This window comes from Patella vulgata, chromosome 8 (assembly GCF_932274485.2).
Source record: "Patella vulgata chromosome 8, xgPatVulg1.2, whole genome shotgun sequence".
Classification (NCBI taxonomy): Eukaryota; Metazoa; Mollusca; class Gastropoda; family Patellidae; genus Patella; species Patella vulgata.
In genome coordinates this window covers 28,945,790-29,058,389 of record NC_065886.2, presented here as the reverse complement: position 1 = coordinate 29,058,389, position 112,600 = coordinate 28,945,790, and the positions used below count along the sequence as shown (strand labels likewise).

General features: G+C 36.7%; 4 protein-coding genes and 1 long non-coding RNA gene across 6 annotated transcripts; 3 read left to right on the top strand and 2 right to left on the bottom strand.

The window, feature by feature from the left end:
* Window positions 1-12,541: 12,541 nt before the first annotated feature.
* On the bottom strand, window positions 12,542-20,606 carry LOC126829346 (uncharacterized). The gene is made up of 6 exons (XR_007683363.2): window positions 20,502-20,606; window positions 17,815-17,922; window positions 16,371-16,478; window positions 14,095-14,196; window positions 13,804-13,911; window positions 12,542-12,636 (listed from the first exon to the last, which is right to left on the bottom strand). It is a non-coding gene; the product is annotated as an uncharacterized LOC126829346 (long non-coding RNA).
* Window positions 20,607-36,604: 15,998 nt separating this feature from the next.
* LOC126829342 (UDP-GalNAc:beta-1,3-N-acetylgalactosaminyltransferase 2) lies at window positions 36,605-63,342 on the bottom strand. The gene is made up of 2 exons (XM_050559141.2): window positions 63,257-63,342; window positions 36,605-41,120 (listed from the first exon to the last, which is right to left on the bottom strand). The coding sequence occupies exon 2, from the start codon at window positions 40,873-40,875 to the stop codon at window positions 39,403-39,405; it is 1,473 nt and encodes a 490-aa protein (XP_050415098.1). The 5' UTR covers window positions 40,876-41,120; window positions 63,257-63,342; the 3' UTR covers window positions 36,605-39,402.
* LOC126810751 (uncharacterized) lies at window positions 45,113-50,060 on the top strand. Its single transcript, XM_050535991.2, has one exon. It carries the CDS (start codon window positions 45,121-45,123, stop codon window positions 48,928-48,930), a length of 3,810 nt encoding a protein of 1,269 aa, XP_050391948.2. The 5' UTR covers window positions 45,113-45,120; the 3' UTR covers window positions 48,931-50,060.
* Window positions 63,343-63,585: 243 nt separating the features above from the next.
* Window positions 63,586-74,910, top strand: LOC126829592 (vesicle-associated membrane protein 7). Of its 2 annotated transcripts, none has more exons than XM_050559546.2 (9): window positions 63,586-63,716; window positions 65,562-65,735; window positions 66,986-67,043; window positions 67,846-67,895; window positions 68,464-68,551; window positions 68,997-69,087; window positions 69,670-69,737; window positions 70,878-70,970; window positions 71,343-74,910. In XM_050559546.2, exons 2-9 carry the CDS (start codon window positions 65,590-65,592, stop codon window positions 71,406-71,408), a joined length of 660 nt encoding a protein of 219 aa, XP_050415503.2. In that variant the 5' UTR covers window positions 63,586-63,716; window positions 65,562-65,589; the 3' UTR covers window positions 71,409-74,910. The 2 variants fall into 2 exon arrangements, with proteins under 2 accessions (XP_050415503.2, XP_050415502.2); XM_050559545.2 differs by having other exon boundaries at window positions 65,558-65,735.
* A 4,660-nt stretch (window positions 74,911-79,570) lies between these two features.
* LOC126830468 (mucin-2-like) lies at window positions 79,571-97,738 on the top strand. The gene is made up of 6 exons (XM_056102867.1): window positions 79,571-79,586; window positions 83,271-83,778; window positions 84,286-85,458; window positions 85,630-85,988; window positions 87,426-89,516; window positions 97,734-97,738. The coding sequence occupies exons 1-6, from the start codon at window positions 79,571-79,573 to the stop codon at window positions 97,736-97,738; spliced, it is 4,152 nt and encodes a 1,383-aa protein (XP_055958842.1).
* The last annotated feature ends 14,862 nt before the right edge of the window (window positions 97,739-112,600 follow it).

Sequence of the window (112,600 nt, the reverse complement as noted above, 5' to 3'; positions counted from 1 at the left end):
TAAAGACTGTATATTTTCGTGTACTGGGATTCATAAGTGGACGAACATCTAATGGTTATAGATGAATCACCTTCTTGTAAATGTGGCGACGGTGTTATATACAAACCAGTGGTTACAACACCTTTTAAAATAGAAGAATAGGACTACACAGTATGATCTGGACAAACAGATGTTGGGTGAATAACGTCGTTAACTAAATTTAATCCTATTAACGAATCGGACAGTTATATTTCACTGCGGCTACGGGTGTGATTTAACTTTTGTACATGCAGTCTTGTGTATACCCCGTGTAGCTACGGAGTGTGAATTTAACTTACAGTCTCGTGTATTCCTGTAGAGCTATAGGGTTGGATTTGACTCTTGAACATAAAGTCCGGTGTATACCTCAAGCATCTACACTGTTGGGTTTCATTCTCGAACTTACCGCCCTGTGTATTCCCATATAGCTACGGGGTTGAATTTCACTCCCGGACATAAAATATTGTGTATTATTCCTGCAGCTTAGGGGTTGGATTTGACACATGAACTCTGTATTTCCCTACATGTTTGTATCTGATTCCTCACTGGTTTAGATTTTACTCTCGATCGCAGAATGATTATCTGTTTGCACTGTACCTACTTATAGACTTTTATCATTTGGATACGGGGCTTTCACATACCCAATACCAAGCCTATGGAACTCCAAGTATTTGTAATCTTTAAGATCACAATTAAAGACATATTTGTTTACTTCATCATATTAATTCTTCCAATATATGTATATGTGGAGACCTGACAATTGCGCCATTAGCATACACGTCCGTTTTATTAATTTTCTTGTTTACATTTGGCCCGTTAATCTAGATTTAATTCTATACGTAACTTAAATCGTTTGTTCCCAACAACAGACGACAGATTCCAATATTTTCATTTATAATTTTATGGTTTAGATTTTGTTTAGTCGCAACCAAAATGGACCAAGTAAAACAATTGAAAAAAACCCATCTGTACCCTTAAATGTAACGTCCTTGTCGTATCTTTCTTCTGTCAAAACATGTTCGTTGCGTTTATATCCGCCAACAATGCAATTATAATCGCCATCATGTCGGGAGTCTGGGTAGTGAACATCTAATTCTAAATATGAATCTAGAGGCCGGTTTGGAAACCCACGAGACGAAGCTTCATAATTAGGCCTGGAGAAACCGGGTGTCAATCTGTACTCCTCAGTCGGTATATGCGCTATCAATTTTGTCCTGTTGTCTTTCTGTATCTGTATATATTCCCAGGTGACAAAGTCATCGGCTAACGCAGGAAAGCAAGATATTGTCAATGTACTTGTTCCAGTTGGTACATCTGCGGAAGGCACAATAATTAATCGCGATGCCTCTATCCCTGTAATATACAAACAAAAACAGAATTCCAAAGGCGATAGGAGTAGTCGTAGTCCGAGTTGAATACAATGAGTTTCCTCGGTATAAAAAAAGGATTTATCCCCCTTCTCTGTAAGTAGGGTGTGGAACTCATTGCTGAATGGAACTTATTGACCGTGGTTACAAGATGGGTGTATTGGGGGTAGCTATCACCGATGCGCAGTTGTCCCCGGAATGAGAGATTTGAATATGTGGGTCCTTAAAAAGTTTTAGGGAACCGGTGTGCCCGGAGAAAACATCCAAGTGTAGAATTTCTACAACGACCAACAGATGGATAGCTAGATACACGCTGGAAATTGTAACTGGTGAAAGAGAAATATATATTCCATGAACCCAAGCTAAGCTTTATAAATTGGCCAATCTGTCATATATACCAGTATGCTGAGCTTGACAGCTATGACGTCATATCTACCAGTTATCTGATTTTAAAAATTAATGAGACTGGCAATCATGACGTCATATCTACCAGTTAACTGGTTGTAAATTAATATGCTGAGCTTGACAACCATGACGTCATATTTACCAGTTATCCTATTATCAATTAATATGTTGAGCTTGCCAATCGTAACATTATATCTACAATATTGGTATTTGCATCAATGTATGATACAGGCTGTTAAGTGAAGCAATAATCACTGACTTAAAGCAGGCCGATACTGCTGTAGTGATTGTCTATTAATTCGCTAATAAAAAACATCATTGGCAATACTAACCATGCCTCTTATTAGTCTTATTGTAAACTAGACAGGATATCTCTCTCGGTATAAATATTACACAAGTTATCATATTTAAATGCATCCCCCATCACGATGCACTGATACCTAAATGCAGTTATCAGGAAATGTACGTACTGAATAAATAAAAAGAAAACAAGATGACTTCCGATTAGATTCTCCTTCAAAAGATCCCTTGTATTGCGACTCGCCAGTGTATGGTCATATTATCTGCAATGGAGAGATAACACATCGTGTCTTGTCAAAGAGAATTGGCAATCTAGCAATCGTTTTCAATATCCTTTCAATCATTATGGCCGAACCGTTTTAATCTACCTAAAATGCCTCGTTCTGCTATCGATCGACGCAATAAATTAATGATACAGTTTAGAACACGTCACGCTATTTATGAAATAGAAATAAACGATCCCTGGCGGCTTCTTTTTTTTTAAAATTTTTTAAAATTGGTTGAAGAGCTGGGTTCATGAAAATATGAACCCTATCGATGCTCAGTGTCCTGCGACCTTCTGTTTCGTTATCGTGTTAGAGACTACAAGTTTTAACATAAATGTTGAGAAGGCAACGTTCGGGACTGTGTAAACATTAATCCCGATGAAGCACTAGAGTCAGAAGGATGAACTCTGTTGATTCTTGGCAATCTAAGATTTTCTGTTAGAGGGTCAAGTTATTTGCCCGAAAAAGCTTGTGAACGAGATAGAGGTTGGATTTCGTGAAGGATCATAGATCTTTATAACATTTAGTTAACACCCATGTTTTCCATTAACATAACCTACTATTGGGACATAGTTGCACGTGGGGGTATGTTCAAGTCTGTGTCGCTATCTTTACTTGTATAAGCGATTACGAAAAACTACCCCATCACCTCTACATCAAGCGATTCATCTTCGAAGGTCTACCAACGCGATAGTATGTTTTCAGACTGACTAATCTCTCCTCTTATCTACAAGTTAGTTTGATTGCGAAATATGTATTCAAATTGGTTAATTTATTATCATATCTACTAGTAGCCTACAGTTAGTTATCTGATTGTTATAAATTTGCTGAGCTTGGCAATCATGGCGCGATATTCACTATATTAGTAAATGTAGGAGGACCACACTACACGTAAACCAAACTGATAAGACAACTCTGTGGACAGAACAAATTATATAGACATCGCAAGAAATAAACAACAAGGATAAAATCAAGTTTATATTAGTTGTCCATCTTTCTTCTGTACCACGACAATATACACGATTTCCTTCACGGGTTTGTCTTCTGTGTTATCTAACAAACCTCCACACTACTCAAGTACAACGTTTGAAAACGCTAATTCTTAAACTGGTGGGGAAATTCGATAAGTCGAGGAGTCAGCACCGACAAGTCAAGAATCGAAAAGTGGAGGAAAGAGAAAGCGAGAGGATATTGATTTTTAGACTCTAAAAACCAAAACGTCGAAAAGTCGAGGATGAAAGTGCGAGAAGTTAAAATTGCATAAAGGACCCCAACGGGTTTCCATAGTTTACAGTTAGCGACATTGTAGAGAGATAATTAATGGACTTTACTTAAGACGAACAAAACTAACTGAGCTTAACATACATAGCCTTTCTACTTAACATGTTATCTGTTCAATGTTGCAATAGCGAAGGGTGCTGTCACAAGTTGTTTTAGATGATTTTTATGATAAATCCAACCAATATTTCGAAGATAGAAATTCCTGTGTAAAGCATATGTTACAATATCTTGTATTTAAACGTTTACCTAAATTGTTTTCGACTTATTGATCTACAAAAAAAAGTAATTACTGTTCTACTCGCAAAGGGGGGGGGGGAGGGGTCTAGGGCGCCATCCACAATCCAAACCCACAATGAATGTCAACAAAATACTGGCTATAACGCTGCCTGGGCGCCCCGGTAGAACATAGATCGTATTACCTATAACATTGATCGCCGATCTTTATCTCGCCGAAGAGCAGTTTTATGTCATATTATGATTGTTATTGATTTTGTAGCCTTCGAGAAGTGACTACAACACTGAGCAACTTGGAGGTGGTTTGGGGCGGGTCTATAGTGCATGTATGTACATATTTTAACATTATTACTGCTTTATAATTAAATGATGTAGATAGATGTAGAGCACTGAAATTATATTTTATCAAAATCCAAATACAATCTATCGCAATCTTATTGCAGTTAATTATTTTGAAATAGACTATTGCTTGAAAACTATGGAAAGTAAAACAAGAGTACACACTGAAATAGGGCATGTCGATACTAATATAGAGATTGTCTATTAATTCCATAATCACCTACATAGCCTTACATTATCTATATACAATCAACCTAACATTTAAATTACTTACCTGTCATTAAGAAGAGACAGAATATACACCTTACGAGACACATGATGTCCTCTGACCTATTGCCGGTCGATACTTGTATAAAGTATTATTGATAAAACTAGTTACACCTGTTGTTGTTATCTCTATTATGCAAGTTTCCATATTTAAATCCCCGACGAGCTGTTGATGTCTAACAATAGATATTATGAAATCTGTATCTAGGGTTGAAAACTTTTCTTAGAGGATTTGCTTTTCATTTTCAGTGAATCCTGCCCACTTGATTTCGATATTATGCGGTGTTTTTTTTATATATCTCAGTCTCTATCATCCAGAAAAAATATTCTACGAATATTAGTCTGGATGCGTTGTCATCATTTGAGAAAAATACATCATTGGCTAGATTATCCGGTCTTTTACATCCTCATAAACAAAGTCTAAAGGAGGTAACTAGTCCTAAAACAAGATGTTGACGCCCATGAAATTAATTCAAGAATGCCATTTCAAAATACCCATTTGATTGTATGCCAGTTCGATATCCAACGCTCTTATTCTTTTATTTTAAAATTTCTCTCTTCATGGGCCATATCTATGTTTTTAAAATTAATCCTAATTCGTCGTCACGGTTCATGTTTGTTTATGTTAATGCAAGAATTATGGGATTTATTGTGGGAAGGGGCGCAACTCTTACTTGAAATGGCCAGAAGATACTGGATAATCAACCACATTAAAAACCAAACTCCCGGTTACGCAGTACGTTGAGGACCTGGATGACCGAGACTATATATGTCTCCGCGTATTGTGTCTTATCTGTGGGTTTGTTTTGTGAATTTTGTTTCTGTGTGTGGCCTCGTTGTCATGCACTTACTGTTTTAAAACAAATTGATGTATGAAGATTGCCTTAACTACAGTGGTATGTCTGACCTACTCGCGTTCGATACAATGAATGAGTTGGTATGAACAGAATATCAGCTTGTTAGAAATTTAAATACAGACCGATCATTATAACAAAAGTTTAAATTAAGATAAAATTCATATTTCTTCGTTTTCTTCTCCTAGATAATGGCCAACATCTGACCATAGTTAGTAACTGTCCGTGCAGTAGATAAACAAAATAGACACCAACACTGTTTTCATCGTCAGATATTATTAGACCAACGTTTCGAAGAGGTACCATCTTCTTTTTCAAGGTAATAAACAGGGGCGGATCTAGGAATTTTGAAAAGGGGGGGCGCCGCAAAATGAGGGAACTGATCGCGGAGACGGGGCACACCGCTGAGAGGGGTTTTTTGTTGGGGGGGGGGGCAAGAAAATTATCCGTCATTTCCTTGCATTTGCAGCCATTCCAAGAGCTATTTGGCTGATATTTTCGTCTAAGTAGACGTTCGGAAAGTCTTAAAATCGAGCAGAAAAGCCAGTTAAACATGCGACTCGAAAATTGTCAAGGCGAGCGAGGCATTATGATGGGGAAAAAAGACGAATCTATTCCCTAGCCACTTCACTATTTAAGCCTTGTAACTTGTACTGTGCACACATGAAACAATGCTACATCAAGTTGCACTCATGCGCGTAGGTGATGGGCATGAGTGTATACGCGCCGATTCCACATGATGCTATCATTGATGTCTGTCTATAGTCACTCTATAGGATTAGGGCACCGTCAGCTAAACCACAAGAATTCGTTTGAAAGTGGAAGCATTAATTAGATCAGACTGGTGTGTTTGGGTCGATGGTTTGAGTCATTTGGGATCCCCGCAACGGGTTGGGAACGGACATATTTGGGTCTGAGAAAAGGCACTTTCTGTAGTAAAAAAGGGCATTGTCTGATAAATAAAACATTAAAAATAATGTCTAAGGAAACAGAAATGACGTTATAGAGAACTATGACGAAGAGTGTGGAACCAAGAGCGCGTGAAAAGGGGGAAAGTACTGAAAAATGTTGAAGGAAAGTCTAAAGTATTGATGGGAAAGGTGGTTTGAGAACAGACACTAAGCTAGTTGACCGACATCTTAAGTCCTAAATCGACCATTTTAGCCGAAAACACTAAGTATACTTCGAGAATTTTGTTAATTATCTATTCTTCTTCTATTTAATAAATTTAAAAAGTTGTGTGTATGACAGATGTGAAACGGAGAAGAATCGTATTACAAGATTATAATAATTTTTGGATATGGCAGCCATTTAGGACAGAGATCTGTCCTCTAAATATGACATAGATGGACCTCTGTGTGCAGAATGGCTTTTATGTTCAGAATGCTAGGAACCTCGGTTTTTGTGATGTTGTCTCAAATGTGTCCCAGTAAAGCGAAATCAAACTAACGTCTTAGGTAAACATCCCGTTATTTTGATTTTGCTTTGAAAAATCCTGTTTAGATTCCTAGGTCATTTCAGGACTAACATATGGTTCAATTTGCGCGTGGGGGCCTTTAGCAGTGGGAGGGAACCGGAGGACCCGAGAAAACCCACGTGGTTGGACAGGCGACCCTTCTCCTTGTCGCGTACAACCGAATCGAAACCACGTTGACTCAATGACATACCTTATATGATGCAGCGCGCAGGCGCTAACCATTCGGCCATCCACCCCGCCCGCAAACAAGATATATAGCCTGTGTGTTGCTTTAGAACCTAAATCCCATTATGTGCCCATCTGAATTCGAGATGTTGTGGGAGAAGGGCGCAGACCGAAAATTTTCTTGCTAAGATTTCGCGGAGCGCCGGTTACCAGTTCGGGAAGTATATAGGGGGATTTCTACTCTCGGAAGGCGTCCCCTTACGTAGAGGCTGTCTTATTATTCAAAATTAAGTAACTCCACTTTATTTAAATTCCTATTTTATTGAAAACTCCCTTGTTTCCAAAACTGACATCTTGCTCCGTTCACAGACAAGTAAATCCCTTTTCCTTCCAAAATGCAAACGGGAATCCATGAAACGTACTTTTAATTATTCTGCTGTCTTTATGGAAATGAAATAAAATGAAATGAAATGGGGTTTAACGTCCTACTGTTCTGCTCTGAACTGGACTAATGAAGACGGGCATACGCCATACAGTGTGCTATGAGGGAAATTTTGTCCGGACAGCGGCACTATGGCCTACTCTTATATTGAATTCCAACTGTCAAGGGATCTTTTACGTGCACGCCAATGTGTACATGGGACCTCGGTTTTTCGTCCCATCCGAACGACTAGACAGCTGGCATTGTCAGGCCATCCGTTCTGCATCAGGAACAATCTACCTTTTGATGTAAACGTGATGAAAATTGAACGATTAAACTGAAACACATTTGTATTTAGCACTGAAGAAACCATAATATTCAAATGATGCCATACTTACCTAATTTTGATGGATTGTTTTGTTTTTTGGTTTTTTTTTTGTTTTTATTTTTTTTTTGCATTCACTTAACCAGAAATTGCACTGATGAAACAAAATTAATGACAATGGCAGAAAACATGTCCCTATTATAGCATACTTACTACTCCATTGAGAAGCACTATACATTGTTTATTACATTGATTTTAAATGTTTTATCCATTGGTCAATTTAAAGAAATTTCGATTACAGAATAATTTATAACCGAAATAATGATCGATTCCCGAAAGGTCGCATTTTATTTTACCGACTATAAAGCAAACAGGGTTTTTTTTTTCCAAAACAATATTAATTCTATTTTTTTCACTTACCCGTCTGCCTGAAAAGCCTGATCGCCCGGATTATTCCTTCGTCACGCAACATACATCATTTGCATATTTAAGTTACCGGTATGATATGTAGGAAATGAAAATTGGATTTTACGTCCTACAGTCTGCACTGACTGGGCTAATGAAGACTGGGGTACGTCATACAGTGTGCTATGAGGGACATTTTGCTACAGCCTACTCTTATTTCGAATTCAGGTGCTTCATTTACGTGTACGCCAACGAGAACACATGACGTCGGTTATTCGTTACATTATTCCATCCTCCACCGCTGACATGGAGAAGTCACGCTGGAAAATCCCGAGGAACTTTCACGGCCAACACAGGGATCGAAGCATGGACCGCCTAGTCGTCTTACCCAATGAGCCACCGTGGCTCCCTGGATGTATGTAGAAAGTGACATAAATTACAAATATTAAATATATACTATTCAAAAAAAGTAGGGAATATTTGATTTTGGGGGCATAATACTAAAATATGCAAATGACTACGAAAAAAGTCACTATAGAACCTAACAGAAGAAACATTTCCAGTTACATGTGACGCCCAAACGCACCAATAGCTACCGCATGGAATGCAGGTGATGCTTGGGATCATCATGGGGGTCCAACCCAAGATTTGCACGACTCTGACTTTGAATGTTACAGTCATTGTGGCATTGAATTCCAGGGTGGAAACATCAGTTTAATTGTTTTAGTGACCAGAAAACAAATTTTGATATGCGTCGGCTTACCCAAAATGAAAGGTTACGTGCCCTTGGCATGCTACAGATCGGCACAACACAGGCGGTTGTGGCGCGGACGATGAATGTTTCTCAGTCTGTCATAAGCAGGCTATGGTCCAGATACCGTGATACACAATCTGTACAGGACAGACCACGCTCAGGTCGACCAAGGGCGACAACTCAAGCCCAGGATCGATTTATCCGTACCTTGGCCTTGAGAAATCGTGTCATCACAGCAAATCAGATCAGCGCTCGTCTTCAAACAGACACTGGTGTGAGAGTGAGTGGCCAGACGATTCGGAATCGACTGCATAGGGGTCACCTTCGCGCCCGACGTCCTCGCGTGATCCCTTGTTTGAGAGATCATCACATTCAGGCAAGACGTCGTTGGTGTAGGGATCGTCAACACTGGGATAATCGACGCTGGAGCAATGTGATGTTTTCAGATGAGTCAAGGTTCACTGTTGATTTTTTGGACAGACGTAGGAGGGTGTGGCGTCGTCGAAACGAGCGCTTCCAAGACGTTAACGTCATCAGACATGATCGATTTGGGGGTGGTTCTGTTATGGTGTGGGGAGGCATCACTATTGCGGGAAGAACGGCTTTACATGTTGTTGCAGGGCGTGTTACAGGCCAGTACTACCGGGACAACATCTTGGCAGTCCATGTTGTGCCGTTCGCACGACGTCATGGCCGCCGTTTCATCTTCCAGGATGACAACGCAAGATGTCACAGGGCCAGGATCGTTACAGGTTACCTCCAACAACAGAACATCACCACATTACCTTGGCCAGCACTGAGTCCCGACCTCTCCCCCATCGAGCATGTCTGGGACATGCTTGGACAGAGGTTACGTCAACGTCAACAACGTCCTGCCAATGTCCAAGAACTTGCTGCTGCGTTGCAACAGGAATGGGACAATCTGGACCAAAATGACCTTAGACGTCTCATTAGGAGTATGCCACGTCGGATCAATGCTTGTTTGGCAAACAGAGGAGGATTTACCCGTTACTGACTTGGTTGTGATGCTGTGGTAACTTTGCTGTTTGACCCCGGGTATCATTTTACCCTTATAATGGTCAGTCTGTGCCTTACTTAGTCTAACGATCATTTGGAATAAATCGATGAATGTGAACTTCATTTCATTTTGTCATTTGTTTCTTCGTCAGTTTCATTAGGTGACTTTAATAACACTTAAAAATCAAATATCCCCTACTTTTTTTGAATAGTATATTACATACGACTTGATCATTATCGGTATGAGGACTTTGTACACGGTACTTTATTTATCAGGGGGGTTGGGTGGCTTAGTGGTTAGCACGTGCACGCTGTATCATTAAGTCTGTCATTGAGTCAACTGGCGTGGTTTCGAATCCCCGGTTGTACGTGACAAGGAGTAGGGTCGCCTGTCCAACCTCGTGGGTTTTCTCCGGGTCCTCCGGTTTCCTCCCACTGCTAAAGACCCCTACGCGCAGGCGAATTATGGAAATAAAATTGAACCATATGTTAGTCCCGAAATGACCTAGTTTGTGTCGAGTGGACGTTAAACCCCATTTCTCTCTCTCTCTCTCTCTCTCTCTCACTTTATTTATCTCAGTATTAAAATATTGACAACGATAGCCTTTCTTGCTTCCACACCACCGGAGGAATATATCTACCATGTAGGGAATCAGAAGAAGGGGACAATATACAAAATGTAAATATGCAAGTCACATAATTTTAACATACCATGATTTATAAAAACAATTCTCATTTATTGCATTTAGTAATACTTTAGGGAAAGGTAATACCAAGTATGGTCATTTAGGATGACGATGACAAAGAGGGAGAGAAATGGGGTTTAACGTCCACTCGACACAAGCTAGGTAATTTCGGGACTAACACATGGTTCAATTTTATTTTAATAATTCGCTTGCGCGTAGGGGTCTTTAGCAGAGGACACCGGAGGATCCGGAGAAAACCCACGAGGTGGACAGGCGACCCTACTCATTGTCGCATACAACCGGGTAATCCAAACTACGCCACTTGACTCAATAGCAGACCTTATGATACAGCGCGCACGTGCTACCCATTCGGCCATCCAATCCCCCGGGTGACGATGATGATGAGAACGACGTTAAGTGGTATTTCAGGAATTGTTATAGTTGATTTTGGTAATAGTATATACTCTGGTAGTTGTATTAGGAAGTGCAGCTACGGGTTTTGTAATATTATGAAAATACATTTGGATTACCGTAGTGATAGTTTTGTTGTGAGCAGGAAGTGAGCCAAACTGGCAAAACATGGTCTTAAGTACAGCAGTTTCAAGTGCTAGTAGATATAGGGTGGTACACTATGTAGCAACAATATCTGGATGACTGTTGGTGTAATTTATATATAGCTGATTTTTGACAGGATGACAATAATGTTGAAATCATCAAAAATATCTGAATGGCTGTTGGTATAATTAGTCGACTTCTTAGCATTTGATTTTTGATGCTGTTCAAGAAAGATTCAATCTGTTTCGCAATAGAAATTGTTAATTCGGGCACGTGTTTGGTTTTGTAACTGATACCAACATGGATCCAGTATTAATTATCTGTAGCATTAAATTCGCCCCCCCCCCTACTTCCACTGTATAACAACTGTTAACATTCCGTCTTGCAGGGATTCCTCACTCGTACAAATCTGAGGAAGTACCGTTGATATATGGATATCCCACCCGCGTATAAGTACCTTGGATAGATGGATGTCCCGCCCGTACAGGTACTGTACCCGCTACTGGAATTACACTAGGGTTGTCACTAGTATAATGTTATTAAAGTAATACTTGTTACACTTGGTGATATCATTACATCAGGGTTGCTGCTATAACCACTAGTGTAATGCTATACATGTAATCTAGGGTTGCCACTAGATAAGTGCATTAGAGCCGTTTTGGCTCCAGTGAGTAAGGCACTACCTCGCTAATTTGCAGGTCCCATTGTTGGTTTAGAAATTTCCTCTGGTTTTCCGGCGTAGTTTCAGCTTGTCTTGGTGCATCTGGACGTGCACGTAAAAGACCCATTGACAGTTGGAATTCAATTCTGTCCGGGCAAAATTTCGTTTATAGTTCACTCCATGGCGTGTGCCCGTCTACATTATCCAGGTCTGAACATAATATTAATACAACGCAACAAGTAAAGGGGTGGAAATATATACACTATACACCAATAGGCCTAAATAGGCCCAATATTCATACGTCAAAAACAGAAATAAAATGAAATGGGATTAACGTCCTAATTTTCTGCTCCGACTGGGCTAATGAAGACGAGCATACGTCATACAGTGTGCTATGGAAAAAATTGGCCCAGACAGCGGCGCTACGGCCTACTCTTATATCGAATTCCATCTGCCGAGGGATCTTTTACGTGCACGTCACTGTGTACACGGGACCTTGGTTTTTCGTCCAATCTGCACCAATCCGCAACAGTGCTGCACCACTGACAACGAGGAACCACGCTGGAAGTTCCCGATGAACGTTCTCGACCAACTCCGGGATAAAACACGGGACATCGACGTTAGCGAGCCAACGTCTTACACACTGAGCCACCATGGCTCCCACGTCAAAATAAATATATATGTGAATAAATAAGACAAACAAAAGGAACAAATAATATTTATTCTTATAATGAATTGCATGGTGGTCGCAATAGCGAAGTGATTTCTCCAAATTAGTAACCAAAATAGCGATGACCACCATTCCATTTAGTCAATGATGACACCAGTGCCAGTGCTGTCTATAACGAAATATAGAAAATGAAAATTCTTAAGGCACAAGCAGCACATTTATTGAACTCAGATCGTCTGCTATCGGATGAAAAATAAAATTGTTTTATTTAACCCGTTTAGAGTGTTCTGGTTGGGGAAGAATCTTGTAAACAGCAAATTAACAAACAAACTCATCGGTTAAACCTTTATCCTTATATCCACTTCACACATACACAACGACTGATTGTGTCATGATAGAAACGTGGAGAGCATGATGGGGCACAACCTTAATACGCGAGTATGGAACATGCACCATACTCGCTAAGCGAAGTCGTGGTCGAACTGAAAGTGTGCCGATTTCGTAGTGAGAGTTGGTACAGACTTATGGTGGCCTGTTAATGAAATACGTTGATTTATACCCTTTTCTTGTAATTTACAGTTTAGTAACCACGTGTTCACAAACTGGTATTCATTTTGTACAATGTTTTCAAACGATTCGAACGACGAACTGATCCGAGAAAGTCAATTTGTAGAAAATATGGTTAAAAAAGAAAACGTAGATTCTGAAAAAGAATTATTCAAAGCTAGTCAAAGTGCAAAATTTTATTCAGAAAATATTTAACAAGGACCGTTACCAGTCCGGGGGGGGGGAGGCTGCAAATAGTTTCGCCCCCCTTGTGAAAAAATTGTCGACCATTAAAACAATAGATATACCTTGTCCGTCAATTTTACAGCACCCCTGAGACCCCATCCAGGGATGAAAATTTTGAAAATTTAACTACCGCAAATGCGTTTTTCTGCTTCTCTAGCCCGTGAGTTAAGCAACTCTAAATTTCTCTAATGCTTATGTATATCGAAATCCCACTCTATGCCGAGCTGAATTCCAAACACCTAATCACACTGTTGCTGCTGCATTCACAACTAATAATCGATGCCCGAAAAATGTCGCATAAAGTAGAGTGGCTCCAGACACTCGTGCACTTTATTCTACCAACTGGATGAATTTTTTTTTCTCTTTACTGCCCGAAAAGTCAGATTGCCCGAAGATTGAGGGGGTGGGGCAGCCAATTTTTGGGTGGCCGACGAACAGGGGTAACGACGTATTGCGCCCACACTGAAGTGTGTGCTTATTGAGATGACAATAAAACATCAATATCTTAACAATTGAGTAAACATCTTTAAAGCAGTAATCTTACCTTGGCAAAACCTTCCGGTATAAGTTGATGGACATTTGCAGGTAAAGTCACCGGGTGCTGGTTTACAAATACCACCATTTAAACAAGGCGAGAGATCACAGAGATGAACTGTAATAAATTTAACATGATTAGTTATGGATCGCAGATATTGACTGTAGTAAAAATAATATGATTAGTTATGGATCATAGTGGTTGACTGTAATAAAAGTAGCATGATTAGTTATGGTACACAGATAACGATTGCATGAGCTGTAACTAATAACGGGTAGCAACACCCTTGATGTTACTTACAGCTGCATACTCTTCCAACAAATCCATCAGCACATGCACAGGCAAAGTTACCAGGAGAAGGCATACACGTGGCACCATTCATACACAGATTACAAAGGTTGACTGTAATAAAATAAGATATAATTGATCATTGAGTTGTAACCAAGATGAAGAGAACTCGACGTATATTTATTATAAAAAGAGTTAATGAGAGAGAGGGGGGGGAGAGGGAGAGAGGGGGGGGGGTTAATGTAGAGGTCTTTAAGCTGTTGGAGGAAATCAGGGGTTGGACATGCGATCCCACTCCTTGTCACATACAAACGGAGAATCGACCCCAGTACGCCACTTGATTCAATGACAGCCAGTCGACCACAACCCCGGTAATTAAAAATATGTCTAGTAGAAAATAAAAAAAAGGTTCCTTTAGTAAACTCGTTAAATTGACGAGACCACCATCGCGAAAACTTCCTAAGTGTACGAGTATCCGGTCGGATCAAATTGTCTATCGTTACTGCAGGCCACCAGAAAAGGGGATTGGTCAGAGAGTGTGCTTGTAAAAATACATAATATGATTAGCCATGGTAAATAGATTACTGACAATCAGTACAACGAATGCACGGAAAATAACAGATATCAGAAACTGAGAATGGCGACGGTTTTTTTTTCTGGAATACCTGTTATCACTTCTTATTTGACGAGTTCAAATCGGTTTACCTCTACCCACAATCTTCGGCTTCTAAAATACTAGTCTAAAGTAATGCCCCACTTTGATGACTTGTGACGTGTAAATATATTTTGGGAGACATGATCCATTGATACCACTTCGGGAAAATTATTTGCATAAAATATTATCATAAAATACTTCTGTTTTAAATACTAGTCTAAATTAATGCCCCACTTAGATGACTTGTGACGTGTGAATATATTCTGTGAGACATGATCCATTGATACCACTTCGTGAAAATTATTTGCATAAAAAATTATTATAAAATACTTCTGTTTTAAGACATACACGTACAAGAACCCATGACAGTAAGAGTAGGCCGTAGTGCCGCTGTACAGGTAAGATCTCACTCATAGTATACTGTATAGCGTTATCCTGGCTTCATGAGCACAGCGAGTACAGAAAAGCAGGACTTGTAAAATCATATATTAATTCTAAAAATCGTTTAGTCAGCTTACAGTAAGTATGAAACCATGTCTCAAGTTCCAAGCTCTATTACCGAATTTTGTAATGCACTCAAGAATGAGTGACAGATTGGTATATAAAAAAGAGTTATAATTTGGTAAACATTAGCTGGTTCCGTAGGAATGAAAATATCATGTTTAACACGTGATCGAAAAATTACAATTGCATCATTTGGCTTAATTAACCAATCTCTATAATTATTTACATCATATTAGACCAATTAGATCATTGAAGGTCCAGAACCCAAAGCTACAGAACTATCATATATATGAGCATTGGTCAGACAGCAGCTTGATTCTGGGAGGAAAAAGATGTAGCCATTTCTATCAGCAAACTCGCCCCAGTGAGTCTGGCTGGATAGGGTTTGAGAGGATGATTTTATTTTGCAATCTATTGTAAAGTATGCTTATCCAGTTATGATAAAATGTAAAATCGAACTGTTGCATTGTTATTCCCGGTAACGACAAGTGAAATACTAGACGATCACAAGGCTACTAATATATGCAGTAAGAAAAGATGCATGGTCATACGAAGGATGTGGCGACTTGTTTGGGAAATCCGCTTTCTACGTCTGACAGAAAGACCCATGGTGCTACAATGGTAATAAAATATGTTTAACCAAATAAAAAAATCGAACAAATCAGGGCCTTTGTAACGTCAATTGATATAGACCTATATTTACATATGTTTCCTGGGGGATAATAACCTATTTTATAAATATGGTTGATATGATATCAAGCACGAACATAAACCCAATCACAAGATACTACTTCGTGTCAGCATGGAGTTTAAGATAACTGTTACTTGTCTACGTCTTGACATCATGAATTTCAATTTTGAGTTTGGCGAGATCAAAATTACTCTGTGCAGGTTTAAAGGGAATTCATACTTGAGTGTTTTTAGAAGAATTTAAGTGAAAACATAATCCATATTTTCTGACTATGTACCTTCCGATACCCCCCATTGTCATGACAATAATAACAAGGATTAAATATAAACAGAAAAAATCACTGTAATAATCTAAAAGCTGCCTCGAAATCTGTCATGGACGAAAATAAAAAGCATTTTGTTGTCTTTGTAACATTGATGTATCATTGAAGTACATTACCTTCACAAGTTATTCCAACAAATCCATCTTGACAATCACATGAGAAACCCCCTTCTATCCGCCTACAAGCCATGTCATCTGCACATGGATTAGGATTGCAGAAATCGACTTAAAATGAAATATGAAGAAAACATCAGATCATACATGCTCCAGGAAGCCGGCATATTTAAATACAAGCGGGATCATAGTTTTGAAACGTACTGAAAGGTGGGGTTACAGATCTATAGAATTATAAGATATACAACGTAAAACAAGGAAATACACCAACACAACAGCTTTGTCTCAAAAATTGACAGTGATCGACAGCAGCTTATCTCAAAGGAAAACGTGCGGGTTGACCCAATTTCTGTCTTCAAGAATTATGATCCCTATCGTGCTTGTTAAAGCCGGTGTGGGGGGGGGGGGCAACTTAGGAGCTAAGGTAGCAGAAAACTGAATATTGATAGGATTCGTCTTCTCGTGACCCAAAATGCTTCACACACAAATTTTAAGTTCGTGGAATGCTGAACATCGATAGGACTCGTTCGCTCATGATTTAAATAATTCTCACCAAATTTGAAATCAATCTGTTAAAAACTGTATCATTCTCTCATGGTTCCAATATGTAAAGCAATCCACTAAAAACATATCCGCTATCGATTTTACATTGTTTTCGGAAAAGGGGACATAACCCTGTTATTGTGGTTCATCATGGCATGATCACACTGCTTCACGCCAAATTTAGAAAAAAAAAACTGTTGGTTCTATCGCGTCCACACGCCAATTGTTGACGGATCGACGACGTGACGGCATAATACGTTCACACTGAAATATGGGCGTATAAATATGCAGACATATTATCATGTTAAAGATACATTATGGGAGATAAGATAAAAAGAGCTGGCAGTTCTCACTATAATAGTTAAAAACTAGATAATGTAAAGACAATTTGCTGAAAATTTCAGTCAAATTGATCCACTAGAACCGAGAATTAAGCGATTGAAATTTCGACCTAGCCTCGATCATCATTACTAAAGTCTGTACGATAAAAAACATAATCTCGATCATCCATTTTATGATAAAATTATGAATGGAAGTCGAGCAGCAAATGGGATCATGATCCAGTAAATATCGCAGGCTAGCGATGCCATCGAGAGTTGATTAAGGTCTGGATATGTTAATTAATGTCTAATTAATAATTAAGATAAAATTTCAGGCCTGAAGAAAGACCTGCAATTGGCAGATTTAGCTCTTGCATAATGTATGTTTAAGTGACTCTTTATAGATTATTAGTTTTATTGTACTAAAATCGGCTGTACGTTGCAGTCTCATTCATGTTCAGACAACGGAAGTCGGCCATCTTGTATGGAATGCACGGAGTTTCAGTCCCATTAATGTTCAGAGAAATGTTGTTCTGTGTCTGCGATCGGCTATAAAAGATGATTTAATATAGGATAAAACTTACCATCGCACAATTTACCAACAAATCCATCCGGGCAATTACATCTGAAACCTCCTCCTCGCTGAGACACACACTCGCCAGCATAGCATGGGTTGGGATAACATGGATCAACTACAATAGAAGCGTGGAATATTTTAGTAATCATTACATTAGATTGGCTCGACATCATAATTCAACTAAAATATAAGCGCGAAATTACATGGGTGGAGATCCTCATAAAATAAAATATATAGGTGAACTATTGTAGTAGTCATGGTAATACAGGTAAAATATTGTAGTAGTTATGGCATGGTTTGGGGTCGTAATCAACTAAAGTAAAGGTGGAACGTCCAATGCATCATATTATGGACAGGTAGATTTTATTCAGATTATTTATATATGAAGGAGTAATGAAAAAAAGGGGTAAAATCACAAAGTTTCTTGTATATCAAGCTCCGGTAGCAAATTTTTGAGCAATGGCAAAAACTTTGGCATGCCAAATAATTGCCGAAAGACCTTGCGACGGTTCATTTTCGTTACCTTATTTGGTCTACCAGCCATAAGTCAATAAACATACAGAATCTGATGGTTATTTTTACAATGTTAGGATTTTACCAAAATATCACTGTTTTTTATATATAAATGTATCATTCACGTTCATTAAGTACGTGTGATTTGGCTCTATAGAGAGAGTGAAGCAACACATTTTTCAAAGACCCAATATTGTCTTAAGGACCAATGTCATACACCAGGATTATGGCTCCTGATTGTACGTAAAATCGCTTTTTAGTTGGTTCTCTGTCCATCGCTTGCAAAATGTGGGCCTATCTTGCATGGCAACCGCGTGTTCTCCATACGCAAACAATACGATAAAAATACGAAGTAAACAAGAATCTGCTCGATTGTCTTAGGAAGGCAACATGAAGCCCTCGCAAGGCCCTCACAGTGGCCTTATGAAGGGCGAAATGGGCACACGAATTCAACGAGAAAATGAACCATCACATCGTTGGGTTGGAGCAAGAATGTCGTAAGTGACAAAATGTGCGATTTCCATGTTACGATATATTATTGATAGTTGATGACCAACTTTTCAGATGAGCATGTTTTTGCTCGTTATGTTGTCATGGAAACCTGAAATCTTGTCTGTGCGAAATTGTCGTAAGTGAAAAGTTGACCAAATTCTTGAAGCAAAAATGTCGTAAGTGACATTTTTTATTACCAGATTGTTATAAGCTGAATTTGATTTCATGATAGAACATCAATGTCACATAGGCTATGAGGTCATCAACAGTATGATGCCATAATAATTATAATAGTTATATTAATTCTTAATATTAAAATGTATTTGGTCGAGTTTATTTATCTTTTATTTATTAATACTGGGTCAATGTGAGTTTTTGGTTACTTCCTGCACTTACGACAATTTTGCACCCAATATCTAGCCCGAAATTTGTTAATAGATTTTATCTTGTTCATATTTCCCCAAAATATGATATTATAACAGTTATATTAATTCTTAATAATAAAATATATTTGGTCGATTCTATTTATCTTTTATTTATTGGGTCAATGTGCGTTTTTGGTTACTTCCTGCACTTACGACAATTTTGCACCAAACATCTAGGCTGGAATTTGTTAATAGATTTTATCTTGTTCATATTTCCCCAAATATGATATTATAATAGTTATATTAATTCTTAATAATAAAATATATTTGGGCGAGTCTATTTATCTTTTATTTATTGAGTCCAGTGTGAGTTTTTGGTTACTTCCTGCACTTACAACAATTTTGCACCAAACATCTAGACCGAAATTTGTTGGAGCAAAAATGTCGTAAGTGAATTTTGGCTATGAGCCCAAAATTTATACCAGGCCCTGACAACACTCAATCACTCGAAATGTATTATAAATCAGAGATATGAATCTCATTAGTAAATAAATAATGACACGGAATCGTCATTTTTATTTAAATCTTTAAATGCAATTTTCTCCATTTTTTGAAAATGTCACTTACGACATTCTTGCTCCAAGCAATTTTCTGCCGGGGCCTGAGAAACTTCACAGGCGGTCACACGATGGCTTAAGATGCTCTCACGAATAATGGCCTGATGGTTTTACAATCAGAGCCGAATTTACTTTATCGTGTGATCATCTGGTGTCAATTTCGGGAGATTGTGACGCCCTATAAAGCATTTTCCTTAGTCGGTCCTGAGCAACTCTACAGAGCCATCGTGTGACCTTCATGTGTCTTCGTATTGTCTTCGTGTGTGGTTCAGGGGCCATCGTGTGACCTTCTATAGGCATCGCACTTGCGTCGGCTGTTGATTGGCCAAATTTGGGGCTATCTTCGAGCATTAATTCAATTTCCTCTACAAATATGTAATATATTATGACCAACAGAGCTGGGGGGTTTAACGTCCACTCGACACAAACTGCTTCATTTCGGAATAACACGGTACATTTTTTTTTCAGCAATTCGCTTTCGCGCAGGGCCCATTATCCATTCGCAACCGGATGGGTGACCCGGAGAAAACCGACGAGGTTGGGTAGTTGACCCCCTCACCCCACGCCTAAATGATGTGAATTCTGACTAAACAAAGTCCATATGGATGTGGATGCCCACGGAGATTTGTAAATTGTCACAATGAGTCCGCGAGCTGACAGAGGTTGGGAGACAATATGGCATAATTTGATCTAATGTATATACTCACCTCGTCCACATGTTTCGATATTGCGCTGTAACTGTAAGCTTGCTGCCTTTGTAAGGGAATACAACTCATTGACGATTCGAGAGGTACGGCTGGTGAATCTTTTAGATGAAACAGGTCTATATCCTTCCACGAATACTGTAGATACTGACAGCATTACAATAAGGTTTTTCAATAGAGTCATCTTGTTTTCTCGTGCTTCAATAAGAATGTATAAATGTTTCTAAATCTAAGTCTTATATACCATTGTGTTCTCATATGATATTGATCTCAAACCAATCACGTATTTGCACAAGTAGCTGACGGAGGTTTAATCTTAAAATATCCTAAAATATAGCAATTTATACAATATTAACATCACCATGGTTATAATTTATTGATGTATGAAAATATGTATGATGGGTGCGTATATGGAGGTGACGTATATATTGCATATATTATGTGAAGATTTAGGTGTCTTGTGATGATGTTGTGTGTGTGGGCGGTGCCTGTTTAGTATGGGGGCGGGGTGATGGTGTGCGCTTGGTGGGTATGTAAGTATGCAACGTGTAACATAAATTTATAATTAAAATGAACTCTTCTAAAAACCAAATTAATATTGTAAACGTCTGTTTTCTATTTTAAGTAATATAATAATAGTCTTTATTCAGATCTTACAATGAGACATATGAATATAATTTACAAAATAGTTCATACAGTCAATGATAGATTTTGGACAATATGCTACATTCATAATATATGTATTTTTATATATAATTAGTTATCTACATTAGACAGTTCATTTAAACTTAAAATAATCGATATCAATTTACATAGGTTTTCTAAATCGACATCATGACAATTTAAAACTTCCTACATCTTTACATAGGAAGAATATGTGTAATAATATGGTTTTAAATATTTTATTCGGCCACTCTGGAGAAATGGACACTTAAAAACTGCATGAAATTCATCGCCTATTTCGTTATCAGAGCAAAGGACGCAGAGTCGTTTTTCCCAGGGGATTTTTAAAAACACTCCAAACACGATTGGTAGTCTATGATTTCGACATCTAAATCTAGCAAAATAGCGTCTATAGTTTACAGGTAAAGCAGTTAGATATTTTTCATGCTTGTGGGTAGATTTAGACAGACAGTAATTAGCCCATTTATTCGAGGTTTTAACAGTACTATCGCAATCCTCCAAATATTGGTCTCTTAACCTTAATAACAAACACTCTTTTAACCATTTATCGTCAATATTGTTGGCATGGATATTCCAAATAATAGACAAAACAGTAGAATTTAAAGTCTCTTGCTGGGATTATCGGATCTTTTACAATATATCATACATTAAATATGCAAATTTTAACTTTGATCCAGAAACTAGAAACTAACTATTCTACACTTTATAAGTACCTGCAGTGGATAAATACCCAGTTCGCTATAGATCATTACATTAGGGGTGATGCTTTTTATTTGTAGTGAGATTTTGCAAAATCGAAGTTCAACAGAATAATGTCAGTACAACCCCAGACTTCACACCCATATAAAATCATTGGGACATTTGGCAATTAAAAAGATGGATCTGTGTGTCAATAGAAGGGAAAACATTGCTGAAGATGCTTTATTATAAAGTTTATACTTTGCTTTCACAAATGAACCATTGTAATTAAACATGATGCCCAAATATGCATATTCGTCAACAATGTCTAGCTCTATATCTCCATACTTAATAGTGGGTTTGTTTCTAATTTTAACTCTAGAAAATACCATTATCTTAGTTTTCTGTGTATTTATTCCTAGCTTCCGGAGAGTGCAATTTTCATACATGACATTTATCTACAACTGTTTGATGGATGTTTAACTCTTTATAGTGCAAGAAGACTGAGAACACGGGGGGGGGGGGGTGAGGTTTTGACCCTGTGTGGCACTATGCGTCGCTATGCACACAGTTCGGCAACCAAATCAAATATGTCATACGATGCAGTTCTATGAGTCGCTCGCTAGATGTGGAAAGCCCAACTGTTAAAAACTCCCCACATCCAACGTATTGTCTCTGGTTGCATTTGTAATTCATTAACTGGTTATAGGACGTATCGTTAAATGTTTCTTTAACATCTCACGTTGTGTAATTATTTTTATCAGTCTTAAAATATCGTACTATTAACAAACAAGATGACAGGAACAAAATCGCGCACGACTTGAATGTTTTTATATTACTTAACTTATCCTATCTATTATTTAATTGGGGTCTTCCCATATAGCCGACTCACCGAGTTTTGGAAAGTCGACCGCGGCACCCTTTGATTGGATTAAAACGGATTAAAAGCGTTAATGAGGCAGGGACCAGTCATTATTAATATAGTTCACTGAAATTGATTTTTACCACAGACCTTTATTGACTTTTTTGCCGAAACAATTATTAAAATTCGTGAAAAGTTTGTTGACCCCCCCTTACACTGATATTAATGTCCCACCCAAGTGTAATTTCTCTGCTTTTGAGCCATTGAATGTTAATGATGTAATATCAGTGGTGCGTCGAATGAAGTGTAAGTCATGTGCTCTGGACCCAATTCCTACAAAACTACTAAAAGAGTGTCTGGATGAAATAGCACCAGCTTTGACGATTATTATAAATGATGTGCTCTCCTCTGGTATTTTTCCGGATGATTGTAAGGAGGCCATTGTAAGACCTCTGATTAAAACAACAAGTCTTGACCGTAATGCACTCAAAAGTTATAGACCAGTGTCAAATATTTCATTTTTAGCAAAATTGCTTGAAAAGATCATTTTATCTCAAATAATAGATTATCTCACTCGAAACTCACTCCTCGGTAAATTCCAGTCTGCTTATCGAGAGGGGCATAGCACTGAAACCGCACTCCTTAGAGTGCATATCGAGGTTATAGATATGAACAAGGAAGACTGAATTTATTAGAATTTTTGGACTATGTTGTGCTGCGTGCAAAAATTTCAAATTGTGTTATGTTATGTATTATAAATTAAAAAAAAAAAATAAATGCTCCCAAAATTATCTGCTTAATGGGGTTTATCTTTCAGCTTGGGTCTATTGTTCTTGGCCACTCATTCCCATAACGTCGACAAAATTTTCCCGCTAAAATTACCAACATTAAATCTGACGCCAGTATGTCCTTCAAATTTTCATAATTATTCAATTGAATGTCACGCCACTTGGTTGAATGACAGATCTTCTGATCCAACGTGCACGCGTTAACCATTCGGCCACCCAACCCCCCTCTATTATATAAAGACAAGTTTGATATTTTACGTGACTGTTAACACAATCTATTAAGAATTAAAAGACGAAAAACGTTCTGGACAACACAAGCTATTATTTTATGTGACAGTTAACACAGTCTGTTAAGGATTAGAAGACGAAAACCCTTCTGGACACAGACCCGCTTGTACGTAGGGGTCTATAGCAGTGGGAGGAAATCGAAGGACCCCGCTTCTTGTCGCTAAAGACAACACGGGAATTATTCGGTAATTGAATAAGAACGCGTCTTAAATAATGTATTTGCTTGCTGAACCTCACGAAGCAAAAACTGTATTATTTATACAATTTAACTAATAACAGTTAAATAAATTAACAAATTAATGAATTAATAATAATTTAATGCTACAACTGCTTTTTATGCAATGATTTTTTTTGTCCTGTCTCTATTAGCCTCAGTGGCGAAGAAACGTAAGCCACTAAACCCCATTTCATTTTCAAACAGTAAGGTCGGTTAAGAAGAAAAGCCCTTTAGCGTCAGTGACATATCATTCCTTAAGGTGATAATAATATAGACTGAAAATAGTGTAATCGTTAACCAAAGGGCATAAGTTATTCAAGAAAACATTAATCGAATATCTGTAAATTGTTTAACGAGATTAACGAGTAATAAAGCCACAATATTGATTCATCTTTTATCCTCGATAAAAGCATTATTTGCAACATAGGCAGATAAACATGTTTTCTGTGTCCAGTATTTAATTGTTCTGTCTTTTCTCTTCATGTCTAGAGTATAATCTTTCAAGCACCAGTCCATGGCGAAAACGATGCATGTCTACGAAAAATGAACTCTTTAGTTCATTAGGTCTGACATTGAGTCACGTTGTGTTGTCTCGATTTCCAGCTTGTCCGTGACAAGAAGAGAGGTCACCTCTTGAACCTTGTGTGTTTTCTCAGAGACTTTTGATTTCCTCCCATTGTTAGAGAACCAGCCATACACGCAAGCAAATTATTAAAGAACAAAAAATGAACCACATGTTAGTCCCGAGTCGCGTAGACTGTTTGATAGAGACTTTTATCTTAGTAAATTGTTTCATCCTGTCTTGTACCAGTTGGGAAACAAATCACAGACAACAAATTCCACTACCTGTCAATTCTTCTGGAATCCCACGTTCTGCTAGTAAGGTGGGTGTATCAAAATAGAGAGGTCTTAAAGATAAATAGCCCCCACTGCGTTTAGAGTTCACGCGGACTTATATAAATCCGCGGGGGCCAATTGCAGGGTGCCCCACCATAAATAAATATCTCCAAATACGTATCTCGACAATTCACCACAATATTTATATATATCATACCATGCCTTAAATCAATGACCATTTAACCATCAATACATAATAGACTGAAAAATGATCCCGAGTGTCGGCCATAACATCCGAGCACTTTTGAGTAAAAAATAGATTACGTGCCCTCGTTTTCAAATTAGTCTCGCTTAACCAGTCTACCGACCATTCTCCGTTTGATTGACAGGTCGGGATAATCAAGACTACGTTTTTTTACGAAACATAACAGAAAGCTGGAACAAGAAATTACGTGCCCTCGTTTTCAAATTAGTCTCGCTTAACCAGTCTACCGACCATTCTCCGTTTGATTGACAGGTCGGGATAATCAAGACTACGTTTTTTTACGAAACATAACAGAAAGCTGGAACAAGAAATTGAATTTAGAAACACGCACGTAAGGCAACTCAACAATTGTTTTAAGGGCCTTGTAAAAGTAAAATGCGTGTTTCTGCGATATTATTTGTACTAAACCAAAACGGTATTGTTAATGATAAAACAATTTAAAAATCAAAACGAATGTAATTTCTAAAACTGCTGTAATAATCAAAAAGCTAAATATAACTGCTATTCAGAATCGTCCACAATAGATTTTTACGGCTGTAATAGTTGATAGATGTATAGAGAATTTCACGTGGGATGGCTATTTATAGACTCATAGACTCTTGTTCGTGCTTATTGTTATCGCACCGCGTGACTAACCAGAAATCACTTCGAGACAAGCCACTGAAGCGTGCACATTCGCCGTGTCGAGTTCAACTATCAGTAGGGTAAATTTTGGCTGCATATGCACCCTACCAGTTGCTTTCACACGTTCATACTAATAATAAATACAGCCCCAAGTCAAATCGATCATAATACTAACGACAGCAGATTGAAACATGCTCTGGGGTATTATAATAACGAAAAACAAACTGCTCGTTTCTCAATATTCAGATTTAAAAAAAAATGATTTCATGGATGGATAGAGAAACTTATAAAATTTAAAAAATAACATAATAAATAACAAAGTCATGTTTGAAGATGTCCGAGCAGTTGATTTACAGAATGTCTCCAACACATTTCAATCAATCAGGTTTTTAAAAACGAACTAAAGATATCATGAATGAGGATGCCTGAGTAGCTGATTAAGATAGAAAATGTAGTTTTTATGTGAATCCACTACTCAAGCATCAACTTCAGTTCGTTTTAGAAACCTGATTTAATCAAATGTCTTTCAGGGACATTTTGTAGATATGCATCCTTCAAATCTGCTTTTTTGAGATTCAAGTCCTTCGCCAATATCAAGAAACACGGAGAAAGTGGGGTGCAAAGAGGGTTACCCGTCTGTACCCCCCCCCCCCCCCTGAAGGTACTGCGCACTGATTTTCGCCAGTTTGGCTGGATTTTACCAGTTATTTTCGTTAAAAGACGTCGTAATTACACCCATTCGCTCTGTATTGACGTTTTTGGGGTAGTGTAGTTCATTTTTGGTGTGACCATTTACGTAGCTATATTCAAAATGGCGAAAATCCAAAATTGCGGATAAAATTTTATACTAAACCCGAACATTGGTCGTGTAATACGCCTTTTCTTGGATTTTCGAGGTCGTAGAATACTATTTTATTGTCAAAATGTGGCTGTGAATTTCATCACAGTTACAAGATGCTCTTCTGGCTTCATTTAGTTTTTTAGATACATGTATCAAGCAACACAGCAACATATGTGATACATAGGATCTCGCTGAAATTCATGTCAAATCACCGTATATCTCACATGGCAATATGCAAGTAACCATCGCGAAGGGACAACATCATTAGCATTAATATAAATTCAAATGCTCCATGATAAGGGCAGTGTGAAGTTGAATCGTTTTTCGTTATTCGTTATTCACCAATAACGAATAACGAGGTGACTTATCTCGTTATTGGCGAAAAACGAGGTACAAGCCACCTCGTTATTCAACTTTATATTCGGGATTCCAATATGCAGCTAGCCATGACTAGAATGATGGATGCCAAGTATCCCCCAGTAGTATAAAACACAGCAAAACGACCGCTAGACGAAAAACAGTCCACATTGTTATTCAAGTAGCGAATAACGAGCTGTTTGTTATTCGTTTTTCACCTCGTTATTCGGGATTCAGATATGAAGGTGTTCATGTACCTTTAATGAGGATATTTCAGGATTTAATTTTAAACGATCACAAGACAACAATAGACTAATTGATTGCGAAGTATCTCCTAGCAGTAGAAACCGTATTAAATGACGTATAGTCGGTAAATAAACCAGATTGTTATTCAAGCGATGAATAACGAATAAAGAGGTGACTTGCCTCATTCTTGGCGAATAACGAGGTACAAGCTACCTCGTTATTCGTTATTCAAATTTATATTCGGGATTCAAATATGCAAGTAGCCATGACTAGAATGATGGATGCCAAGTATCCCCCGGTAGTATAAAACACAGCAAAACGACCCCTAGACGAAAAAACAGTCCACATTTTTATTCAAGCAGCGAATAACGAGCTGTTTGTTATTCGTTTTTAACTTCGTTATTCGGGATTCACATATGAAGGTGTTCATGTATCTTTAATGAGGATATTTCAGGATTTAAATCTGAACGATCACAAGACAACAATAGAATAATGGATTGCAAAGTATCCCCTAGCAGTAGAAAACGTATTAAATGACGTATAGTCGGTAAATAAACCAGATTGTTATTCAAAGTGGTGTGGTTTCGATGAGCCCTCATCTGTACCTGACATGAAGTAGGGTCCCACTGCTAAAGACTCCTACCCCCAAGTGAAATTTTGAAACAGAATTGAACCATGTCCGGAAATGACTGGCGTGGTTTCGATTCCCCGGTTGTACGCGACAAGGATAGGGTCGCCTGTCCAACCTCGTGAGTTTTTTCTCTAGGTTCTCCGGTTTCCATCCACTGCTAAAGACCCTACGCGGAAGCGAATTGTTGAAATTAATTAAACCGTGTGTTAGTCCCGAAATGGCCTAGTTTGTGTCGACTCTCTTCAGGACTTATGGGAAGATTTCACTCTTTATTTGCAATGGTCAAAGTGAAGTTATCGGCATGTAATGTATTTTGTACCCGCTGAACAGTCCATTTGCTAATTACACTATTTTGTCTATACCGTTTTTTAAGACTTCGAATTTTGTCTAATGGTTAGGATTGTTCGTACTTGGTTTTATTTTAGTTCTAAATTTCATTTTAAATACACATTATCATAATTACGTCTAATATGCATGCTATAGCCAACGGGCCATATTATTTTAAAGCAATATATTTGTAATAAAAAAGTACGCATCAAATTATCGGATTCCTTGCGGTAAAAATTAAAGGGTATTAGTTATTTTTTGATGAATCGATCCAGTCCAATAAATAATATATATTAAATTCCTATGATCAGCCACAGGGGGTAATGAACTGATAAATAATGTTAGTTTATTTAAATCAGAATGTAATAAACAAAAATTGCTGACGTGTCGCACAACCTAGATCATTGTTTGGGGGGGGGGTCATTAATTCAAAGAATACAGATAAACACGCGCCCGTGTCATACCCATCCACACATACACACACACACCCACACGCGCGCGCCCACGCCTCGTCCCATAGCCGTCCGACGCAACATGGAACACCACATCGCTAGTCCTAAAAATATAACCGAATGTGTAGACCAGGTTCGCGGCTTTAAATAATATGAGAATAAATTAACAATAATGTGGTTAACTACATACATATCTGGTGACGCATTAAGGAACTATTGTGGTGGGACTGTTTGCCGAATGAAATATTAGAAGAAAAGGAAACGGGAACCTATAAAAAATATGTATTAATATTGATAGTTTAATGGTTATAAATCTGTATAATATTGTGTTTAAAATATTAACTCTGATATTATTTTATGTCATGTATCATTCTTATGAATGTTTAAAATTGTTCTGTTCTGTGTTGCAACGTTGATGCCAAATATCAATTTGTGCAAATGTAAATGATATATGTCTGATGGGAAATGTGCACAAAAGGTAGACATTGGACTTTTGTATTTCTTTAATTGTTGCCGAGGAAAAGGGAATTTTGCATGAGTAATTTTTGTCATAGTTTTGCCAGTAACAGAGTAAATGATTATCATTTTTAATCAACTCTGCACCATTCGTTGCCCAGTGCAATCCATTATTATATCTAATCAATTGAAAACGATGCCATATTAGCAAACTTGTCCCAGTTTAACTGGAATATATGTAAATTCCATAACTTCCGAAAATATATAAATCGGATTTAATTATAAATAAATCAGTATCATAGAATATTATCAGAAGACCTGTGATATAACCTTCATGTCAGTTTTTGCAGGAATGTCGTGTGAAGTTACCTTCACAGAGTAAAAATAACCAGAGTGGCGACTCGCATTACGGCCATAGAAACACAGCGACGCGCAATGCATCTTGGGAATTGTCTGTAATAAACACACACCGACAGTTCGCTCAACGACGTTACGATATCTATATCGATGAACTAAATCTCTTTAATTTCGTAGTTTTATAGTATTTTCGGTAACAAAACTACTGAGAATTATCACATACAATCATAATATGTTAGTTGTGTGTGTGTTTCGGGAATTTATAAAAAATTGATTCATATTTTTAAAACATACATAAAGCGTGGTACGGCCCGGAATGAAGTGAGATTGAGACGAGAGACGACATTTGTGACAGTTTACGAATTGGTCTATTTAGGTTTTATGAACTTTGAAACTATTCCACCAAATACTTGTTTTGTTTCCATTCCGAGATTTGAAATGTAATTTTCATACACCTTAAAATGGGCCATTTGAAAATGTGAAAGTGCCACGCCCTTTTTTGGATAAGGCCTATTTTACTGAATATCAACATAATTTATTTTTTTTCCCAAAGAAAAATTCCTTTGTCTTCTAGAGCTTATTACTGTGTGCTTCTCTTATTTATGTTATGTTAATAAAGTAAGCTTTCATTAAAATATAAAATAATAATTTAAGAATATTAAAATTGAATTTCAAATAGGCATATAACGTTTTCCAATAAACAGATTTGAGCCGTTGGTTGTTTTCCATGATAAAATACCTTTGGCTCCAACGTTGACCGTGTGCTTTTATGATTTTTGTTCTATTAATTAATGTAGGCTTTCATTTTTAAAAATAAAATAATTAAAGAAATTAAAATTCTATTTTAAATAGGCCTACAACATAATCACAGAGTAAATAAAGTTATTTTGAATTACTGAATGGTTTAAAATTAGTGATAGTGCTTCAGTAAATATTTTATTTGTCAGATTAAGGCCTACCAGTAAAAGGGGAAATGTGATTTTGAATAGCATAACAGTATTAGTCATACTGTTTTATTAAAAGTTTATTGCAACTGAAAATTGAGCAAAATAATTTTTTTGTTATGAAATTTGGAAAGGTTTATACTAAACTTAACACTTAAATTGTTTACCCCAAGTAATTGTAGGCCTACAAAGAATCACATTTTTCGATACACAATCTTAGAAAAAATTAGGCTTGTTTATTATCCTTTTGCCAGAATACAACAGATTCTTCAGAAAATATAGTTAGTTTCCTCGCACATGATTTTTTTTCAATTGCTTTTAATGACAACATATGAATCTAAATTTATTTTATTCGGTAGACTGTAGGCCTATTATTGTGTTTGTAGATTTTATTTGTTTTTACAAAAAATATAGAATGTAAAAAGAACATGTGCAACTACAGGCAGTAAAGCTTACTATTTAAAATTTGATCCTTTAAAAATCACAACTACATGTAATTCTAAAATTACGAAAATACTAGATAGCATGCGATAAAGAATACAAGGAATGATTTGGTTTACATCGAATCGCAACTACTTCTTGCCTCGCGTACGCGAAACTACTAAAAAAAGAGCCTACAATTTAAATTACCAGGTATTAATACGTTTATTAGACCTATGACATGTCATGGAGTCAAGTGGCTTGGATTCGATTCCCCGCTTGTACGAGACAAGGAGTAGGGTCGCATGTCCAACCTCGTGGGATTTCTCCGGGTCCCCCAGTTTCCTCTGCTAAAAAAGACCCATCATCAAGTGAATTATTGAAATAAATCTGAACCATGTTAGTCCCGAAATTACCTAGTTAGTGTCGAGTGGACGTTAAACCAAATTTCTCTCTAGTCTCTGAAGTCTCTCCCTACATTACATTAATAGCACATTGATTTGATTTGATTTAGCCTAGGCAAGTTAGAGCGAGAGGTCATATTATCATAAGATAAAGACGTATATAGATCTACTTCTAGGCCTACAGTACTCAGTACTCTACATTGGAATATATCATAATATGATAATATGCAATATAATGCCAATTAAGCCTAACCAATCAAATATGAAAACATCTTTCACCAAATATGTACTCTTACAAAATAAATTTTTTGATGATATATATATTGCTGTTCTTAATTATAATCTATTAGATCTATGTTATTATGGCTCAGTATTTATTATATATTTATAGCACTAGGCCTTAGCACTCGACGATGACTCGTATCGTACTCGTAGCAGACGACGCGACGTAGCCTGGGCTATTTTTCTTCAGGAATGCTGAATTTTTTTAATCCCTCAATAGTCCCTAAAATTAAAACACCCGGTATAGGACCTACTCTGGGTACCATATCCACCACTCGGATGTTTACATTTTCTTCTGTTCAACTGCGAAACGTCTTCTTTAGCCGCCATGTTTAGTGACATTACAGACAAACCCAAAGATGCAGTGCGCGACCTACTTTTTTATGCAAATGAAGTAGTCGCCACTCTGTGTATTTTTACTCTGTGTTTTTACTCTGTGTTACCTTTAGGCCAGTTGTTGCACGAATGTCGTGTGATCTAGCCTTTACGTTAGTTGGTGCAGGCATTTTGAGTGCTATCTAATCAATTATCTCATCTAATTAATATTCTTTTAAAACGTTTTGTTGCGAAAGTTACATCATATAAATGATGACATCGCCCCCCCCCCCAATTAACTGACCCAGAAGATAAACGATGGGGGAACATCAGATGTTTGTAGTCGCAATAATATACACTGAAAAAAAATTGTTTTATTTTAGACACAAGTTAGGTGTCTCTAACAACACAAACTGTGTTGAAACAACACAAACTGTGTTGAAACAACACAAACTTTTGTTAAATGTTGAAACAACACAAAACCTGTGTTAAAAATTTATCAATTTAACACAGACTTGTGTTGAAACTTATTCGAAAATCTATACATCACTTGCGTTATAAATGATCAAATTTGTGTTGAAATTTATGAAACATGTTAAAATTTACATGAAACTTGTGTTGAAATTTATGAAACTTTTTTTTGTTTCATACAAACTTGTTCATACCCACAAACAAAGATTTGGGTTAAATTTTCCCAATTTATTTCCAGTATAACAACCTTTCTCATGTCCTGTTTAAACTGTAATGTTTGATAAATTATATAACAATAAAATTGTTAAATTTTTATTTATTAATTTACTGATAGGATAAATTAAATTTATACTGCCAAATCATCAATAAATAGAAATTTGGAATGTTAATAAACAAAGTTAATTCCAATATTAATAAAACTGTGTTATATAATGACAATTCGCCTCCCCCTCCCTCCTCCCATCACAAAGAAAGGGATTTAAATTGATTACCCTAAAACAAGCACTGGGCATAAAATAGCTGTGCACCCAATATCCCTACTTCAACCCCCAAAAAGATATAATTTAAATACATATCTTATTTTAATAACAACAAAACCAAGCACTAATAAGATTAATTATGCACTAAACTGAAATATTTTCAAAAACTGTAAAGTGGTACAAACAAAGGGAATATAGAAGACATTTACATCATATCTTCAGTGTTGAAAGACATAAAAGAATCTAAAAACAGAATTGTTCCAAAAAGCCATCACGTAATTTATCTATTTTACCAATTATTTTAATGTTTTATATTTTATCTGTACACTGCTAATTATTTGTTTTACCCAATAGTTTAATTTTAATTTGTTATGATTTTCTATATATATTTTATCTGTACCTGTACCCTCTATTCTGTTGGGTTTTTAATAAATCCTATTATCTTGTTTGACAAAACAGTTTTATTTTATTCGCATATGATTTTCTATCTATATTGTTTTAAATTGTGTACTCATAATCAAATATTACTTTTTTTTTTGTACAAGCGCCAATGAGCAGCTTTACAAGCTGGATTTTGGCGCTATACAAGTTCAATAAAATTATTATTAATTATAAGATGAAACTTTTGTACATGTACATAAAAGGGGCGCGCATTGAATGATAAAAGCATCAAGATTACAGGTTATTATAAATGAAATGAAAAAAAAAATACCAGGGAAAATGGCAAATATTAAACAATATGTACAAAATATTTAAATAAAAGTCATAAGCGGGGGGTGGGGCCACAATGATTCAGTGATTATAAGCCGTTAAAAAGTTAATACGGAACAATTATTTGAAGTGGCATAATGAGTTTCAAAATGATAAGTACATAAAAGAGAACTAATAGATAAGGTACAGGATTGATAAAAAAAAAATAAAGTATTAAAATCAAAGAAAATGGAGAATATCAAAAAATTGTAAAAAGATATTGATGAGTAAGACCATCTCATATAAAAGATTCATTAACACTTGAAATTCTCACTAATATTGTCTAAAAATAAAGGTTGATTTCATCATACAATAATACATACGGCATCTTACTAGCACAAATACTTCACTCCAGGTCAGGTGCTTGGATTTTCAATAATTATCGCCTGTTACTCTTAATTATTGATAATTCCTCTTTAATATTTCAAGTTTTCAGGACAAATTCTTAGTCTTTAGGATTACACTGCAGTCTATAAAAAAATATTTAGAGCGGGTGTTGTATGTGACAGCAAAAACCAAAAAGCGACTAAAAAAGGCAAGGGTGATTAATAACTGTTGGGTTTCCACATTAAGATCTATAAAATAATTTGATGGCTTTATATTGAGAATGTAGTGGTGTTTTTTTTCTTTGGTATCAATATTTACTAAATAAATGTACTTCTCCAAGGATGTTCAAGTTTTTGAAAAATATAATAGTGATGATTTGGTTTTTACTTGGCAAACCAGTCATTGTTACAGAGGAAATATTTAGATGGCAGAATAAAAGTAAAATAACTTACTTAGTCTAGGGAAGGAAATGAAAAGAGCATAATTTAACAAAATATATTATTTTGAGATTGACATGTATGGCTACCTGTGAATGAAGGTGAAAGTATTTTATGGAAAACTAAATAAAAAACGTTACAGCACATATTATATTAAAGCACTTCGTTAATTTTGAGGAATTAAAGCACATATATTAACGCGCATTCGTTAATTTTGAGAGATGAGAGAGAGAGAGACAGAGAGACAGAGAGAGAGAGAGAGGGGATGCATTTTTATTTATATCTTTGTTATTTTTTTTAACTTCTTTTGAAACTCTTATATTCTATTTTATATATTGATATGCTTTTTAACGTGTAATATTTTAAGAATATTAGCGTCAACTGTTTCTTTGTAAAGATTTTTGTTTCGTGTTAGTAGCCGTGGATACTATTATAACGTTAACAGTATATTTTATTGTACCTGAAATCATTAACAAAGGACTCATCAATAATCTTGTTTTTAATAGAATTACCTGTTAACAAAGAACACTTTAAATAACACCGAAACTCATTAATGATGCATAAGAATTGGATAATTAAAGAGCTAGTATATAATAGTTCTAAAATAGATATTGAAAAATTATATATATTGAAAATTTTAGTCGAATTGCTTTATACTGTGCGAAGTTGTAAGTATTTGAAGTTTTGTCAAAATCTAGCGAAGATTGTTTATTATCGTAGCAACGATATTTTATCGCAAAACCTTTAAATGTAAAATGGCCGCGATGTTCCAATATACTTGAAATCGGGGCCATTGGACGGCTCGGAGAGTTGATTATGGGCGTGGCATGTTAATAAATGACTAAATAATAATTTATATTCCAAATAAGTGAGAAAAAAGACCTGCATTAGGAAGATTTGGCTCTTACACCCTACGGGTAGTGCATCATTAAGGAGGTCTAGTCACTTGTTACGAACTATGCAGTAATTTCAGATTCTTGGTAAAATGATTCAGTAACGACATACATGATTTAATCAACAGGAAGTAGAGAAACATATTTATGTTTTATTTATAATTGTACAATTAGTGATCAATTTACCAACATTTAAACTACTAAGTGTTACCTTTTTTTAAAAAAAATAAAGCAGATAAAAAAAAACAGAGTATTATATAATAAAGCCAGTGATTGTTTCCCATAATAATGTGTTCTGCTATTAGGTAAATAACATCAAGACGGTATGTGGTAGATTACAAAATGCCCTATACAGTAGATAAGGGCGTCTTCTCATCCTCATGGGTTTACTCCAGTTTCCACACACAGAAAATACCCCTGCGTGCTAAGGTAATAAACATGAAAATATGACAACTTTTCTGCGATATCACAGTTGGTGGAAGCGGATGTCACAAGAACAACAAATAGGTGGTTAGTATCCTGAAATGACAGGGGCTACTACTGACATGTCCGATGAATTCAGCAAAAATGAATACCGATCTTTTTGTTTTACATTAAAATAACTAAATGTCTTTTTCATTTGAAATGGCTATGGATTTTTTCCAGTTGGTGGGCCTTTTGTTCTTTTGTCATTGCTATTTTTATTGACGACAGTTATTTGACCGATATCCTTAAGAAAGTGTTGATAAAAAAAACAATGGAATCTTTTATTACAATACAAAGACAGAAAAATAAAATTGTATTGCAAATCGACAATATTTTATTTTGTCAAGTTCATTTAGACAGACATTCAGCCGTGGAAGTTGTGGGCTAGAAAATTGTACATTTACATGTACAATAATAATAATAATAATAATAATAATCTGACTTGTTCTGTTGATGAGACGCAAAATGAGGATTACAGTTTTCATCGTCTCTGTGGAACTTGCTTATGTGTTTTCTGTGATTTTAAAAGTGCCAGAATATTCGCCGTATATACACTTTACTGATGTCGGTACCAAAACGAATTGGATATTTTTTGTCAAGGCTTGCAGGGACGGAAAGATCGGACTATTTAACAACACAGATGCCAACAGCGCGATTTATAACATTGTTTTTGGTGCGGGAATTAACACGTACACTGTTGTGCGCAGGGATGGGAACAATATGGGCTTCAAGTATGGAACACATTTGGATTGTGGAACATTTAAGTCATTTTGGATTAATTGGGCGGACAAATCTATTTCTGTCGGAAGTGGAACGCTTGTAGGTGAAAATATATTGATATCAAAAGCTGACCCAGAACAGGGTCCCATACATTATCTGGCTTTATCAACCCATAAAGACAATGTTGGATACTGGATGTTACAGTCGTCCTGTGCGAAATAAATAACATTCCTTTACGGGATACAAGATTCACAGAAATAATTTAAATGAACGTTTAAAACTTCAAAAAATGGTTAAGACAATATTTTATTCAATATAATTACAAATGTACATATAATTGTGACACTATCCTGTGTCGCGGTACCAAATAAAACGGCCTGTGGCACTACGGGGTAGGGATGTGTGACACTTTCTTCTAGACCTTTCTTCGACTTCACGTTGTGGGATCAATTATCTCAATCATCAATTAACTGAACCTGGAACACCGTTTATGTTGTTATTAAGTTTATATAACAAATACAGCAAACTACAAAGGTTAAATACTGAAAAACTACAACATCTATTAGAGATACTTTAGGAGTTATAAAAATATCCACGGTCTGAGTTTACTATCCTTTCTAACTTAGACCTAACGGCTTAAGGTGGCAAGAGCCACATATTTCTTGATAGTTCTACATAACGTTTGCGCTAGGATGATGTCTTCGCCCTAGCCTCTAAGTCGAGGAGGCTATAGGTATGCTGATCCCCTGGGCTCCGAATGACTGTCTGAAGTAAATCAATAATATATATATATAGAAGTATAATGCAGCAGCTATTTGGGCGGGACAATTACCATTTTTCGGTGTTTCATATGGGCACCATTTAACGTCAACATTATTCTAGTTAATTGTACTAATCCGCGCACGAAATGACTGGACGATAGTACTCTACTTTCCAGAAATGGATACTGACATAAATGTCTGTGAGTTAGTCTAAGATAGTAGCAGAGTAATGCAAGCTACTTCTTTATCCTAGTTTTCGTCACACATCATGTAGGTAAAGATTTCTATATTAAACAGAACACTTTTCTTAGACCTAAAATAACCCTATAGTGTTATATAATCACATAATTGTACACTCCAAAGCATGAAAACAAGCAACATGAATATGGCTTTTTGGTGTGGTGGTTATTTTTAATCGGCGAAAGTGAGAGTACATTAAAGAGCAGTAGGTCGAACATTTATTTAGTAAGAACTAAAACAATAAAGAAAAGAAAAAGCGAAGGTGAGTTGTCGGTCATCAATAACAGGGGTCAATATTATTAAAAACTGACAGTTTAAATATCCGAATATTTTCCCATGTTATCCAGGGAATGATGAAGGAATGGGGTGTGCTGTTAATAATAACAAAACATCTGATAATTGACATCCAGTTTTACACTCAAGTTCCGAGATGAAAAATACAGGTCAAAGGTTTCTAGAATGAGATCAAGTAATCAAGTGACAGAGACTACACTTTAAACCGATGAGTTAAAGATACATTATGTAAGATTTAGATAAAGGGCTGATCATTCTTGCTATAATAGCTCAAAAATAGATAATGTAAAAAATGAACATTTCATTTAAATAACTTTATTCTGAGCCAAGTTATCACTGTTTGTAATTTTGACAAGATGTGTGCATTGTGGTAACCAGGGCACTGGTATATTCGAGACTTAGCCTCGCTTTCCCATTTTTAAATTAAATTTTTAAATGGCGAACCGTTCTAATCTAGTTAAAATCTCGAGTGTTCGATGCCATCGAGAGTTGATTATGGTCTTGTATTGTTAATAAATGTCTATTTAACAGCTTATAGCTTATAGAACATTCCAGGCCTAAAGAAAGACCTGCAATAGGAAGATTTAGCTCTTGCATAATGTATATTTAACTCAATGTACCTATGCAGTTTATCAAAAGCAGCATGATTTAGATTTACAGGGGCATCATCAGTCCCATTCAGCAATGCCTTTGAATTTATAAAAATAGGGTCCAGAGTATCGATAGTTACTGATCTTTGGAAATTAAAAAGTTTACTATGACTGATAAGATACATTGCCAGGCAACGAAACATACGCCCACAGCAGGTAAGTAGTTGCACTTATTCAAATGATGCATATAAATTTCATACGATCGGAAGATAACGAAATGACATGGGGTTTAACGTCCTACTGTTTTGCTGCGAACTGGGCTAATGAAGACGGACATACGTCATACAGTGTGCTACATGTATGATGGAAATTTTGCCCGGACAGCGGCACTACGACCTACTCTTATATCGAATTCTAAATGTCAAGGGATCTTTTACGTGCACGCCAATATGTACACGGGACCTCGTCCCATCCGAACGACTAGACAGCTGTCCTTGTCAGGCCCTCAGTCCTGCATCACTGACACGGGGTAACCACGTCAGAAAATCTGGATGAACTTTCTCGGCCAATGCAGGGATCGAACACCCGACCTCCAAGCTAGCGAGCCAGCGTCTCACCCACTTAGCCATCGTGACCCCCATCGGAAATGAAATGAAATGAAATGGGGTTTAACGTCCTACTGTTCTGCTCCTATACTGGGCTAATGAAGACGGGCAAACGCCATACAGTGTGCTATGAGGGAAATTTTGCCCGGGCAGCGGCACTATCGCCTACTCTTATATCGAATTCCAACTGCCAAGGGATCTTTCACGTGCATTCCAATGTTTACACGGGACCTCGGTTTTTCGTCTCATCCGAAGGACTAGACAGCTGTCCTTGTCAGACCCTCCGTCCTGCATGAACCCCCATCGGAAGAAAACCTTTGTCGTTAAAATGTTCACAAGATCCAACAAAATTAAACAAGGGCCACAACTCTAGAAGTAATAAATAACTGAAATTGCGGAAATTCAATAAGATTCTTTGTTTCACTAATTTAAATTATGCATATCAATTTCATATCGGTACTTTCTCGGCCAACCGAAGGATCGAACAAGGGACCCCCAGGTGAGCGAGTGAACGTGCTAGTCGCTCAACCACCGTGGCCTACACTTTATTTTCAAATTTGAGTCCTGAAATGCTGCCTTCAACAGAATCATGTATATTTACTGTATTGTCTGTTTACAACTACAACCACTAGGAAATCCACATTTGATATTATTATCCCACATGACTTGTATTTCTGTTATATTTAAATTAGGCACAACAAACGGTTGACTACATTTCAGAAACAAATCACAAACAAATCTCGAGTGTTGTTCATATTTGACACCCAACGCGGATAGCCAGATTCCCATAGCCGTATCTTCACCCTGGTAACCGGCAAACAGATCCAGATGATTTCCTGCCAGCCAGCGATGAACATCCGATGAAACAACATTTCCGGATCCACAAGCAAACTTGGGATAAATCTGTGACGTGTAGTATCGCTCCCGCCATTTGTTGGATCGCTGCACCAGCCAATCATTCCGGAAATGACCTAACCAGAGTTTATGAGATAGATTTACGTGTAAATTGTTTAAAATCGATCGTATATCTACAAAACAATCATCATCCGTTTTCAAAACAAAGTGAACTTCATATTTATCATAGAACCAGCGATGACATGCTAATAGTTTCTTTGGTAAATTTCTATAAACGTCCATCGTGTCCACCAACAATATATCACCGTTCTCTTTCATCTCTTTTGATAACTCGGCCTCCACACCAACTTCTATACTCTGCCATTCTAGGTCCAAATTATCGCGCTTATCTCTCTTGTTTCGCAACTCTTCAATTTCATCTACATTAAACATAAACGATATAAGACTATTAATGTTTGAATTATTTATGTACGTTCTATCTGCTGTCAACCCCTCAACAACTACAGCGCCAGTGTCATGCATAATAGTTGTTTCAGAATCACCAAAAACGAAGCCAGTTGGAAGTCCTTCGACATATATCTCATATTCTAAATCTTTTGGTAGATACCGTTCAGTAATGGGCTGATAGTTGTAACCATTGTGTAGGATGCCCGGATCCATGTAAGAAAATTGAACAGACACAACCTCCTCGAGTTCACCCTGGTCAAAGGTAGCTAGACCTACGCGGATGGAATTTAGTAACTCTGGTTTGAAAGCACTGGTTAAGGTGTTAGCAATTCCTAATCTTTTTATCCTTACTGGGTGTTGGACTTTTATCCATAACCGATCAACGGTAGAATAATCACTTTTTGTGGAGTGTTTGTTCGATATTTGGAATAATGCTATGTTATCAGGGTTATCTGGCACGGAATAATACCACTGTTTGCAATCAAACGGATCTAATCGGTTTTCGGGATGAATACAGCAGCCTGATCGTCCGACAACAAAAACTGATTTTATTCGAATCGTTCGGTTGTTGTAATACTTATCATTAAACCAAGTTTCACGTAGAGTTTGTCTCTGTTTAAAATTCTCTCGAGCAGATAAAACACATACAGCTAATTTTAAGTCGACTCTCTCCTTTTCAACTTGAATTAGATTCCAAATAATATTTAGTTTGAATTCCACTGCTATTAAACCCACACTAATCATTAATAAAAGTTTCATGTACATCATTCGAATCTGGAATGGTTCTTCGGTGAGGAAAATTACATATGGTATAAAAGTTTCATGTACATCATTTGGATCTGGAATGGTATAAAAGATATGTCTGTGGGAAATAACAGATGGGTTTTGTCCAAATTCCACTGATATTTTCCGAAAATTTATTCAGACTAGCACAGTATTTAGGTCATCAAAACGAGTGAAAACATCTGATTTTCATAATTATTGTTGACATGCCACCGATGTATTAGAATTTCCTGAAATATATATATTTATTAGCAAGGCTTTAATATGTACATATAAACACTACTGCAGCTAAGTTGTATATCCTCAGGTGAATATAAAAGCGGTCTTTATACTGTATGATACATGGTTGTCGGCAAACAACTATGAATTAAAAATGCAAGTATCAGAAATTAGTGTAATTGTTATTCACCGTAAAAATCGAAACAAAGAATATGGGTTTAATGTAAATCAGATTATGACGTTGGTCGAAATTCCACGGGATGCTACAGGGTGTTAAAGGGTATAACTCTTGAAGGTATAAACATAAATTACTAAAATTCGGTAAGATTGTTCCTGGACAAATCTGGGGCATTACAGCATTAAAGATGCATTATGTAAGATTTAGATAAAGGACTGATAGTTTAAATATAATAGTTTAAAATAGATAATGAAAAGGGAAATATGTTGAAAGTTTCAAATTACTATTCACCCTGAGCGGAATATTTGTCCTTTGCAGAATAGTGCAGTCTCGATTGTCATTGATACCGTTGTTACGATAATAAACCATGTCTCGATTATCCATTTTTAAATTAAATCATTAACTGCAAATCGTATTAAACTCTGTTGAGAAACAAAACCCTCCGAAGTTCTAGAGAATTGATTATTGGCCTGGTATAGGTAATTAATGATTTGTCTAATTAATAATTTATATAAAATTTTGAGGCCAAACGAACGATCTGTATTAGGCAGTTTTAGCTCTTGAATAATGCATCCACAAAAAGTAAGCAAATTTTATCACTGTGGATGATTAATGTTGAATTTCAAGAGGATTATTTGCACTAAAAATGACTAATGTAAATATCCCGCACCCCTCCCCTTGCATGGCATTGTTTGTTGCCTTTTTGGTCTGTAATCCTAAGCTTAGAAGAGTGATTGAATTTCCACTTTCTTCCAGGTTTTAGTAAATATTCATGATTTTAAGGTGGAAGAATCTGGAAGTAAACAAATGAATTACAGAAATCCCCAACTAAAATGATGTCAGTTACTATAGATTCCTTTCACTGACGGGGGGGGGATTGGGGGTTGGGGAATGGTCGAATGATGGTTAGCACGTGTGCGCTGTATCATAAGGTCTGTTATGGATTCGATTCCCCGGTTGTACTGACAAGCAGTAGGGTCGCCTGTCCAACCTCGTGGGTTTTCTCTGGGTCCTCATTTCTCTCTCTCTCCTTTCACCTTGTCCAGCAAAATGCTAGAAAATGAAATGAAGTAATGTGCTATGAGGGAAATTTTGCCTGGACTGCGGGCGCTCCAGCCTACTTTTATATCGCAGTCTAACTGCTAAGGGATCTTTTAAGTGCCACCTGAACGACTAGACAGCCGTCCTTGTCAGGCCCCAAAGAATATAAATAATCAACCCCCATCAGATGATTGTAACATATTGTGCTCTTTGCGTTTATAAAAATCAAGATCATCTGTTTCAAAAAATGTTATAGGCCAAGAATTGTGATGGATTTAACATTGAAGTCAATGATGAGAGGATTACTAGTCTGACTCCACTTCTGATTTCAGACAAACATTTAATCGAGTTACCTCTCCTTACAGTAGGAAATATGACATTGAATTAATCATGCATCGCCTGATAATAACCAGAACATTTTTGAAATGACCTCATGATTTAAGGGGAAACAAGGTGAGGTCAATGAATGGAAAAAAGTTGTATAGGCCTGTCTGTCCTACTGTTCTGGACCGACCTGTGCTTACTTGAACATAATTCTAACCTGTTCCAAGTTGTTAGTTAAAGAAAATAAGAAATGAACATACACATTTCCATAATTAAACATATTTTTATTACAAAAAACATTATATATGGGTGGAATTCAAAATTGGTAGGAATTTCTGTCCGGTCCCCTCAGAAAAAAAGAACTTGAGCTTAAAATTATTTTCTTTACTTATAAGAAATATGTAGATGCCTCTCTATCAATGGATATAGTTATTTAACAGTTTTGTCATTTTGAAATATATATTTAGCCTCATTTCATGGGCAAAATTAGCAGATTTTGCCCGTCCTACGGTGGCGGTCAGGATGTTCATATTCACAAATAATGTAAAAAAAATTACAATTAAACAAATAAATTTATATTAGGCCTATAAGGAATGAACAAGCATTTTCAAACTGCATTTAATTTGTTTCTTGATTAAAAAATTTTTTTTCTACACTTCATAATATGCTTGTCCTATGGTTTTGTGTCCTGACCGTTACCAGTGTATGGAATTCATGCAATGATTACTCCTTGGACCTGGACAATAATTCTACTTCCTGTGTCTGCTTGAGCTACTTCCTGTCCATGTGATAGCAGATGACAGAGAGCTATTCTACACATTTTGAAGAAATTACACGCCATCAAGTAAGTAAAATTGTTGTGTGTCACCCTTAAATGTCCATACCGTTACCTACGTATTGTTGGCCAAATAAATATCTTTTATTTTTCTTATTTTCGTAGAAATGTTGCAAAGAAATGTAAGAGATTGAAGGCATGTCCTTCAACATGTTTCAGGGACCATTCATTTTTTTATTTCAATTTTATGTAAGAATTGTCCTGACCGTTACTGTCCTGACCGTTACCATGATGTAAAGTAACGGTCAGGACAAAATTTGGTAACGGTCATGACAAAATGGTAGTATTTTGTGAAATTAATAAAGTTATTAATTAGTGTTTCTAATAAGATGTCAAATTTACAATTATTTCAAGAGTTGGAATGTTTTTTTATCATCAAATTATACTGTTCAAAGGAACTTGGATGTATTATTTAAAAAACACAATTTTTAGTAACGGTCAGGACAAAATTTGGTAACGGTCAGGACAAAATGGTAGTATTTTGTGAAATTAATTAAGTTATTAATTAGTGTTTCTAAGAAGATGTCAAATTTACAATTATTTCAAGAGTTGGAATGTTTTTTTATCATCAAATTATACTGTTCAAAGGAACTTGGATGTATTATTTAAAAAACACAATTTTTAGTAACGGTCAGGACAAAATTTGGTAACGGTCAGGACAAAATGGTAGTATTTTGTGAAATTAATTAAGTTATTAATTAGTGTTTCTAATAAGATGTCAAATTTACAATTATTTCAAGAGTTGGAATGTTTTTTTTATCATCAAATTATACTGTTCAAAGGAACTTGGATGTATTATTTAAAAAACACAATTTTTAGTAACGGTCAGGACAAAATTTGGTAACGGTCAGGACAAAATGGTAGTATTTTGTGAAATTAATTAAGTTATTAATTAGTGTTTCTAATAAGATGTCAAATTTACAATTATTTCAAGAGTTGGAATGTTTTTTTATCATCAAATTATACTGTTCAAAGGAACTTGGATGTATTATTTAAAAAACACAATTTTTAGTAACGGTCAGGACAAAATTTGGTAACGGTCAGGACAAAATGGTAGTATTTTGTGAAATTAATTAAGTTATTAATTAGTGTTTCTAAGAAGATGTCAAATTTACAATTATTTCAAAAGTTGGAATGTTTTTTTATCATCAAATTATACTGTTCAAAGGAACTTGGATGTATTATTTAAAAAACACAATTTTTAGTAACGGTCAGGACAAAATTTGGTAACGGTCAGGACAAAATGGTAGTATTTTGTGAAATTAATTAAGTTATTAATTAGTGTTTCTAAGAAGATGTCAAATTTACAATTATTTCAAAAGTTGAAATGTTTTTTTGTCATCAAATTTTACAGTTCAAAGGAACTTGGATGTATTATTTAAAAAACACAATTTTTAGTAACAGTCAGGACAAATTTTGATTAAATTTCAATTTAGACAGAAAGTTTCAATGAAGGGATTGTGAATTTCTATTTACTGCTTTAAGGGATAAGAACAAACAAAATTTTCTCACGTTAATGTTTTATTATCAGTATTTTTTATTGTATAGTTGCCAAAGTTTGCATTATCATTGTACAATGAATACCTGATTTTTTTGCTTTTGTTACAGAATGGCTCTAAGTGCTGCAGAGAAAATGCGACGTTACAGAATGAACCGGGACCGTGATCCACAAAAGAGAACTCAATATCTCGAAAAAGAAAAGTTAAGAAATTCAAGCAGAAGAGCGAACATCATTGACATGTCCAGGAGAGACAAGAAATCCCAAAGGTCTAAGTGGAGGGAAATAAAACGGAAGCAACGACAGAAGTTGAAAGATGTTGAACAGTTGATGACCCCACCCATGTCTCCTAATGAAGATCAACCAATACCCGGACCATCAAGGCAGAGACAACAAGCCAGGAGAAGACGGAGAGAAGAAAGAAAAGCTTCTCAAAGAAAAGTAGAAGATCTTCAGAAAAAACTCACTGTTGAGAAAAAGCGAATAGAAATGTTGAGAAAAAGAATTCAGAGAAATAAAAATAAAACCATGACAGGTGAAGGAACTCCCAGAACTAGGACGAATAGGACCATGAAATACTCTTCACTTAAGACCGTCAGAAAAACTTTGCTCTTTCATAATGTCCTAATGGATCAACTCCGTAATAGCTACAAGCAGTCTTCAAAGAAATATAAGAGATCTTTTTCACAGACATTAGCAGGAAAAGTACTGCAAAAATACAGAATGAGAACTCATGCCGCAAAATCCTTGAGAATTAAGACAAGAACAAATCTCAAAACCAGAACATGTCTCATAAGAAGAACCAAACAGAAAATACAAAATTTCTTTGAACGAGATGACAACAGTCGCATCACATCAGGAAAAAAAGAAACAGTAACTTTCAGGAAAGTTAGAAAACAGAAGAGACTTCTCACAGATAATGTAAGAAACCTATTCAGAAAATTTCAGTCAGAGAATCCAAATTGCCATATGAGCTTGACCTCCTTTAGAAGAATGAAACCTTTTTGGATCCGGAAAGCAACAGAGTATGAAAGAGACACCTGCTTGTGCAAGATCCACGACAATTTTCGTCTTGTAACTGAGAAATTGCACAGTCTTCATGTGCTGAATGACTCCAATCCAGACAACGTTGTCAAGAAAACAGCATGTGACATCAACAATAAAACCTGCATGTATGGAGAATGTCAAAAATGCTGTGATTATGAATTGAATATCTCTGACAAAGATCAGAACCAGACAGTATCTTGGCTACATTGGACGCATATGAGGGTAAAACGAGAAATAAAAAATTGTGGGGTGAAAGATGTCTTCATAACCACAAAGAAAGAAGAATCTGGATATTTAAGTGACCTCGTTCAAAGTTTCCAAGACCAGATTCCCAAATTCAAGAGACACTTCTACAACATGAAAAATCAATTTCTGCACCATAGAAACATTCTTAGGGATTTAAATGATAAAGAGTGCATTCTGCATGTTGACTTTGCCGAAAACTATCAAGGGAAGTTAGACAGTGAAATCCAAGCTATGCACTTTGGTGCTTCGAAAACACAGATTACCTTACATACTGGAATCCTCTATACAAAGGACTGCCACAAGACCTTTTGTACAGTGTCAGATTCTTTGGAGCATGGTCCAGCAGCAATATGGGCCCATCTCCTTCCTCTTCTCAAAGACGTGAGAAAAGAGGCTCCCAGTATTGATACCATTCATTTCTACAGTGACGGACCAACATCACAATACCGTCAAAAAGGAAATTTTTACCATTTTTCCTCTCTGCCTTTTACCTTGGGTTTCAAACATCTGGATTGGAACTATTTTGAATCCGGGCATGGTAAGGGGGCTCCCGATGGGATTGGTGGAGCACTGAAGAGAAGAGCAGATGACATTGTTAGATGTGGAACCTCAATTGCAGATGTTGCAACATTTGTATCAAAACTAGAAGAAGCCAAAACCAGTGTGAAATTGTTTCTCATCAATGAAAATGACATACAAGCTATTGAAAAGCTGAAGAAATTCTCAAGTCTTGATCCAGTTCCAGGAACCATGAGGATTCACCAGGTCATATCAGAGTCACCCCACACAATGTATTACAGAGATGTAAGCTGTTCGTGCACTCACATCTCCCCTTGCAAGAATCATGAATGCAATAGGTTCATGTTTCCTGAGAAAAGATCAAGGGTAAAGTTGGAAACATCTGAAACATCCGGCAAGAAATCAAAACTTGAAGAGGAAATTGAAGAAAATGGCATGTCATCAAGGAGACAGTATTTTGAAAACATTCTTGAGGAATTATGTGATTGCTGTACCTATCAAGATCTTCAGAACAAATGCAAATCTGTAGCTGAAATGATGGAATACACAGTTCAATGTGAACAACAGACTATTGTGAGCACAGGCCTAAAGGTGGACAGACAAGCCAAGCAAATATACCCAAATGATGCACCAGTTCAGTTTTGTCCTGTAAAAGTTAGCGCTGATGGAAACTGTCTGCCACACACTGCCAGTGTGTTTGCTTTTGGTGATGAATTGTCACATGAAGAAATGAGGGCAAGAATTGTTATCGAGCTGGTTAACAATGAAGATCTGTACTTGTCACAGAATCATTTGATAAAAGGCCTTTCACCAACAGTGAAGGTTCCTCAAAGTCTTGCTGCAAATTACTGCCTATATTCAGAACATTACATTGCTGGGGTCCACATGACAACAGCAGTCATTCACACTGTGTTCAGAGATGAGATAATGTCCATCAGAAAGTCCAGAACATACATGGGAATATGGCAGTTACATGCCCTTTCAAGTATCTTAGGTGTTAAGATCTTTTCAGTCTATCCACAGTTGGGAAACAAAGGTGTAAGAGAACACCTTCATCGGTTGATCCTTCCACAAACCAAATGTTCTAGAACAGACATAATTCAAATAATGTGGACAAGCACACGAACACAGGAGCTGACACGTGAACACTGGTTACCAAACCACTTTGTTCCTGCCTTGCCGTACACCACACCTCCTGAGCCTGCCACCACTTCCACCACACCTCCTGAGCCTGCCACCACCCTAACCACACCTCATGTCTCAGAGCCTGCCAACACTTCCACCCCACCTCCTGAGCCTGCCACCGCCTCAACCACACTTCCTGAGCTTGCCACCGCCTCAACAACACCTCCTGAGCCTGCCATCGCCTCAACTACACCGCCTGAGCCTGCCACCGCCTCAACCACACCTCCTGAGCCTGCCACCGCCTCAACCACGCCTCCTGAGCCTGCCACCACCCTAACCACACCTCATGAGCCTGCCAACACTTCCACCACACCTCCTGAGCCTGCCATCACACCCGAGCCTGCCACCGCCTCAACCACACCTGCTGAGCTTGCCACCGCCTCAACCACACCGCCTGAGCCTGCCACCGCCTCAACCACGCCTCCTGAGCCTGCCACCGCCTCAACCACACCTCCTGAGCCTGCCACCGCCTCAACCACGCCTCCTGAGCCTGCCACCGCCTCAACCACACCTCCTGAGCCTGCCACCGCCTCAACCACGCCTCTTGAGCCTGCCACCGCCTCAACCACGCCTCCTGAGCCCGCCACCTATGAGGCACTGAAGAGAGACTTGCCTATGCCAGAGACATTGTTGGACAAGTATGTCATTGTTTCCTATGACGGCAATGCATATCCTGGAAGGGTTTTAGAATATGATGAACAAAATGAGGTTTATGTTGAATGTATGCACCACATTACACATGAAAGCAACTGCTTTTTCTGGCCCAGATTCAAAGATAGATGCTGGTATGATTATGACATCAGTGTCCTTGCGTGTATCCCAGAACCATTACCGATCAAGGGTAAGGAGAACTCCAGACACCGAGAGGTTGATCCCAAAATATGGAATATGGTTAAAAAACATATGCTTACAGCAAATGTACAAAATGAAACAGTGGACAACAATTGAGGAATATCATATTGTACCAAGAAGTGAACTTGAATGATTATGAGATTGTTTTTTCAAGTGATTCATTCCTCATAGATATTTGTACATTTGAAAAATGTGAGATGTGTTACTTTGACTTTTTCAATTTGTTTAATTTGATGAATTTGAAATCTACTGAATACTATTCAAAGCTTCAAGATTTCTGTAGTTGTAGTCTATTCGACTGGACTGGAGATGTTTGTAAAACCATTGTATTTCAAAAATATTTGTCCGAAAATGAAGGAAATGTATTACATAGAGACGGCTATAAAATTATTTATGCTGATTACTCTTGTCTTTTGATACTGATAATAGTGAGTTTTCAATCAAAACAAAAGTCGCTTTTCTCATACTTGAAAGCTATAGAATGTTATTTAAATACCAACAATTTATCTATAGTTTTGATATCTCAAATTCATAAGTGTGAACCGTAACTATAGTATTGGAGAAAAGATGTCATCAGTTGTTAAAGCTTTCCATTTCTACTTGTTTGTGCACTGTCTGCCAAAAATTAGGGTCAGTGGTTAATAATAGTGTTTGATCCCTTTCATGTTACAAATTTATTTGTTAAATTAGGTTGTTTATGGTTCATGTCAACCCGTTACCATTCCTGTCCTGACCGTTACCTGCATTGTCCTGACCGTTACCGATGTTAATTGACTGCTGTAATTAAGTAATTATGATGCAAGAAATGCTCATCTTTATGTAGGTGTCATTAAGAGATGTTCTTGAAACAGTAGCAAATGCTTCTTATTGACATCTTCCCCTGTTTAAAGCTATACACATGATAATGTTTTAGAAAAATGCTTCTTTTTTTTTGCTCAACAAATAAAAGATACAAAAGATCACTGTAAAAAATCATGATAATATTCTTAGCCTCAAGTGTGATTAAGTTAGTTTAAAAACAGTATATACCAACATTCAAATATAAATCAGAATTATATTTAAATTTTGTTATCCTGTTTAAGAATTGGTAACGGTCAGGACATTTTTTCTCTTATTAATTACTTTTGAATCAATTATAAAAATAATTCCGGCATTTAAGCCTGCATGTTTGTATTTTTGAATAATTAAGTGTTTGAGATGTTATTGGAATAAAAAATAAAATCATTTTTGACAAGTCTGTTTTTTCTGTTATGATGAATTGAAAATCCTACCAATTTTGAATTCCACCCATATATATAATAACAATTAACAACAAAAAATATTCATCTGCTATGGTATATAAATCACTGTTGATGTACAGTTCATCAGTAAGTGAGGTGCTGTGGCTCAGTGAGTAAGACATTTGCTCGATAACCTGGAGGTCCCGTGTTCCATCCCTGCACATTGGCCGAGAAAGTTCATCAGGATTCTACAATTTGCCATGTCAGTGGTGCAGGACAGATGGTTCGAAAAACTGAGGTCCCGTTTACACATTGACATGCACGTAAAAGAAACCTTGGCAGTTGGAATCTGATATAAGACTTAGTCGCAGTTCAGCTGTCCTGGCAAAATTTCCCTCATAGCACACTGTATGGCCTATGCCTTTATTCATTAGTCATGTCCGAACAGAACGGTTAAGACATTAAACTGTGTGTAAACATTAAACTTGATCAAGATGACTGTGTGTAAACAAGTTATAAAGATGCTGATCATAATTTACATTTTTGGACAATATCTATTTTTCACAACTCTATCCATAATTAAATGTACCTAAATTAATTTTTTTAAACATACATTATGCAAGAGCTAAATCTGCATATTGCAGGTCTTTTTTAAAGGCTGAAATGTTATGTAAACTATAAATTAGACTTTTATTAACATGACAAAACCATAATCAACTCTCGATGTCATTGGATATCTCCAAGTAGATTAGAACGGTTCAGACACATTTTGATTTAATCTAAAAATGGTGAAGCGATATCTTCGCTCGCAATCGAGATGTAAGAATGGCAAGCTCTTTATCTAAATCTTACATAATGTATCTTTAACATTTAATTTAAAAAAAAATCAAAATATCAAAGGTTGATAATCTCCTTGCATGGATTAAATCAGATTAAACATAGGCCTATTAAAAGATTTTAGTATAAGTTATCGATGCACTGGCTCATTTTGACCATATCCTACATAGGAACATGTACATCAGATCTGAAATGAAATGAAATGAAATGGGGTTTAACGTCCTACTGTTTTGCTCTGAACTGGGCTAATGAAGACGGGCATACGCCATACAGTGTGCTATGAGGGAAATTTTGCCCGGACAGCGGCACTACGGCCTACTCTTATATCGAATTCCAACTGTCAAGGGATCTTTTACGTGCACGCCATTGAGTACACGGGACCTCGGTTTTTCGTCCCATCCGAACGACTAGACAGCTGTCCTTGTCAGCCCCTCCGTCCTGCATCACTGACAAGGGAGAACCACGCCGGAAAATCGGGATGAACTTTCTCGGCCAATGCAGGGATCGAACACCCGACCTCCAGGCTAGCGAGCCAGCGCCCTACCCACTTAGCCACCGTGATCCCCCATCAGATCTGAATTGGATGCAGAATGTTGACAAATTTTCAATTACATGTAGCATATCTTTGTAACCGGGGTATATATTATTCCATTTGAGCCAATAAATATTGAGGAAAAAAAGTATAGGGTGAGGAAGAAAGGGTACATGTACATAAAGAAAAGAAAAAATCACTTTATTAACTCTTTGAAAAAAAAAAAAATTCTTCTATTTCAAAGAGCTTCAGAGTAAGATTTACCCTCATTAAGTTGAAAAAGTTCAATAAACGCAGCAAAATCTTTGTCATTTTGATTCGTGACCTCAGTTACATGCACCCTAGATACGCCAAAATGATGCTAAAAGTGTGGGTCACTGGGGAAGCGTTGTGAGGAAGAACAGAAAGTATATATTGAGGAAAAGAAGGTACATTGTGGAATAATATACACCCCTGCTTTGTAAGTACTGAACAGATTGATATTCCTATTATATATCCAAATTCACAATATTGTATTTTACAAGGGATTTAAACTCACTCAAATGACAATCAGAGACATTAAGGATACATGTATATGAATTTAAGATGTAAAATATTTTCCTTGCAGATGAACAAAATATTTTCCTTGCAGATGAACAAAATATATTCCTTACAGATGAACAAAATATATTCCTTGCAGATGCACATGAACAAAATATAAAAACATTGTTGCTAAAGAATTCCACACATATTCTTCGACAGACATTACTGTGATGCATTTCTGTTCACATTACTTCTGAACGACATTTTGATTCTTAACCTCTATGCACAATTTTGCACAACCTAAATACCATCTTCTGACTCCTCACAAATGATATTACATAACCTAGCTTCTATCCATATCCAAGTCACGGTACAAGAACTTTCCAGTTGCAAATATTTCAATGTCTTTATCTATTCTGGATATCCTTTGTATAAGACCTGCAGCCATATATACATTATATATCACCAAGACAATAAACTTTTTATAGTAACATCATTGATCAGACATTTCTACATCTTCTGGTTGTGATTCTTTAAACTCAGATACACTGTTCTAAAAAGGCAAAAAAAAAAGAAAAAAAAAGATGATGAATTAACATATTGTGTAATATCAATTGCTCAAAACAAGATTTTAATTTTTAGAGGAAATTTGGTTAAATATGCATTATGTAAAATTTAGATAAAGAGCTAACAGTTCTTGCTATCATAGTTCAAAACTAGATAATGTAATAAAAGGGAATATATTAAATGAAAATTCCAGTCACATTACTTCATTCTGAGCTGTTTGGAGAATTGTCATTGCTACCGTTTTTACAATAGTAAACAAAGTCTTGATTATCCATTTTTTAATTAAATCATTAACCACAAATGGTGTTTCAATCCATTGAAAATCTAGAGCATCCAATGTCATCAAAAGTTGATTAGGATCTTGGCAAGTTAATAAATGTCTAATTAATAATTTATATTACATTTAAGGCAAAAAGGAGAATTAGCTCTTGCAAAATGCATCTTTAATAGTAAATATTATACATGTACATCAATGAAATAATGAAATGAAATTGGGTTTAACGTGTGCTATGAGGGAAATTTTGCCCGGGCAGTGGCGCTACGGCCTACTCTTATATCGAATTCCAACTGCCAAGGGATCTTTTACGTGCACGTAAATGTGTACACGAGACCTCGGTTTTTCGTCCCGTCCAAATGACTAGACAGCTGTCCTTGTCAGGCCCTCCATCCTGCATCACTGATAAGGGGAAACCACGCTGGAAAATCTGAATGAACTTTCTCGGCCAGTGCAGGGATCGAACACCCGACCTCCAGGCTAGCGAGCCAGCGTCTTACCAACTTAGCCACGTGATCCCCAAATGAAATAATACAGCTTATGATTATCTACTTTTGATTAAACTCAAGTTAACAAGGTGCTATTGCTTTCTTAATATACTATTCAAAAAAAGTAGGGGATATTTGATTTTGGGGGCATAATACTAAAATATGCAAATGACTACGAAAAAAGTCACTATAGAACCTAACAGAAGAAACATTTCCAGTTACATGTGACGCCCAAACGCACCAATAGCTACCGCATGGAATGCAGGTGATGCTTGGGATCATCATGGGGGTCCAACCCAAGATTTGCATGACTCTGACTTTGAATGTTACAGTCATTGTGGCATTGAATTCCAGGGTGGAAACATCAGTTTAATTGTTTTAGTGACCAGAAAACAAATTTTGATATGCGTCGGCTTACCCAAAATGAAAGGTTACGTGCCCTTGGCATGCTACAGATCGGCACAACACAGGCGGTTGTGGCGCGGACGATGAATGTTTCTCAGTCTGTCATAAGCAGGCTATGGTCCAGATACCGTGATACACAATCTGTACAGGACAGACCACGCTCAGGTCGACCAAGGGCGACAACTCAAGCCCAGGATCGATTTATCCGTACCTTGGCCTTGAGAAATCGTGTCATCACAGCAAATCAGATCAGCGCTCGTCTTCAAACAGACACTGGTGTGAGAGTGAGTGGCCAGACGATTCGGAATCGACTGCATAGGGGTCACCTTCGCGCCCGACGTCCTCGCGTGATCCCTTGTTTGAGAGATCATCACATTCAGGCAAGACGTCGTTGGTGTAGGGATCGTCAACACTGGGATAATCGACGCTGGAGCAATGTGATGTTTTCAGATGAGTCAAGGTTCACTGTTGATTTTTTGGACAGACGTAGGAGGGTGTGGCGTCGTCGAAACGAGCGCTTCCAAGACGTTAACGTCATCAGACATGACCGATTAGGGGGTGGTTCTGTTATGGTGTGGGGAGGCATCACTGTTGCTGGAAGAACGGCTTTACATGTTGTTGCAGGGCGTGTTACAGGCCAGTACTACCGGGACAACATCTTAGCAGTCCATGTTGTGCCGTTCGCACGACGTCATGGCCGCCGTTTCATCTTCCAGGATGACAACGCAAGATATCACAGGGCCAGGATCGTTACAGGTTACCTCCAACAACAGAACATCACCACATTACCTTGGCCAGCACTGAGTTCCGACCTCTCCCCCATCGAGCATGTCTGGGACATGCTTGGACAGAGGTTACGTCAACGTCAACAACGTCCTGCCAATGTCCAAGAACTTGCTGCTGCGTTGCAACAGGAATGGGACAATCTGGACCAAAATGACCTTAGACGTCTCATTAGGAGTATGCCACGTCGGATCAATGCTTGTTTGGCAAACAGAGGAGGATTTACCCGTTACTGACTTGGTTGTGATGCTGTGGTAACTTTGTTGTTTGACCCCGGGTATCATTTTACCCTTATAATGGTCAGTCTGTGCCTTACTTAGTCTAACGATCATTTGGAATAAATCGATGAATGTGAACTTCATTTCATTTTGTCATTTGTTTGTTCGTCAGTTTCATTAGGTGACTTTAATAACACTTAAAAATCAAATATCCCCTACTTTTTTTGAATAGTATATCAAAATAAGACATTTACGTATTTCAGATATCTCATTTGATTTTGAAACATTCAATTTAGAAAAGAAAATCCAAATATCGACAGCTGATTATGACACAGCTTGGATTAAAAACAGACCCAACAAAATGAAATGAAATTTAACGTCCTATTGTTCTACTCCAACTGGGCTAATGACGACAGGGCCCAGCAAAAGATTTCTGCAAAAAAAATCATAGGTGGCAATAGTAGCTTGCCTTGACTATATTCTATATATTATCTGGAGTGGGCGCTGACTGTTGGCATTTTATCAATGACATCATATCTTGTACATCTAAATACTTAATAGAATTTTATCAATTTCTTTCTTTCTTTTTTTCTTCAGTTGGTTCAGAAAATTAGGACTGAAACCCCATTTCATTGGCATTGATATTCCTTAGATTCAACTTTCACAATATTGTAGGTGCAAGAAATTAAACATCCCTCCAACGATAATAAGAGAATTTAAATGATTGTAAACTTAGGAAAGGAGAGGGGGTACAGCAATAATTGTAAACTTTCTTCTTTAAGTGGCATTTAGCGATCAGGGAACAAATTAACAGAACACAGTTTTTATGGGATACAATCACTAGTTTATTCTAAAAGCACGACGTTTCGACAAGTATCCTCTTATCGTTATCAAGCACAAATGACAATTTAGTAAACTTGTGGACAATATATATGAAATTAATAAGAAACCATCTGCATGGATAAGGAATAACAGTAATAGAAATAATCAAGGTGTAAAAGATATTTAACAATAACAACAAACATAACAAGGTAATTAGCTACTAATAAGCACTGATACTGCATGATTAGAGGGTTATTAACAGTTATGAAGTCCTTCAAAAGGGTAGCATGTATGGATAGTGGGAAGTTGATAAAGCACAGGTAGTGAGGCCATGTGCATGAAGTTAAATAAGATTGCATTATATAAGTACAACTATAACAATACACAATTTGTACTAAGAAAACAAGAACAAAAATCCTCTAAAAATATAAGGGACATGTTGGGAGAATCAATAATATCGAAAATTTATTAATGAGATGGGGCGGGGATTTTAGTACAACCAAAGATGGCTTAATAGTTAAATTATGTTGTGCATCTTAATTACATCATCATATGCCCTGGGGATGTAGAGCCCTAAGTCCCTATTGAGTTCAGGTGAATGTCTTCTGATATTTATAGCTTCTAGGATCTTCCTGGTTTTCTTGTTCTGTTGGTTGGCGGTTAGTATCTGGACCTCATTCCATTTAACTCTGTGTTGTGGGTGATTCTGGAGATGTTCCGCTATGGCTGAGTTATTAGTAGCGGCTTTGGACTTATGTTCCGTTATCCTTTTGTCAATGGGTCGTTTCGTTTCCCCGATATATGTAGCCTTGCAGGAACAAACCACTTGATAGACGACTCCTATCATTTAGCTTCGCAAGGTCGATGATACGTTTGTGGTGCTTGATGAAAATGATGAACCTATGTCCCTGCTTGAACACCTAGAATTAAATTCACTATCGAAACAGAAAAAGAAAATACCCTACCATTCTTAGATGTACAAGTTATAAAAGTCAATAATCAAATGAAAACTAAAATATACCGCAAACCGACCCACACAGACCAATATATCAATTATAACTCCAGTCATCCCCATTATATCAAAAGAGCCCTTATTTCCACCCTAGCACGCAGAGCAATCAACATTTGTGAACCCGAATTCCTGCAGGAAGAATTGGACCATTTACGCCACGTGTTTTGTAACCTGAATAATTATCCCCCGTTACTAGTGAAAAAGCAGATCAATGAAACTATCAAAACCACCAGTAAAGATTATCAAAAACCTGAAAAATCACCCATCAGAATAACCTTGCCCTTTTATGGTAATTTAACATACAGAGTGAGCAACCTACTAAAGAAATCAAACATTGACACCACATTTTCGGTCCCGACCACCTTGAAACAGATATTGAAAGCCAACGGCAAGTTGCAACCAATTCTCCCCACCCAACCCAAAGGAGTCGTCTATCAAGTGGTTTGTTCCTGCAAGGCTACATATATCGGGGAAACGAAACGACCCATTGACAAAAGGATAACGGAACATAAGTCCAAAGCCGCTACTAATAACTCAGCCATAGCGGAACATCTCCAGAATCACCCACAACACAGAGTTAAATGGAATGAGGTCCAGATACTAACCGCCAACCAACAGAACAAGAAAACCAGGAAGATCCTAGAAGCTATAAATATCAGAAGACATTCACCTGAACTCAATAGGGACTTAGGGCTCTACATCCCCAGGGCATATGATGATGTAATTAAGATGCACAACATAATTTAACTATTAAGCCATCTTTGGTTGTACTAAAATCCCCGCCCCATCTCATTAATAAATTTTCGATATTATTGATTCTCCCAACATGTCCCTTATATTTTTAGAGGATTTTTGTTCTTGTTTTCTTAGTACAAATTGTGTATTGTTATAGTTGTACTTATATAATGCAATCTTATTTAACTTCATGCACATGGCCTCACTACCTGTGCTTTATCAACTTCCCACTATCCATACATGCTACCCTTTTGAAGGACTTCATAACTGTTAATAACCCTCTAATCATGCAGTATCAGTGCTTATTAGTAGCTAATTACCTTGTTATGTTTGTTGTTATTGTTAAATATCTTTTACACCTTGATTATTTCTATTACTGTTATTCCTTATCCATGCAGATGGTTTCTTATTAATTTCATATATATTGTCCACAAGTTTACTAAATTGTCATTTGTGCTTGATAACGATAAGAGGATACTTGTCGAAACGTCGTGCTTTTAGAATAAACTAGTGATTGTATCCCATAAAAACTGTGTTCTGTTAATTGTAAACTTACTTCAAATGTCTGTAAAACATGTTCACACATTTTATTTAAATCTTCTAAACCCTTTCTTAAAATATCCACAGCTGGTTTACCTGTCAATATAGAAATGGTTAGAATATATCTACAGCTGGGGTACCTGTTATAAAATGTACAAATGGTTAGAATATATCTATATCTACGGCTGGTTTACCTAGAAATGGTTAGAATGTCTACAGCTGGTTTACCTGTTAAAAAATAAACAATTGAAAAATCATTCTGGTTTTGGCTAACAGTCTTAGAGAAAAAACAGATGGCAACGTGATGTCAGTAGAGAGTAACAGGAACAAACAGATGGCAAAATGATGTCAGTAGAGAGTAACAGGAACTTTGCGTGGCCATAAAGAGAGAGAGAAATCATATTTAACATCCACTCAACACAAAATATGTCATTTCTGAACTAACATTTGATTCAATTATATTTCAATAATTCGCTTGCATGTAGAGGTCTTTAGCAGTGGGAAGAAGCAGGAGGACCCAGAGAAAACCCATGAGGTAACCATGTACAAGCGGGGAAACAAAAGGATGGTTATAAAGATTGATTTTTATCATGTATGGTCTTAATAGTATGTATATATTTGCCTTTATCCTGGAATACTCTTCCTTTAAATCTCATATACATGTGCCATAAAGTCAAATATCTAATCAATTAAAGATACATTATGGGAGATTTTTATAGAGAATTGGCCATTCTTGCTATAACAGTTCAAAAGTAGATGATGAAAGAAGAATATATTGAAAATTTCAGTCAAATTACTTTATTCTGAACATAGTTATCATCGTTGTAATATTTGACTAGAAATGGTAGTGAAATGTGCCTTCACCTTGATTGACAGGCGTTAACTCCACCTACATATCTCGATTATCAAGTAAAGTTTTCAATGGCATGCGGAAACGCTCTACAGCGGCCTCGCTAAGTACACTCTATCATTTAGCCCTGATCTAACTGACGTATTCTGATCAGGATGCGCCATATTTGAATTTATTAATAAGTGAAATCCTATTTAAATCCGAGCTGTAGCCGAGCCATCCGTGGGTCTACAGAGTTGATTTTGGGCTTGTTGTTTAAATAAAGATCTAATTTATAATTTCTATAACATCTGAAGCCTAAATTAAGACTTGCAATAATCAGATTTTGCTCTTGCATAATGCATGTTTAAAAGAACACTTAAAAAAATTAAATTCATATTATTCATTAGCCAGTCTAGGTTTCTTTTGAGGCTAGTAAAGAGAAGATGGCATGCATCTGAGGGTAGGCCATACTAGAACAATAATCCAGAATTGAGATCTAAATGGACTGTTGATTTGGAAGGTACTGAATGATACCAAAAAAAAACCTGTGAAAATTTGAGTGTTTTTGAGACTAACACTATCATAAGATACTTCTAAGGATGACAAGAGGTGAAAAAACATCAGTAGAGCTGGGCGATATTTCGATATAAAATAGTCACAGAAATAAGAACTGTCAAATATACTGTCTTAAGAAAAATACTGCGATATACATGTATGGCAGTTTTGATTTTTCTGGATGATATTTAGCATAAATATTGAAAAAAATGTTTTTCTTTTTATGTTATTTACCATATTTTATTGTTTAATAATATATAGAAAACAATAATAACATTTGAGCTTTGTTTACACCATGTGATGTCTCCCAACCGGTACTGTTAGAATCATCTCTGCTCCTTTTTAATGTTCTACGTGTCTTGATGAATTGTGTTCATATGAGCTAGGCGATATCCCTAGAAACAAATAACGCGATATTCATAGATTATTTGTTTCCAGGGATAGGCTATCCCCCAGCTCTAACCATCAGGCATTTTGAATTTAAACAAATCTCTGAGGCAAACAAATACTAATATTGAAATCCCCTCAAGACACTAAGTTGATCACCAGCAAGAACTTACCATATGTTTGAATCCGGAAATTGATTTTATTTTCAGACGGATGAGGAACTGTGTAGCCACAAAACTGAACATCACTACTAAAAAATAATTATTAAAAAAGAATTATGTTAGTAGCAAAAAGTGTACGGCTACACAATAGTATTATAGTTGGATTACAACACAAGGGAGATAAATCCAATTTGAGCAGGGCAAATCTGATGCAAAGAAAATAAAATGGAGTTTCACGTCCTACAGGTTAACGAAGATGTGCATACGCCATTCAGTGTGCTGTGAGGGTAAAAAGGCCTGGGCACCCCAGCAGTACCATGATCTACTCTTATTTCAAGTTATTTTACGAGTACATACACATTTACACAGGACCATGGTTTTTAGTCCCATCTGAATGAGTAGACCCTAGCTGTTTCTTACCAGACCCTCATTCTTGCAACACTATTGACAATGGGATGGAGACGTGGAAATGGGGGTTTAATGGCCACTTGACACAAACTAGGTTATTTCGGGACTAACATATGGTTCAATTTTATTTCAAGAATTCCTTTTGCGCATAGGGGTCTTTAACAGTGGGAGGAAACCGGATGACTCAGAGAAAACCCACAAGGTTTGACAGGCAACCCTACTCCTTGTCACATGTACAAGAAGGGATTCAAAAACCATGCCACTTACTCAGTGACAGACCTTATGATACTACCATCCAACCCCGCCTTTTACTGACAATTCTTAAAAAAAACCAAGATCAATCCCTGGACAAACTAGTTAGTGATACAGCTCCTTACTCGCTGGTGTATTCGTATACCCACTGGTGTATTCGTATACCCACTTTTTGATGATGACTACAATAAAGGGAGATAAATCCATTTAATTTGAACAGGGTCAAACTGACAAAAGTGTGAGGTAAAAGTATACTTACTTCTTCATGATGATGTATCGAAGTGAGTTGCCCAATGTATGATCTTCATTATGCATGACAAATGTTTTACATGAATCAGCTTCTGTATTACCGCTATCAATCTAATAAAACACAAACAAGTCATTATTTCTATACGATGGTTTATTCACTTATAGATTTACAATTGTAAATACAAACAATACAATACTGACACATCTACATGCATGTAACAATCAGGAGTTGATTGTATACTATCATGGGTATTATTAATATTTAATACCATTCAAATCATTCTGATTTTTTAAACTTTTAGCAATTTTCGCGATATTAGTTTTACTAAAATTGGTATGAGCCATTCTGAAGAGGAAATACTGCTTTGAAATCACACAAATATGACTGAAAAGAACCGATTTTAATACCATAGCAAGCATCGACTGTTATAGAGCATAATTGATTACCGTACATTATTGACGTCTATCTCGGATTTAAAAATTGTCTTATTTCTATTATCTTAGCGCAATGACAGGGCTCACACTGGCTTTCAATTTTTTTTCGCCAAAATGAATGCAAATTTTTATATAAAAAAATGTTCATATTTTTTTCACGCCAACTGGAATATCTATCTGCCTAAAATGTGTAACAGTTGTATTTCTCAGATGGGCCTACTATAAAACATTTACCGGTTTATACAACAACTTAAAAATCTGAACTTTACATAATGCATTAGCTCAGTTTTGAGATGATTTACTAAGATAAGATTTTATTTTGGGTGACTTTAGTCTATTTGCCCACTGTATTGCACAATATATTTTCAATATTTTCACATCAAATCTCATCCAAGGATTGACAATTTTCTATAAATATGTTTTGCGTGCACAATAAGCCTATCTCTGAAAGAATAATATAAATTTCGATATTATTTGTAAGAGTCTAAGAGGTGCTTACAATTATACTCATTTTGGCGGCAGTAACATCGTAATATGAAGCAAATAGCTGATTGTTTTCTTACTGAAGAATCGTTGTTATTTGACTCGTTCTTACTTTTCCCACCAAAGGTGATCATATAATTTGAAATAATAATATCCGACTAAGCATGCTTGTATATTTTACATGCCATATGAAGCCACGGTTCAACTATGAAATTAGTCTCAGTCACCCAGAACCCCGTAGTCTTAAGACGGAGGATCTGGGACCATTGTCAATATTTGATGAAAAGTCCATTCCCCATGCGTAACCAGGAGTTTGGTTTTTAATGTGGTTGATTATCCAGTATCTTTGGCCAAGTCAAGTAAGAGTTGCGTGCTCTTCCGGTAATACAGGAGCCTAACTGAAACTGTCACTCACAGACCATCTCAAACCCGATACACTGAGCAAAACTGGCAAGGCACATTTCAACTTTAATACCAAATCTTGCCCAAGCGGGATTACGCGTCTATTTCTTTGACACATTTAATCAATGACGTCACATATTTTTGATGTCAATGAAAATATTCTCACAATTTTTTTGTCTTTTTTAAAACAAAATCAATCATACAATTTACATACATGTAGATCTAAATTAAAATCAATTTGGAAAAAACGAAATTTCAAATTATTGAACATTATAAATTATTTAATGTATCACTTGAGAAACTTAATTATGATAGGGTGACCCATGTACTCACAGAAATACAGTCCACCGCTGATAGTTCGAGACTACCACTGAAGCATGCACATTCGCCGTGCCGAGACCAACTTTCTGACAGTATGATACTATAAATAGCCATGGCACGTGCAATTCTCTACAAATCTATCAACTATTACAGCCGTAAAAAATTTATTGTTGACGATTTTGAATAGCAGTAAAATTAAGCTTCTTGGTTATTACAGCAGATTTAGAAATTACGTTTGTTTCATTTTTTAAATCGCTTTATCATTAACTGTACCGTTAAGAGCGGCATCTTTTGGTTTAGTACAAATAATATCTCTGAATCACTCGGGTTAGACAGGAACATGATACTAGCAGTAGTTTCATTTTACTTTTACAAGCTTCTTAAAACGATTGTTGAACTACCTAACGTGCTTATTTCTAAATTCAATTTCTTGTTCTTGCTTTCTGTTATGTTTCGTAAAAAAGTAGTCTTGATTATCCCGATCTGTCAATCAGACGTAGAATGGTCGATAGACTGGTTAAGCATGACTAATTTCAAAACAAGGGCACGTAACCTATCTTTTACTCAAAAGTGTCTGGATGTTATGGACGACTCTTGGAACCAGTTTTCAGTCTATTATTTATACATGATTAATGGTCATAGCTTATTAAGTACAACATGAACATTTATTTAGTGACTATAATTGTGTGAAACTGATTTGAGGCTTGGCATATATATAAATATTGTGGCGTAATTGTCGAGATATATGGAGATATTTATTTATGGTGGGTCACCCTAATTATGATGGTATGACAACAATCACATCAGCTTAACATTTTTTGCATCACCTGAGAAACTTCATAATCATTGTGAAGGTTTCAGATTAAGATCTAACAAGAATCTTGCTTCACTCTACTCAGGCAATGCCTGTGACATATCATAAGAACATGTTTAAAAGCATGTCGTGTAATTAATATACGACATTAATGGCCAAACAACTTACAACTTCTAGTCTTCGATGAACAATTGTTTTGCCTTCTTCCATTTTAAAGCTTTTCAACCACGTGTTATCCTTACTTCCGGGTTTCTTCTCACAATACTACGGACAGGTCTTGGACTAACAACCGTTGGGAAATTAAAATAATTGTTCTTTCCAACTGCTAATATTTTTTAAAAAATGGATGTTTCGTAGATTAAAATTGTATCTTTAAAGTTTTAATAACAAAATACACATATAATTTACGTGAACTATTTCTTTTAATAAAACCAAAACTAATACAAATCCAATTCTGGAGTCAATCCATATTTCTAAAAATCATGTGACAATGAGATGTCACTTCCGTTTTTGTCAATAGTAAACAATCATCGAATCCAAAATAGAGAATTTACTAAAAAATTAAGCGAATAATTGGTGATATTGTTGCCTTTTTTGGTGCAGTCATTAATAATTACAGAAAAACTAGGTATTATGATAAGTAATTTTGACAAAAACCTATGAAAAATACCTGTTGATTGATGCGATTCGGAGAATGATTTGTGTTGTTTCAGTTTGTCAGTCCAATGTTATGTTGGGATTGCAATAGAGATTGACTGACATCTGAATCTGAATGCATAGTCGTAGATGCCAATTACTGGCTTTTACACGACGGATGGAGTGCGCTAGTTAATGTTTTCTAGTTTAGATTTGAATAATTCGATTGACTCTCAGTTCACTGTATCATCAATTCATCACTGAGTTTATTCAAGTCGTATCGTATACAGTTAAATTCGTACAAAGTATGAGTATTTGATTTTGAATATGTCACTTTTAGCAATAAGGTCTGTCAAAGTTTTTCCAGTCCTGAAAACAAATGTGGTTTGAGCAGAATTGTGGTGTAAATTATGTTGTATTCAAACATTCAGCAATAAATAGTGACTATTAGTATTACTGTCGTCATCACTTTAATTCTTATATTTAATATTGACCCCCATTCAAGGGATTGAGATAATTAAATTCTGGAAATTCAATCACAGGAATATATTAGGGATGTACTTTAATTAATCTTAGAAACACTGTTAAAGTGATTAGTCTTGGCCGAATGAACAGGACACTTGGCTGGTTGTGAGACAGTGAGTTTTTTTCCTGCTCAGCAGGTGGATGCTATATCGTTACCCTCATTATACGGAAAAGGGGCAGACCTTATCATTGGCCCAAAGGATATGAATATTAGTTATGCGGAAATTAAGAATCATACCAAACCCAGTCCTAACTCGGTCTTCATTAACCCAACAATGCAGAAAAGTAGGATGTTAAACCCCATTTCATTTATTTTTCATTGGTTATCAACAACACATTTAGCACAATGAAAGATAAAGATAGAGAGTTTGAAAAATAAACAAATGTGGTAAACTGTTCTCTTATCTATGGACAGCTTTTGAACAATTTAATGAATTATGAAATTTTTGAAATAAGAGATATGAATAAAAAGGAATCAGGGACCACTGCAAACATCCAAACTAATAACCAGCGGAACTGGGTTGGAGTGTTGACCTTGGATAAAAAATGATAAATTAAATGTTGAATCATGAATTTAAAAAGTGTAATATGTGGGTGGTTAGTTAAGAGATCTGTCTGTGTGGTTTTACGTTTGGTTTCAAGTGTTGAAATTTTGAGATTGTCTTATTTTGATAAAGGATTGTGTAAGGAATACAAATTCTTTGTTCATGGGCAGGTCCCTAAGCCAGCTTGCTGGCTTCGAAGGGGCAGTGAAGTTTTTAGTTCGGGGGTGCGGGAGGTACAGTCTACAGTAGGTATTTTAGAGCTATGGTCGGCATTTTTTTTTCGAGCAGGCAAAACATTTTTTCAAGGGGCATTGCGCCCCCTTGCCCCACGCTGGCTACGGGCCTGTTCATGGGTTTGTAATAATAAGGTTCATGTAAAAACAAGAGCTACATGTAAATGGATTAATGATACAACTTTACCCAAATCCCCTGAAATCCAACAATATTGCACAATCTCATTGATTATCAGTCATGAAATGTCTTTTTTTTATAATTCATTCATAATCTACTTAAAATCGGAGCCATCCAATGGCCCAATGAGTTGGTTATAGGCTGGGTTTGTCATGTTAATAAATGTCTAATTAATAATTTATATAATTCTTGAAGTCAGAAAAAAGATCTGCAATGTGAAGATTTAGCTCTTAGGTAATGCATCCTTAGTTAGCTCTTACATAATGCATCCTTAGCTCTTACATAATGCATCCTTATCTCTTTACAAGCAAAGAAAAAAAGCTATACTATATTTGTACATCATATTTTGTAGGTAGAAGGAAGAGTTGTCAATAATCAATCAAGATGCCTATATTATTTGCTGTAGTTGCTAGAGGTGCTACTGTGTTAGCGAAGTATGCCAGTTGTGCCGGAAACTTTACACAAGTAACAGAACAAATTTTGGCTAAAATACCAACAGCTGATTCTAAATTAACATACTCACATGGAAAGTATGTACATTTTATTATATCATTTGTAACTAGGGGGTATATGTATGTACAATTCTGTAGGAGCCCCTAGTTGTGTCACCACCAGAAAAAGTTTTATTTATGGAAGTGGAACTTCAAATTTGTGTAAAATTCTGGCTATCCCAATGAATATTGTCTTTTATTAATTCTGTAGATTTGTTTTTATTCTTTGCACTGTGGATGTGATTCCATGAAGGTCCTTTTCTATTAACTATTGCTAATAATTTAAAGCATTCAAATCATCGCTACTCTAATGTTGACTATGTATACAAAGTGGTTAGAAATTATACATTATTCATTAATTACCCATCACTGATGAATACACAAACTCACCCAATAGTCATGAATATCTCTTAAAGGAGCTAAGTCTCTAACTCAATATTTTTCATAATATTCGAAATTAAAAGCATTAATTAGAATTCAATATTGATCAATTTCAATCAATATTGATGCTATCTTGCCGTGAAACTATAGGATCATTCCTAATATCCAATATTTAAGACATAATTACATGTAACATTTTATAATGAGTGCACGAGTTGTGTAGTCTATGGTTTTGGTAGCCATTTAGTAATGAACAAATAAAAACATATCCTACTTGACATTGTGGAAGTACATGTAATTAGTAAAAGTTGATTCACAAACAAGAAAATAAGAATTTAAAAAACGTGTAGAATGCACTAAGTAGCAGGTGTCACATATTTCACCGAACATAATTGATTAGAAATTACAAATATTTTTTTTCAAAAATTGAATATAAATCACTTACATACATTCATATTACATTAATACATGCTTTTAGAACCATTTTAGTCTATTTCAAGATTCCAAAAAATAGAGCCATGTGCCCTTTAAAAGTCATGATCTTAACCCCTTGATGACCTAACCCTTTCAACTTGATTTTTTGGTATTTTTTATTTGATAGAACAATATTTTATTCTTGAAAGATATGTATGCATACTATATTAAAGACGTGTACACATACTGTATTGAACATATGTACACACTACACATACTGTATTAAACATAGATGCATGAACATACACTGTGACTGTACATACATTTACATGTATTGAAGATATGTACACATACTGTATTAAAGATATGTGCACACATACTGTATTTAAGATATGTACACACACTGTGTTAAAATTATGTAAACATACTGTATTTAGGAAAATATGTTAAACTATAAGAAGCATATGTAGTTATATTTGATTATTTTGTTTCAGTTATTTATTTCACTATATTAGTGAAGATAAGATTATATATCTGTGTATAACAGATGATGTAAGTAAAATATATCTTTTCACCTGTTTTATATACTTATCATAAATATATTTTATATACTTGTCATCTTATCATCAATATAATTTATATACTTATCATCTTATCATCAATATATTTTATATACTTACGTGTATCATCAATATATTTTATATAATTACCTATATAGGATTTACCTGGCCTCTCAAGAGCTAAACGACACTAACAAATGTGCAATACGGGAAAATTTCTAACAGCAAACCAATGTCACACTACCTCACATGATGAGTGATGACCAAATAATTTCACTGCTAATAAAGGTCGACCATGACAGTGATAAAAAATGTGGCTAAATATTTGAGAGACTAAAATTGGTCAGATCTCTAAAAAATACTGAGTGGCATGTAGTATGTACAAATTAATAGGAGTCCTGTATGTGTTTAGATTAACAGACTTTATTTATTTTCAACTTCTGTTACTAAACTGCTTAATTAGGTACTGGGTAGGTAATTTGATGTGGTTGTCAAGATCTGTTCAAATGAAGTTACTTGGTCCTAATGGAACAGAGAACTGGCACCATAAATTAAGGGAAAAATGAAATTTTTGACTATTTTTTCAAACCAACTCAAGAGATTTCAAGCAAAATTGTTAGATGTGGTGCCTTGTTGTTTCTAATGACGATTTAGTTTAAACTTGCATGATCCCAGAAGGGTTGACTCACTTGATTGGGTAAATTAAGGGATTTGTGACATCATCTCCATCACCACTTTGTAACATTAATATATATCATAATGGTGAACAGTAAATTATTTTTTCTTGTTTTCAGGATTTTGAAAGATCAATTGCTTTTGCATTTCTGAACGATATAAAAAGAAGGTAAAATGATTTATTTAATAAGAAAAGCACTTTATTATTCTGTAATAAACTTATCTCGTAATATACATGTTTAAGTAAATACATATTTACAGCATGATTATCAGATAGTGTAAATATTAATAACAGAACTTTAAGAAGACCACTTCAACATGTCCGAGGTTCTATATACATATATGATCACCAGTTTCTCTACCCAAGTCATTCATCAAGGAGTGGCCTGACATAACATTAGCAAATGATCATGCTTTTTATTAATTGAATATGACTCTATAAACATATGACACACAGAGAGAGGGTTTAATGTCCACAAACATTTTGGATCTAACATATGGTTCAATTTTATTTCAATAATTCACTTGGAAGAAAATCAGAGTACCCAGAGAAAACCCACGAGGTTAGACATGTGACCCTACTCCTTGTCATGTACAAGCGGGGATTCGTAACCACACCACTTGACTCACTGCCAGACCTTACGATCTAGCAGGCAAGCCTTTATCCATTGGTACCCAACCCCCTTCGATTCTGTGAACCATGTTTTCAATAAAATATGATTATGTAACATTGACAGGTTTCAAGGTCAGTATGGTGTCCGAGCTCAGACAGCCTTACCGTATGCTATGAACAGTGAATTTTCTCGTGTTATAGCTTCTCAGATGGTTTGTATATATATCATACTTCATTCAATATAGATTAAATCATTTATTTTCTCCTCAAGATTTCCAAAATCTACTTTTTAACAAATAGTTTTTAATTTTGAGTTCCAACAATATTTTTAGAAATCTGTAATGTAGATTTGTTTATATTAATTATTTTCTCATCAAGGTTTCCAGAGTTTCTTTTGACGAACATATTTTATAATTCTAAGAATATTTTTAAAACTATCGGTCTTTAAATAGAATAATTTTGCAAAGACATCTTAATATGTACATTCCAATTGATCTTTTAAATTGCAAACGTGTCCTGTATGTTTTGTGTTATGAAAAGTTGTTATTAATTAACAGAGAAGTAGTTTTTTTCATATTTACCATGTATTGTGAATATTTAACTGTACTTCTAGATGCCATTATTAAGGAATTGATGTTTTTATGTTACTTACTTTAGCGAACGAACACAGAAGATCGATCACCAGATCAACTAGGTCATGTTCAGAATCAAGTCGATGAGTTAAAGGGAATTATGGTGAGAAATATCGGTATGTAGATTTCAGTCGGCTCTGGTGTATTGTGATTAAGAGATTTAAAACTTATATAAAAAAAACTATAGCTTGAATTTATTGGGACCAAGTAATAGTCTGTAATGAAATAAGATGGGTTGTAACTTTTAACGTCCTTCCCAAGTAATCCGACGTGTGTGCTGTAGATCATAAGATCATTCAGTCATTGTAGTGGCGTCTTCCTTAACTCGTGGGTCTCTGATTCCACCAACTTTGCACAATCAAATTACGAAAATGAAAAATACTATGTGTCATGAAAGATTGAGTGAATATTAAATTTTGCTCTTGGCTGGATATATCCAATATAAATTAAAGATCAGTGACTCTAAAGAAAGTAGCCCACGAGATTGTACAGGTGACACTACTCCTTGTCACATACAGCGGGGAAACGAAACCCAACCAGTTTACTCAATAACAGACCTTATGATACAGCGCGCACATGCTAACCAATCAGCCATTCCCCTCATCCCGCACTTGAGAAATATATGTGTGAGAATCAAGTTGATCAAAACAACCTCTTTTATTTGCACATTATTTGAACCTATATTTTTATTTTCACAGATCAAATAGCAGACAGAGGAGAACGATTAGAATTACTGGTCGATAAAACAGATGATCTCAGTGCTAATGTAAGTCTTGTACTGCCAGTCTCTTTTAGTCTAAGCCTTCTGATTTTAAATAAAACCTTTAAACATGTATTATCAAACTTAAATGTCATTCCGCAGACTATTGATGGTTGCTAATTCTCTATTCTCATGTAATAAAAGTGATTAATATTCACAAGGTCATTGCTCTGGCTTCAAGGATCTTTGGCTGGACTGTGTTTGAAATAGCTTTATTTAACTTCTGTTTCCACTTCATAGATATTGCCGACAAGAATGGTGTTTTGAGTTTTTATACACCATCATTTCATGGGGAATATATTTTAACATCCTGCTTGTTGGTCCATCCATCCATTCATACCCTGCACATTACAGGTCTCAAGTTTTTCAGACTAAAGAGGAAGCTACCCTTCAAAAAGCTGCTCTTGAATGTATGTTTGTGCCTTGCTACATTATGTTTGATTAAGCTTGTAGCAATCGACATGTATATCTATTCAGAGATCAACTTAATTGACTTCTCTGATGCAGTGCAAACATTTGAGTCTTGTCGCAGTTGGAACTATTGATATGTACCATAAAATGAAATCGAAAAGTAAATGAAATGTAATTGACCGTTACATAATTTTTGGAATGTACATGTAATTCATTACATCTCCATTACATAACCTTTACTTGAAGATACATTATGGGAGATTAGATAAAGAGCTGGCAGTTCTCACTATAATAGTTAAAACTAGATAATGTAAAGGCAATTTGCTGAAAGTTTCACTCATATTGATCCACTATGAACCGAGAATTAAGCCATTGTAATTTCGGCCTAGCATCGATCATCATTACTAAAGTCGGTACGATAAAAACATAGTCTCAATTATCCATTTCATGATTAAATCATGAACGAAAGCTGAGCAGCAAATCGGATCATAATCCAATAAAGATTGCAGGCTAGCGTTGACAGTTGATCATGGTCTTGATAAGTTAATTAATGTCTAATTAATAATTTAGATAACATTTCGGGCCTAAAGAAAGACCTACAATAGGCAGATTTAGCTCTTGCATAATGTATATTTAAAAAATGTAATGATTAAATTCCATGACCATTCGCCCAGCCCTGCTTGTAGGAATGTAACATGAAGAATGTTTATTATAGAAGTATTGTTATATTTTCAGGCTGTTTCGTTTAAAAAGACAAGTAGAGCCTTAGCAAGATCGTTATGGTGGAAAAATATTAAAATTACAATCATTATTGTTATTGTTGTTATTGTAAGTCCATCTTTATTTTATATTATTAACTTGACAATTACATTAATTAACGGGGTGGTTGGATGCCAGTATGGTTAGTGCATGTGCGTTGAATCATAAGGTCTGTCATTGAGTCAGCTGGCGTGATTTCGATTCCCCAGTTGTGCGTGACAAGGAGTAGGAGTTAAACCCCATCTCTCTCTCTCTCTCTCTCTCTCTCTCTCTCACATTAATTAACATACTGACTTAAATGGGTTCAAACACACATGGTATGGCCACAGCAATGCTGGAGAATAGTCCGGTTGCAACGAGGCGGTGGTAGAACGAGGGTATACCCAGGACAAAGTGTCACTATGCGTTTCTCTTTTTATATTATGTATTTGTTTGTTTCAGGTTATTCTGTATTTTATCATCTCTGCTGCGTGTGGTGGATTAGATTGGCCGTGTACTCGTAAATAAAGTGATGTCGGAGACATGTGATTAAAATATAACGGACAGATTATTATGAAGAGTGCTTTCACATAAATACCAGTTGGTTACTTCTCAACAGACTGTTACTTAGCAACAGGCTGTTCATTACTTTAAAACCAACTGTTTGTTATCACCGTGTTGGAAGAATATGTCGAACTACTATGTGATTTATTATCATCTAGCTTTATAAATATATGTTAAAACCCTTTATTTTTATGTTGATATTATGTATTGTGTAGTGTATAGTTCAATAATATGAAACATGAAATTTTTGTAAATCCGACTTAATTTTGGTTTGATTAAGTTAAATTATATCATTATTAACCCTATCTGTGTTCTAAACACTATCTTTTGAACCAAATATTTAATTGTTCTTAAAATCTGCATGATGCATTTATGTTTTTGAAAGTTTAAGGCTAAGGCATGTGAGATATATTATGTATTGTATAATGTGTAGATTTAGACCCCCACTGTATACTGTAAGAGTATATCTGACAATTCAAAAAAGTAATTGAATGTCATTAGATAAGAGAACACGAGAAAAATAGAAACAGTCCGTACATTCACAGGTGTTTATTCATTCTATACTTATAAAAACATGGTAATGCACAGACTTTTTCTGTTTTTCTTTCATGTTCTCTTATCTAGTGACAGTCAATTTTGTTTATGAATTGTCAGATATCCTTTCACAGTTCCATACAACAACTTTTGGTCTTCGAAGGAATTATTAGTGAGCAGAAATTCGCCGATGTATCTGTTATCACCCGTCACTTCAGCCAGTTTTATAGAGGGATAACTCATGTTTTCCTTTTGCCTTCGTCATTTCCTATTGTTGAAACATTGATTACTCATCTATCGTAGCAATGTTCTCTGTGAAAAAATGATATTTGGAACGTGTTTAACCAGTTCTATCACATATGTGATAATGACTGGCACCAATATTGTCCTTTAACTTCCATCACTTACTATCTACAGGACTATGTGTATAAGTGGTGACTTAATAATTTCATGTAAAATTTACCTACCTGTAATATATGGTTGGGGTTATTCCATCATTTCTGGCATTCTATAATCTAATTATGTCAGAGGTCAGAAGTTTTTGTGCTATATTAGATTTATTACATGGATACATGTGTATGTGGTGTAAATTGATTACATTGATATAGGTGTATGTATTGTATATCGTGACATTGTAAATGAATTATGTTGATACATGTGCATGTAGTGTAAATTAATGACATTGACACACATGTATGATGTGCAAATTGATTACATGTAGGTGGTATTATGTAAGTTAATTACATTGATACACATGTAGATGGTGTTTTTGTCAATTGATTACATTGATACACATGTAGATGGTGTCATTGTCAATTGATTACATTGATACACATGTAGATGGTGTCATTGTCAATTGATTACATTGATACACATGTAGATGGTGTCATTGTCAATTGATTACATTGATACACATGTAGATGGTGTTTTTGTCAATTGATTACATTGATACATGTGTAGATGGTGTCATTGTCAATTGATTACATTGATACACATGTAGATGGTGTCATTGTCAATTGATTACATTGATACACATGTAGGTGGTGTTATTGTCAATTGATTACATTGATACACGTGTAGGTGGTGTTATTGTCAATTTAAATAAGAAATTTGACTGTGTATATATGATGAGAAAACAACCAGTGTTTCTGTCTTGTTTCATAGATTTTGTTAAAATGTTTATATTGATGTGTATATTAGAATTATTTGAAATTGTTTTTATTATAAATTAAACAAATAGAATTAGTTCCATGTGTTTATATCAATTGTAAATATTGTTTTATATCTATAACACACACATAAATATATTATATATATTATATATATACATACTTGATACTAGGTGTAACTTATCTAATTCACAAAATGGTAAACTTGACTATTTTAAGAGAGCAGTCTTTTCATTGGCTAAGAGTTAATATTTGTACTAGTATTTTAATCTTCAACTAATGAAATATGTGCTTCATTTTAGTTTAGAGATTCATGAATACTGTGGACCCTGTATTAATTATGCACTATAATCTGCTCGGCAAATACAGATCATTTATCATCAGCTTCATACTGTATTATTGTGTAATTATTATTGTATTATTATCCTTTCTTATTGCCTTTTCCAGCCTTTTGAAAGTATAGGGTTAATGCCTGTGTTATATAATATGTATTATATAATGTGTAGATTTTGAAAGTATAGGGTTAGTGCATGTGTTATATAATATGTGTTATATAATATGTAGATTTTGAAAGTATAGAGTTAGTGCATGTTTTATATAATATGTATTATATAATGTCTAGATTTGGAATGTAGAGAAAACTCGTTTTAATCCCAATCCTACATTAATGGAGAACATATTCTTTTAAAGAACTTAGTACCCAGTAAGCACCTTATAGGAAGTGCAGAGGGTGTACAAGCTGAAATATGTTGGATCTATGCTAATGTTCATTCAGTTAAAAAAATCTGGATATTTTATTGAACGATCATCATCAAGTAATGTACCGTTAAAGTTTGGCCTATTTTGTGGGTTGGGGGGGGGGGGGAACACTCAATATTTTAGAAGAATTATTTAATAATTATTTGTTTTTATCATTGGGGATCGTCAGTAATTAGCTTGTAGTATGATTTAAGTAAAGTAAAAATGTGCTAATCATCCCTGGGCCCTATTAATGAAAACTTCATCTAAAATATTTTAAGAATATTGATTGTTTATTGGTTGAGCGTGGATGGCCGAATGGTTAGCACATGCGCGCTGTATCATAGGGTTTGTCAATGAGTCAACTGGCGTGGTTTTGATTCCCCGGATGTAAGTGACAAGGTGTTGGGTCGCCTGTCCAACCTCGTGGGTTTTCTCTGGGTCCTCTGGTTTCCTCCCATTGCTAAAGACCCGTACGCACAAGCAAATTGTTGAAATAAAATTGAACAATATGTTAGTCCCGAAATGACCTGGTTTTGTTTAGAGTGGACATTAAACTCCCGATATGACCTAGTTTGTGGAGGTTACCCCCCCCCCTCTCTCTCTCTTTCTTTTATTGGCTGAGCACTAAATTCATAGCTTAATGAAGAGGCAGCATTCTTAAAATCTTTTAGTAAAAAGGTTTCTTGAATAAGGATCCAGATATACAGGTAGGGTTGAATGTTAGAATCATATGCAAGTATGTGCATTTAGAGGCTAAATATAATTAAAGTTGAAGGTTTCTTAAATAAGTATCCAGAAATACAGGTAGGTTGAATATTAGAATCATATACGAGTATTGCATTTAGCGGCTAAATATAATTAAAATTTTTAGAATATATTGCCTATATATGGATATATGTATGGATATATTGCGTATATTAGTATAATCATATTGGAATTATTTATGAGGCAAACGGCTTCAGTGACTCAGATAAATGTTTATGTAAATATATATTTATTGAAATAAAATCTTCAAAGATCAAGTTATCCGTCTACTTGTCCCATTGTCCCTATCAGAACTCGCCACTTGTTGTATACAAGGAAAACTAATACTCCTGATATCCATCCATAATTTTCCTAGCAACAACATCTCTGGACATTAAGTTATCAAAGATGTATAGGCGAAGGTTTCGGAAGCTTCTACAACATGTTTGCATTATTCATAAACCTAAGGTTATTTATAACGGAAGGTTTTATAGTTAACTTCGGGAGTTCTTCGTTGTCCCTTTAACCGTAAAATATGTAAGCATTATTTATGGCCCGATATTCCAGAATAAAAGTTAAATATCATCTCAAGAACTTGTATCAAACACGTAGGAGCGTATTATACGTCCGCTGCCATTTCGGAATTGTTACGTCGCATCAAAAGTCATATGAATGGGCAATTGTTCAAGGAACGAGTATGCCAAGTTTCATGTCCATCCTACCGTTCTAAGAGCGTCGCCCCCAAGAAGAAGTAGAACAACAAGATGAGGACCGCTTTGAGAGCAGTTCCTGATCATTCAAATCAATCAGTTCTAACTGCAGTTATGGCTATCTCAAGTTTACATTGATTTAAAATTTGTATTGATTTCTCATCGCTTCTTCATGTCTCTCGGACAAATAACATGATATTCGATCTAGCATTCGGCCTGTTTTGGTTAATTGGCGATTTAACGTCCGCTGCCACTGTGAGGGGTATCGCAGATAAGCCCTTTTATCACTCAATAATCCATTCTACAGTATAGATATCGCTTGTGTGATATATTTCATAATCTACTAAGGAGATATCGCTTTACATGAATTTGATTGGTCAGTTGAAAAGGAATTACTTTTTTTTATTTTCAAATAACAGTTCATTTCTTATTAAAAGTAATTTTTTTTTATTAAAAATGAACTATTGTTATTCAATTGACCTTGATGAAAACACTGGGTCAATATAAAGGACTTTGCAATGGTTGAATTGCTGTCAAAAAATGATGTATCACTACGCCGTAATGTTCAGTAAAAGTGAAATCATGGACCTTATAAGGTCCATTGTGAAATCTACAGCAAAGAATTATATTTATCTATTTGTGCATGTAAGAAGGGATTGGGTGATAAATAAAATCTCCTACTCGTCTATTTTGATATCCAAAAATATCAACACTCGTTTTGAATTTTTGCGCTCCCTTGAGTTTTTGTGCCCCTCGCAAATGGCAAAAAAATCACGCAGTATCAGTGCGGTTTATAACATTATAATCATAATCATAATGGTTAACCAGTGTCAAACATATACCGTGGGTCAGATATGCTACAAATCGACTCTAGCACGTTCCACACAGCCCAATATTACCAGTTGGGACTGGGAGCCCCCCCCCCCCCACACACACACACACACCCACACACATATATATATAAATATTGTTTTGGGGGGCCCGGACGGGATCTTGTTCATCATACAAACTCATGGGTCACCACGCCCCTGACATTAAGACAATTATATTTTACTTTCGCAACATGTGTGGAACATCTTACCTATAAGCAAAAAAAAAAAAAAAAAAAAAAAATGTAATGATGCCTTCAGATAAACGTTTGATCTTTTTATTTTTCGAACTTCATAACAGCTTCATAATTATTGGCCTTCAACTGATACACGAGTGTTTGCCATGACACCCCTGGGGTAGGTCGCTACAGTATAAAGATATTTTATCATTAAAACATCACGGGTTAATGAGACGAATAAAAGATAATCGTTTTCATCTTCTCATTTACCTAATCAAGCACATTTAAAGATAAACATCCATTAGCACAGAGATTAGTGTATTGCTGTACGCTTGGCATTTCACATGCAAACATTGGAAGGGAGTAGAAGATCCATGTGTTAAATTTATTACAATGTAAACTGCCCAATAATAGATTAGTCACTTAAAAATAAGTTTGAATACGATATTATATAGCTTTGAATTCTGATATACACACTGACGCGTGAAAAAAAACCCCACCAAAAAATACATTTTAAGATTACATTATTACATACAGGGCCGGATAAAGCATGCATAGATTTATATGGCACAAACATTTACATGTTTCATCTGACATACATTGCAACTGTTTTCATTAGCCAACCCGGGGCAGAAAAGTAGGAAGGTAAACCCCATTTCTTTTCATTTTATGTTGCGAATTCTTTTATAGAACTAATTTGAGCGACCGATTGATATTGGGGTCCCTGGCTGTAACCCTGTACCCATTTACTCCGACCCTGAGTATATACTGCATGTAACATAAATGGTATGCCGTGAGTCTATGCGAAAATTTCATGAGGGAGGGGGGGTAATCGGGTTTAAAGTCCACTCGACACAAATTGGGTGATTTCAGATTTAACATGGTTCAATTTTATATCAATAATTCGGTTACACGCGTAGGGCTCTTTAGTTGTGGGGGAGGACCAGGGGATAACCCACGATGTTGTACAGGCGACCTTACACCTTGTCGCGTACCACGAATCGACTTTATGATCCAATACGCACGCCTAAATAATACATTCGGCCGTCCACAACCCCCAGATTCGGTTTATGGAGTAATAATACTAAAAAGTGGTTATGGTGACGGGGCTCACTCCTTGGGATATATTTAAAAAATAACGAACGTAACTGTTCACACTTCTTAACCTTTAATTTCCCCTTTAAACAATCCTAATTTTATGCTTTCAAACTTTGTGATTTTATTTAGAAATGACCAGAGATTGCGTAATTAATCACGATATCATTACTCGAGATACTGGGTTTAAAAATTTAAGATTCTATCTTGTTTTTATGATAGCCATTGGCTAAACGGTTTATATCAAGTAACCCAGGTTAATCGAGATTCAACTTCAAATACATTTAATACTTTGAGAAGGTAAGACTGTAATATAAGAATGAACTGTTTCTATGTGTCATATTTCAAATTTTAATTTATATTTGGGTGTAGATGCATGGTATAATAGTGTAGTATAATAGCTGTTACCATAAACATATTGTTGATGTTTGGATTTTAAACTTTGTGCCTCTAAAACCGTTTTAATGTATATAGGTTTTTATTAACAGGATTCTAACATTATTTCCATAGTATATTTCTGTATCAGGATTTTATTGCTTTTTAAATATTTTAATGATTTTGCAATTCTTTATATTGTTTCAAGATTTTTCCATTTTTCATTTGAGAACTGTTTAAATAATGTTCCTTATTTCATTATTTATTTGTGATTTTTAATTAATTTTTTTTCAACTTTGCCCTTTTTAAACTATTAACTAGGATACCCTTTCTCTGTTTTTATTTTAATTTTACGGAAGTTTGTTATTTTAATGATTTTGTATTTTCTGATAGCTTTTTAATATAAAAGTGTGTAACTGCGGTCATGTCTTGGGTAACCGAGATATGGAACGTCCTGTTTCTTACAGGATTTATATTATCATATCATGGCGGACAAGCTCAAGGTAAGTCATTCTGCTGGACTTTTTAAAATAAAATAAATAAATAAATAATAGGTTTGCAATATTTTGCTAGCCATTTTATTTTATATCGGTTACCAGAAAATTGCTCCAATACAACCGACAACACTTATACTGGGGCCACTTTTTTTAAATTACATCGGGTCTTTGCCACCCTTTAACATTTTTATTAAAGATCTCTAATATTATAGCAAGAGTAATATAAATGATATTGTCACAAGAACCGAGATCGTGCACGCAAAAGAACCATTGACAGTTGAAATTTGACGAAGAGTGGACGGAAACACTTTTAGTAGAAGAATACTTCCACAACAGCACACTGCATGACATTATCCCGTCTTCATTAGCCCGGTTTGTGCTGAATAGCAAGACACTAAACCCCATTTCATTTCACTTAAGCATACAAAATACATAAAAAATAGATAATAATAATACTGCGACAAGGGACTAAAATCATAAATTTAAAACCTACTCATTTAATAATTGTTAAATTATGAAATGAAATAAAGATGTGACTATTTAGCAATTACAAAATAAAGATCTGATTTTACGAAAGTCTCACTACCACTAACGATATTTAACACGTCCATGGTCCAAGGTGGAGACAATGTCAAGTTTTGCTTGAGATTACCCAAGAATTTGATCTGAGAAAGTATTTATTCTCATTTAGGTGCGTACATTTTAGGATTACAGTTGAGTTAGGCCAAAGGTGCGCGGAAATAAAGTCACAGGAAAAAAAATCACAGTAAAAAAGTCACAAATTTGCCTAGGTAAAAAAAACCACAGGAAAAAAAGTCACAGTTTTTTTATTACATCTCAAATTCAATAACAATAAAAACAATAACATACATATTTAACCTTTCATTACACATATGTTCATTACACAGATGTAACCAGAGTGTTTTAGTCTTTAGAAATCGGCACATTTTGATATCATAGCACATTTGACTATTAGTACATATGGCATATCAGCACGTCTGACATTTTAATACATTATAGCACATTTGACATATCAGTACATCAGACATTTTAGCACATTCTAGCTCATTCACCATTCTAGCACAAATAACTTAAAAGATCAAAGATATACTCACTCTACAATAAAATATATATAAGTTGTGACTTTTTTACCTGTGTTTTTTTTTTACTGTGTTTTTTTTTTACTGTGACTTTTTTCCTAGATTCCGGCCAAATGGCGGCAATGCGTCGTACGTTGTTTGAACGACGTCATTTCGATGAATGCAAGAGAAAACAAAATCTGCTCGAGATGGGCAGTGCCTGTTAATGTATTTTTATATAAGTATGTAATGACAAAAATCATTTAGTAAATGGTTAATTGTAAAATGAATTAAGACTATGACTCACAGAAATTGAACTTAAAAGACTTTTGACTAAAGTATTACCCACCGACATTTAACACATTTTCTTTGTCTTTTTAATACTTTTTAAAGTAGTTTTTAACACATAGATTAATTATACTTTTATTCACAGTTTGTAGTTCGATTGATATCAGTAGTGACATAGTTCTCCTATTTGACGATTCGGAAAGTACAATGTTCATCGTCGACGATGCTAAAGTTTATTCACCTAAACTCGTAGAATTCTTGCAAGCTGCCAGCGCCAGTCTTACATCAGTAGGTCACAGAGTCAGTTTGGTTTCGTTTAGTTCAACTAGCCAAATTGTGAATGATTTTACTACCGATGCCACAGTTTTATCAACAGTTATTACCAACTTTCAGCCATCGTATAGTGGTTCAGCTCTTCAACTAGGTAGGCCTTTTGATATTGTTTCCCTTTTTTGTTACTTTGTTTACATCACTTGGGTTGATGTATGCGTTTGTTGTTTATTGTTTGAAATGTGCTGTCCGCGTGTTTGGCTTGTGTAATTGCTTATGTACGGTACGGTCCTCCTACACTTACTATTATAATATTAAAGTGGGCGGGGTGGGGTTGGGCGGCGCTGTTAATCAGATGTCACAATCTATGCAAACATAGTCAACCTCTACGTTTGTGAAAGTTCAATTGGCATCATATATTCAGGGCGGTAGGCCACCCCATCCTATCCCCGTCACACCTTTTTTTTACTATTTTCTGTCTATATCACAGAACAGAAATTGACGTTTAAAATACAAGACCATTTAATAGCCGACTGGTATTGACACATTTTAGTACATATTAATTCGAGGAAACTCGAAATTATTTTATATTACTTTATCATTTATTACTTACAATGTCTGGGTGGTGTGGATTTGTCTTCTAGATTTGTTTGTTTAAGGGTGACACTGTGCTCCTTCATTTAGTATTAGCCCCGCATAATGTTGAAGGTTCTACGTTTGTGTCGCCTACTACTGTAAAGATATATCCGAAATGACCCAGTTGTCTGGAATGTATGTTAGCCCCCCCCCTCCCTCGAATTGTGTTCAAGGGACTCAAAATTTCCCATTCAACCAATTTTGTTTCGTTAATGTTTTATTTTCGACACGAATCGGGACTAAAGAATTAATAATGCTCTATTTTCTACAGGATTGGAGACAAGTTACCAGTTATTTCAAACAGGAGGGCTATCCACATCATCTAAAATGATTATTATAGTAACTGATGGTGTATCATCTGACTCTGCCACGAGCGTATCATTGGCCCAGTCCTATACATCAGAGGGTATAGCTATCTTAGCTGTCGCGTACATCCTATCAGCAACGGATGAACTATCTTCAATGGTCAGCGACTCATCAATTGGACTTTTCTCACTCCAAGAAACAACAGATACCACCACCCTGACAAGTGACTTATGTCAATGTAAGTATTTATACCTCCTGATATATTGTCAAAATTAAACTTCCTATTCTTCTGGACCAATAGGGCTAATGAAGAAGGACAGATGTTTTTCATTTCTTTCTGTTTCAAATTCCGTATTTTTTTTATTTCACCGGTCTTGATTTAACATCTGAAAAGTTGTATCATTATAAACTACTGAAAGAAAAATTACTAACTTATTACTTAGTGTAACGTTTTCGAAGCGTATTCGATTAACGTTTTCAAGCAAGGGTAGTAACATGTCATGTATAGCGTAAATCTATAGATAAACAATAGTAACAAATCAGAAACAATGTATGACCATAACAGGATCAAAGAAGCCAAGACGAGTTCACTTGAGGCGAAGAGCGTATGTCTTTGGGGTGATTTTGTTGTATTTGCAGGCATGCAATAACAAGACCCAGGACCGCAACTAGTTCAGAGCAACAAGGGGGGGGGGGCGGGAAGTGTTCTCAGGGGGGCTGTAATATTGATGGACAATGTATATCTATTTTTTATGGTCGAAAATTTTTTCACAGGGGGTGCAAAGCCCCCCCCCCCCCCTAGTTACGGGCCTGACAAGACCTCTAAACGATCATTAGGTATGGAAGCGTATAGGGGTCAATAGCTTTGTAGATATCGCGATATTAATAAGGTAATATGTCATCAAATTGTGATTATTGCGAGTTAATTCAATTGACAGGTTATGTTGTAAATCGTCATTTCCTTTTAGTTAATGCATTGACATTGTGAAGCTTTGTGAACATAATTAAATTCATTTTACAGTTATATTTTGACATATTCGCAAAATATTGCCAAGTGCTATGTCGAAATATACTCTTCAAAAAAAGTAGGTGATATTGAAATGCAAATACGTATGCAGGTTGTGATATGATAAATAGTCATGGACACTTGACATGCTTTGAGAGTGTTCACAAAAGAAGAACTTATCGCCCCAACAGAACCACTGAGCTGCATGTGCGACACGCAATAGCGCCATACACGTGGGAGGAGTTCATTGTCAAATTTGAGACTTCAAGGAAGGGCTGATGAAAACTGCCGCATGCTGGTTTATCCTATCCTGTTTGCTTTCCTATCGATTCTTGCATAAGATTTACTGTTTACCGTGTCTTTGCTTTAGTGTACGTGTTACGTTTAATTTGATTGATATGGAGACATATTCGTCGATGTCAACGTCAACCGACAACACTGCAAGAATTGGCCGTGGCACTGCAAGAGGAGTGGGTCAGATTGCCCCAAATCGTGATTGGACGGTTGATTAGGAGCATGCCCCGACGAATTGCTGAATGTCTGAGGATTGGTGGAGCTATTTCTCATTATTAAGACAAAAATCAAAAACGTCCATTTTTACTTTTAACAGTGTATTTCTTTGCGAGTGAAATGGGGCTGTCAGATAAGCCGCCCATATGAACTGTTTATGTTCATGTGTAGGCAGTTGGGCTGTTATTAACATACACTGGTTACCTCTAATAAAAACAGCAGTGTATTTCCGCAGTTTTGTATTGTTTCTGAATATACCCTACTTTTTTGAAGAGTATATGTCGAAATGGAATTATTTTAGCGCAAACGAGTGCACGGACAACGAAATAACGATTTACTACTTTGCGCTTTGATTCAATTCACGTGGCAAAAAATTGCCTTTTCAGGGGTAAAATAGACGCAACAATCACATTTTGTTGACATATTACCTTACTAATATCGCGAAATCTATCACGCTATTGACCCCTATACGCCTCCAAAGTATTGATGTCGCGATATCTTCAATGATTATGTTGACCTTTAACCGTATTAATGTTGCGATATCTTCAATCATTATGTGATGTTTTACTGATTCGATATCACACTTGGTGGAAGGGGGCGTTAAACACCACGAACAACAATTCATATAAAAATAGCATCGCTAGATGGATGGGGTACGTGATTGCACAATGTGAACAACCACAGAGAATTGCCCTAGATATGACATAATAATACAATGTTGTTTCCATCACTGTCTGTTATAACTCACATTATCAGGAAAAATAATGTTTATATTTGATATAACACTTTGATATAACCATTGCATCTGTATAATTCAGCTGTCCAAACAAGTATATTATCAGCAACCAGCCCAATCACATCACCTACAACAAGCCCAACAATATCTCCTAATACCAGTCCAGCAACATCACCTACAACCAGTCCAACAACGTCTCCTACTACCAGCCCTACAACATCACCTACGACTAGTCCCACTACATCACCTACAACCAGTCCTACAACATCACCTACTACCAGCCCTACTACCAGTCCAACAGCATCCCCTACTACCAGTCCTACAACGTCTCCTGCTACCAGTCCAACAACATCACCTACAGCAAGTCCAACAACATCACCTACTACTAGTCCCACTTCATCACCTACAACCAGTCCTACAACATCCCCTACTAACAGTCCAACAACATCCCCTACTACCAGTCCAACAACATCACCTACAACTAGTCCAACAACATCTCCTACTACCAGCCCAACAACATCACCCACAACAAGCCCAACAACGTCTCCTACTACCAGTCCAACTACATCACCTACAACCAGTCCAACAACGTCTCCTACTACCAGTCCAACAACATCACCTACAATATCGCCTACTACTAGTCCGATTACATCACCTACAACCAGTCCTACAACATCACCTACTACCAGCCCTAATACCAGTCCAACGACATCACCTACAACCAGTCCAATAACATCACCTACAACAAGTCCAACAACGTCTCCTACTACCAGTCCATCAACATCCCCTACTACCAGTCCTACAACGTCACCTACTACCAGTCCAACAACATCACCCACGACCAGTCCAACTACATCACCTACAACCTCTCCTAATACAAGTCCAACTACATCACCAACTACTAGTCCAACAACATCACCTACAGCCAGTCCAACAACATCACCTACTACCAGTCCAACAACCTCACCTACAACCAGTCCTACAACATCACCGACAACCAGTCCGACAACGTCACCTACTACCAGTCCAACAACATCACCTACTACTAGTCCGACTACATCACCTACAACCAGTCCTACAACATCACCTGCTACCAGCCCAACAACATCCCCTACTACCAGTCCAACAACATCACCTACAACCAGTCCAACTACTAGTCCAACAACATCACCTACTACCAGTCCTACAACATCACCTACTACCAGTCCAACAACATCACCCACGACCAGTCCAACTACATCACCTACAACGTCTCCTACTACCAGTCCAACAACATCACCTACTACTAGTCCGACTACATCACCTACAACCAGTCCTACAACATCACCTACTACCAGTCCAACAACATCACCCACGACCAGTCCAACTACATCACCTACAACCTCTCCTACTACAAGTCCAACTACATCACCAACTACTAGTCCAACAACATCACCTACAGCCAGTCCAACAACATCACCTACTACCAGTCCAACAACCTCACCTACAACCAGTCCTACAACATCACCGACAACCAGTCCGACAACGTCACCTACTACCAGTCCAACAACATCACCTACTACTAGTCCGACTACATCACCTACAACCAGTCCTACAACATCACCTGCTACCAGCCCAACAACATCCCCTACTACCAGTCCAACAACATCACCTACAACTAGTCCAACAACATCTCCTACTACCAGCCCAACAACATCACCTACAACAAGCCCAACAACGTCTCTTACTACCAGTCCAACTACATCACCTACAACCAGTCCAACAACGTCTCCTACTACCAGTCCAACAACATCACCTACAATATCGCCTACTACTAGTCCGATTACATCACCTACAACCAGTCCTACAACATCACCTACTACCAGCCCTAATACCAGTCCAACGACATCACCTACAACCAGTCCAATAACATCACCTACAACAAGTCCAACAACGTCTCCTACTACCAGTCCATCAACATCCCCTACTACCAGTCCTACAACGTCACCTACTACCAGTCCAACAACATCACCCACGACCAGTCCAACTACATCACCTACAACCTCTCCTACTACAAGTCCAACTACATCACCAACTACTAGTCCAACAACATCACCTACAGCCAGTCCAACAACATCACCTACTACCAGTCCAACAACCTCACCTACAACCAGTCCTACAACATCACCGACAACCAGTCCGACAACGTCACCTACTACCAGTCCAACAACATCACCTACTACTAGTCCGACTACATCACCTACAACCAGTCCTACAACATCACCTGCTACCAGCCCAACAACATCCCCTACTACCAGTCCAACAACATCACCTACAACCAGTCCAACTACTAGTCCAACAACATCACCTACTACCAGTCCTACAACATCACCTACTACCAGTCCAACAACATCACCCACGACCAGTCCAACTACATCACCTACAACGTCTCCTACTACCAGTCCAACAACATCACCTACTACTAGTCCGACTACATCACCTACAACCAGTCCTACAACATCACCTACTACCAGTCCAACAACATCACCCACGACCAGTCCAACTACATCACCTACAACGTCTCCTACTACCAGTCCAACAACATCACCTACTACTAGTCCGACTACATCACCTACAACCAGTCCTACAACATCACCTACTACCAGTCCAACAACATCACCCACGACCAGTCCAACTACATCACCTACAACCTCTCCTACTACAAGTCCAACTACATCACCAACTACTAGTCCAACAACATCACCTACAGCCAGTCCAACAACATCACCTGCTACCAGCCCAACAACATCCCCTACTACCAGTCCAACAACATCACCTACAACCAGTCCAACTACTAGTCCAACAACATCACCTACTACCAGTCCTACAACATCACCTACTACCAGTCCAACAACATCACCCACGACCAGTCCAACTACATCACCTACAACCTCACCTACTACTAGTCCAACAACATCCCCTACTACCAGCCCAACAACATCACCTACAACAAGTCCAACAACGTCTCCTACTACCAGTCCAACCACATCACCTACAACCAGTCCAACAACGTCTCCTACTACCAGCCCAACAACATCACCTACAACATCACCTACTACTAGTCCGACTACATCACCTGCAACCAGTCCTACAACATCACCTACTACATCACCTACAACCAGTCCAACAACATCACCTACAACCAGTCCAACAACGTCTCCTACTACCAGTCCAACAACATCACCTACAACCAGTCCTACAACATCACCAACTACCAGTCCAACAACATCACCTACAACCAGTCCAACAACGTCTCCTACTACCAGTCCAACAACATCACCTACAACATCACCTACTACTAGTCCGACTACATCACCTGCAACCAGTCCTACAACATCACCTACTACATCACCTACAACCAGTCCAACAACATCACCTACAACCAGTCCAACAACGTCTCCTACTACCAGTCCAACAACATCACCTACAACCAGTCCTACAACATCACCAACTACCAGTCCAACAACATCACCTACAACCAGTCCAACAACGTCTCCTACTACCAGTCCAACAACATCACCTACAACATCACCTACTACTAGTCCGACTACATCACCTACAACCAGTCCTACAACATCACCTACTACATCACCTACAACCAGTCCAACAACATCCCCTACTACCAGTCCAACAACATCACCTACTACCAGTCCAACTACATCACCTACAACCAGTCCAACAACATCACCTACAACAAGTCCAACAACGTCTCCTACTACCAGTCCATCAACATCTCCTACTACCAGTCCTACAACCTCACCTACTACCAGTCCACCAACATCACCCACGACCAGTCCTACTACATCACCTACAACCAGTCCAACAACATCACCTACAACAAGTCCAACAACGTCTCCTACTACCAGTCCAACAACATCACCTACTACCAGTCCAACGACATCACGTACAACCAGTCCAATTACATCACCTACAACAAGTCCAACAACGTCTCCTACTACCAGTCCATCAACATCCCCTACTACCAGTCCTACAACGTCACCTACTACCAGTCCAACAACATCACCCACGACCAGTCCAACTACATCACCTACAACCTCTCCTACTACAAGTCCAACTACATCACCAACTACTAGTCCAACAACATCACCTACAGCCAGTCCAACAACATCACCTACTACCAGTCCAACAACCTCACCTACAACCAGTCCTACAACATCACCGACAACCAGTCCGACAACGTCACCTACTACCAGTCCAACAACATCACCTACTACTAGTCCGACTACATCACCAACTACCAGTCCAACAACATCACCTACAACCAGTCCAACAACGTCTCCTACTACCAGTCCAACAACATCACCTACAACCAGCCCAACTACTAGTCCAACAACATCACCTACTACCAGTCCTACAACATCACCTACTACCAGTCCAACAACATCACCCACGACCAGTCCAACTACATCACCTACAACCTCACCTACTACTAGTCCAACAACATCCCCTACTACCAGCCCAACAACATCACCTACAACAAGTCCAACAACGTCTCCTACTACCAGTCCAACCACATCACCTACAACCAGTCCATCAACGTCTCCTACTGCTAGTCCAACAACATCACCTACAACATCGCCTACTACTAGTCCGATTACATCACCTACAATCAGTCCTACAACATCACCTACTACCAGCCCTAATACCAGTCCAACAACATCTCCTACAACCAGTCCTACAACATCACCAACTACAAGTCCAACAACATCACCTACAACCAGTCCAACAACGTCTCCTACTACCAGCCCAACAACATCACCAACTACTAGTCCAACAACATCACCTACAGCCAGTCCAACAACATCACCTACAACCAGTCCAACAACGTCTCCTACTACCAGTCCAACAACATCACCTACAACCAGTCCTACAACATCACCAACTACCAGTCCAACAACATCACCTACAACCAGCCCAACAACGTCTCCTACTACCAGTCCAACAACATCACCTACTACTAGTCCGACTACATCACCTGCAACAAGTCCTACAACATCACCTACTACATCACCTACAACCAGTCCAACAATATCACCTACAACCAGTCCAACAACGTCTCCTACTACCAGTCCAACAACATCACCTACAACCAGTCCTACAACATCACCAACTACCAGTCCAACAACATCACCTACAACCAGTCCAACAACGTCTCCTACTACCAGTCCAACAACATCACCTACTACTAGTCCGACTACATCACCTACAACCAGTCCTACAACATCACCTACTACATCACCTACAACCAGTCCAACAACATCACCTACAACCAGTCCAACAACATCCCCTACTACCAGTCCAACAACATCACCTACCACCAGTCCTACTACATCACCTTCAACCAGTCCAACAACATCCCCTACAACCAGTCCAACAACATCACCTACAACCAGTCCAACAACATCACCTACTACCAGTCCCACTACATCACCTACTACCAGTCCAACAACATCCCCTACAACCAGTCCAACAACATCCCCTACTACCAGTCCATCGACATCACCTATCGCCAGTCCTACTACATCACCTACAACCAGTCCTACTACATCACCCATTACCAGTCCAACAACATCACCTACAACCAGCCCGACTACATCACCTACTACCAGTCCAACAACGTCACCTACAACCAGTCCAACAACATCTCCTACTACCAGTCCTACAACATCACCTACTACTAGTCCAACAACATCCCCTACCACCAGTCCTATTACATCACCTGCAACCAGTCCTACAACATCACCTACTACTAGTCCCACTACATCACCTACAACCAGTCCTACAACATCACCTACTACCAGCCCAACTACCAGTCCAACAACATCACCTACTACCAGTCCTACAACGTCACCTACTGCCAGTCCAACAACATCCCCTACAACCAGTCCAACAACTTCACCTACAACTAGTCCAACAACGTCTCCTACTACCAGTCCATCAACATCCCCTACTACCAGTCCTACAACTTCACCTACAACTAGTCCAACAACGTCTCCTACTACCAGTCCAACAACATCACCTACAACCAGTCCAACAACCTCTCCTACTACCAGTCCTACAACATCACCAACAACATCACCTACTACTAGTCCCACTACATCACCTACAACCAGTCCTACAACATCACCTACTACCAGCCCTACTACCAGTCCAACGACATCCCCTACTACCAGTCCTACAACGTCACCTACTACCAGTCCTACTACTTCACCTACTACTAGTCCAACAACATCACCTACAACCAGCCCAACCACGTCACCTACTACCAGTCCTACAACATCTTCCTTTATTGGTGAAAGTGGGTTTGCAGACAGTATCGTCGCCATACAATTGAATTTTGAGGAAATATCACGTCTTTGTAATACAGATAACTGCAGTTACATAAACGGTATCGGCTACAATTACCATCCCTATGATTCGAGTTTATTTGTTCAATGCATATTGTCCGATAATAATACTTTTACTGGTTTTGCAAAGCAATGTGCCTTTGGGACGATTTGGAATCGTAATATTGGAGTATGTGATTCACCTTTTGCTATAAATCAAAGTGAGTGTATTTTTTTTATATTGTTAAATTGATATTTTATATTCATTGATATTGTCTGTTTGTTGTTTGTCTGTTTGTCTGTCATTTCATGGTTAGCGACTACACTAGGGTTTTCCCGAGGCTGAAATTTGGTGTAAAAAAGTAGCTCGGATCAGTAACATGTGCTAGGTGGTGTTGGCCTACCACTTCCGGTTTCAGATTTATAGAAACAACCCGTGCAGTTCCGGGTCTTGCGGTAGTATAATATATTCATTGAAATTGTATCTAAACCAACCGCCCTGTTTCAGCCTAATATAAAAACAATCGTTCATCTGACTTTTGGGGATCTTTTTGACACTATAGTATCATGTACGAACTTTTACCTGAATTAGCAATTTCTGCCATTTTTTATCTTTTGACAATAGCCTTTTGTAATCTTTATTGTGTTTTATAATCATGGTTAATTTGAAACTGTTTAACGTCATATACTTTTTTCCTTATAGATGCATGTTCCAACGAAACTGATGGTGTTCAATTGTCTTATTTGATGCACTGTTCAGCGTATTGGCAATGCACTGCAGGGGCTTCGTTAGTAAAGTGTTGTTCATCTGGTCAGCTATTTAAGGCAGGTATTGGATGTGTTGCGGATACAAACAATGAGTGTGACTCGATATGTTCCCCCGACTGGCAGTTCGGGCTGCTTACTGAAGTCACAGGTGAGTCTTCCTCCCATCCCATTATATATATAGTTTTAAATTGACTTACAACTTAACCCAAGTCGTCTTATGAACTGATGTGTTTTATTTCTGATCCTTATATTCCTAAATGCTTGTCAACCGTATTATTAATAGAGCCCGGTTCTCGATGACAGCTGAACTGTCAGTTTGAATCAATCTATTGAACCCGCAACGTAATCTTAAGATTAATACAAACCACCCAAATGAAAAACGTCTTTATTCGCTTAAAATACTTTCCCGGAAATCCACGCCTTATTCCGACTGGTATTGTTATGAAGCTGACAAAAGAGTATTGTTACTTAAAGATACATTATGGGAGATTAGATAACGTGTTGGCAGTTCTCACTATGATAGTTAAAAATTTAATAATATAAAGCACCCGATTAGATTTTATTACATACTTCGAGAAGGTATTTGTTGAGTAATAAAACCTTCTAGTAGTTATTCGAGGGCTAGCCGTCCTTACTGCAATGTACAAATAAAACCTTCTAGTAGTTTATCGAGTGCTTCCGGTGTCCAAAATGGCCGCTTTATATAAATGAGAATTTTGGGGATAACTAACCCGAACCCTAACTCTAACCTTTTTAAAAAACTGAACTTTGGTCTAATTTAGTTTTTACTTCTCTTAAAAGGGTTAGGGTTAGGGTTCGGGTTAGTATTCCCCTAAATACTCATTTGTATAAAGCGGCCATTTTGGTATGAGTTCTGGCTTGTTCTGGAATTTGTTGCTTCTAGTGGTGATAATATTTGTACCGTGCGGTAAGGACGGCCAGCCCTCGATAAACAACTAAAAGGTTTTATTACTCAACAAATACCTTCTCTGAGTGCATAAAGGGATATGCTGAATATTTTAGTCAAATTATTTCAGTGGGAGTCGAGAAAATCCCATTTTAAAAACTTTTGAGCCCCGATTGTCATTTTTACCACTGTAGCGATAATAAAGAAACTCTTGATTATCCCTTTTGTGGTTAATCATCAATTAAACAGCAGATCGGATTCAAATCTAATGAAAATCGGACACATAAGATAAGACCGAGGGTTGATTTTGGTCTTGTCATGATAATAAATGTCTAGTTAATAGTTTATATAACATTTCCGACCCAAAGAAAGACCTGCAATAGGCAGATTTAGCTCTAGCATAATGTATATTTAACAATATGTAACAACCGCTTACAAATTGTACTGAGAAGAACGATCCATGCAGTACTGCTTGGTAGTGCCGTTGTGCTGTATACTTAAGGTTGCAGCTTATTCCAACACGAACGACGATAATTCAGATAAATAGTTAAACTTGTACCATGTCGAAAACTGGCTAATGATCAGAATAATGAGATAGGTATCGTTAGGGCGTGCCGATCACCTGCCTAAAGTTACAGAAGAATATAGAACATATATACAGGCTTAGGATTAAACTATAATAATATTTGATAATAGTAGTATAGCTCTGGTCAGGGGTTCTTCTGAAAACCATATGAGGTCAGATGCGGTGTAATGACTACAAAAAGTATTTCCAATTAATAATTGTATCACTACTTACGATTTTTCTATAGTGTTCCCGGTTTCTAATAATTGTATATCACTACTTACGATGTTCGTTTAACCGAATAACACATAGATACAATACATTACTTATATTTATTTAAACTTTCAATATTATAATTTGCAATCATATATGTTTTATTACCCAGAACACGGATGTACATTAACTAGTCAAGATTGTCCCGGCGGTACCGTGTATAATGTGGCAACTTGTTCCTGCACCCACACCACAGGTAAGGACATTTTCTCCACAACAACAGAGAGGAAGCTAGAGAATACAGTTTGGGTTGGCCTGGACTAAATGGTTGTTGATGCATCCCCAAGATTATATGACTTCGTACTGATAAATGTGATAAAGGGAATCTTCTGATATTCTCACTCAATGATAAAGACAAGAACGCACAAGCAAGTTATTGAAATAAAAATACAGTTTGTTAGTCAAAAGGCTCTCTCTCTCTCTCTCTCTCTCTCTCTCTCTCTCTCTCTCGCATACACATTTATCAGTCTGGTTGGTTAAACTCTTTATATCAACCTACCATATTGGTGTATAGTGTTTCTCATTCATGTTAATAATCAATCGGTTTATCTGTTACAGGAAAATTCTGTGTTCCAACTCTCAATCTCACATTTTCCGATCAACAAACCCAAGATCATTCCAAAAATAGATTCTACATTACACAAAGAAATGTCGCAGTTTCTAACGGAATTGTCAACTTTTTAGACGCTGGTAGTACTGTTAGTGTTCCCGGTACAGCCAATATGCCTATGGGATCAAATTTCTTTATTTCGGTGACTTTTAAGCTGCGGGATCATGCTCCAAGTTTACAAGCGGTGATGGGGAATAAACCCTGTCACGGTTTACAGGAACCCTCTGTTCTGGTAACGGTTATAGATGATGTTAATACCGATCTAATCAACGTCAACATGTTGCTTAAAACGGCAACATTTATTTCACAGAACAACGTTACATTTAGTGTTCAGGTAAGTTGCGTACCCTACTCAGTGAGCAGGCCGCTGGGCCCACGGGATTTGCCAGCGTGGTTCCATTTGTCAGTGGAGCAGGACACAGGCAACTGTAACGTGGAAAATCTCTTTCAATAATAATATTAAGCTTTGACTAAATAAAATGTTTAAAGTCTTATTATGTTCATGTTTGTGAGCGAGATTATCAGATTCAGGGCACACAACTCGTTCGGAACCAATTGTCTACGGTGGTAGCTATACAGTGGTGAGAAACATGCGGACTACAAGGACGGAGAATCTGGCAAGATAGGGGGAAACCCCGAGCTTCCGTGTACACGTTGACGTGCACGTAACAGAACCATTGACAGTTGGAATTCGACGTATGCATGTATTCATTACCCCGTTAAACCACATGAATGAATTATAATTTAAGACGCATAATGGATGTTATACGTAGTGGCGATGAAAGTACATTGGCATATCATTTTTTCAGAGAAACCAATGGTTAGAAGCTGCTATGCGATATGATGGTAAAATGGTGGTGGCTAGTTTATTTAACAACAATACGGTATTACATACTGCAAGTTGGTCAGCACAAGGTTAGTTCATGAAGTTCTATTATCATATATACGGAATTACATACTGTCAGTCCAAGGTTAGTTCTTGTACTAATTATCTTATTATACGGTATTACATTCTGCAAGTTTGTATGTCCAACGTTAGTTCTTGTACTAATTATCATATATACGGTATTACATTCTGCAAGTTGGTCGCCATAAGGTTAGTTCTTGTACTATATTATCATATATACGGTATTACATACTCCAAGTTGGTCAACACGAGGTTAGTTACATACTGCAATTGTACGGGTATTTCTTTCCGGTTTGGGGGGTTGGCTGGCCGATTTATCATAAGACCTGTCATTGACTCAACTGGAGTGGTTTCGACTCCCCGGTTGTACGTGACAAGGAGTAGGGTCGCCTGTCCAACCCCGTGGGTTTTCTCCGGGTCCTCCGGTTTACTCCTGCTTCTAAAGACCCCTACGCACAAGCGAATTATTGAAATAAAATTAAGCCATTGTGTTAGTCCCGAAATGACCTAGTTTCTGTCGAGTGGACGTTAAATCTCTCTCTCTCTCTCTCTCTCTCTCTCTCTGTATGTTGTTAATGTTAACTATGTATTTTTTGTAGGTGATATAGAAGTACGAAGAGCGTCTCTTGTTCTAGGAAATGGATATTGTGATGATTATAATAATTTTGATGGCAGCTATGATGAGGTTAGTTTGTAATCTTGTAAATTATATTTAGCAAAATTGCACAGACATTTTTGTTTCCAAAATATATTTATAACATTGTTTTGATCATAGGGATCAATAAATCGGCGAGACAAAATAAAGCATGGCTTTCACGTCTTATACGGGTTTCTGTAATAGTATTTAAACAAATTTAAATTAGTACTACCAGTACTGTCAAATTAAGACAATGGTGACTTACAGGGATCCGAATGGAGTTTAACGTCCTACTGTTCTGCTCCGAACTGGGCTAATGAATGGAATTTTTGCCTAGTTAGTGGCACTACGGCCTACTCATATATCGAATTCCAATTGTCGAGGGATCTGTTACGTGCACGCCAATGTGTACACATAACGTCGGTTTATCGTCTCATCCGAACGACTAGACAGTCGTCCTTGTCAGCCCCCCCCCCCCGTCCGGCATCACTGACAAGGGGAGACCACGCCGGAAAATCTGGGTGAACTTTCTAGGCCACTGCAGGGATCGAACACCCGACCGCCAGGAAAACGAGCCAGCGTCTTACCCACTTAGCCACCCTGACCCCCCACGAATAAGTAGAGTAGATAAATAATGGTATCTTAATTTTCACTTTCAGTTATTGCTGTACAGATGTGGTAATTAATGCCCATACATATTTATTTTTATCTGCTGGTTCATCCAAACCGAATTGGGGAATATGATTGATCGAAGCCCATTAAGATAAACATGAATGATCGAAGACCATTAAGACAAAAATATCCAAGTTATGTTTTTGGATTTGCAATATTATTGCAGGTCTTTCTTTAGGCCTGAAATGTTATCTAAATTATTAATTAACCTATCCAGACCATAACCAACTCGAGATGGCATCGATAGCCTACGATCTTTAGTGGATTATGAACCGATTTACTGCACAACTTTCCTTCACGATTTAACGATTAAATGGATAATCGAGACTATGCTGTTTATCGTACTGACTTTAGTAATGATGATCAAGGCTAGCCGGAAATTACAACCGCTTAGTTCTTGGTTCAAAGTGGATCAATTTGAATGAAATTTTCAGCAAATTGCCTTTACATTATCTAGTTTTTAACTATTATAGTGAGAACTGCCAACTCGTTATCGAATCTCCCATAATGTATCTTTAAATTAAAATCGATTATAAGTTAAAATCAATTAAAGGGTACAATCGATTACATTAAATTTAAATTAAAATCGATTAACTTTAATATTGATATGTTTATTATTCTTATATTGAACTAAGGTATGTTTGTGTATAAACGGAAGACCGAAAATAGAAACAAAAAAAAACTGATTATGGCCAAATCTTCATCAGTGCAGTATAACCTGTTCACAATTTTTTTAAAAAAATTACAATTATGTTAGAAAATGGATTCTACAATTTTGACTTTTGCATGCGATATGTAGAAAGTAAAACAAACTCTTCACTTGTACATTTTGGTATGTTTGTATTTCGTAGTGTTTGCAGTAAAATAAAAAAAGATAACAAATTATGTTAGGAAAATAATTGGCAAATGTTAGAGTTTCCACGAGGTTCTTAAGATGAACTGAAATGGAAAAAGAGTACCATCTGGTAATTTTGGTATTTCTATATTACAAAAGATTTTCTAATTGTTCAAAACTCAAGCTTTTCGATAAAGAGCATTGATTAGAGCATACTTGGAACATTGTTTTTGGAGTCTTGGCTTTCTATATATCTTAGACAAGAAGAGCAAAGACGAACTTAATTATTTTCACTAATAATACATTTATTTTTTTCTTGATACTATTTCGTGGACGCGATGAGGTCCACTAAAGATGAACACGCAATAAGAAAGAGAACTTAGTTTTTATTGTTAAGGAGACGTGTGAATATGATTATATTGTTTGTATTATTTATTGGTTAATTACAGATGTTAATCTTATCGGGTTTCTGTTTTCATATATTATGTGCTGGGAAATAAAGTCTATATTTAAGTTTTAATGACTAAAATATCAAAGGTGTATAAGATCTTTATTTATCACGGATGGGGGTATCGTGGAGGTGTCAGATCTTTACTATCACGGATGGAGTTGTCAGATCTTTACTTATCACCGGAAGAGGGGTGGGGAGATCTTTGCTTATTGCGGATGGGGGATGGGTAGGGTGGAGGTGCCAGATATTTACTTATCACGGATGGTGGCTGCTGGTTATCACGGATCACGGACGAAGGGGCGGGGTGGAGGTGATAGATCTCTACTTATCACGGATGGATGGAGGTGACAGTGACAGATCTCTACTTATCACGGATGGTGGATGTCAGTTCATTACTTATCACGGATGGGGATGGGGGTGTCAGATCTTTACTTATCTCGGATGGAGGTGTCAGAACTTTACTCAACGCACAAATTATCGGATGGCTTGTGGTGTAATTAAAAGCAAATATTTGAGGTGAATATTAGAAAAAGTTAGCAACATGACCAAAAATACCCCCCGAAGCAACAAATTAAAACTATTCGACCAAGTCTCCACTCACATCACTCTCAAGTACCTTTACCCATTATCATATATATTCTAAACCACGCCGGAAAATCACGAGGAACCTTCTCAGTCAATCCGGGACCTCGTGGTTATCGACCTAGAACCTTACTCACTGAGCCACTGTGGCTCCACACTGGGGGCGAACCCGAGACCGCCAGGATAGAAAGTCAGCACCTCACGCACTGAGCCACCACGGCTCAAAGGAAAAACGAAAACGAAATAGAACATAAAAAAATGCATTTTTATTATTTTATAATATATGCATCACAACTCATTAATTAACCCCCCCCCCCCACAGAATAACGGTTTGACAAACTGACAACACGCCAATATTTTGTATACTCTTTCCACATTGTAAAATGACACGCCTTTATTGGAATATAGCTATAAATACGCTGAAAAGAATTAAAGGGACACGGTACAATAAAACCAATCATTGTGGTTACCTAATTTGATAGGTCCATTTTATCCTGTGCCTCTTTGATGGGGTTACTAAATTCTGCAATTTTATTGTTGTTTCAAAATAAATTCAAAGTGCATTATGTAAGATTTAGATAAAGGATAAAGAGCTGATAGTTCCCGCTATAATAGTTAGCAAATAGATAATGAAAAGAGAATATGTTAAAAATTTCAGTCAAATTACTTCATTATGTGTGGAGTTATGACGATTTGGAGAACAGTGTAGTCTCGATTGTCAGTGTTACCGTTGTTACGATAATAAACCAAGTCTTGATTATCCTTTTTATAAATTTAATTATTAACTGGCAATCGTGTTTAAATCCTTGGCATATGAATAGATGTCTAATTAATGATTTATATAACATTTGAAGCCAAACAAAGGATCTGCATTATGCAGATTTACATCTTACATAATGTACCTTTAATGGTTTAATAATAATAACACTTTTCAGTCTTTGTCTTTCTATAGTTTAAATAATACCCAAATTTTTATTTACCGTCATATTGTGCCTTTAAGGAAGGTGTGGATAAAGTACAAAGGTTTTATTGTTAAAAGTGTCCAACTCTCAAACTGCGGATGACGGATTGCAATCGGTAAATCAATCAAACTAATTTTTGACATTGGATTCAAACACGCCTTGAATTTAAACACATACATTTCAATGGAGTCGTTGTCTGCTCGTTTGAAATTTTGAAACTTTAAAACGTACGCCTTATCAAAATGAGATGTCTATCGCATGAGAATAAAATATCTTGTATGTTCAACAATTTGCAATAATCACCCCTGAGATATGCCTCTATTGTACGAACTCTTGTTAGAACATAACAGGTTGCAATAATTGTTAACCTATTTTTTTCTGAAATTTGCAGTAACAAAAACAACAATCAGTATTAAGAGTTCCGTAGTTACGTCCCATTGTTATGAAGTCTATGTAGGATGTTCTATCCTTTCAAATTATTCAATTCATTGCTACGAAGAACACTATTTCAATGTTTTTCAAGAGACACCCCAGAGTTAAACCACTTTATTTTTTTGAATTGTCAGATATCCTCCCACAATCTCATATAACAACTATTGTTCTTCTAAGGAATTATTAGTGAGCAGAAATTAGCCCGTGAATCTGTTATCACTCGTCACTTCAGTTAGTTATATAAAGGATAACTCGTGTTTTCTTTTTGCGTTCGTCACTTCCCTTTCTTGAACGCTTCATAACGCATATATCGTAGCAATGATCTCTGTGTTAAAATTATATTTGAAATGTGTTTAACCAGTTCTATCACATATGTGATAATGACTGACACCAATATTGTCCTTTAAGGCGAGGCACTTCGGCGAGATATTATTTCTCTCGGTTATCAAGGGATCTTTAAGGGGCTTTGAATGACACAGGTAGGATTCGCAGTGTTTGTACGATATGAAGGACTAGACGCTATTCACTAACATACTGAACCACCGACAAGGGGAAACCTGACTGGACAACCCTGAGAAACATTCTCGACCAACATCGCGACCGAACTCAGTAAACCATATTGTGACTATAATTTGTTTTTATTCTTTTTGTTAAGCTACCCAGCGCTATGCCATGATGAACAATACAAAATGGTGGAATTATAATTACATTTTAAATTACTAGATCTCTTTAAAAAGGGGTAAGATATAAAATATAAAATTGTCCATTTCTGTTGATTTGTTTTGCGTTCCATTGTTGACACGCTAAGCCGACATAATAATATGAAACTATATTCAGTAAACATGCCAACTAGGCTTTATCTGTCGAAAAAAACTTAAATGTAAAGAGCCTGTCCCATCACTGACCAAAACACGTCAATTTTGAAGAAGTTGGGCTGTTTTAACACATAAAGCTGATTAATGGATATCTCTTGAAATTAGCTAATGATTGTTTCACCAGACTGATACCAGGCTAAGTATAATTGCCACTACCTAGCCATTCTACCCAATTGGAAGAGATTAAGTAAGTTTTAACGCATGAGAATGGTTAATTGCGAGATTTTCTTATGGATATCTCTTGAAATTAGCAAAGGAAGGTTCACCAGATTGACGCCAGGCCAAGTATAAATGCCACCAGTTAGTCACGCTGCCAGCCTGAGAGCGCAAAACTGTAAGTAAAATATCGGGACTTAAAGTTAAATGTTTTGATTCACATCGCCTATAGAACATGAAGGAGCGTCCATTTTTGGGATGCCAGTCGTCCATTATGTGATAACTTGTCTCGCCATCAATCATCAAGCTATCACAATCTGAATTACCTTCTTCTACGTACATAGAGCGTAGCGTCGCAAACGGATGGATGGACATGTCCTGGGCGAACTTAAGGTTCGATACGACAATTTCAGTTTCCTCAATAGTGCTCGATAATTTGAAATCCGCAGAACTTCCATCGACGTATCGGATGTTAAATTTAAAGCTATACGGATCGATGTCCACTTCACTGATCGGAGCAGAAGGTCGATGAGATTTGGGATCTGTAGGACCAATTATTACAGATGACCCGAAAGGAATCCAATCCAATCCTGGAGGAGGAAGCTGCAGCAATCTGGCATTGCCGTCCTGGTACAGAACAAATATCTGAGCATAGCTATCAGTTGTCCATGGGATTGGTCGAGATACGCGGAAGTAAGCCACATTGGGGTATATTTCTGCTTTAGGTAAAATATTGATTTTCATGGACTCAGGGGCTCGCCACCAAAAATCCATATACACGGCGTCAATAACAAGTTCCCCACTTTCAAATATAGTTTCTGTAATTTCTGGTTTCATAACACGTCTCTCGAGCTGCATCTCTCGGATGGTTATGGACGACGTAGCGTAGGAATTAAACGTAACGGTTACAGAGTTTAGTTTATCCTCCGACCACGTAAAATCTGGGATATCAAATCTCATCACGCGTTCCCCTGGTAAAAAGTACTGACTCTTCAGTATTATTGACCGCGGAGATCGACCAGTCAACACAAGTCTGACTTCCACTACTCTGTTTACTGGCACTATGGACATTTTAAAAATCGACCCTATTTCCGCATCAATGTGACCCTTTGATCGTCCGAACAGATTAAACGTTATGCTAGTGCTTTTCGACAATAGATAGCTGATGCTGTTTTGGAAAACAGACATGGTAGCAGAGCCAGCTTTATAAAGTTTAATTTTAGATGGCAAAGTGATGTTCGTAAAAGTCCAATATACATGTGGTAAAAACGAACAACCTGTTGTGTTTTCTCCACGGCGGTTCGCAAAGGTTGTATAAGTCGGTAGTGAAGCTGTGAGCGAATATTCCTGTATACCATGAAGGACTATGGGGATCTTGACATTATCTTCTTCGGCACATTGGGTGGGATAACTGGATTGGGAGATAAGACCGTATTGCGGCAGCTGGTTAGAATTTTTGTTGACGACAACGGGTCCATTAGCCTGACACAATAACTGACAGTTTAGCATCTCCTTGGTGAGTCTTTTGTCCGATATATCTAAAACTAATCCGTCAATTTCTACACCGTCTCCTGATACAATCTCTAGCTTCACAACATGCCAGCCCCGCTGTAATTCCAAACCTGTCTGAATAACAAAATCCTCAAATACATTCCACATTTCTCCCCAACCAGTCCAATTTCTGGTTGTAAAGGTTGCTACCTTGATATCATCCATGTACAGCACGCATTTATCGGGAACACCATCGTTTGAATATCTCACTTTGTTGATAAAAATCGTCGTATTTTCACGTAAGCAGATATTAAAGGAAATGGAAGAACCAAGTCCTAGTTTCACAACTCGTCCGGTCGTCGAGTTAGATCGCTGACTAAACGAATGATTGCCACGAGCATCAGCAGCATTTAATGTAAATAACATTCCATAACATGTTAAAGCACAAGAGAACAATACTAGTACAATAATATTCACACATATAACACATCTATATTGAGCCATTCTAGAATTTCTACTATCCTAGTTACTTCACATATATATATTTTAATAATCTTTCTTTTATCACTACAACTTCTGATGTCTACAACACGACCAAGCACCTGTTTTATATTTAGAAATATAACATTCAGGATAACAATGGTAAGTATTACAAAAGCTAAATTATTTCAAATCAAAGTCTCGTACACGCTGTACATGAGTAATATCTACACTTTAAAACATATGGTCGACACGGTGAAGTCTTACAGTAAAAGTTTTATAAAATGTTTACAATACTACATCTGACACCGATTTATTAATACTTTAGCGCCCACAGTTTTCACGGTTGTGGATAGCAGTCTCAATGATAAAACTTAAACACGTTAAAATAAGTTCTCGTCCATATATTTCTTACCTTGATCTCTTATCCCAGTTTTTCTATTATTTTAAAACAGAACACTCCTTTGATTTATTGCATTAAATCCAAATCAATCTATCACGTTTTATAGCAGAATTTCAAATTATTCAACAATTAAAATTATTACTATAAGAAATAAATATGCATATTAGTTAGTAACAGAGTTATTAATGACTTTTCGAAAATATCTAGTTCACATTTGTCGCTCGTGTATTTTATTATCTACTTGATCACAATTTATTACAAAAATAAATTCCTATTCACCTTGCGCGTAATAGGCTGATCTGTCAGAATTGTTTGACTGTTCACTGTGACTGTTTAAATACACTAAACATTAATACACCTTGGGCTATTAGTAGTTACTTCCTGACAATAGTTACATCTGTCCACTCCTACACACGAGTAACTCACTGACTGTTTCATTTAAGTGAACATTAAAGTATTAGTTTAATGGTCACTTACTTGCAATATTAGCAGCTGTATATTACGTTTGTTCACTCAGATACACGAGTAACTCACTTTTACTGGATGTTCTGATAGTATAAGTAAATATCACTGGGCAATTTGTAAACTTGCTGAAAATGTTATTTATACACATTCAGGAATTCGTGGCATCATTTCAGGGAAATATTTACTGTATTAATTATTGGATAATGTTCACAGTTGTTCATCATTTCTTTCTGCCAATTGCTGTGGTGTCTGAAACAAATGCTGGGTTTATCACACTTGCATTGAATTTATACGATTTTTTCAAACGGGTTTAAAGTAATCTAATGTCTAAAAACCTTAATTGAATTTAGAAAGCACGAAAATTAAAAAGTTTTATTTAATTAGATTATGTAAACAAAAAGTAGACCTTTGAAATGGGTTTGGCAAATTTGATTAATTGAAATAGAATCAGTTGAGTTGCATTGCGTCATTGATAAGGTATCTTTGTATTGGTATAATTTGCATAAACAAGTATACAACTTTTAATTACATACAAAAACTTCAAATAAAATGAAATGGGGGTTTAATGTGTTACTGTTTTGCACCGACTGGGCTAATGAAGAAAGGTATGCTATACAGTGTGCTACCAGGGAAGTTTTGTCCGGACTGCGGCGCTACGGGATATTTTTATATTGCATTCCAACTGCCAGGGGATCTATTACGTGCATGTCAATGTATACACGGAGCTCGGTTTTGTTCTTCCCACCCGAACGACTATACTTCCTTGCCAATACCAGAAAGAGACAGGAGCTACTCGCATAAGATTTATTGATAAAATGTGTTAGATTAACTAAAACAATTGTAGTTCAAACAAATCTACATTAGACGTTTGTGGAATGTTTTTTTTATATACAATATATTCTTCGAGGGGTACAACGGGTTGATTTACGTCTTTGACATTCAATCGCCCATCTTGTAATGTCAAGTTTTCCTTGTCGATCAAGCTTTACGACTCGTATTTTTAAATCGCATAATCATGCATTAGTCGTTAAAGTATTTGTATCATAGAAATCTTGGGAAACCTGTAATATCCTGGTTAAATATGTGCGCTTTCGATCATAAGGTCGACCAATGAGTCAGTTAGCATGGTTTCCACCCACGGTTAAAGACCAAAACGAATTATTGAAATAAAATTGTGCCATATGTTAGTCTCGAAATCACATAGTTAAAATCGTCGAGTAACATTAAACTTCATTTTCTCTCTCTGTGTCTCTCGCCCTCTGTAATGATCTCGAACATAGAGTGTCAAATGCATACAGCCGTAATAGACTCTCCTTCTAGATAAACAATGAAACAAAAACAAAAGTTGTAAATTAACATAGCTACCTGTATGTGTACACAGTAATTTATACCTGTTCTCAGTGATAAACGTCAAGTATATATATGTATTATCTTCATATGTCGTTTTCAGGTCGACAGCTTACCTATTTAACCTGTCATCTGTTGTCTTTATAAAAACAAGTCGTCTTACTCGGCGGAGACAGTAAATGAAATTGGGTTTAACGTCTGACCCCTCTGTACCAACGGGATTATTGAAGACGGGTATATACGCCATGCAGTGTTCTATGGGGCACATTTGGTTCAGACGATGGTAGGTTATGTAATGTACTAAGGCAGGCATTTGGCCCGGGCAGCTGTTTATCCGCTAACTCTTCGTTCAAGGGTTATTTTATGTGCTCACCAACGTTACTCTTCTGTACAAACTAGGATAGTAGAGAAATGCATCTAGCTGTTCTGATGGGACGTAAACCCGATGTCTCGTGATAAGTGTAAGCCAGAACACATTCCCGGTCGGATATACGTGCAGTGTCTTGAAAATTTTACCAAATATTTTCCACGGGTTCTAAGGGATAATCCTTTTAGATCTCTCACTAAAAACATTTCGTTAGTTAACGGTCCAGATGAAACGAGAACTAATAGAGCAGATAATAAGATTGTGAAGCAAATAGGTACATTAATTAACATTATAATTCCGTGTTTAGCTCCAGCTTTCAGCTTCTTTATTTCATTTTTAAAGGTTAATTATCAACATGGTCACCGCAACTTATAGCCATCTTCAGCCATTGTTAAACTGACCTCCAAAGTAATGTTTTGAATCTTAAGTAATATTGACTTAAACAAATTAAGACGCGTTCTTAACGCCCTTAACAATTATAAACACTGCTCAAAGGGGATAGAAAGAAAGGAACAAAGGCCGTCGTTAGTAAACCATTTTGTTTATTTTTGTGATTTGGTATTCCAGATACATTTCAAGGAGTTCAAATTTACAAGTACCGCACGTTTGTCCATTTAGTAGGGTACATGTTGTAGCTGTGTTGTTAGAATACTACGCAACACGGACACAATTATTTCCCTCGGTTAGGTCATGTAGCTCATGTAGCGTAAATACAAATACATGTTGCTGAGCAACCAAGTCCATGGAAAGCCACCTTAGCTGTACTATTCGATTCTTACCCCGAAGTCGGTAATTGCGTGAAACCAGAAGTTGCCCAATAAGCAGCATTTTGTTGTATGTATAGTCCTGAATGCCCTTCCTGAACTAAATGTAGTAATGTTTTCTTGTTTGATTGAGTACAGGGCCATATATCACGTTATCGCATCGACGTAAAACGATGGGAGTGCAGCGAATTTATAATTTATGATTGATCACCACTATATGTCTATCAAAACCAATACTATATGTATATCGCCCCAGATAGTTAGATGTAGTGATCGGGGTCGTACACAAGGTAGGACATGCTTAGCAGACTACCTGATACTATATCTGAATTAGTTCCCTGTGTATTGTACTACTTGCCTTTTGATACGGTACTAATTCGTTTTGTATTTCCTCTCATGATACGGTAATAATTTGTACTGTGCATTGCCTTACTTGCCTGTCATGATAAGGTACAATTCTGCTCCGTTTATTGTACTACTTGCCTCTCATGATACGGTATTATTTTGTATGTTTAAGTTCTTTTCATCGCCTAGACCGAGTTAATAAAGTCAAATCTTTGGCGGAATATTTTACAGTCATGAACATCTCAAATGGGTCACACATTGACATGACCTGTCCATTTAATGTAGTGGAACGGTGAAAAGTTTCATGGTAACGATTTGTAAAAGGACTGGAGTCTGTCAGCAATACAAGACCGTCTTCATTAGCCCAGGCGGTGCAGAAAGTAGCACGCTAAACCCCATTTCATTTCAGTAATACAAGATCCACTAATTCCATAATTCCTACCAAATCACGACGGCAAATCTCACCACAATGCTAAAGGCAGTGTTCCTAATGTAGTGTGGTAAATTGAGAACCTAAAAACAGAGTTAGAACGTTGTACTTGCCTTGGGAACATGGATTATTTTGTAATATCCTCATGGTAACATCCACGGGGACTTTTAAGTTTATTTTGCCTTTTATCGACGATACAAATATAATACTTTATACAAGGACGTAGGAGCGATTTCAATATTGGTGTTGTGAAACAATTCCAGTATGATTTATTCCGAGTTGTGCCAAACGGAGCGAGGTAAAACATTATATTTTGCTTGTTTACTATAAGAAACTAAAACATATTCTTAAAAGCTTATTTTTCTAACACGTTGGAATATTATGTAGTTGTAATGTAGTTCCCGGTCAAAAAAGAATAAAGCGATTTTGTCACTAGATACAAAATGTATAGACCGAAAAATTAGGCTTGTTTTTTAATATGTTTCCCCTTCCGTGACGCAGGTCGGAAGGCCTGACAAGGAAATATGTAGTTATTCGGTTGGGGCGAAGTAGCCTGAACAGAGAAGGTATGGCGTATGTTCTTCTTCGTTGACCCGGTTGGTTTTTAAAACCCCTTACACTTTATTACTGTGAAATATGTTGGGTATCACATTTTATAAAATATTTTCTGAAGCACCTGTTAGACCAATGATTCTCAACCAGTGTGCTGCGACACACCCGTGTGCCGCGCGATCTTCCTAAGTGTGCCGCGAAATTTTGAACGAAAAATGCGAAAAACCACGTGATCCCAGTTGAGCATTCACTGGTGTCTATTGGTAAGTTCATAACTGTGTTTTTCTTTATTCAGTTTGAGTCATTCTATGTGTATATTACTGGTCTGTGTCTCCGGTTGTATGTTTTTATTTTGCAAAATTTAAATAAGTTTCATATATTATTTAGCCGGGTGTGCCGCTATGTTTTCATGTGTTCCAAGGTGTGCCGCTGGCAGAAGAAGGTTGAGAACCACTGTGTTAGACAATTGTATAATACACTGCTTTGCTCCAGACGTTCCTTGAAATTTTTCGGCGTGGTTATCCCTCGTTAGTGGTGCAGAACGGAGGGCCTGGCAAGGACAGTTGTCTAGTCGTCCTGTGTACACAGTGACGTGCATGTAAAAGAACCCTTGCCAGTTAGAATTCGATATAGGAAAGGCCGTCTCACCGCTGCCCGGGTAATATTTCCATCATAGCGCACTTCTTGGCGTATGCCAGGCTTCATTAGCCCAGACGACACTGAAAAATAGGACGTTAAACCCCATTTCTTTTAAAATTTAACGGATTGACTACCAAATGCATTACAATCCCACGACGACGATCCTCTCTTTAAATACGGAACACTGGAATGAATGCAAAAGTTTTAAACCCATAATAATTATATAATTCATGTTTGGTAATAATTTGTTCACAATTTATATCTATATTTAATTCCTAGTTAAACTAATCTTATCTCATTACACGTTAAAAAAGCACGAGTCGATTTCATTAAGTACATAAATGCATTTTTGCAACGTACCTTACTGTCCCACCCCCTAAAGGTCTATTTATTTACTAAACTTACATACAAAATTCAATCTTATAATGGTGACCAAAGAAATATGCCTGATAGTATAGATTAATATGTAAAGATTAATACACCCATTAAACATACATTATGCAAAAGCTAAATCTGCCTATTGCATGCCTTGTTTTAGGCCCGAAATGTTATTTAAATTATTAATTAAACCTTAATTAACTTATCCAGGCCACAATCAACTCTCGATGGCATCGGATTTCTCCGATATTAAATAGATTAGAACAGTTCAGCAATATTTTGATTTAAGCTAAAAAAAAATGGAGGAGCGAGACTTAGCTTCGAACAACCAGTAAGGCGGTTAAAATTTGTGCATACGTCTTGTCAAACCTTCAAAGGCTAATATCTTTGCCCATATCTTTGCTCGCAATAGAGTAATTTGAATGAAATTTTCAAATTATTCATTACACATTATCTATTTTCGAAATATTATAGCAAGAATGGTCAGCTCTTTATCTAAATCTTACATAATGTATCTTTAATAAACCGATTCAAAATGTACGATGATGGGACCCGATATAGAACGAACCTCGTTTGGACAAGGGTACATAGAAACGAATAAATACTCTTTAATAAACTATGTCTAGAGATCATACCCATTATTATTCCATTTATATTTGATACAATAGAATTCAAGAAATGAGACATTTATTTTCTTGCTAAGAAAATCCAAATATAAAAGGTTGTAAAAACTGTCACCATAATTCACGTTTTTAGCTTGGGTAATTCACAATATCGTCTTCTGTTCTTTTTTTTATCTTTTTAATTTTGTTTTTGGATTATCTCAAATATAGTCCCTGATTAAGCTTTTGCTTTTTTTCACGTTTGAATCCCTGATTAAAGATGCATTATGTAAGAGCTAATTCTGTTTATTGAAGTTCTATATATAAACTATTATTGATACATTTATAAACATGACAAGCTCAGACCAACCCTCTTCACCATCGGATGACACAGTTGTAAAATGATTAGGAACGCCCGCGCTCATTTTAGAATTGAACAATAAAATTGATAATCGAGACTTAGACTCGTTTGTCCAATGTTGTTGCTACGATAATAAACAATCTATGTTTCATCTCCAACACTCATTATAAATTAACTGGAACGATATTTTCAATAATATTTATTTTTCATTTTATCTGTTTTAGAACTAAATCTTACATAGTGTTGTCTTCTATTCTTATGTTTTTGGATTATCTCATATATAGGTCCTGGTTAAGCAAGAATCTAGGCTCTTTACTTTGTGTGACTGTACTAGCTAAGATAAGATGAACGTTACTTAGTGTGACGATGCAGGCTAAGATGAATGTTATTCGAGTGATTGCGCAAGTTAAGATGAATGTTCTTCACAAAGTATTTTGAAAATACAATTAAGAGAATGATAATCCACACACTTGGTTGAAATTAATTACAATTCCATTCCATAAGATTTCATTTCGAAACTGTTCAATTTTAATATTGTGCAGGCTAAGATGAATGTTATTCGAGTGATTGCGCAAGTTAAGACGAATGTTCTTCACGAAGTATTTTGAAAATACAATTAAGAGAATGATAATCCACACACTTGGTTGAAATTAATTACAATTCCATTCCATAAGATTCACATTTCGAAACTGTTAATTGAATTCAATTTTAATATTGTGCAAAACAAGAGAGAATACATAACTTTGCAAAACACCACAAATTGTTTTCATGTCTGGATGTGGCGAATTTGTCGGTTAAAGAAACACAGCCAAGACGAATAACAGTGCAATTTTGTTACATTAAATCATTTTGTGTGACATGTTTCCGTTTCATATGTTCGCGCAGAGACATAATTACATTTATGTTTGTTATAGCTTGTAATGGAATGAATTAGAGGATGTATAACGATTTATTTACAGGGATTTACATAATAAAATAACAAACACATATGAGAATTAGCACACCCTGTACACCCAGATTAGTGATAGAAAATACTATTATAACGTTTGAAATCTTAGTTGTATGACTTGAATAATTTATTCAAGATACCAGGGGCGTACGAGGACAGAGGTCGCCACGACTCCAGGTAGCCATTTTGCAGTGGTTGTCATGGTTGGGGAGGAGGGGGGGAGGGGGAATCCAGTTTATTTAATTTTTTTTTTTGAAATTATCGCTGTTAATTTTGTCCTTCTTAATTTGAATAAAAGTTTATTTCATCTGTTTTTGAATATTTAAAATGTTTTTCTTTCTCACATTTCTTCTAAGTATTAGGCCCTATACTATAAGTCTTGGGGACAAGCAGTAAGCTACTGGCCCTACACTTGAGACTTGGGTTGCAAACAGTAAGCTACTTTGCCCTATACTTGAGTCTTGGGGGCAGACATACACTCAAAGAGGTGACCCCTGACATCTCCAAATTTCTATATTGAATGATACATAGTACTGTATTATATTGAACGACAAAAATATGCTAATTTAAGGGTGAGAAATGGAGTTTAATGTACACGCGGCACAAATTAGATCATTCCGGGACTAAAACATGGTCCAATTTTAATTCAATAGTCCGCTTGCGTGTAAAGCTCTTTAGCAGTGGGAGGAATCCGGAGGACTAGGCGAAAACCCACAAGGTTGGATAGTCGACCCTACTCCTTGTCTCGTACACGCGGGGAATCGGAATCACGCATTAAACCATTCGGCCACCCAAGCCCCCACTGGTTTGAGTCTATTCCCGTTACCAATTCGCATGTCGGCAAAATCAAAATTAGTTTTTTGACCACAGTTGATGTTAAAGCGTCATTATGGAAGATCAGTTTCTCGCTAACAAAATAGATAATGTAAAGGGGATATGCTGAAAATTTCAGTTAAATTACTTCACTATAAGCTGGTAAGTCCTCGTTGGGGTGGGGTGGGGTCAGATCTCCATATTGAAGTGATATAGAGACAATTTGAGAGGTCCCATTTTGGTGTGGATGGCCTTAGATCAGTTAAAGTAGAAAAAAGTGGAGCGCGATTGATTTCACGTCCGACTATTACCGAATCCCCCAAATGAATCCCGAACAGTTAATGCTGGTGTATCGTTGTCAAGTAAAGGGAGGTAAGTATAATTCATTATTACAATTTTATTTCAATATTCCATTCGCGTGCAGGGATCTTTAGGAGTGGGGGAAACAGTAGGACCCGTAGAAAATCCACGAGGTTGGACAGGATACCGTACTCCACGTACATTTGACTCAATGACAGACCTTATAATCTAAAGCGCAATGAACAAGTTTAGTGATGTCCGGGGTCAACTCTTTGTATGCTCCCAAGACCCAAGTAGCCTACATTGCTAAATAGTCCAGTCGGTTTAAGATTTTAACCCCCCAAAATTGCAAGAAAACGTTTTATGCATTCTTGTGTTTATTTAGGTGTACTTTATAAAATCCCAAAAGTTTAACAAATTTTACGCACCGGAAAGCGGTAAAATCCAAGATGAGCGACATTTGCCTAATCAATGTACAAGAAAATCCTAAACTGTTTAAGACCCTATAAATGTATTATGAACATAAAAATTAATGCTTTTGGGGTCATTCTTCTTTCATTTGAAGAAATAGCAAGTAGTGTTAAGCGGTAAAAATACGTAAAATCTATAATGGCCGACATTCACCACATCATCATTGTACACGAAAATATTATACTTATGGTGTAAAACCCTATAAATGTAATATGAACATGTAAAATATATATAAATATTTTTTTTTCAAATTTTTTTTTTTTTTGAGGGGGGGGGGCATTCTGTCATATGAAGATACACCCGGTCGCAGATGGCGGGGGGGGGGGCTAAAAAGATGTATAAGGTACGCCCCCCACCCCCGTCATATATAATAATATAATAATAATGAAGTTTTATATAGCGTCTTCTCCATGTTGACACATGCTCAAAACGCTGTTTGTAATGGCTCTACTGGTAAACAGGAAAGTCTTTAGTGCGGATTTAAATTGATTAAAAGATTGTTGATTCTTGATCTGTTGTGGAAGTTCGTTCCATAATCTAGGACCAGCTGAACTGAAAGACCTATACCCATATGACTTTAAATTATATCTTGGAACAACTAGTGACTGTTTATTTTGAGAGCGAAGTGATCTAATAGGGTTGTAGTCATATAAGAGTTCAGATAAGTTTTGAGGAGGTGCATTATTGCGACATTTATACACTAATGTAAGTATTTTGTATTTGACTCGCGCCTCAGCAGGTAACCAATGTAAAGAAGCCAAATTAACGACTAGGATTTACCCTGCATTGCTTCATCATAATATAGCGCCTTTCGTATCTGATCGGAAGTAAGGTTTTGGGGTCAATATTTCAAAATGCATGAACAATGGTATTGATATCACAATGCTATAGGACACTTATTTTTAGTTTGGTACCCCAAATCACTCGAAAATCGTGGTTAAATTTAAAATTCATAATTGCTAAAATTTAACCATGATATATATATATATATATATAAAACTCCATTAACATTATAGAACAATGCTATCTAATATTTTAAACTGTTGGGTTTACTATGTTTCATACAATTTATGTCATAAATGGAATGCGATTTGGCATGTAAACTTCCAACGATCTATGTTCTACCGGGACGCCCAGTATTAGAGCCAGTAAGGTCTGTCATTGAGTCAACTGGCGTGGTTTCGATTCCCCTGTTGTACGTGACAAGGAGTAGGGTCGCCTGTCCAACCTCGTAGGTTATATCTCTCTCTATGAATGTATAACAGTAAATGTGATGCTTATTTTAGCAAATTGCCCAGTTAATGAAATGCACCCTCATTTGTCCAGGACATCAGATTATTGGGGGTAAGGACCCCAAAACATGTACATACCAAATATGCCAGTAAGCGATGAAGCGGTGCAGAGTTGCGAATATACATAAATTTGGGTTCGCGTCAATATGTTTCGGGGTAAATCGCGGACTCAATAGGGACAATCCTATCTCCCATGATGTCTGCTGATTTGATCCAGCCAGCCCGCATCGATACGTATTCACAAGCCAGTATAACCACGTGACGACACCATCTGGATCACGGGACATGGGACATAATATAAAACCTAGATCTTGTATACATCACCAAAGCTTACTTAGTATATTTTTATTTATTTTCTTGATGACTTACAGAAAAATCGCTGAAAAGTTTAGGGGATTTCACGTAAATGACGTACAAGTGAGAATTTATCTTTACAGCCATTGATTCAGGCCCTTTTAAAATGTTGTAGCAAATCGATGTCTGAAACACGCTGGAGGGTATTGACATTCAAAACTGGAAATGTATTGTCATCATCACCACCCAACCCAGGTAGTTTTGCTCAACTAATGGTGCATTTGCAGGGAACGTGACAAGAGCTCATCACAAAGCCGAAGATAGGAATCCACCGGGAAATTGATCCAGAACTGTATTGCTGGGTGAAGGACACTAAATTGAGAACATTACAACTGGAATCTGTCATGTGGCTCATCAAATGTGGATGCAAGAGTTGCACCTCGTGTAGTACGCGTGGTTGTAGCTGCACTAGGGGTGGCTTAGAATGTACAGTATTGTGCGCCTGTGCTGCCACAGGTTCCAGCTAGAAGCACGACTAAAGGATTAAACTGAATATTATCTAGTTTTGTGGAGGTAATTTTCGTATTTTGCGTGTAGAATTTTTTTTGGTTTGGTGAAATAATCGTCCCCAACCGCTGCTAACGAGTTAAA

Excerpts from the sequence above, each read along its gene's own strand:
- LOC126829342 (XM_050559141.2), bottom strand. The coding sequence starts at position 40,875 with ATGATGTACATGAAACTTTTATTAATGATTAGTGTGGGTTTAATAGCA.
- LOC126810751 (XM_050535991.2), top strand. The coding sequence starts at position 45,121 with ATGCGACGTTACAGAATGAACCGGGACCGTGATCCACAAAAGAGAACT.
- LOC126829592 (XM_050559546.2), top strand. The coding sequence starts at position 65,590 with ATGCCTATATTATTTGCTGTAGTTGCTAGAGGTGCTACTGTGTTAGCG. Across the intron at positions 65,736-66,985 it reads TTAACATACTCACATGGAAA|TTATTTATTTCACTATATTA; the intron begins GTATGTACATTT and ends ATTTTGTTTCAG. Across the intron at positions 67,044-67,845 it reads ATCTGTGTATAACAGATGAT|GATTTTGAAAGATCAATTGC; the intron begins GTAAGTAAAATA and ends TCTTGTTTTCAG.
- LOC126830468 (XM_056102867.1), top strand. Across the intron at positions 85,459-85,629 it reads CCTACAACATCACCTGCTAC|TCCAACAACATCACCTACTA; the intron begins CAGCCCAACAAC and ends TCCTACTACCAG. Across the intron at positions 85,989-87,425 it reads AACAACATCCCCTACTACCA|CGTCACCTACTACCAGTCCA; the intron begins GTCCAACAACAT and ends CCAGTCCGACAA.